Raw genomic sequence first — 121,896 nt, 5'->3', positions numbered from 1 at the left:
TCAGTCGGAAGAGCATGTAACTCGGGGTTGTGAGTTCAAGTCCCACTTTGGGGGGTAGAGATTACTTTAAAAAAATAAGAACCTTATGAAGGGCTATAAGGTTTTCTACTGTCACTCTTCTTTTTTCTAGAAGTCTTATCAATCCTCAACAGAAGCAACTTAAACTGCTATAATACATTTTCTCTTAAATTCTAAAATAAGTTGGTAATCTGTCAGTTCTTGCAGATATATATCTGCTAGTCATTGGGGCTATCTTGGACTGTCCCAGATACACTGAACTCTTCAGCTCCTTTCTGGCTTGGTGGGTTCTCTGAATGGATTGTTGTGGTCTAAGGCCCCCACTGGGCAGTTTTTCACTCTTCCTAATGATAATGCATGCCAGACCAGAAGTGACCTTTTGCCAAGGCCATCATCTATCCAGCTGGGGAAACCCAAGCTTGGTTTCCTAACCAGGGAAAAGGTTTGTAGCTTTTCTGGGGGAAAGAGGGCTGGTGTCACTCCAGGGAACTCATGGTCCAGTGCTGTGCTGGAGAGCAAAATGGGGGAGCACGGGCAGCCTCTTTTTCTCTAGACTTCTGAGTCCTCCTTGGTTCTGGTCCTTGGTACCCATCATGGTTGAAAATATATCTGTAGTCAATACTCAGGACTGCGTGCTCAAAACCAGCATGCATGGGTGGCCATGTCTGCCTATCCCTGTCTCAAAGAAAGGTAGAGTGTTAAGGTAGAAAAAGCAAGAGAGGAGTCCAGGGGCCTGATTAGAGCACCAAGCAAAAAGCCAAGGCTAACCTGTGGGTACTTCTGGCAAGTCACTTGCCCTCTCTAGGCCCTCGTGTTCCTGTCTGTCAAATGAGGAGGTGGGATTTGATGATCTCTCTTATTGCTAAGGGCCAGTCTCTGGGATCAGAGAGGTAGATAAACTCCTAGGTCCTGCTCTCTGAAGTTAATGTCAGCTAGGCCTCTGGCAGGGAGAAACACAGGAAAAGGTGATTATTTTTAATATTTGTTTATTTGGGGGAGGGGAGGCAGAGAGAGCAGGACAGAGGATCCAAAGCAGGCTCCCAGCTGACAGCAGAGAGACAAATGCAAAGCTCAAATCCATAAACCATGAGATCATGACCCGAGCCAAGGTCCCATGCTCAACCCACTGAGCCACCCAGGTGCCCCGGAAAAGTGGTTTTTAAAGAGAGTGAGAGGTTGGTAGAAGGCTTTACTTCCTCTTTTACTGTCCATCTCACTCCTACTCTGTTAGCATATTTCTAAGAGAAACATAGAGGAACTTCACAGCCCCTCACCACCTGATCTAAGTTCTCCCTTCCCCAAACCACCCCTCAAGCTTTTATTATTATTATTTTTTAAGATTTTATTTTTAGGTAATTCCTACACCCAAAGTGGGTCTTGAACTCACAATCCCAAGATCAAGAGTCCCATGCTTTACTGACTGAGCCAGCCAGACACCCCAGAACCCTTCAAACTTTTAGAACACTGGGTGGCAACTTGGTCGTGGGGGAGGTATTGGCACCTTGGAAAATACTGTGAAAGCCATGGATTTTTTTCCCTCTCAAAAACTGTGCACAGGCAAATACGATATTCTCCACACGATTTTAGGATCTCAAGTTCTATTTGACTCTCCGCTCTAGAACTTCAAAGGCTGAGGTGGGTTTGTGGGTAAGCAAAAAAAAAAAAAAAAAAAAAAAAAAGAAAAAAAAAAAGAAAAGAAAAAAAAGCGGGAGGGAAAAGGAGAGGCCCACTCTAGGACCTGTTTCCCTTTCCAGCTCACATTCCTCCGCCCCAGTCCCGCTGCGCGGCCTCCGCTGGCAGCCGAAGCCCTAGTCTCCGCTCCAACTATTCCAACCATCCTGGGAAGGGTGGGGCGCTCGGCTCTTGGGTCCCCCTCGGTCGCCCCCCTTCCCCACCATCGGTCTCCCCTTCTGCCCCGGTCCCTCCCTTTCTGGGGTGGGGCCAGCCAATGGGCGACGAGATTCCGGGGTTTGGCCCGGGAGCCCGGGAGCTCACCGATTCCCCGCCCCACAGTTCTGGCCACCGTCCCGGTGCGCACGGACGTGGCTCGAGTTTCCTCGGCTCTCCGCTCTTTCTCGCTTTTCCCCCTCCCGCTCTTCTTCCTCTCCTGGGCTCGGGCTCCAGCTCCAGCTCCACCCGGCCGGCCCCGCACGGCTCCGGGTAGTCATGGAGGACACCCAGCTCCATATCATCGAGCAGCCGCTTCCCGGGTACCCCGAAGTCGGGGACCCGGGGTCCTCCCCTACGGGGGCGCCAGCGGCCGAGGAGCCGTCAGGGGCCGGCTCCGAGGAGCTGATCAAGTCAGACCAGGTGAACGGCGTGCTGGTGCTGAGCCTTCTGGACAAAATCATTGGCGCCGTCGACCAGATCCAGCTGACCCAAGCCCAGTTGGAGGAACGGCAGGCGGAGATGGAGGGCGCCGTGCAGAGCATCCAGGGCGAGTTGAGCAAGCTGGGCAAGGCACACGCCACCACCAGCAACACCGTGAGCAAGTTGCTGGAGAAGGTGCGCAAGGTCAGCGTCAACGTGAAGACCGTGCGCGGCAGCCTGGAGCGCCAGGCAGGCCAGATCAAGAAGCTGGAGGTCAACGAGGCGGAACTGCTTCGGCGCCGCAACTTTAAAGTCATGATCTACCAGGTGAGCTGGCGGGAAGGACCGCGCCCGGCCCAGCGTCTCCAGGGCTTGGGGTGGGGGGACCTGCCCGCGGTGCTGCGCTCCCGCCAGCCTGGCCTGGCCCGGAGGACCCACCCTCCTTCCGACGAGCGCCGCTAGAGAGGGGTGGGGTGGGTGGCGGATTTCTGTGGAGCGCGGTGGGGCGCGCTGTGCACCCCGTGCCTGATCACCTAACCCCCTCCTTCGGGTGACAAACTCGCAACCGAGTTAGGGGGCTGGACTCGGGGACGCTCCCCATCACAGACCGCTCCCAGCTCGGCTCTGTCAAGTCTACCTACTTGGCGGAGGTTTTGGGAAAAGCCAGGGGTCCCTGGCGGCCGGTGGGCCCGCTGTAAACGGACACTGGCGGCGCGGCCCGGGTTTGGGGCCTCCGGCGCTGTTCGCCCGATATAGCGGGTGATTCAGGGCTCAGGCACGCACCGGCGGGGGCTGCGCCAGGCGAGGGACGCGACCGCCAGCACACGCCCCCGGACCCCGCGCCCTCGCGTGGGCCTCGGCTACCGCCGCGTCCCCTCGCTGCGATCTGGCCCTGGCCCTCCCGGCACTTTCAGGACCTTGAGGATGCTGGCAGCGCGCCCGAACCCTTTGCCGGATGGAAGCAGGCGCGAGGGGAGGGGGAGCGGGGTGCGTTGTGAGAAGTGCAAGAGGGCCCCGGCCGGTCCCGCAATCTAGGCGCGGAGAATCACGCCGCTTGCCTCCCTGACCGCGTAGCAGCAGGCAGACGTGCGGGAGGAGGCTGGCGCGCCCCAGGCCCCGCCCAGGCCGCTTGTTGCTTCCTATGCACCTCTCCTGGTTTCTCCCGCCCTGTTAAAAAAAATTTTTTTTTTTTAATCATAACCCCAAATAAACCTGGAAATCTCAGTGTTGCTGGTCCTCTCCGCTTATCTCTCCCCGATCCCATTAGAAGTGGGTCTGAGCTAAGGGCTTGGTGATCTTTGGTGGGGTGGGAATGTGCCCAGTGTCGCCTGCTCGGCTTCCTGCAGGCCTGGTTGCTGTTCCCACCCCAAGGAGGTGAGACCAAGGGGGTGAAGGGGTTAGTCTATGCTCTCTCTGCCCCTTCCTCTCCCTACAGAAGGAATGTAAGGAAAAGGAAGGCTAGATTTCCCACACCCCCTAGGAGAGAAAACCTGTCAGGGATCTGTGGTTTCACTGACTGCACCAGGGCCTGGTCGACCAGGTTCTGAGTAAACCTACCTCTGGGATTCAGTGAGGTCCTTGCCTTGGTCTCTCTAGGAGGAGCTAAGAGAGATGCAGTGTTTGAGACCAGTAGACACAGGGAGAACGGCGAACTGGCACCTGAGGAGGTGGTGTTGGGACAGAGACAGAAGTGGTGCTCTCCCCCTCCTTCCAATGCCCAGGGACTCCTCCCAAGTGGCTCAAGAAGTGAGCCCCCCCCCCCCCCCATATAGCACCATCTGGTAGAAAATGTTTGTCTAGAGCTGTTTCCACTTACTCTAACTGCTCCAAGGAATGTGTGTGTGAAAGATTCTTAAAAGAGATCGGATTAGCACGGTGGGGGGGGGGGGCACTAAGGAAAGAACACCCAGGGGTCCGGGACAGCCAGCCAGCTCTTTTCTCCAGAGCCTTGTGTGCTAGAAGGTTGCCACGAAGGGCTTGGATAGGTTACCCTCCTCACTCTAAATATCCCAGACCACAGAACCTGGAAAAGTTCTCAGCCTTGAGGTATACCTGTCAAAGGTTGAGATGCTGAGAGAAGGGCGGGTACTGAGGAGAAAAACTCCTGTGCAGGGGCCAGTGGCATCTCCATGACTCCCTTGAGCAGCTGGCAGGGTTCTATACACCTTGTGTCTGTGGGGGTGGGGGAAGGGGGTCTAATCACAGGGTGGCTTTGACTGCATCTGGACTAAACCAGGGCCAGTGGGAGGCAGAAGGCTGAGGTAGAAAGAATGGCACAAGCCGGGGACCTAAGCCCCCAAACCACAGGAGAGATAACTAAGAAATAACATGGTTCCAACCTGGAGAGGAGCTCAGAGGTAAGGAAAAGATTCCAGCAACAGGGGTGGGGCTTCCCTGAAACAGCACTTCCCTGAGCTGCAGAGCAGATGTCCCAGGTAGGGGTGAGGGTGTAGGGTACTGTGCTGCTAAAGGAAAAGCAGAGGCTGCTCCTCCCTGAGTCTGGACGCCTGGGAAGAGAATGAGGTAAAAATAGCTTTGCGCCTTGGCAGACCTAATAGGGAAGACTGGGGGCGGCAGCATTTATGGTAGTCAGGCTGAGGGGTAGGATGCTTGGGTGGCCAAGCTGAGAGAGAGGCTTAGAGAAAGGCCTGGGAGAGTGTGAGTTCTCCAGAGTGGCGACAGGGGAGGGGATGCTGTATTCCCCACTGCAGATGTAGGAGGTGATGATGTGGCACTGGGGGCAGGGTGGAGGAGAGAATGAAAGGAGGGAGAAGGCCCCCGCTGTGGGATCAGGTTATCTGGCCTCCTATATTTTCTTCCTGGGGGATAAAGAAAGGAATGACTTATGTGGCTTCACCCCATATTCAAGGAACTGCTAGGTGCAACGAGTTCATAGGTTAAGTTTATGTTTGATCCCCCCACCCCGCCACCATGAAATTCAGCACCCTCCATCCCAGGATATCAGAGCCTCCACCCTGAACCCACTTCTGAGTCATTACTGTCCTCTGGCATTTCCCTATCTCCCTAACAAAAACTAGCAGTTTGGCATCCCTTCCTATCAGGTGACACCTGGCTAGGCAACAGCCAGTGAATGCAAAGAGCAAATTCTACTAGTGGCTAGGGGTCAGCGGACTGAGAACTAACTGCTGGGAAGATCAGGCAGATTGTGGGCACACCACAAACAGGAGGGGTAGTGCTCATTAAAGAACCAACTCTTCCTGACAATGATTTGGATACTATTAGTGTTTAGAGCACAGAAAAGGGGGCTAAAATGGAAACATTTTCTGGAGCAGTTTTGATGGAACAGTGACCTACACATGGACCCATCAGACCTGCTCCAAGGGCTTGAGGATAGAACCAGGAAGCACTTAAGTGATTAAAGCCTCATGGGCTTTAAAGGCGAGGGCACCAAGGCTGGAATGAGGGCTTGTTGGCTTTTCCTCCCAAATCCTAACCTAACTTCTAGCTTCTTCCTGGACTTGAAGCAAATCAGGGCTCCCTCGTTCCAGAAGAACTCATAAGCTTTGTCCCCAAATATTCCAATGTGGGGCTCTTGTCCCTCTCATCCCTCTAAGCCTAGTGGCCACGGAAAGAGTGCTTACCACATCCTTCCTCAAAAAAGCGGAGTTTTTCCTGGTCACTGGCTCCAAAGCAGGAGGGTATTTTGGGAAGCATTCCTAAGACCAAAGGAAAATAATTTTCCTCCCTCTGTTTTTTTCCCTTTCTTTTCTTTCTCTCTCTTTTTTTTTTTTTTTTTTAGTAAGTAAAATGTGACTATTGTAAAGGTCAAAATCAAAAAGGGATGCAATGGCACAGAGTAAGCAACTGATAGAAATGAGAGGATACTGTTGCTAGGCAACCTACCTCGGAGATGAGGGGTGGTTTGTTCCATTTTATTGAACCATACTATTGTGAATATTTCATTATTCTGTCATTACAGACTTTTAAGCTGGAAGATACTTCAGAGATCATCAATTTCTGCTCTTTCATTTTGTAGCTGGGGAAGTGGAGGCCCAGAGAGGGGAAGTCACTTGCCTACTGTCGCTGAAGTTAGTGAGGGTCAAAGCGGGGGCAAGAATCCAAGTGTACCCCTTCTTCTGCTATATTCTCTATTCCCCAATTCCTCCTTCCATTCCCGGGCTCTGCAGCAGAAGTCAGGGTGCAGGTTATTCCAACAGAAGATTAGCTCTGGCTCCTTCATTCTGTAAGGGAGATAGCTGCAGGGTTCTGGCACTCAGGCTACTGTGTGTGTGTGTAGATCCACATGTGCACACATATGCAATATTGGCTAAGGGTGGCTAAGGTTGGTGGCCATTAGCTGCTCAGCCTCATAGTGCCGAAGTAGAGGCAATGACCAATGACAGTGGGAGGGGAGGGGTGCAGAGGACAAGGTGTGGAGCTCCCTGGCCAGTATTGGGGTGTCCCCTGGCATGGACTCTGCATCTAGTTATGACAGGACCAAGCTGGCTTTCTCCTTGGCCTCCCTGTCACTTGCCCCTTCTCCTTGTACTCCACAGGGGTGGGCTGGCATCTGCTGCTTTGTGTTTTTGTGGCTGTAGGCCCCTACCCTGTCACTGGAGTCTGGTGATGCCCCTAACTGTCCCTCTCCCTGACTTCTGATGGTCCAAAGCAAGAGTGGCAGCTCAGCCCCTCAGAAGGGAGAACAGGAGCTAACACTAGGTCCCCAGGATGTAGGACCTACATAGGTTCCCACCTGTCATAAAAATAGCTTGGTTTTTTTCCTGATTTCTCTGTGCATTTTGGGCTTTGATATCCCAGGCGTGGGGAGGGGGAGGGGTGGCAAGGCAGGCAAGAGGTGGGGATGTGGCCAAAGGGAAATAGCCAGAACATCCCTCTTCCAAGCCCCTCCCTCTCCTTATCCGGGGTGGCACCCAGTGCCCACCCTGCCCCAGGGGAATAACAAGAACTGGGATCAGCAGCATAGGACTCTGAAGACGGTGGAGTTATTCCCCTACTCGCCTTCTTTTTCACTCATCAGAGCCTCCACAGCTAGAGTCAATAACTGGCCTCTTAGAGAACTCCTTTTCCACCCCCAGCAGCCTCTTACCCCCTCACGCCAGCCTTCAATAACATCATCCCAAGACCACAGCTGGGTAGGGATAGAAGGTAGGAGGCCAAGGATGGGACTGGGGAAGATTCTAGAGGGAGGGAGAGAGGCATCTGTTTAAATTGTGTTTATTAATCAGGGGCTTGAGTGTGTCCCACTTTCAACCCCAGGGCCCTTGTGATGAAGCATTTAAAATGTGGTTCCTTTCCATCCTAATACATGTTGTACTCCCCTCCCCCTACTCACTAGCTCCAACTCCGCATGCCCATTAAGGCCTCTTTCTCTCAACCCCATCCGCACCCATCTCAAGCCCCATTTAAACCCCTTTTCCTCATCTTAGCCCAAGAAGAAGCTGAAAGCACCCTCTGACCCGGCCACACCCAAGATCGTGCCTTTTGACCTTCTGCCTGAGACTGAGCCCTTTGACCTGAAGCCTGAGACAGTGCCTGAACTCCCACCCTTTGACCAGACGCCTAGGACACTACCCTATTACCCAGAGCCTGTGCCTCTGCCCACCCCAGAGGAGCCAGCAGCCGGTGGGGGCACTTAGGGTCTCCGGGGTGATGTGGGCATGGGGGGGTCACTCCAGTCCACCATCAGCTCACTGCTTAGCGGTGGTCAGTGTCCGGATGGCAGGCCTCTTCCAAGCATGGGTGGGTGGCGGGCATTGTGAAAACGCTCTCGCATTATGCAGAGTTCAGGGGAATGTGTTGTGTGCAATGGGGTGGGAGGTGAAGGGACGGGGCCCTCCCCTACCTCTTGGTTTCTGTCTTAATAGCAGACACTCCGAACACCATCCTTGAGCTGCATCCAGTGTTGCCCTGCATGAAATTGCATGAAACTGTGCCATGGCATCTGAATCTCCTTCCCACGTCCCTTCTGACTCCTCCTCTGGGACAGGCCAGCTTGGCTCAAAGCTTCTCTGGAGAGGGCCCTCATGAGGCCCAGGCCTGGGGTCTGTTCTGTGCCCTGTCCACCCCCTCCCTGTAGCTGAGGAAAACATTTACACTGATTTTTTCCATTTTTTTTAGAAAATGTTTTGCAAAGGGATCCCTTATGTTTGCCAGATCCTGCCTTGGGCGGGGCACCCAAAAGCTGCCAACTCCGAGAGGCCGGATGGAGGGGCATTTTAGCTGCCTCTGGCTTGGATCCTTTGGCTTCCCTATAGCACAAGAGTGTTTCCTCAACTTTTTCTTTCTTTCTTCTTCTTTTTTTTCCTCCCATAACCATCCTTCTAAGGAGTCTTTTTAGACGTTCTTTTCCCCCGGTCTCCTCCTCCACGAAATCTTAATACTACAGATATGCTACGTATCTGTGTATGCACCGGGACTCTGAGCACTACAAACTATTGCACTAAAATCCCCCCTCCCCTCAATAATCCATTTCCACCCTCTTGGGGGCAATATTACCCCTGTTGAGAATCCTGCTCTAACAGAAAGGACCCTTTGCCTTTGGTTTCTCTCACCCCTTGTCTCAGCAATCTAAAGTAATGATCCAGAGTTTTTACAACTTTCCCTCTCTTCCACCTCTCCCCAAGTCTAGTACCCTCTTCTTAGTCTCTGAGCAGATCCTAGGTCTCTGAATTACCTCTCCAAAGTCGTCTTCTCTGGCCATTCCCGGGCAGAAGTTGGGGACAGAGCTCTAAGCTAAGAAAGGCTCCTGGGGCGCTTGGCTGGCTCAGTCAGTAGAGGATGTGACTCTTGATTTTGGGGTTGTGAGTTCAAGCCCCATGCTGGGTGTAAAGCTTACTTAAAAAAAAAAATTTTTTTTTAAGAAAGAAAGAAAAAAGAAAGGCTCCTACTTATATCCATATAACATTGTCCCCTTTTCCCTGACAAATGTGAATGCCTGGATCAGGCACATAATAGGTGCTCGATTAAATTATAATCATATTACAGTCTTCTTCCTAAGCCAGAGGATCTTCAGTTTATACAGCAGGGTTGGAGAGAGGAGTAGAAGGGGCGGGGAGCCTCCCTGGGGCTCCCGAAACTCACCCTGGACTGGTGCCTTCCTGGGTTGGAGAGCTATGTGTGCTTGGTGGGGGGCAAAGGGATCTATGCATGCTTTTGCTCAGACCTGGTCATTAAAGGTAACTCTGGAAACCAATCCTGTTGGGAGTGGTGGTTTTGTTTAATAAAAACGTGAAAACAGAACACACAGAGACCTCCCCCCCTGCCTGAGGCCCTTCCTTTGGTGAAGGAGCTCTGCCAGGGAAGTAGGGGTGGGACAAGGATGCCTGGCCAGTGTGTGGCCCAGGGTGAGGGGAGGTGCTTTGGAATTGTGTTGGTAGTTGTTGTAGCAACAGGCAGGCTGGGTGGGCCCAAGACAGCACTCCAAGGCTGTGAGTCATAGGGGAAACCTGGCTTGGAAAGGGGGAGAAAAGAGAAAATCCATTAATGGAGGAGAAAAGCTGAAGTCATGGTGGTATACCCTTTCCAGAGCCAGTCTACTGGACACTGTCCAGGGACTTAGGTCGAGTTGTCTCTTCCCCCATCCCCAGGGACGTTCCACCAAGAAGGCAGCTCCTCCGGTGTAAACCATCACTCTGGAGGAGACCTACAATGAATGGGGTTATTATATTCCCACATACGTTTCTGGACTGGGGGAGATACCTCCAAATCCAAGAATAAACCTCCTTTCACTGGGAATACTCCCTGATGTTATATTTGAGACTTTTCATCAGAAATGAGGAAGATGGAATTGGCTACAAGAAGCCTGCAACGCTGTCCCTAGCCCTGTTCACTTCCAAGTTCAGCTGGCAAACACCTTTAATCTAGGAAGCCAGAGGCCAGGAAAACCAGTCAGCTCAGCCTTTAGGGGGTGGGGAGGGACAGGAGTGGGTGTGGGAGGGGGGTATCAGGGATGCTAGGAGTGGGGCAGGGAAACAATGTTGATTTGTTTTCCAGCAGCTGGGACTGTTTCCTGATTATTCCCCGCCCATCACCCTAATCCTTTCCTACCCCATCCACATTGTCTGAGCTTAGTGAAAGGCGGGGTTCTCCACTACCCTTTGGTGGAGCGTGTGTGGGGTTTTAGTCAGACAGGCTTGTGAAGGAGAGATCAGAGCTGAAATGTTTTTGATAGTGGAGCTGCAGGTAAATGCTGGGTAGAGAGGGATGAAGACGTAGCCCGGAGTTTCGATCATGGAGAGTCGTAGAATGGTGTGTAAAAGAGAGGACTCAAATAGCAGGCAGAGAGACGTGACTGTAAAGAGGGCACCCAAAGGGTACAACTGCAAATTAGAAGGAATGTTAAGACAGGTTGGGAAACCCTTATACTGAAATCAAGGAAAACACCCTTCAATGCCTCTGTGAATGATAAGAGGCAGAGGGATGGACAGAATGACTATACCAAGCCAGCTATGGCAGGTGGAGACTACAAGTCCCAGCATGCCCTGAGCCCAGATCACCTTGCCTGCTGGGAGGTGTAGTTGAGTAATGAGAGCTTCAGGTGGCTTGATGCCCAGCAGTGCTGTGCCCAGTTTGGGAGAAGAGGTGGAGCTAGCTTTCTGTCTTTGTCCTTGCTAATGCTATTGACAGGGAGGGAAGGAAGTTGGGAGGGGGTGTTCCTAGTTTTCAGTGTAAACCAGGAAACTCTGGCGGGGATGTGGATGGGAGGGAAGAGGAAAGAGGCTGGGGGCTGGGGAAGGAATTTCTGTAGCAGGTGGCTCTGAGATACCAAGTGGCGTGTGTGTGTGTGTGTGTGTGTGTGTGTGTGTGCGTGTGTGTGTGTGTGTGTGTGTGTGTGTGTTATGAGAGGGGTCAACTCATGTTGCCTCATTTTTCTCAGATGGGATTTCCTTACAATTCTGGGAAACAATCTTCAGAAAACCCTTTGCAAAACGACTGTCTCTCATTCCTTCATCTGAAGTCCCTAAAAAGAGTCTGGGCCAAAGAGATCTGGGTTTATGTTTATGTTCTGGGTTGTGCCCTCTTTCCCTTTCTATAATCAGCCTCCCCTACCTTCTTGTGGGGGATGATCCTGGGATTCTGAAATGTTGGCCCAGAGTCAAGACCTTGGAAAATCTTCCCAGAATGGAAAACAGTGTTGGTGCTAGGTACTCCCAGGGGAAGAGGGAAGAACTGGCTCTGAACTCCAGATCTCAGGGAATCTGGGACCACTACCCTATTCCTGTCTCCTTGAACTCCAGTCTGGGGGAAAAAGAAACAAGAATGGAAAAAAGTAATGCTTCCCTTCCATTCTAAGGCTGGGAAGTCAGAACCATTAATGTCCATGTTGGGGAGAAAACATGCTCTTGGCTGCCAGCCAGCCAGCTTCCTCCTCTTTCCTCCTTCAATTTCTACATGGGGGGGGGGCGGGGAAGGGGGTGAATGACCACTGTTGGAGCAAATCGGTATGTGGAGGTCAAGGGTGGGGAGCATGGGCGCAGCACAGCTCTCCTTCCCTACAACTGGTTCTGAAATTATCTGAGGCCTGGGAAACGCACTCCCTTTATCTTGCCTTCAAGCTACCTACCTGGGGGTCACCTGACACTGGCTGTGAACTCACTCCCTCCTACCTCCACCCCTCAACCGCGTCCCAAACCCCTTTGCGTTTTGGCTTGGCTAGAGCAGTGTGGGACTCCGTGCGCCAGAGGGCGCTCTGCCCATTCCCAAAGTTAAAAGTTGTGTTCCCTGGGACGCAATTGGTAAGGAGTGGTTTTCCTATAAGATGGGGGGATGTAGGGCATAGGACAGGGTTGGAGGGCTGCAGAGATAATCAGCCCCAGCGCAATTACACTACAAGCCAATCTCTGACCGGAAGCTCGGTTCCCTCCTCGCCCTGTCTGCATAGTTAACATTCATTCAACACATTTTATTGGACACCGACACAGTGTGTCCAGCTCAGGGTCGAGGCTCTGGGGTTACACCGACGAAGGAGTCGGGCCGATTTCACGGCTACCAGGCACTCCACAGGGGCACCCCCACCCTGCCTCCGATTCGTCCAGTGTCCCCCACGTCCCTGCCCAACCCTCCGCTCTGCCCCTCACCTCTCCGCTCCGCTCTCCTTTTAGGATGAAGTGAAACTGCCGGCCAAGGTGAGCATCAGCAAGTCGCTGAAAGAAGCGGAGGCGCTGCCCGAGAAGGAGGGCGACGAGCTGGGCGAAGGCGAGCGGCCCGAGGAGGACGCGGCGGCGCTCGAGCTGTCCTCAGACGAGGCGGTGGAGGTGGAGGAGGTCATCGAGGAGTCGCGCGCCGAGCGCATCAAGCGCAGCGGCCTGCGGCGCGTGGACGACTTCAAGAAGGCCTTCTCCAAGGAGAAGATGGAGAAGACCAAGGTGCGCACCCGCGAAAACCTGGAGAAGACCCGCCTCAAGACCAAGGAGAACCTAGAGAAGACGCGGCACACGCTGGAGAAGCGCATGAACAAGCTGGGCACGCGCCTCGTCCCCGCCGAGCGGCGCGAGAAGCTCAAGACCTCGCGAGACAAGCTGCGCAAGTCCTTCACGCCCGACCACGTGGTCTACGCGCGCTCCAAGACGGCGGTGTACAAGGTGCCGCCCTTCACCTTCCACGTCAAGAAGATCCGCGAGGGCGAGGTGGAGGTGCTGAAGGCCACCGAGATGGTGGAGGTGGGTGCCGATGACGACGAGGGCGGCGCGGAACGCGGCGAGGCGGCCGACCTGCTGCGCGGGAGCAGCCCCGACGTGCACACGCTGCTGGAGATCACCGAGGAGTCGGACGCCGTGCTGGTGGACAAGAGCGACAGCGACTGAGCGGACGCGGGGCTCTGCCCAGGAGGCCGCGCCACCCCGCCCCGCCTCTCCCTGCCCCCTTCCCACGCCTTTCCTCTCCCGCCCCCCCCCCCCCCCGCCCGGAACTTTCTCTATCGCATTCTCTGTCGGCCCCAAACGGGCTGAGATATTTCTAAATTGACAACGCCGCCCCTCCAGGTGCACCCCTCCAAGTCTTAAAGCTGTTAAGATGGGAGAGGGAGGCAGCCTCTTCTACGAACAGCCCCAATTTGGGCATAGTCTGGGTGGGAATGGAGAGGGGGAGTGATCCGTGTCCTGGTCGTCCAAGTCAGGGATCTTAAAGGAAATTGCTGTCATTTCCATGGTTGCCCCCGCCCCCTTTGGGGTAGGCTGCCTTCCCCCTAACCTCCACCTCACACTCACAGCCAACTGCTGTCATTCCTGCTCACTGAGCTCTTTTTTCCTCATCGTGATCCCTGGAGACTTCAAAGCCAAAGTTACCATAAAAGGAAAGAGTGAATCTCAAAGAGGACCCTTGCCCACACGGAAGCCCCATACTGGAAGGACTTAAAAGCAGCTTTTGGGAGAACCTGGGGCAGTGGGGGAAGAAGGCAGAGTGAGCTGTGATTCTGGAAAGAGAGTCTAGCACAGGTGGTATCTGTAAAGCGTCCCAACAAGGAAGCCTGGAGCTAAGTACCACCCTGGGGAAGGAGGGCGCTGGTGTGGAGAACACTTACATGTTTATGCATCCGCAGCAGCAGCACATGGCTATGGCTTTAGGAAGGAGAATGGGAAATAGTAGAAAGTGGAAATGGGTGAAGAGAGGAGAATTCTCCTCATTAGCAGCCTGAGAAACACAGGACGAGAATCCCATCTTAGAGGGGTTCTCAGAGGACAGCAGGACAATTTTCAGAATAAGGAGGGAGGACAGTTATGAGAAAGCAATGATCCAAAGGGAAGAGAGAGGGAAGCCTCACCTTTGTCCCTTAAATGAGATGTGAATGGTGGCGCCCCTTGTGGCAGCCCATGTCTCAAAGTCCAGAAAAGGAGGGTCCCAGAAGGGGGCAGCACCAGACTGTGGAGAGCTGGGAGTTAGGAGGGAGGCAGCCAGGAAAAGAGAGCAAGGTGCAAACCGCCAGGGCACCAAGCTGAGAGCTGGAGGGGGGAAGGGGAGGAGAGTGTATGGAGCAACCCAGCCTTGGCTCACTCCTGGCAGTTTCTTCTCAAGATCCTTCCCTAGAGCTAGTATCGGAGCTGCAAAACTTGTCAAGCCCTCCTTACCCTTGTGGGTGCCTCTCCTGAATTGGTGGTGGTGACAGGGATGCTACTTCCAGTCTGAAAGCCTGATTTCTGTAGTCCACTGACAGGTTCTTCTCTGGACACTTCAGTACTCCCTGTTCCTCCCCAGTAGAGGTGGCTTGTCAGAAGGTAGGACAACTCCCTTCCCCCTCAAGCCCAGCCCAGAGAGAGCTGAGGGCTTCCTTCTCCCCCACCTCCTCTGCCTCCTCTTCCCTGCTCTGCTTTTTAGAATTGCAGCTAATTGTTTTAAGGGGTGGAGGGAGGGAGCCTGGGGACACAAACTTTTTTTTTTACAATACCAAGCTTTGCTTCTCTCCCCTCGTTTTCTTGGTTCCCTTCTCTCTTCTGGACGGTTGGAGACTCTTCAGCTGAGGGAGGATGGGGATTGTGGGACAAGGTCCCTTGGTGCTGATGGGCTGAGGGGCCTGAGTTGTGGGCAGATACAGTTTCCTGTGGGCTCTGGGGAGCCTGTCATGTTGCTGTGTCCTGGTGAGCAGCCCGACCAATAAACCTGCTTTTCTAAAAGGATCTGCGTTGGATTATATTCTCTGAAGGCAGTTACATAGGCTCAGTTGCAGAGGACAGGAGGGGGCCAGGGAGGGGAAAAGGGAGACGACTGTTGGTTTAAAGTTATTTATTTATTTATCTGTTTAGGTGGAGGCGGGGGAGGGAGAAAGAGAATCCCAAGGAGGCTCCGCACTGTCAGTGCAGAGCAAGACACGGGGCTTGAGCTCACCAACGTGAGATAGTGACCTGAGCCAAAATCAAGAGGTGGATGCTTAACTGACTGTGCCACCCAGGTGCCCCACAGACAATTGGTTTAAACCTGCCTCATTTGCCTGGGTGGGGAGTGGGAGTGGGGTGTTATCATCATCCCTGTTTTTAGAGATGAAGAAACACAGGGTGACTCGTCTAAAGTCAAGTACCCGGTAAAGTCAAGTCCCCGGTAAGTGGCAGAGCTGAGATTATAAACCAGGCAGCCTGGTTCCACAGTCTGACGGATAAGAATCTATAACCCTGTACTGTCTAGATAGATCCACTTCCCTGATGTCAAGGCATTAGCCCTCCAGACACACTCAGTTACTCTACTCAGTTTGAACTTCCTCCCAAATGTACATTTCCAGATCATAGGCCTAGAGGAGGCAGTCTGGGGAGGGGAAAAGTCAGAGGCCCTGACTCAGAGGGCTGACTGTCCTAGAGAAAGGATTCCAGTCCGTGTTATATGTGCCAGTCATAGTCACACAGCATATTTAATTCTCCCCCAAATCCCGGGATGGGCACCGATTTCACTGTGCAGCCTCTCTTCCCCATGAGCAAGCAGCCTGCTCTACCTTGTCCACAAGTTATGGGTTTCCTAGAGCAATGGACTCAAATCATCACGTGGGTTCTGCTCGCATCAGAATCACCCTAATGAAAATACCGTCATTCCTGGGGCTCCAACCCAGCCTTCTGCCACTACCTCAAACAAGCTGGGTCCTTCTTCATGAGCGATGCATTTGACTCCCCTGCCCCTGCCCCCGGCAACAAGCACAGTGGAGTCTGGAGTTTTAAATCTCCCAGAAAGGGTTGGCTTCCCACCAAAAGAAATGAAAACTGATGCTGAAAATTCAGAGCACGGGAGCCTGGAAACTTCCCTCCTGCCAGGAGAGGGTCCTTCTTCCTCTGGGATCCAGATGTACAGCTGTGAGAAGCAGGGAATGATGTCAGGACCCCAGCTATGGAATAATAAGGACAAGGGAAACCAGAAAAGCCCTGGGGTAGTGGGGCCATCATTTACTTCTCCTACCTACAGTAAAGCACCTGACACACACAAACCCCTTTCCTTCTAGAAGCCATGCCCCTCACTGGTCCACCAGCAGCAGAATGACTCGGCTGTACCTTCCCTACCCAGTGTTATTCCGGGCACCGCTTTGTTAAGAGCAGTCCTAATTCTCTGAACAGCCACATTTCTGCTGGCTCCTGCTCTATGGCATTCCTTCTTTACATAACAGTGTGGGGCCGAAACTTCCTGGAATCAGAATTTACTCCCTTTCCTCTTCCCTTGCTGCTGAGGGGAGGAGGAAGGCTGGTTTCAGGCACTGATGAGAGAGTCAACTGCCTACCAATCGGATTTTATGGAGTTCCAAGGTCCCACAGCTACAAAGCCCTTTTTCCCCCAACCAGTCATGAACTTGCCCACCCATCATTAGCAGTATTTCCATGGGTTAGAAGCAGACAATAAACTAGGGGTATTGTCTCTCGAAGGATCCCATCAAATGTGACCCAGGATCAAAGGAAGTTCCTGTACAGTCTCAGATTCAGTTATCAGGTCTCTAAATGGTACCTTCAAAGTCCTATTCCAAAGAGGTAACTTTTCATCGGGGTCAGAAGGAAACAGCTGTAGTCAGTCTTAGACTGGTCCAGACCTTCATCTGCTCCCACCCAGAGTATTTGAAATGACTTTAGATTCTCTTTCCAGGGCGCCTGGGTGGCTCAGTCAGTTGATCTTCTGACTCTTGGTTTTTAGCTCAGGTCATTATCCCAGGGTGGTGGGATTGAGCCCACATCATGCTCCACTCTGAGTGTGGAGCCTGCTTAAGAATCTCTCTCCCTCTGCCCCTCTTCCCTGCTTATGCATGCACTCTCTCTCTCTCAAATAATAATTTAAAAATAGATTATTTTTCCAATCCATTCTCCACACTACTGCCAGACAGAGATAGAATAAGTAAAGATAGAGGAATATATATTTTTCCCTTTATTTTAGAGAGAGAGAGAGAAAGAGCAGGGGAAAGAGAGAGAAAGAGAGAGAGAATCTTAAGCAGACTTCATGTTCAGCACAGAGACTGATGCTGGGCTCGATCCCATGAGCCTGGGATCACAACCTAAACCAAAACCAAGAGTCGGATGCTCAAAAAACTGAGCCACCCAGGCACTCCAAGAAATATATATATATATATATATATATATATATATATATATATATATAAATGTATATATATATATATAAATGTATATATTTGTATATATAAAAATACATATATATATTTTTTTAACGTTTATTTATTTTTTATTTTTTTTTTTATTAAATTTTTTTTTTCAACGTTTATTTATTTTTGGGACAGAGAGAGACAGAGCATGAACGGGGGAGGAGCAGAGAGAGAGGGAGACACAGAATCGGAAACAGGCTCCAGGCTCCGAGCCATCAGCCCAGAGCCCGACGCGGGGCTCGAACTCGCGGACCGCGAGATCGTGACCTGGCTGAAGTCGGACGCTTAACCGACTGCGCCACCCAGGCGCCCCTAACGTTTATTTATTTTTGAGAGAGACAGAGTGCAAACCAGGGAGGGGCAGAGAGGGAGATAGAATCCAAAGCAGGTTCCAGGCTCTGAGGTGTCAGCATGGAGCCCAATTCAGGGCACAGACTGAGAGAGAGGGAGAGAGAGAGGGAAACAGGGCTCACCCGAGGTAGGGCTGAAGCTCACCTGATGCGGAACTCGAACTCATGAATCATGAGATGATGACCTGAGCCAAAGTCAGATACTTAACAACCGAGCCACCCAGGTGCCCTGTTTTGTTTTGTTTTGTTTTGTTTTTAAGTTTATTTTTATTTATTTCGAGAGAGAGAGAGAGAGAGAGAGAGCAAGCAGAGCGGGCAGAGAAAGAGGGAGACAGAATCCCATGCAGGCTCTGCACTGTCAGCACAGAGCCCGATATGGGGCTCAAACTCACAAACGGTGAGATCACGGCCTGACTTGAAACCAGCAGTCAGATGTTTAACTGACTGAACCACCCAGGTGCCCCTGCACTGTATCTGTTTTATTAATAATCAGATTTTCCCCATGTGCTGGTAAAGATGGTCATCAATAACTTCAGGCTTGTGGCTTAACAGCTAAACAACCCTAGTTAAGAGGGTTTCTTTCCAAATCCTTCTGGCCAGAATCACAGATATGATGTCCATTGGCCCTGTTAGGTCATAGATCCAAACCACTGTGCTTCTGACCAAATCTAGGGTATGTATCACTTCTAGAACTGTGGAATAGAGAGTGAGAAAGGCTGATTTCCCAAATGAAAATTGGGTTGCTGTTATCAACAGACAGGGGAGAGGATGATAGGCCGACAAAACAACAGATGTTCTTTCCCAGTGATCTGTTTGTGATACTGTGCTAGGAGCCAAGAACTAAAAAAAACAACACATCTAGCTCTTGATTTTAAAGGGTTTGCAATTAGTGGGAAAGGCAGATGTACAAAAGAGCTCAAAGAGATGACTGTAAGAGAGGTAAAGCAAAATGCAATGGCAATACACTGGCAAGGGATTAATCCTGCTTGGGGAATATGGGGACATTTAAAGTAGGAAGGTGGCTTCTAAGCTGCTATCCTAAAAATGGGTAGGATTTCAAATAGATGTTGCTAGAGAGCTGAGACAGTATTTTAGATGATTTTTGTGTCACCAGAGCCTAACAGTGTCTCAAATACAATCACAGTGGTTAATGGTTCTTTGGTTGAAAATATAAGAAAAAAAAAGACATTGGCCAAATGGGAAAAAGGAGCTTATGTTGGAAGGCTGCCAAGATACCCTGTGGACTCCAAGGAATCACTGAATGGCTAAGTTAGGAAGAATAGGCATCAGGGCATCTCCAGGGACTTCTGAGAGGGAGTTGATGGATAGCCTTCTCTAACATGCTGACATTAATGGAACTCCGCTCTAAGGGCTCCCAGGTTCTATGCCTCTCAGTTTCAAATTCCAGATTCCTGGCAAAGAAAATCTGATTAAGGCAATTAACATCTGTGTTCATCCTGGATTTAATAATCTATGGCCAGGAGGAAAGGATCATGTAATACAGACGTGGCTGAAAGGACCCATTTCAGTATATGATTGCAAGTGGGGAAAGGAGCAAGCCCCAGGAAAGGAGGACTTGTTGAGAGCCAGGCAGGACCCAAGAGATAGCCATTAACATTGTAGGTACTCAGAAAGTGGTAATTAAGTGAAAGCAGTGATGTGGGACAGGGAAAGTTCTCCAGGCAAAGGGAACAGTGTGCAGAAAGGCAAAGAGGGCAGGAAAGCAGAAGGCATAACCAAAGAACAGTTAATAGAATTATGGAATGTTGGAACTGAAAGAGGTTTTGTTTTATAGATGAGGCAACAGTAAGAATCATTTTACAGAGGAAGTTTCTGCAGACCCAGGAGATAAAGTAATTTATCTGCACCTAATAAGACTCAGCACAAAAGAGTTGTCAGAAGAGAAGTGTTCCTTTGAGGTGCTAGGAATAGATGAGTTTGCCAAGGGAGGAGGGTCAGAGGGAGAAAAGGATGGAATTTAGAATTAAAAGCAGGAGTGCTGGGTGGCTCAGGTGGTTAAGCGTCCAGCTCTTGATTTCGTCTCAGGTCACGATCTCACGGTTCACGGGTTCAAGCCCCGTGTAGGGCTCTGCACTAACATCATGGTGACTGCTTGGGATTCTCTCCCTCTCTCTCTGCCCCTCCCATGCTTTCTCTCTCTCTCTCTCTCTCTCTCTCTCTCTCTCTCAATAAATAAATAAATTTAAAAAAAAGTTAAAGGCAGAAGTGCCCAACCTTAGGAAGTCGTGGGGATGGTGGGGTGGGGGCAGCAAAGTCGACCATGGATGGTCAGAGAGGGAAAAGGACATCTTTCTGGGTAAGGCACTTCCATAAACATTATCTCAGGTAATTCTGATGGGTATTGGATGTTCCTCTGCTCAGAAAAGTCCCTGCCCTTTTCTCCAGGGCTGTGTCTCTGCTGGGTGACCAGGACCCCTGCCCCTGTTCACAGCTGCCTTGTCAAGATGGATATCTGGTCCTTTCTGGGCCAATGAAATCCTCTATGCCATCAATTTAGAATTTTGAACCAACAGCCACAGAGACTGAACATTTTCAGCAGCAGCCTCAGGTCGTAATACAGGAAAGGTAGAGCTTTAGTGAGATGTTCTACAAAAACCCTCTCTGGTGAGGTTCCTGAAATTGCTCTTCCCAAGGTGTGGCTGTTCAACTCTTTATTGAAATTTGGAAGCCATCTCAGTTTCTTTCTGATAAGTCTCTCCAATTTTGTGATTTTTTAATTTTGCGTAAGATAATAATAGCTAACATAAATTGAAGGGGTGCAGTGAGCCGGATGCTATATTGAATGCTTTGCTTGTTACTTCATCTAATCGTCATAACAACCTATGAGGGAGATGCTCTCATAGTTCCTATTTCATTGATGAGGATACTCATCAACTTCTCTAATGAGTCTCAGAGAGGTTAAACAGCCAGCCCAGGGGCACATTGCTGCATAGGTGGGGTGCCCGAGCAGTGGACCCTGCCAGGATCTGGCTTCTACCTGCCATGCTTCACAGTTAACTTGAGAGTATCTTCCAATCAAAAACATTTTATTCTTTTATTTAAAAATATTTTAGGGGCGCCTGGGTGGCTTGGTCGGTTAAGCGGCCGACTTCAGCTCAGGTCATGATCTCGCGGTCCGTGAGTTCGAGCCCCGCGTCGGGCTCTGTGCTGACAGCTCAGAGCCTGGAGCCTGTTTCAGATTCTGTGTCTCCCTCTCTCTCTGCCCCTCCCCTGTTCATGCTCTGTCTCTCTCTGTCTCAAAAAAAGAAAAAAAAGTCAAAAAAATTTTTATTTTTTCTGAAGTAATCTCTACACCCAATGTGGGGCTCAAACCCACAACCCCGAGATCAAGAGTCGCATGCTCCACCAACTGAGCGAGCCAGGAGCCCCATCAAAAACATCTTAACGCAAACTAACCAAGGTCAGAATCATGTTCTCTATTTGAAGATGTGGGTGCTGAGGCTCGGAGAGGGTAAGGAACGTGCCCAGGGCTCCACAGTTTATTCTGTGTCAAAGCCAGGATTCAAACCCAGTGTGTCTCACTTTAGCTCCATTAGCTTTCTAGTTAATGCAATGGCTTCTATGGACTGCTGCAATGGTCAAGGGAGGAAAATATGTCGAGGAGAGAGGAGGGGAAACGGTTGATAGTACCACATTCTGTAGCAAAGTTAAATAAAATGACAAAAAGAAGACATTAGCTTTGATTAAGAGGAGATTCTTGGTGGCCCTCAAGAGCACAGTCCTATGGAGAAAGAGGGCAGAAGCCACTTTGGTAGCACAAGCAGGGGTGGGGACATGGGGAACATGATGGGAAAGAGGGATAACTTGAGGGTCGAGATAGGAAAGAAGGAATATCTTCAGAGACAGAAGTGAAGAATAAGTGGAGAGGGTCAGGAGGCAGAAGGGAATTAATAAAACTCAGAGAGGGGAAGAGTGGGACCAAGAGCACTTCTATTTGTTCAGTAAGTCTTTATTGAGCACCTAGTATATGCCCAGCACTGAGGAGGCAAGGGAGCAGCAAACAGGTAAGATCTGTTTTCCTGGAACTGACAGATAAGAGACTACATACAGGTAAATAAAATGACGAGTATGATAAGAGTTCCACAGGAAATAGCACATAGTGATTAACACTCTGGGAGCAACTGTAGGTGGGAGTATTTAGACAAGGCTTCTCTAAGCAAGTGAGACCAGTAGGGTGAGGAGGAACTAGTTGTGCCAAAGCTGGAGAAGGAACAAGAATGGGATGTGCAAAGGCCCTGAGGTGGGAAATGGACTAGCTGGAATTTAGTGGGCAGGAGGCAGGTTGGTGGGATAGGCAGGGCCTTGACAGGAATGAGAAAAAGCAGAACTCCTTTATCCTAAACCCTATGGGAAGCCACTGAAGGGACAGAATGACATGAATGATATTTTAAGCAGCACAGGGAAAGAGCTTAGGCTTGAAAATATTGAGGAGGGAGGACTGTTCTTCAGACAGGAGGAAAAAGAGATACTCTTTTCTCTTATTTGAGTGAGGGGGAGTTGGGCAGTCCTGGTGAGCCCTTCTGTTGCCGAGCCCCACGGGGGTCCTATCACATACACACATTGCCCCGTGCCTCCTTTGGTCACTGCAGTGACTCGCCACCCATTTACCACCCCCGAGCTTCTTGTCTAAATCTCTTCTTTGCCATGCCTTCTTCTTGATTTAGAGTTCAACTGCTAATTCCTCCAGGGAAGAGGGAGTAAATAAAGTTTCTAGAACTTTACAAAGTCTGATCAGTCTCAGTTCCTGATCTAGCTTATAGTTCCTGAGTCTCTCTGAAGAGATCAATGGAAACTTATCCTCCCCACCCATCGCTATGTAACAAACCACCCAAAAACTTAGTGGCTTAAAACAACAACAACATTTATTTTGCTTATGAATTTGTAATCTGTGTAAGGTTCAGTAAAGATGACTCACCTCTGCTTCACTTGGCCTCTGTTGGGGTGGCTTGAAAGATGGGGGGCTGGAATCATCTGGAGGCTGCTTCCATTCATGGCTGATGCCTGCTGTCGGCTGGGCCTTAGCTAGACTGTTGGCCAGAACACCTTCATGTGGCCTCTACGCATAGCCTGGGCTTCCTCACAACACTTCCAAGGGCGAGTGTCAGGGAAAGAGTCAGGTGAAAGCTATATCGTGTTTTATGGCCTAAACTCAGAAGTCACGCAGCATCATTTCCACTGTGTTCTATTTATTAGAAGTAAGTTACTGAGGGAGCGGAAGCAGACTCTTCCTTTAAAAGGGAGAAGTATCAAGGAATTTGCAGACATGTTTATAAACCACCATATGCTTGAACTAGCTGGGGCTGGGATTCTGCCTTTATTCATTTGTTGGGTGGAGGGTGGGAGCCTCACTTTTCCTCTCCTTTAAACTCTTCCTTGGGGATCCAGGAGGAGGGTTAAGCCTGGGGATATAGTCAAGAAAGAGCAGCTATTCACGTTCTTGAATCAGACTCACGTAGATTTCAATCCTGTCTCTGCCATTTACCAGCTTGATGTTTTTGGGTAAGTCACTTCACCTTGGGTAAGCCTCATCTTCTTAATCTGTAAAATCACAGTATCCTCCTCATGGGGTCATTATAAGGATTGAGTTAATAGATGGGTTACATAATACATGTTCAGAGCAGTGGTTAGTTCATAGTAAATACTCCGTGGCTAGCTATTACTGATATGATTATTCAAAATATGTTTATTAATATTTAATTTATGCTTCGGTGAGTTCTAGCCCAGAACTGGGCTAGATGCTAGCTGCTGGAATTATGAAAATGAGCATGAAGGGGGTTCAAGCTTCTAGGAACCTACAGCTCAGGGGGGATATGTTTGTTTTGTTTTTGTTTTTGTTTTTAAGAAATCTCTACACCCAACATGGGGTTTGAACCCATGACCTCGAGATCAAGCATTGCACACTCATGGACTGAGCCAGCCAGGCACCCCTGGGATATGTTTTAAGCATGTAGGCAGAGTCTAGGCTTTGGAGTCAGCCAGACCTGGTTCTCATTCTGAGTTTGTCCACAGTTTCTAGCTGTGGGACTTTGGACCAGTCTTTCACTTTCTCAGCCATAATTTTCTTAGTTGAAAATGAGAATTACAAAAGTACCTGCCTCACTGGGGTTCTGGTGAGGATCAAATACAATAATCTACATAAAAAGCTTAGCATAATTCTTGGAACATGGTAATTACTTAATACATGTTAATTATTAATTTTATGTATCAGGAAGTAGGCTAATGAAGTACAAGGTGAAGAATGCTGTACTAAATGGGGCATACAACCTGTTAAAGGAGTCCAGAAGAAGAGATTAACTTTGCTAGGAAGAATCTCGGAAAGCCCTGAAGAGGTAATGTCGGAACTGCACTTTAAAGAGTTTCCCGGTTGTGAATGAGGAAAGAGGAGGTATTCCAGGAGGAGGGAAGCAGATCTACAAAAGCATGAGGTAACAGAAGGTGTTGACATGTTTGGAGGAAGGTGATAAATTCAGTTTGGGAGTTTAAGGTGTTGTTATGGAGGGAAGGAGGCTGGAAAAGAAAGTTCAGGTCAAAGCATTGGCTTACGTGGGAGAAACTGCCATCTGTAAGCTGGGGGGATTCCGTAGAGGGTGGAGAAAAGCCAGTGGCTGGACTGGAGAGAGGTTTTATAGGTGGAACAGATAGGCTTAGGGGTAGATTTTATGTGTGCATGTGGGGGGAGGGCAGTGAGGGAAACAATGGCCATCTGCTGAGGAGTCAGGGGAAGAGGCCAGGGTTTGAGTGGGTGGAACAAAGCTATGGGATGGGGAGTCCAAAAACCTGGCTCCAAACCCACCCGGTATACCTCTGAGTATCTCTGTGACCTTGAGAACATCACACTATTTTGTCCTCAGTTTCCTATTGGTAAATAATATGGCTTCTTCTATTTGCTACACATAATTATTGTGAAAAAGAAGAGAAGTAATGAGTCCGTAGGTGCTTTGTATGCAGTAAATAATGCAACAAATATCAGACCCATCAGTCAACTGCATGGAATAGTACAGCTAAAGCAGAGTTTAGGTGAGATGGAAGGTAAGGGTATCTGTTCTGTGGTGAAATAAACACAGTGATTGATAACACACACAAACATGCACATCAGATAAATTCAGTAATTTCCATACTGGGCTGGGTCTACAGGAGGGCAATGGGTAACTCAATTCCACCATCAGCAACTTTACCACTTGTGCTTGTAGATGTTCTCACCTCTCACTTGGATTATTTAAGGTGGTCCTAAGATCCAAATCGGGGAGTCTTTGGCTGGGCTTCAGGTATCTGGGCAGCCATCAGAATTTGTGCGTAAAAGTCATGCTGTGTATTTTGGGGGCTAGAATCCATAGTCTCCAGCAGACTCTCAGAAGGATCTGTAATGCTCCCCCCTCCCGAAAGGTTAAGAGTCATTGATTTTCTCATCAGAAATTAAGAATAACCATTCTTGGGTTGAAGAACTGGCAGCAGAAGGCAACAGATGTTCATTTTTAATTTTTGAATTTCCTGAACTGTATGATTTTTTGAACCATGAACATGTTTCATTAAAACACGAAATGAAAAGTTTCACTGAAAAAAACTTATCGGGGGTTATCTTATCTGGATGGTGCCATAACCATCTTTCATGTTTATACCTTTTTGTATTAAACACAATAAGTATGAATATTAATAGCTGTGATTTAAAAAAATCCTGATAGGGGAGTCTGGGTGGCTCAGTCAGTTAAGCATCCTCCTTCAGCTCATGTCATGATCTCACAGATGGTGAGTTCAAGCCCCGCATCGGGCTCTGTGCTGACAGCTCAGAGCCTGGAGCCTGCTTCAGATTCTGTCTCCTTCTCTCTCTGCCCCTTCCTTGCTCGCGCTCTCTCTCTCAAAAATAAATGAACACTAAAAAAAAAATTTTTTTTAAGGAAAAAACCCTGATAGTGACAGCACGTGCGCATGGGCGCGCACACACACACACACACACACACACACACACACACCATTCCATTATGCAAAGTACATCCCCTATTTTGTAAGATAAAATGTCTGTATTCTCTATAAACTACTGGCTTCGATGCAGTAAAACTTGGATTTGAAATAGACGGGACGAAAAAGAAAAAGACAGGCAATTTCAAGTATTTCAGCTCAGACCCATAAAAATAATGTGTACATGTGTCAATCCTCTTATGCACTGTCGTCTGCCTTCTTGTGAACCCGCCAATGTGCCAGCCGTTGGCGTTTGATGCTTGAAGCGGCGGAACGGAGAACAGGGTTAAATCCACTACCCTCTCCCCACGCACTCTAGTAATTACTCTATTTCCACGTCATGTTTCCGGGTGTGTGTGTCCCGACTCACGCAGAAACTGAAGTTCAAAGCAGGCGGGAGTCACCCATGTTCTTTTTGCTGTCCCCAGAAACCCAGTTCAGGCGTTGGGCCCCCTGAGGATCTGGCGATACCTGGGGATTGTCTAACTGGTTGATTCCCACGTGGTAAGTGGCTCGCAACCTCGCCCCCACGTGGAGGCAAGAGCTGGGAAAAGGGAGAGCGGGCAGAAGAGAGCCGCATCAGGGGCATTTAAAGTGTCCTGACGTCACGCATTGCCAGGAACTCAGCTGAGTTTTCAGCAGGACATTCCGGTCATTTTCCCTCCCTCCCCCCGGGTTTCTGTGCCCAAGGCCGCGGCTCCCTCTCCGCTGTAGCGGAGGGAGGAGCACTAAGCGCTCGGAACAGCCAGCACTGGGGCGTTCCCAGTCTACTCTTGGCTCCGCCCTTCCCCCCAGAGGCTCTCCTCATTGGTTAGCGGGTGGGGCTTCGGGTGTACTGTACTTGCACCAGTGCCTCTGGGTGGCCGGGAAAACTGGCCGTCTCATGAATTATGCAGAAGCGGCGTGTCTGTGCCAGGCTGGGGCTAGGCGGGGATTGGTTGGAGAGGCTGTAATTCAGCGGTTTCCGGAGCTGCGGCGGCGTAGACGGGGAGGGGGAGTTTGGGGTTCCGACGTCGCCGCGGAGCGAGCAAGCCCGAACCGGATCCTTGACGAGCACCCCTGCTCGGCGCTGTCTCTCCACGTCTGCTAGGAGAGGCCCGGCGGCCTGAGTGAGCCTCGCGACCCACATTCCGGCGCAAGCGCAGCCCCGGCCTATCGGGCCTGAGCCCGAGAAACAGGTGAAGGGGGTGAAGGGTGGGGCCGCCCCCCCGACGGCCCCCAGGTCTGGGGATCCCGGAGGGCGCCGGAGGGGCCGGGAGCCTCTGCAGTGTTTGGGGGAGTTGTGGATGCGAACTTCAGTGGGGCGGGGGGAAATACGTGGAGATTCGAGGGTCGCTCAGAAGGGACAACTCCCGGGATGACAGGAGCGGGCCTCTGAAAGGACAGGGGGCGCTGGGAGGAAGTTTCGTTCTTTGGAGAAAGGGCTGACGCCGAGGAAGAGAGAATGGGCTCGAGGGGAGAACAGTGGGGCGAGGGCACTCTAGGGTGGGGGTGGCAGAAGTGAGGGACAGCCCCCCGACTTCCTGCTCCCTGGGGCTCTGGGGACGTTCCGGCCACAGGAGCAACTGTCACGCCTGCAGAGATCACGGGCGGGGGCGGGGGGGGGGGCTGTTGGAAAGAGCTTTCTCCCCGCTCCCCAGCGCGCCCGGTGGCTCCCAGCTGAGCCAATTCCTCGGCCTTGCCCTGTTCCCTCTCCTCTGGGAACCAGCTGTACCCCTCTAGAGGTACAAATAGGTGTCTTCCCCCCACGGCCCCGCTGGCTGTGGGTAAGATTATTGCATAAGAATCAAGTTTCCTGTAGGGAAATTGACAGTCTTGTACTCTTTTTAAATTCCCTCCCGTCTTTTTTTCTAGGTTAAACCCTGCTTCCCTCCTCCCCTTCTAAAAACAAAGACCCTATCAAGCCAGTTCTAGAAAGAAATAAACCTCTTTCCTTCTTGACATTGTTCTTTTATAAACACCTGGTAAACTTGGCCAGAAGATAAATAATTGAGCCCTTGCGTTTACTGGATTGTGGTGTTGCTTAATTGCATAGGACAGAATGAACCAATCGAGAGTGGGAGTTTTCTGTCTTAGAGCCAAGATCTTGGGTAAACGCAGAGGGAAACAAAGACAGGCTGGACTTGGCAAAGCCATGTGTGCAAACTTTACCTGTGATTGGGAGGTGTGGTTGGGCTTAAGTTAGCAGAATTCAAACCGTCATCCAAGTTGCTTTTTCCATGTTTAGCGTACATCTCTCTGTGTTATATCAAGTGGGTGTATGGTATTGACACACTTTTTTTAAATTAAAAATGTGCATAATGTATACCTGCTGGTTTTTATCATGTGTGCATCTGCAGGCTATGTTCTGGGTATGGGTTGCAACTTTTTGGCTTGGCTGTGCTGGTAAACCATTGGTTTGAATAAATCAGAACTATAAATCATCTCAGTCTTTTATATGTGGATTTAGACTGTGTTATGACTTGATTCAGCCAAGTTTCTGTTTTATTTTATATTAAATATGTCTGTGTTCCCTGAGTCAACACATTTATTTCCTTGTTACATGTGCCAGACTGGAATACTAGCAGAATTTTTGCTCAGACATTTGCATAGTGGGATGGGAGAAAGAAGTCTGGAATACAAAAAAAAAAAAATGTTGTAGATATTGGAGGGTTGATCTTAAAGTCACTATATTTGTTAGCATATCCAGCACAGGGAACCACCAGCAAATTCATGAATCTTCTATTTCTGTATATAGTACTTTTGGGGAGAGTACTTAGAACTATCCACAGCTATGACTTGCCATGCAAGGGGTAGGTTGTTCACATGACATTAATCTCATTTTATAGATAAGGAAACTGAGGCTAAAGGAACAAGGTGGGTGCCCAAGGCAGCAGAGTGCCATAGTGGTAGAACTTGTCCTTAAGTATATTTTGTATTATTTTGATTATCTATGTTAAGTATTAGGTCTTTTTTGTTTTATTGCACCCCTATGTTTATTGCAGCACTATTTATAATAGCCAAGATATGGGAAGCAGCCTAAGTGTCCATTGACAGATGAACTGACAAGATGCGTTACAGTTGTACACAATGGAATATTAGTCAACCATAAAAGAGAAAGTATTAGGCCTTAATTTATAGTGATTGTAGGCCCTGCTGGGAAAAGTGTCACTGAAATGCTAACATATATCTGGACAGGGAAATACCACGAATAGGCTATAAGACTCCAAGGGAGATAGCCAACAAACAGGTGGAAAAAGAAGTACAAGTAGGTTTTGTTTAGGTTATTTTTCCATCTGCTGCATCTGAGTCTGACTTGGGAAGTAACTTTTTAGTTAGCATAATTATCATCAGAATAAATAGCTAAGCTATTTGCTAATGGAAAGAGATCCTTATTTAGGCAAGTTTGTAGGTAAAGGATAGTGGTGACCTAAAATGCCGTTTGATCCAGAGTGCCTTGTGGCTTGATCAGTGATCATTTGTGTCTCCAGAAAGTTGCTTTCTCCCCCTCCCCGCCTCTGCTTGTCTTGACTTTCAGATATGAGATGGGGCAGACGTAGTGCATTCCAGATGCTGAGTCTATAGCACCTTTTTACCTTATAGTTTCTTCAGAGGTGGTGTACAGATTCACCAGATATTTACTTTTTGCAATGCAAAGTTGCTATGAAGAATCAGAGGCTTTGTTCACAGAACTTGCAGTCCACTGAGGGGATGTGATAAATGCTTTATCCAGACAGTGCAGCATGTCCTCAAAGAGCTGGTGAGACATTAAGCCTGTACTGTCCAACAAGGTAGCTATTATATATTTAAAAAAATGTGTGTATGTGTTTGTGTGTGTGTGTGTGTGTGTGTGTGTGTGTGTACACATATATATATGGCACAGCTAGAGAATATTTCCATTATCTTGGAAAGTTCTATTGAACAGTGCTGCACTAAGCACTACAGGTCTTCAGAGGAAGGAAAGATTATGAGGCCTGGAGTGGTCTGGGAAGTCTTCTTGCCAAAGGAGAGATTTGATCTGGGTCCCAAATAATGATTGGAATTTGATAGGGATAAAGAATTTAGGGTGAGGAGGTATGGTGATACAACACCAACAAAATCCTGATAGATGAGTAAGGTAAGTAGGGGAGGAGTATCCACTCACCAGAGGCCTTGAATGCCAGACCATGGAAGTTGTTTTTGTCCTTTTAAAGATTTTTGAGGCCAACTATTGGTGTTTAATTGTGGAGTGCCTACTATGTGTCAAGCACATGCCTGGCATTGGTTAATTTGTACAAAGTATATCAGCGCACACGGCTTCTGCCCTGGGGGAGCTGTCGTTGGGCCTGACCTTATAAATTGGGCCAGCTCCCAAAGAGAGGTGTTCTGACTTACCAGATTCATGTTCTTCAGTGCAGAAGTGTCTTTTAGGGTTTTTAATTGGCTGCAAATGACCATTCACATTTTATGTCTTCCATAAGACATAAAACATTCCATATAATGTCCATAAGACATTCCATATTTACTATACAATTTTACTGTAACTTTTAAGTCATTCATAAAAACCACCAGAAGAACACTTAGGGACATCCCCAGATCTTGAAGTCCTGGTGTCCTGGAGCAGCCTTGGTGAGGTCCAGCAGGATGACATTGCTGGGTTGTTTCAGTCTTTGTTGGTTATGATGAAAAGAACGAATCTCATGGTTACACATGTGTCAGTACGAACCTTGGCTTGCTAGGGCACACTTTAGGATGGTCAGATGGGACTTTAGTGGTCAGCTGTTTGAAAAGTCTCTAGTTTTTAAAAGGAATAGCATATGGAAGAATGAATTTCTGTTCTCAGTTCTCATTTATCATGTTAGGATTACTGCAGATCTTAGGTGAGATTGGCAAACGGTTCTGTTTTATTTTAATTAATTTATTATCGGCAAGTATTTTATATTGAGAGCCAATTATTGTGCTAGGCGGCATCCAAGGGTAATGAAATACAGTTTCACAGAACTGGAGGTGTTGTGTGGACCAGGGTGTGTGCTGCTTCAGTGTGGACTCAGGGCAGGGGAGATGGCAGGGTAGTGGTTCAAGGCTCTGGAGCCAAACAGGTCTGGGATCAGATCCCGGACCTGCTACATCCTAGTCAGAACCTGAGTCTCAGTGGTCTTAGGTGTAAAAGTAGAGAACAGTGGGGGCGCCTGGGTGGCGCAGTCGGTTAAGCGTCCGACTTCAGCCAGGTCACGATCTCGCGGTCCGTGAGTTCGAGCCCCGCGTCGGGCTCTGGGCTGATGGCTCAGAGCCTGGAGCCTGTTTCCGATTCTGTGTCTCCCTCTCTCTCTGCCCCTCCCCCGTTCATGCTCTGTCTCTCTCTGTCCCAAAAATAAATAAACGTTGAAAAAAAAATTAAAAAAAAAAAAAAAAAAGTAGAGAACAGTGCCTGTCTCCCAGGCCTGTTGAAGATTCGATGAGATAATGTAGGTAAAATGCTTAGCGTAATGCTTGGCACGTTGTAAGAACTCCATAAATCTTTTTTTTTTCCTTTTTTAAAGTAATCTCTATGCCCAGCATGGTGCTTGAACTCACGACCCTGAGATCAAGAGTTTCCTCCTCTACCAACTGAGCCAGCCAGGTGCCCCAGGAACTCCATAAATCTAAGTCCTTATTAAATGTCCCAGAAGAGAGATTAATTCTCTTCAGGGATGAGAAAAAGGCTCTATCACAGAGGGGCTCTGTCAGGTTGGAATACCTATGAATAGGGTTTTGTAGGATGAATAGGAATTCTCCTGACAAAGGTGAGTAATGAACAGTTGTATTCAAGGCCAGGGAACGAGAATGGGCAGAAGCTTAAAACAGCATAGGGTGTCCAGGGAGCTACAAGTGGAAGTTATTAATTTAGGAGAACAGAACAGAGGGGAAAGGAAGCTGTTACCCCTTCTCTTCTGTTCATTATTGGGTTCATGTTTCATTAAACTAAATTGTTTTGTCCTGCTTACAAAAGAACAGTATGCTATTATAAGCAATTTAAATTTGTAGAAAAATAAACTATGTGTATTTTATATATATCCTGTTAATAGTTTGGTCTGCATTTCTCCCGGTTTTTTCTTTTTCTACTTACCAGTATATCTTGGACATATTTATTGCAAATTTCTTTTTAATCACCTAATGAAAGAACAATAAGGAAGGCAATCTGCCCCCCCCCCCCCCACTCCCGGTACAATAAGTAAAACTCATCATCTGGCTTTTCTGTCTGCTACACCCATCCATAAGTATAAGTGTCTTTTCTAATCACTGAACTTTTACCTGACCTTTGATTTTTCAACTACATTGGACAAGGAACTTCTATTTTGAGCAGTCCTAAGGTAACTGTTCTTATAAGTGTAGAAATGCTTGGGCTGTGTGTTTCAGGGTTTCGTGGTCCAAAGTTGCTATAGGAGGTGAAAGAATGGCTATGAGGTCAGACTCCTTGGGCTTCAATCCCAAATCCAGCACCTCTTAGACCATGGGTCAGTTGCTTTAACTTCTGTGGGCTTCAGTTTCTCTAGCCATAAAATACAGATACCAGGTTCCATTGTAGAGCAGTTGTGAGGATTAAGTAAGATAATGTATAGAAAGTACTTTGCACAGTGCCTGGCAGATAGCTTAAATGTGAGTGCTAATAATTAATATTATTAAAAACTGCAGTATCTACCTACAAAGTCGGGCAAGTTATGATTCATGGTAGCCATTAATAACCCAAAGGAAAGAAGGAGTAATTAGGAGATTCTAAGCTAATAGGAAAGAAACTAAATGAATAGGGACCAGGGGGATTTACATTGTGGTGGAGGAGATGGAGTCTGTCACGTAAAAGGAATAGGCAAACTGTAAATTTCTGTTTACACGAATGCCCCTGTTATAGGTCTCTTTGAGTCTTCCAAAGCCTATGATTGTGGTCCATTTATTTTAAGTAATACTCAACACATTAAAAATGTATTACCACTTAGGAATTTTAACAGTCCCTTGGAGTTCTTCCTAACACCAAAAGTACAGATAATGTTGAAGGTTTGAGGGGTAGAGGAGTCGGACAAGGAAGGTGGGGCAGCCCACGGTTTGGGGGTGTGGCGGAATCCCAAGTGGAATGAATGATCTGTCTGAGGCTGGGAGGTGATTTGTCCCTTCGCGTGCGTGTGTGTGTGTGTGTGTGCACGCGCAAATGTAGTGTATGTGTGTGAGTGCGTATGTTTTCACGGGAGGAGTAGAGCTTTGTTTTCTTGTAACTTTCCTTTGCAAACGCATCTGTATTCAGAATAGCCTTGCGTTTAAGAAGAACCACTCAGCTTCTCCTTGAAACTGGTTTTCTCACACTAGCTCTCCAGTTTGGGATCCGAGAAGTCAGGAAAGAAAGGCCGCCCCGTTGCTTCTGGCCCGAATGTGGGGCAGGAGGAAGCCAGCAGAGCCTGAAAGAGAAAGTAAACTTTCTGGTAAATAAATGGCTTCCCTATTGTGGAGGAGGAGCACAAATTATTAGGGGGATATTTGGGTAGTTTTTGTAGAAGCCGTTTCTGAAAACTGATTTAGATTAGCGAAGGTGAGCTCAATTTAGGAAAACCCTGCCCGGTCTGGTGTTAACCACCTGTTTTCCCGCTTTGTCGATTGATTTTATTAGTTTTCGGTATCCTGACCTCCTGACCACTCATTCTGGTTATGAGAAATGGAGGATTTGAGTCTGAACTTGAGCACCTGCTTAGGTGAAATCTTCCTAAAATGCATGTTTTTTTTCACATCTTTTCTAATGTTAATTTTGTTTTTGCTGTTTAGCAAACACTTTTTCTGACCAAACGGAAAGCATTACACTTTCCTTTGTTCTCCCTTTTTCTCCCCACCAGTGTAATCCTCAAAACCCCAAAGCCCAGATGGTAGCCGAGTAATTACCTCTCCGGTAAACCAAACAAAGTGCAATATTGCATCAGGTTAGCATTAAAATAGTCGGCCTTTGAATTTTTTTTCTACTTGTGGTTTAGACGCGATAAATATTTAATCTGATTTTGTCTGACAAATCAGTTTTGTATTTGGGCCCCGTTTTATCAGTATGTTTAGGGAAAGCGAATTTATTGGAACTTTAACACAAATAAAGCATAGTTAGGGTGGTAACTGTCTTATGGATGGGGCAGGTGGAATAATTGAAGCATTCTGAAGCCATGTCAATATTTATTCTAAATTCTGTGTGTTATTTCCTTTTGTGTTTAAGTGCATAAATAAGGGTGGACTGTAAGTGGTTAGAAGCACGTGGGACACTTTAGGGTCCTAATAACTGTGTTGGAGAATACTGGGTTCATGGAGCCATCTAAAATCCCGGGGCGCCTGGGTGGCGCAGTCGGTTAAGCGTCCGACTTCAGCCAGGTCACGATCTCGCGGTCTGTGAGTTCGAGCCCCGCATCGGGCTCTGGGCTGATGGCTCAGAGCCTGGAGCCTGTTTCCGATTCTGTGTCTCCCTCTCTCTCTGCCCCTCCCCCGTTCATGCTCTGTCTCTCTCTGTCCCAAAAATAAATAAACGTTGAAAAAAAGAAAAAAAAAATTAAAATCCCTGCTTCTCGGTGTACCACTGTGGTGCCACATGTCGATAGTGGGGGAGGATGTACCTGTTGGGGGACAGGAGGTTTATGGGAACTCTTTATTTTCTGCTCAGTTTTGCTTTGAATAAAATTGCTCAAAAAAGTAAAGCTTATTAATTTTTATTTATTTATTTTTTAATTTTTTAATGCTTCTTTATTTTGAGGGAGAGAGAGACAGTGTTGCGAGCAGGGGAGGGGCAGAGAGAGAAGGAGATACAAAATTGGAAGAAGGATCCAGGCTTCGAGCTGTCAGCACAGAGCCCGATGTGGGGCTCAAACTCGGCAACCGCAAGATCATGACCTGAGCTGAAGTCGAACCCTTAACCAACTGAGAAACCCCAGGTGCCCCAGAGCTTATTAATTTAAAAAAAAAATCCTATTTCTGCAGAAATATCCCAAGGATCAGAAGTGCCCTCTATACAGCTGTGTGATGCCATAGACTCCTGCCTCAGTTTACCTTGAGATTTACAATGAGAGTACCATTCTTATATACCCAGTGAGAATATCTTCCAAGCAAGGGAGAATGAGGCTGCAGGTGGGGCAGAGAGAAGACCCACACACCATCCAGTCCGTGGATTTAACCACTTCCCCTTTCCCTAGGAAAGATGAATGCTAGTCTTAACCACAGATTTGCAGCAAGAATATATCAGTCTTGTTTTTCGGTGCCCAGACTGCAGGTTTCTTTATGGTGAAAGCAATATTTTAGGGAAAAAAAAGTTTAATCAGTACGAAAAGGTTTGTAGTTAGTGGAATTTTCTTTTCACCTTATCCTCTGAAATCTCTTTCCCAGGGACAGCTAGTTACCCACATCTAAGTTTTCCACAGTAGCACATTATACACATAACTCTGTTTCTTACTTTTTGTCACTTTATCAAACACTCCATGTGAATGTGTTTATGTCTGCCTCATGTTTTTAAGACCTGCATAGTAGTATTCAGGCTGTGGATGTCATAATTTATTTAGTTTTTTATTTTTTTTTTATTTTTAAGGACAGTCTGCCCCTCAACATGGGACTCAAACTTAGGACACCAAGGTCAAAAGTCACATGCTTTACAGGCTGAGCCAGCCAGGTGCCCCCCCTCCTTTTAAAAATATTTTTTTATTTTAATAATTTGTTTAATCTAATGATAGTCATAGATTGCAAAATATAAAGACAGAAAACCATATGGTGGGGGCACCTGGGTGGCTCAGTTGGTTAAGCATCTGACTTTGGCTCTGGTCATGATCTCATGGTTCCTGAGTTCGACCCCCACATTGGGCTGTCTGCTCTCAGCACAGAGCCCATTTCAGATCCTCTGTCTCCCTCTCTCTCTGCCCTTCATCTGCTTACACACACACACTCTCTCTTGCTCAAAATAAACAAACATATAAAAAAAAGAAAAAAACAATATTGTAAATATCCTCATATTTGTCTTCAGGCACATATGAATAAATCTGTACATCTGTACTTTAAATGTTTTAATCATCGTACGCATACTGTTTAGAAATGTAGCTTTTCTGTTAACAGAATGCAGATTCTTCTTCTGAAGCATTAATTCTATCTAGGGAGAAGCCTAGCTGTGTCACTAAGTGAAACTCCAGTTTGTCACTTGGGCAGGTAGGAATATTGCAACTCCCCCACCCTCACGTTGTGCCTGCTGCCCACTCAATTTTTTTGAAAGCGTGTTGTTCATATACCTGTGATGCCAGAGCCCAGCTTCCATTAATTTCTACCACGCCAGGCCTAAAACACAACACACTCTTTTGTGTCCTTGGGGAAATGGGGACAGGAGCCGTTTTTTTAGTTTTTGTATTGTTCCCTTGCAGGAGCTGCTCTTTGATGTTTTTGTTTGAGTTGTCTATAGGGGCACTTCTCAGAGTGTGGTCCACAGATCTCCCCAGGGCGCCCGGAGGGCGATGGGGGGGTGTCTTTGAGTTCAATTTCAAAGCCATTTACATAATGTTATTTGTGCCTTTTATTTAGTTGGCATTTACACTAGTTATTGTACTTAGTGTGCTCTCAGAAAGAAAAACTGACTTCACTTAAGAATGTCCATGATACAACAGTAAACAATATTAATTTCATTATCTTTCAACTGTGGAGAATGTGCCTTTTTGATACTCTGTGATGAAATGGGAGGCATGTATAAAAAACACTTCTGCTGGGTAAGGAAGTATGATGGTTGTCTCAAGGAAGAGCTCTTGTGGAAACATTTCAATTACAGTCTCCAACTAGCTACTTTTTTCATTTTTTCTTTGAAAGAATGACAGACCAACTGGGATATTGTTAGACATTTTCTCAAAAAAGAAAGAAAAGAAGCTGTCTCTTCAAGGAAAACAACCGATAATGTTTGTTGCCAATGACAAAGTTTAAGCTTTCGAGTGAAAATCAGAATTTGAGAAAATTTGCAAGAAAAATTGTGAGTTTGACGGCTTTCCCATATTAATGAATGTAATTTTTTTATGGTAAAACAAATGTGACTTTTTAATAGTTTTATTATAATGAAATGTGTTGACATCTGGAAAGTCTATGTGTCTCTGAAATAGTGTTTTCCAAATGATTAATGCAGTACATTACTAAATCATGCTTGGGAAAACATTCTATTCAAAATGCAGGATAGTGGGGCGCCTGGGTGGCGCAGTCGGTTAAGCGTCCGACTTCAGCCAGGTCACGATCTCGCGGTCCGTGAGTTCGAGCCCCGCGTCGGGCTCTGGGCTGATGGCTCAGAGCCTGGAGCCTGTTTCCGATTCTGTGTCTCCCTCTCTCTCTGCCCCTCCCCCGTTCATGCTCTGTCTCTCTCTGTCCCAAAAATAAATAAACGTTGAAAAAAAAATTAAAAAAAAAAAAACAAAAAAAACAAAACAAAAACAAAAACAAAATGCAGGATAGACCAATGGATCTCAATGCAGCTGAGTATGAAAAGTTCATTGAAATCCAACAGAATGCAATCCACATTGCATCGAATCTTTAAGAAACTACTGTTTGCTGGGGCACATGGGTGGGCTCAGTTGGTTAAGCATCCAACTTTGGCTCAGATCATGATCTTGCAGTCCATGAGTTCAAGCCCTGCATCAGGCTGTGCTGACAGCTCAGAGCCTGGAGCCTGCTTCAGATTCTGTGTCTCCCTCTCTCTCTGCCCCTCCCCTGCTTATGCTCTTTCTCTCCCTCTCCCCAAAATAAATAAACATTAAAAAGAAGGAAAGAAAGAAAGAAGGAAACTAACACTTGTTGGGGCACCTGAGTGGCTCGGCTGGTTGAGCGTCTAACTTTGGCTCAAGTTTGTATGATCTCACAGTTCATGGGTTCAAGCCCCAAGTTGGGCTTCGAATTGATAGGGCGGAGCCTGCTTCTGGTTATCTGCCTTCCTCTCTCTCTGCCCCTCCCCTGCTAGCCTGTGCTCCTCGTTCTCTCTCTCTCTCTCTCTCTCTCTCTCTCTCTCTTTCTCTCTCTCTCTCAAAAATAAGTATACATTAAAAAAAAAAAGAAAAGAAACTACACTTGTTGAATTTGGGTGTGGTGTTAAGGAATATCCAAAATTATCTGAAAAGGCTATTAAGATACTCTCCTCCCTCTTCCAACTAGCGTGATGTCACATTTTCTTCATGTGCTTCAAAGCAACATACTGCAACCGATCGCATGCAATAGCAGATATGAGAATCCATCTGTCTTCTATTAAGCCAGGCATTAGAGAAATTTCCAAAACTTTTACAGTGTCACTCTTTCCACTAATTTTTGTTGTTGTTGTGTTGGAAAATAAAGTTATTTTTCATAGAAATGTTACTTATGTTAACATAGGTTTATTATTTTTAAAATGAGTTAATAAATATTTTTTAAATTTCTGTTTTAATTTCAAATACAGTAAATACAGATAGGTGCAACCTTTGGGGTCCTTATTTTTAAGGATATAAAGGGGTTCTGAGAGCAAAAAGTTTGAAAACTGCTGGTCTAAAGATTTTAGCACAAGAACCCCCACCGTACTTGTTGTAAAAAAGAAAAAGAAGACTCTATGATTTTGCCCCAGGGAGTCTGATTTACTAGATCTAAGGTCATTTTAACAGGCAGTCAGATATTCTGATGCAGGTGGTCCTTAGTTTGAGAAACGCAGCTTTAAAGGCCGATAAGCTGTAAAGTCTTCTTTCAGATTGGTGAAGTCAAGGGTTTAGAAATCGTTGTTGTTTTAGAGAGAAAGATAAACGATAGAACTGTAGTTTACTAAGAAAAAAAAAGATTTCTTTCTTTCTCTCTTTTTATTTGTTTCTCTTCTTAAAGATTTTAAGTAATCTGTACACCCCATCCCCAAATCAAGAGTCCCATACTCTTGGTGCCTGGCTGGCTCAGTGGGAGGAGCATACCACCCTGGTTGTGAGTTTGAGCCCCATGCTGGGTATAGAGATTACATACATATATACATAAACAAACAAACAACAAACTTAAAGAGTCACACGCTTCACCAGTTGAGCTATCCAGGTGCCCCTGGAGATTTCTTTTAATTCTGTTTACTCTTCTTGGTATTTATGGACCTTAATATTAATCAGTGGTGGATTATGGTTACCGAAAGAATCATGACCTTTACCAGATTAATTTTTAGTCTTGTTTTACTGATGGGCTATATATATTAAGACAGTTTCTGGCTGGTTTAATTATTTTCAGACACGTCTTTATAATAAATTTCAGACGTATCTGTTTCAGACGTGTCTTTATAATGAAGTTAACTTTGATTTATTGCGTGTAATGTAAATAAAATTCTCATGTTCCTTTCTTGTAATTGTTTGTATAACCAATTAGAGGAGGAATTTTCGTGTCAGAGATCACATAGTAGAGATAAGACTTAGAAACAGATAATTTGATTCCACTAGCCTGGGAATTTGAAGACTCCCAAGTTTGTGTTCTGCTTGTATAATTATCTTTGTGGTCACTTAACATTTCTGTCTTTATCTGTAAAATGGGAACAAAGTCTACTTGACAGGATTGTTACATTATCTTAGCCACCTCCGGGTTCTCTTTGGCTGAGTGATTGACTGGAAAATCCCACCTGAATTCATGCTTCAGGTCAGGTTCTGCATGGGTGTGATGATCCATCCATCCATCCATCCATCCATCCATCCATCCCTGTGTGGTTTTTAGAATTTAGATCATGAACTGCCCCCGATGCAGTGATGTTTCTAAATTCTTCATTTTTTTCTTTCTCTTTTTAAACCATGTCCACTACCTCACATTGTTGAATTATAATTTCATGAGTAATTGAGCCTTTTCATAACCTCTTATGTGGATGCGATAAGATCATCTTTTCTGAGTGCTTACATCATGCAAAACTATGATGTACATGAGGTGACTTATTTTTCCAAGTATATTATTCATTTTGAGAAGACTCAATAGAACATTTTTATTTATGGGGAGATAGCTCATATTCTATCTTGAATATAACTTAAACTTTATGGGCCAGATTTTCTTAAAATTTTTTTTTGATGTTTATTTTTGAAAGAGAGAGAGAAAGAGAGCGCACAAGCAGGGGAGGGGCAGAGAGAGAGGGAGCAAAGGATCCAAAGAGGGCTCTGTGCTGACAGCAGACAGCCCGATGTGGAGCTCGAACTCAACGAACTGAGAGATCATGGCCAGAGTCGAAGTCAGACGCTTAACTGACTGAGCCACCCAGGCACCCCCATGGGTCAGATTTATCTTTAAAGATATTTTTCATAAAGCTCAACTCATACATTTTATTTTATTTTGTTTTTTTATTTTTTCTTTAAGATTATTATTATTTTTTAATTCTTAGCGTTTATTTATTTTTGAGAGAGAGACAGAGACAGAGTGTGAGTGAAGGAAGGGCAGAAAGAGAGGGAGACACAGAATCTGAAGCAGGTTCCAGGTTCTGAGCTGTCAGCACAGAGCCTGACATGGGGCTTGAACTCACAAACCATGAGATCATGACCTGAGCCAACGTCAGACGCTTAACCAACTGAGCCACCCAGGTGTCCCATAAGATTTTTTTTTTTTAATTTTTTTTTTCAACGTTTATTTATTTTTGGGACAGAGAGAGACAGAGCATGAACGGGAGAGGGGCAGAGAGAGAGGGAGACACAGAATCGGAAACAGGCTCCAGGCTCTGAGCCATCAGCCCAGAGCCTGACGCGGGGCTCGAACTCCCGGACCGCGAGATCGTGACCTGGCTGAAGTCGGACGCTTAACCGACTGCGCCACCCAGGCGCCCCTAAGATTTTTTAAGTATAAGTAATCTCTATAGCCAACGTGGGGCTCAAACTTATAACCCTGAGACCAAGAGTTGCATGCTTCACTGACTGAGCTAACCAGGCGCCCCATCAACTCATACATTTTTTTTTTGTTTTATTTATTTTGAGAGAGAGAGTACAAGCGTGTACTCAGGGGATGGCCAGAGAGAGTGGGAGAGAGAGAATCCCAAGCAATCTCTGCGCTAATTTAGTGCAGAGCCCAATGTGGGGCTTGATTTCATGAACCATGAGATTATGACCTGAGCCAAAACCGAAAGAGGGACGCTTAACTGACTGACCCACCCAGGCTTCCCAACTCAGACATTTTAAAAATTAATAGACTATATATATATATATATTTTTTTTTTAGGGCCATTTTAGGTTTATAGAAAAATAGAGCAGAAAGTACAGAGTTCCCATATACCCTCTCCTCTCTCTCCCCCAGAGATTCTTCAGTTATGAACACCCTGCATTAGTGTGCTGTACATTTGTTACTATTGATGAGCCAGTATATATATGTTTTTAAATACAATTTTTTAAAGTTCATTTATTTTTAAGAGAGAGACAGAGAGAGACAGAGCATGAGTGGTGGAGGGGCAGAGAGAGAGGGAGACACAGAATCTGAAGCAGGCCCCAGGCTCTGAGCTGTCAGCACAGAGCCTGACGTGGGGGGCTTGAACCCATGAACCGTGAGATCATGACCCTGGCCGAAGTCAGACACTTAACTGACTGAGCCACCCAGGTGCCCCAGTCTCTATACCATATATGGGGCTTGAACTCACAACCCCAAGATCAAGAGTCCCAAGCTCCACTGACTGAGCCAGCCAGGTGCCCCTTGAGCCAATATTGATACTTTATTAACGGGAAGCCTACAGTTAACATTAGAGTTCACTTTGTTACACGTTCTGTGGATTTTGACAAATGGATGAAGACTTGTATCCTCCATTACAGTGTCACATAAAGTAATCTCACTGCCCAAAAAATCCCGTGCTCCCAAACCGTCTCATCCCTCTCCCAAACCACTGGCAGCCAGATCGTTTTTACTGTCTCCATAGTTTTGTCTTTTCCAGAATACCATATAGATGGAATTAGACAGTGTGTACCAATTTCAGAGTGCCTTCCTTCGCTTAGCAACACTCCCTGTCTTTTTGTGGCTTGATAGTCTCGTTTCTTTGTATTGCTGATTAATACTCCATTGTCTCTGTGTACCACAGTTTGTTTATCCACTCACCTATTGAAGGACATCTTGATTGATTCCAAGTTTGGGCAGTTATGAATAAAGCTGCTATAAATATTCATGTGCAGGTTTTTGTGTAGATACACATTTTCAGCTAATTTGGTTAAATACCAAGGATCACGATTGCTAGATCATATGTTAAGAGTATGTTTAGTTTTATAAGAAACTGCTAAACTATCTTCCTAAGTGTCTGTACCATTTTGCATTCTCGCCAACAATGAATGAGCATTTGCTGTTGTCAGTATTTTGGATTCCGACCATTTTTTTTTAAGTTTTTTAAGTTTTTTATTTATTTTTGAGAGAGAGAGAAAGAGAGCTAGTGAACGCATGTGCGAGCACAAGCAAGGGAGGGGCAGAGAGAAGGAGAGACAATCCCAAGCAGGCTCCACACCATCAGCCCAGAGCCCGATGCGGGGCTCGAACTCACAAACTGTGAGATCATGACCTGAGCTGAGATCAAGAGTTGGATGCTTAACTTACTGCACCACCCAGGTGCCCCAGATTTTGGCCATTCTAATAAGGGTGTAGTGGTATCATTGTTTTAATTTGCAGTTCCCTATGGGTGTATGATGAAGAGCATCTTTTCATATGCATATTTGCCATGGGTATTTCTTTGGTGAGATGCCTGTTTAGATGTTTTGCCCATTTTTAAGTTGGGTTGTTTTTTTGAGAGAGTTTTAAGAGTTCTATGTATATTTTGGATGTATTTAATTTTTCTTCCTTAAAACGTTTTTAACTGGCATAAATATCTCTTCTGGAATTCAAGCTCATACAGAAACAAATTTGGGGATGCTTATGGTTCGTGTACTGAGGACAATGAAATGAAGTACTTGCCTCCCTCCTCCCCCTAAATTTAATTTTCAGAACCTCCTGGGTCTAGGGCTGGCCAGAGGGCCATAGTCCAGAGTACAGATTTAAATACCGATCTTTATGGTTAGAGTAATCTCTCTGCTGTGACATGTAATACGTTGGATAGTGTTGATTCCTTCTTAAGACCTGAACATTTCTGACCCTAGGTAGATTGGAATAGTGGAGAAATTCTGGAGATTTCTAAATCTCTTGAGGGAGAATAATCACTATCTCTAGAGGTCATTCTTCTTGGGCCCTTTTAAATTACTTATTGGGATGCCTGTGTGGCTCAGTTGGTTGAGCGTCCGACTTCGGTTCAGGTTATGATCTCATGGTTTGTGAGTTCAAGCCCCACGTCAGGCTCTGTGCTGACAGTTCACAGCCTGGAGCCTGCTTTGGATCCCATGTCTCTCTCTCTCTGCCCCTCCCCTGCTCATGCTCTGTCTCTCTCTCTCTCTCAAAAATAAATAAAAACATTTAAAAAATTTAAAAAAATTACTTTGTGTGTGTCAGATTAAGTGACAAAAGTGAAAAAATAGTCTTCCAGTGGGACTTTTCTTTTAGGAAGAAAAGTAACAAGAGTGGGTTGAGTACCTTTGTGATCTTGATGAATTTGTCTTGGGGTTCAGGAACATTAACCTAATTGATGGAAAGACTAGGTATGGTGGGCTGGAGTATTACCAGAGACTTCTGCAGTACCACATTGGATGGGTTCTGTCACCATTTTGCTCACCCTTTTAGTGATATTGGACACAAGTGAACACCTTTTTTCTTTAATTTTTTTAAAATGTTTATTCTTGAGAGACAGAGACATGGCACGAATGGAGGAGGGGCAGAGAGAGAGGGAGACACAGAATCCGAAGCAGGCTCCAGGCTCTGAGCTGTCAGCACAGAGCCCGACGCGGGGCTGGAACTCAGGAGCTGTGAGATCATGATCTGAGCCGAAGTCGGACACCGACTGGGTGGCCGACTGAGCCACGCAGGCGCCCCAAATAACCTTTTTTCTTTAAACACTGTGGGGGTGCCTGGGTGGCTGAGTTGGTTGAGCAGCTGCCCATATTTCTCAAATGTCTAAATGTATCTCTCTCTCTCTCTCCCTCTCTCTCCCTCTCTCTCCCTCCCTCTGCCCCTCTCCCCTGCTCTCACTCTCTCTCTCTCACAAAACGAAATGAAATGAAATGGCTTCTGTGACAGCCTATTCCTCTGGTTTTTCTTTGTCTTACTGGGCTTTCCCAGCTTCCTTTCCTGGTTCATCCTCTACCTGAACACTCATGTTTGAAGGACTTCAGGCCTCCGTCTGGGGCTTTCTTTTCCTTCCTTCTTCTATATTCTGTCCCCAGGTTATCTCATCCATTATTTTGGCTTTAAACATCATCTCCATTCTTTTTTCAACGTTTATTTTTGGGACAGAGAGAGACAGAGCATGAATGGGGGAGGGGCAGAGAGAGAGGGAGACACAGAATCGGAAACAGGCTCCAGGCTCTGAGCCATCAGCCCAGAGCCTGACGCGGGGCTCGAACTCACAGACCGCGAGATCGTGACCTGGCTGAAGTCGGACGCCCAACCGACTGCGCCACCCAGGCGCCCCAAACATCATCTCCATTCTGATGATTACCAGGGGTGTACTCCCAACCTGGGCCTCTCCAGGCTCCCGATCCCTGTGTCCTGCTGCCTACCTGACATTTCCCCTCAGATAGCTTGGTGTTGTCTCCCGTGCATCTTGCCTAAAACACAACTCTTAAAGTTTCTTGTCACAAGCTTGTGCTGTTCTCCCCACTCAGTTTTCCCCAGTCGAAGTAAATGGCATCATCACGTACCCCGTTGTGCAAACCCCAAATCTGGGAATCTCTTTCATTTCCCTGTTTCCTCATACCCCTGCTTCTCTTCAAGTCATCTGCAAATCCTGTCAGCGTTACCTCTGAAGTTTTCTTAAATTCCTGTTCTTGTCTCATCCTGACTTCTGTTCCAGCTCTGTGGTAGACTGGATACCCTGAAAACCCTGTTGTGCAAAACACCAAGAAATGCTGGATAAACTGAGCGTTCAAAAAAAACTGGGGAAACCTACAGAGGCAAAAAGCAAATGGAACCTTACCAAAAAAAGGGAGAAGACAACGGCTTAACATGGGGCTTAAAGGCCACTCTGGGCAGGAGACCAGGCCTTTGGTCTTGGTGAGGAGTTGGAGCAGCCAAGTCTCCTAAGGGATGCCTGGGTGGCTCAGTTGGTTAAGCCACACTTCGGCTCAGGCCATGATCTCACGATTCATGGTTCGGGAGTTCGAGCACTGACTGCATGGGGCTCTGTGCTGACAGCTCAGAGTCTGGAGCCTGCTTCGGATTCTGTCTTCCTTTCCACCTGCCCCTCCCCCACGTGCACTCTGTCTCTCAAAAATAAATAAACATTAAAAAAAAAAAAAGAATTCCTATGCATACGCCTGCCATTTTAACATTTGAATTTACACTGTCTTTTTGGTCCTGGAAACTCCAAGCTAAGGTTTTAACATCAAGAGGTCTGTTTTCCTTTAGAAGCCAGGACAAATAGTTACTTCCTCCAAGATGCCTTCCCTGACTATCTAGAGCATGCCAGCCTGACCCCAGTCACTCACTATCCTGTCATCTTACTGCTCTTATCACAAGTGGTAATTACTTCCTTATTTACTTGTCTGTCTTCCTCCATCTCAAGGAGGGCAGAGACCTGTTTCGTTTGTCACTCCATACCTGGCTCTTGGTTCCTGACTGGTGTGTTTTTCTTTTCTGAATGAACAGATGGATGAATGAGTCAAGTAAGGAGGTTCCTTCCGAGGGACGATGAAAGGATGGTACCTACATTTTATTTTATGGCATTTATTGGCATTAAGCATTTCACTTGAAAACAGAATTATGATTCTTACCCCAAAATGCATATCAATAATTTAGAAATTGAAGACGTTGACTTACATCGCAAACAACAGTCCTCTGTCCCACTCCTCCTTACTTCTAAGCAGAGTGCTTCCCAGATTGCCACTTTCCAAGTATTGGGCTTTTTCTGCTCCTATTTACTTTCGTGCTTTTCAGTAATATGCTTACACTGCCGTTTTTGACCTATCAAAATTTTAGATACTGTTTAACTTCCTGTTGTCATTGGTGAGGATGTATTTCTTTCACCACCACTGTTCCTTCCCATCCCTTATAGTAGAGTGGTCATAAGTTTTAATCCACTTGGGCTAAACTGCCAACGATGTGTATTATTTTGACTAAATATTGCTCACTGGTAAGCCAAGCAGCATATTACGATTGCGTTTCCTTTCATATACAAATATTTGTTTTTTTTCCTGGAGTTAATATTTTTATTTTTAAAACTTGCTTAGTTTTCTTTATATCTACTGCCAACTTCCCCCAAATGCTCTGGCAGGTTTCTCAAATGCCTAGCAGTTTACTTCAAATGCTTAAACACACTGGCCATCTAGTCTTTATTTTCTTTTCTTTTTTTTTTTTTTTTTATTTTTTTTTTTCAACGTTTATTTATTTTTGGGACAGAGAGAGACAGAGCATGAACGGGGGAGGGGCAGAGAGAGAAGGAGACACAGAATTGGAAACAGGCTCCAGGCTCTGAGCCATCAGCCCAGAGCCTGACGCGGGGCTCGAACTCACAGACCGCGAGATCGTGACCTGGCTGAAGTCGGACGCTTAACCGACTGCGCCACCCAGGCGCCCCTAGTCTTTATTTTCTTGGCAATCACCCCCACCCCCATCCCTGTCCTGCTGCAGTCAGGGTCTCCTATGTTGGATTCCCTTTTTCCCAGATCCCCTGTCTTCTTCATTTGCTGAAGCACACATTCCAGTAACATGCTATCAAGAAAAGGTGTGTGGAAAGTCAGTTTTTTGAGTACCTGAGTTATCTGAAATACCTTTTATTTTTCTTCGCACTTGAATGATTATTTGGGCATCACATCATTTGCTCATCATTCTGAAGGCCTTGTTGGCTCAGTTGGCTTTGAATCTTTCAGTGTTTGTGCCGAAAGTCGATGCTGTTCTGATTTCTGATCTTCTCCAAGAGACCCAGTTCTTTTCTCTGGAAGCTTGTATAACTTATTTCCTGTGTTGAAATCTCACTGGATGTGCCTTAGTGTGGGTCAGTTTTCATTCATTGGACTGGGTAGTAGATGGGCCCCTTTCCATCTGGAAAGGGAAATTCTTATTCTTTCTTTTGATAATTCCTACCTTACCATTTTTCCCTTCTCTTTTTTCTGGGAATCCTCTTGGTCAGATATTGGATCATCAGAGTTTTGTTTTGTCTCCCCTCTGCTTCTGTATTCCATCTTTTTTTGTTTTAGAGTATCTTCTGGGATGTTTCCTTGGCTCTTATCTTTCAAGCCATCTACTTAATTTTAAGTTTGGCTGTCATTTTCAATTTCCAGAGTCCTTTTTCAGTTATCATTGTCTTTTTCATCTTTGTTTTCATCCTAATCCTGTTTAATGTGTATAACTTGTCTCTCTGAAGGTTTCATAGTTTTGTGAAATGTTTATATGCTCCTAGTATTCTCCGATTCTTGGGTTCCTCTTGTGTTCATCTCTCTCTCCCTTCCCCCCTTTCTCTGTCTCTCTGTTTCGCTGTCTTTCTCTCTCACGTTGGAGGTTTTCTTCAAAAGTGTGGTAGTTCTTAGAGTCACCTGGCTGGCTTAGTCGATAGAGCATGTGACTCTTGATTTCGGGGTTGTGAGTTCAAGTCCCATGTTGGACTTAGAGCTTACTTGAAACAAAAAGTGTAGTACTTTTTAGTTCTCAGTTCAAGTTGAATGGTCTCATGTGCTTGTCGAGCTTCACTGTGGAGTGATTGGGGAAAGTCCTGGCTGCCGGGATTCTGGGACCTGATGTATGTAGCTTCTCACCTAATCTCTGTTGTTTTAGTTCAGTGAACGTCTCGCCCTCATCTGTGTCTGGTGTCCCCAGGTCTGTAGTTGGCTTTCTCCAGACAGTAAGTACTCTGTCTCTTGCTGGGTTCAGAGAGAGGTAATTATTTGGGGGAGTTTCAATAATACAGATTTTTCAATGAGTTCTCTTATTTTCAGCTAAACATTTCATCCCTGCCATCAACCATACCTACCCTCTCCAACTTTGAACTTTTGGGGGGGGGGTCATACAGTGTACCTCTGGTTAGAAATCCCTTCTTCAGGCACTTACTATTTAGTTTTCTCAGCTGTTCTAGGTCAGTGATCATGTCTCCACTTTCTGGATTCCAGAACTTTATTGATAGCTTTTGTCCACTGTTACGTCATTTCCCATTCTTTGTCCTTGTGGGTTTATACCCACTGCCCCTGCTTTACTACCACTTTCGTGAGGTTTTGGATCATGGTGAACCAAGAGACCTATGTCATGTTCTCTGGAGCACTTGTGTGTTTGCACATGCTAATTCCCAGTGCCGAGACTGGTTACCCCTTCCTCTCTAGCGTTACCATTTCTCCTGGAGAGACTCTATACCTTGTAAAGTATCTGCCTTCTCATGTCCATTTACATGTAATTTCCATTTACATGTAATTATCTTGTTACATGTCTGCTCTTCTTTCAAAACCATATCTTCTTTGACGGTACGGACCAGATTGTACAACTCCCACGAGCACTATTTGCCTTGTTTTAGAGTTGTGTGGCCCCCGACATTGTACATTCCTCTTGCTCTGCTGGGGACTATGAATTCTCCAGTTTTCTGTCCCTCGTGGCTTGGCAGAGGCGCTCAAGTGTTTAGTGAGCCAGTGACACCTTTACATGTGTCCTCTTAAATGTCACAGATGGGCCAGAAAACCTGTGAGATGGTATAATATATACCAGGGTGGCCATAGTTAATAATACTGTATTGTATTATTAAGAGAATAGATCTTAAACGTTCTCATCTCAAGAAAAAAAATTAGCTGAGCTTCTGGTGGTCATTTCACAATATCAAACCATTAGTTCGTGCACCTAAAAGTAACATGATGTGATGTGTCAATTATATCTCAGTAACACTGAGCAACAAGGAAAGAAAACCTCTGAGAAATGATGCATTTTGTTTCTGTGCATTTTTCTCTGGTGAGGTCACATTTATGTGGTCAACTTTTTTTTTTTTTTTAAGCCCAAAAACAAAATACCTCTTCAAGAGAATAACAACTATGACCCTCATTTTCTGCCTGGGTAGATGATTTTCTCTTTGCAGTCAGTCGTCTTTTCCTCTCTAACCACATTTTTTCCAGTTATAAAGTTTAAGGCTCCATCCACTCCTTGCCTCTTAAGTCATAGTGTGGTGGAAAGAACCAGAAACTAAGTCAAGAGGCTGCCTGCCGGATTTTGTTCCCAACGCTCACGTCAATGGTCTGTTTCCATGTCTGTAAAGTGAGCAGGTTGGATTTTATATATTTTAAGAGCTCTTGAACAACAATAGCAGAAATGTTTTTTTGTTATTGAGTTGGAGCCCAAGTGTCTTGAGGGCAAAGCATTGAAGAGCAGGCAATTGATTTACTGTGTAAAGCAGTTTACTATGACTGTAGGTTGGGTCTTAGACCTTTTACTTTGGGAATATCTCAAAATAAACTTACTCATCCAAGTGTTTTTCTGTTTTCTGAGATGCCTTATTTCAGTGTCTGTATGCCAATATTAAGTTAGGCTGTAATTTCTTAGATTCCCAGATAACTACCAACGGGCACATGCCGTGAAATATACCCTCTTTTAGATGATATCAGGGTGCTAAAGTCTCATTATTGCATTTAAGGAGAAACGACTATATCCGTTTAACTTTATTATATTTTATTTTTTTAAGGTTTTTTCAAATTTTATTTTATTTTTGTTTCCTTAAGTAATCTCTAAGACCAACACAGGGCTTGAACTCACAATCCCGAGATCAAAGAGTCCCATGTTCCACCAACCGAGCCAGCCAGGTGTCCCTAGCTTTGTATTTCAAAAATTTTTCTTCTGAGGCTTGCGTTTTAACATAAGCTCTTCTTTTGGGAAATTTTGTCATTTGCTTGTCTCTTCTGGTAAATCTGCATGAATCATTGCACCTATTAGCTCATGCTGAAGGAAGACCAGTGTATGTTCTTCCATGAAGTTCATTAGCTTTTTAAGGCATTTCAGTCTTCTCTGTGCTAGAAGAATGTTGCAGATTAAAACACACACACACACACACTTATATAATTTTCATTCATTTAGTCAACAAATGTTTGAACATCCTGTAGGTACTGGGGAGGTAGCAGTGAGCAAAAGAGAGTCTTTGCTCTTGTGCAGCTTACATCCCCTAGCAGGCGGTGGCGGAAGGAGATAAAAAACACGTGGTATGTTGGCGGCTGTCGAGTACCGTGAAGAAAAACTCAGCCGGGGTAGATGTGCTCTCTTCCATGGAGTGGTGTGAAGGGATATTTTGTGCAGAGGTGTGAGTGAGGTCAGAGAGCGAGCCACGTAGTAGTCCAGGGAAAGAGCTTTCCAGGCAGGCATGGTATGTTCCAGAAGTAGAAAGGGGACCAGTGTGGGCAAAGGGGAGAGCAGTGGGAAAGGAGGTCAGAGAGGCCTTCAGGAGCGAAATGGGTCGTCTGGTGGGCTGAGGTAGGGGTTTGGATTTTTTTCTGAGTGGGCTTTGAACAGAAGAATGGAATGATAGGACTTCTCTCTTGAAAGGATCTGTAATGTGGAGATTAGACTGCGGAGGGACAAGGGTGAGCACACCAAGACCAGTTAGGAATTTAGCACATGGTGGCAGCGAGGTAGGAGGTGGGCTAGGTGAGAACTGACACTGGCTCAGATTAAGATTGTAGCAGCAGAGGAGATGGTGAGAGGTGCTCACATTCTAGATACATTCTGAAAGTAGAGCCAACAGGATTTGTTAATGGATTGGATGTTGGAAGGAAGAGGAGAGAGGTTGGAATCAAGGCTTCTTTTCTTTTTCTTTTTTTTTTAAACGTTTATTTATTTATTTTGAGAGAGAAAGAGAGAGCACAGGACAGGCAGTGAGAGAGAGAAAAAGAATCCGAAGCAGGCTCCACACTAGTGGTGCAGAGCCCGACGCGGGGCTCGAACTCGCAAACTGTGAGATCATGACCTGAGCTGAAACCAAGAGTCAGATGCTTAACAGACTGAGCCACCCAGGCGCCCCAAGGCTTATTTTCAAGGTTTGTGGCCTGAGCCCATGCAAAAATGGAGTTGTCATTTGCGAAAATGGGGAAGTTGGCCGGGAGAGGTCTTTAATGAGGAGGTTGGTTTGGGGTGCTCTTTAGATCCAAGTGGAGATGCTGAATAGGCAGTCAGGTATAAGACTGGAGTTCGTGAGAGAGGAGAGGGCTGGGGATGTAAACTTGGGTATTGTCAATTTGTAGATGGAGAGTGAGTGCACAGAGAGAGAAGGGGTTTACTATTAAACTAGTTTTAACAGTGAAGCCTTTTCCTTTAACACTGCAAACTCTTTGCCTTGTAAATATGGAGAACAAACTGAGGGCTACTGGAGGGGTTGGGGGAGGGGGGATGGGCTAAATGGGTAAGGGGCACTAAGGAATCTACTGCTGAAATCGTTGTTGCACTATATGCTAGCTAATTTGGATGTAAATTATATATTTTAAAAAATTAGAATAAAAAAACCCGCAAACTCTTTGTCTCATGGAAGATAGACTCCGTAAACATGGATTCTATCACTGTGTTAGTAAAGATGTTGCTGTAGTTATCAAATGCAATAACCCCCTTCAGATTCAGTGGCACAAAGCCCCGACCATTTTGTTACGTCCACGGATGCCGTGGGCAGAAATTCAGATAGGCACAGCAGGGGTGGCTGTCTTTGCTGCACAGTGTCTGGGCCCACAGCTGCCTTGAACGTCCAGGGCAGCCATCGTCCGGAGGCTGCTTCACCCACAGATCTGATGCCCAGGCTGGGATGAGTCAAAGGCTCATCTCAGCTGGGACTGCAGACCAAGTGCCTTCACGTGGCCTCTCCTGCCTTGGGCTTCTCACAGGGTGTTGGCTGGGTTCTGGGGAACGAGCCTTCTAAAGAGAATCGGACGGGAGGCTTGGAAGTTGCATATCGACACTTCTGTTGTACTCTGTTGGTTGGAGCAGTCGTGGCCTTGGCCAGATTCAAGGGGAGGGGACAAAGACCCCTTGTCTCAATTGGAGGAGTATTAGAGAAATTAGGGTCGTGTTTTATAACCACCACAAATGCCCTTTGAATTTGAGGTTCTGCCCTAAACCACAGTAACTTTGAAGGAAGGAGTTCCAACGCAGGATCCATGGATGTGTGTTGTCAGCCCCAGTTGTGCATTGCTGCGTACTAAGTGACCAGGATTACCTTAATATCTCTTTAGGGGAAGTGGCCTGAACAAACTTGGGAAAAGGTTCTTGCTTCTCTCCAGTAAGTAGTGAGCTATATTATGGGTCTGTGATACCGAGATTCAGAAATTTAAGCTCCCTTTCTCTGGTTTATTTCAATTTCCTGTCTTTGAAGAATATTAATAACTTACATAGCATTCCAGATCAGTGGATGCTTTTCTGACTTTGTAATTGGGGCTTTGTCCAAAGATACAATACCCACAGGCTTCGGGGCGCCTGGGTGGCGCAGTCGGTTAAGCGTCCGACTTCAGCCAGGTCACGATCTCAAGGTCCGTGAGTTCGAGCCCCGCGTCAGGCTCTGGGCTGATGGCTCAGAGCCTGGAGCCTGTTTCTGATTCTGTGTCTCCCTCTCTCTCTGCCCCTTCCCCGTTCATGCTCTGTCTCTCTCTGTCCCAAAAATAAATAAACGTTGAAAAAAAAATTAAAAAAAAAAATACCCACAGGCTTCTACCAGCCTCTTGCGCTTCTTCTCCCTTCAGTTGCCCTCAAGCCTGGAAATTTTGACATGACACTTTGCTTGCCCAATCCAGTTGTTTCTCAAGGACTATACTCTTTCTGTTTTAAAGAGTTGGCAAAGGGCTCCTGGCTGGCTCAGTCGGTAGAGCATCCAACTCTTGATCTCGGGGTTTTGAGTTCAAGCCCCACATTGGGCGTGGAGCCTACTTTAAATAAAATATATAATAGGGGCACCTGGGCGGCTCAGTTGGTCAAGCGTCCGGCTTCAGCTCAGGTCATGATCTCATGGTTCGTGGGTTCGAGCCCAGCATCGGGCTCTGTGCTGACAGCTCAGAGCCTGGACTCTACTTCAGATTCTGTGTCTCCCTCTCCCTCTTCCCTTCCCCACTCATGCTCGTGCTCTCTCTCTCTCTCTCTCTCTCAAAAATAAAACATTCAAAAACTTTTTTTAAAAAAATAAAAATGAAAATTGGGGTGCCTGACTGGCTCAGTCAGTAAAGCACGCGACTTTTGATCTTGAGGTTGGTTGGCCTGGCCCTCAGAATAACTCTTCCTAGATGCAGTGTCCTCGCCTGGGAGAATCTGGCTGATTCAATAGAGGGATAATATCCCCGCGGTTTATTCGTTCGGTGCGTGTTTTTGGAGTACCTGTCACGAGCCGGGCACTGTGCTGGATGCTGGGGGGTGAGGGGGAGAACACGCTACTGGGCAGCAGCCAAGCAAGCTCTCGTGGAGCTGGCATCCAGCGGTGGTGGTTACGTGTCGGTTATGGAGTCCTGGTGTTCGGGTCCCCGGCGGCGGCAGGGACAGAAGGAGGGTCTGGTGGGGGGTGAGGGGCGTCTTGGTGTTTTTGAGCAGCTAAAAGAAGAGCAGAGTGAGCGCCGGGAGCTCAGCCAGCAGGCTGGGGCCAGCCGAGGCAAGAAAGACAGGGCTCACCAGGCCATCGGTCACATTAATAACACAGACACTTAACATGTTGTGCCAGCTGTGTCTTAAGTGCTTCTACACATTGAGTCATTTAGTCCTTATGGTGATCCTGTGACGTCCTGTTGTCTGTCCTTTCTCATAGGTGAGGAAACTGAATGAAGCACAGGGAGGCTAACTGGCTGCCACTTGCTCCCACACACCTAAGTGGGGGCACCTGGATCCGTGCTGGAAGCACAACGCTGGTCTGCTTTGATTTTACATATTTTGTTTTTCGGCCCAAGAACAATGCAAAGTCATCAGAGGCATTTAACGTAGGGGAGTGTTCAGATCAGATGTGGAAAATGGACTGGTGGCAAGCAAGCACATGCAGGGAGACAGTCAGAAGCTCTCATCATGGCCCATGTGTGTTTTGGCTCTGAGCTTTCTGGCTGATTTTCTTTTCCCTTCCTGACTCCTTTTCTGGGCGGGGAATGGGAGAGTTTGTGCGTCAGAGTACAAGCCCCAGACCCTTTCTGTTAAATAGCAATGTGCTACTTCCCCCAAAGCATTTATTCTTGGGTTGCAGAAATCTTAATGTCTTGAGGGGATGGAGCCTGATTGTAATTTACAGACCGAATAGTCTTTGGAGGCCACCCAGCCCCGCGGCTCTCCCAGCGTCAGAGTTACTGCTGCGACATTTCTCAGGGTGAACATTTAATCTGCATTTGAACACCAAAGGCCGCAGGAACCTGGGAGGTTGTCCCTTACTCCTCCCTTTGTCTGGGTCACCTTTGCCCTTGAGACAGTCACCAAGCCCCCTCCCACCTCCCTCTTTAATATCTCTGGAAGACGTCCACCTCAAAACAGCTTTGAGGCTGCTGCCACTGCCAAATCTCACCTTGATTATGGCAGCCTGAGGGATCTTTCTGAAATATAAATCAAATTGTCACCAGTCTGCCTAAAACTTTTCAGACTTCCTTATTGCCCCTGGACAAGGGTTCATATTTCTCCAACCTCATCTCATGCCATAGACTTTATACAGTCACTGCAGTGTTTCTGCTTCATTACAACTGCCTGGATCCCAGGCCTGGAGATTATTATTCAGTACATCCGGAGTAAGGGCCAGCATCTGGCTTCTGAAAGCCGCTCAGGTGACTCCAGAGTTGAACCCTGATCCCTGCTCTCATTCCAGGGTTCTCAAAGTGGCCACACGTTAGCATCATCCGAGAGATGTTAAATAGCAAAACGTGGATCCCTGCCTCAGTGATTCCACTTTGACAAATCTGGTTTGATTTCCCAGGCACCTCTACTTTCAAAGAAAAAAAAAAAAATTGCTCTTGTAATTCTGATCTGCAGCCAGGGTCGGGAACCTCTGTTGGCAGAGGGCATACTCCAGAGGGCAGGATCTGGGGTAGGTGTTAACGAGGAAGCAGATTGGCTCTGAAGTGTTTCACCCTTTCACGTACGGATCTCCACGTATCGAAGAGCCAAACTTCTGTAATTGTCTTACCCTCTTGGAACCCCGCTTCCTGTTCCCCAAGTCTTCTTACTGGGCAAAACATTCAAGTTCTCCGACTCCCCACACTTGATTGCCTGCTCTGAATGTGCTTGTTTTTTAGTGCACTGTTTAAATTGTGGTGTAATTAGAGATTCATTCTAGATGCGGGCCACTTACAGTGGGACGGATAGATTCTTTCATTCAAACACTGTATATGCCTGTTTAAAATACCATAAGATGGGGGTACCTGGCTGGCTCAGTTGGTAGATCATGTGACTCCTGATCTCAGGGTTTTGAGTTCAAGTCCCGTGTTGGGCAGACAGCTTACTTAAAACAAAACCATAGGATCACATTGGCTTGATATCATGATTGACTCATGGGTTACTTAAGAATCAATGAAAACTCCCACTCTGGGCTGATGGTGAAGAGCAGGAATTCTGAAAACGGACTATGTGGATTAGGGTTCCAGCTCTGTGCCATGACTACCTGTATGACCTTGGGTAAATCACTTAAAATTCTGTACCTAGTTTCCTCCTCTATAAAATGGGGATACAAATATATCTAGGTCACAGAGTTGTGAGGATGAAATGAGTAAATAAATAGATGGCAAGTGCTTAAAACAGTGCCTGGAACATATAGTAAGTGCCATATAAATTTAGTGATAGTCATTGGTTATTTGGCCTGCTCTGAAACCAAGGTTCTTACTTTCCATCTTTTTCTTTCATTTGGATATCACATAGTTGTTTTCACCTTTAGTCTTTTTAGGACCTGGAGCTATCCTTAGGTGAACTATGTAAGGAGATAACTTGATCAAAGAACCATGGGACCCTCCTGTCTTTCTTTTCTCCTGTTACATACTTACACTAAAATCACAGTGTTACAAACTCCCTCCCTCAGCATAGGACACAAAGACCCATTAAAATGCACGCATTTGACATGGCAAGGTAAACTGACTTTATTATTTAACATGGCTAATCTGATACATTAATCTGTTCCCCAGGGCATTGAGGAAGTGGATTTAGCATAAGAAGTACCCATGAAAGGAATGTTGTGGGAGGAAGGAAAAAGCCAGCACTACTGTGCCCCCAGCAACACATGGGGGACATGCTTTAAAGCCATTGTTATTTATTTGTTTTTCTTTTTTTTTTTTTTTTTTAACTTTTATAAGTCTTCCAAAAGAGCGGTCCTTCCCCATTTTACTGAAGAAAAAGCCTGTTCAGTAGTCAAGTAATGTCTTTAAAAGAAATAGCTGATAAAATGGCAGGCAGGGTTTGCACCCAGGCCCATCCAGTGTCAGAGCCTCCCGTTGTGCTTGACCTCACACCACCCTGCCTCGGAGTCTGTCTGGTTGGGGGAGTGGAAGTGTCACCAAGTGACGCACACATTTGGTCTGTTTTGTGGTTTTTATCCAGAGCTCAGACCTGTGATCGGGCAACCTCAACCATAAACTGAGTACTGAGTAATTGATGAAGCTTGTCTAATTGTGTTACTTTCAGTTTAGAGGGAATTATGTTTATATTGTTGCGCCTTTCATCTGAGATATTTGTGATCAAATATGGTGCCGATCCCAAATCAAGTATGGAGAATACGTCCATTTTTAAAAAATTCTTTGACACTGGGGTACCTGGGTGGCACGTTTGGTTGAGCTTCTGACTCTTGGTTTCGGCTCAGATCATGATCTGGAGGTTCATGGGTTCAAGCCCTGTGTTTGGCTCCATGCTGGCAGCATGGAGCCTGCTTGGGATTCTCTCTCTCTGATCCTTCCTTGCTTGTGCTGTCTTTGTCTTTCAAAATAGATAAATAAACTTAAAAAAAAAAGAAAAGAGGGGCGCCTGGGTGGCTCAGTTGGTTGAGCGACTGACTTCGGCCCAGGTAGTGATCTCACGGTTTGTGAGTTCGAGCCTCCCATCGGGGTCTGTGCTGACAGCTTGGAGCCTGGAGCCTACTTCTGATTCTGTGTCTCCCTGTCTCTCTGCCCCTCCCCCGCTTATGCTCTGTCTCTCTCTGTCTCAGAAATAAATAGAAACATCAAAAAAAAAAAAAAAAAGAAAGAAATTCCTTGACACTTACTAGATCTGAAATAACTGGAGACCTTGGTAATTCATAGTTCTCGGAATCCTTTTGTCAAAGATGACTGGATGATATAGGGCAGCTGGGTGGCTCAGTCTGTTGAGCGTCTGACTGTGGCTCAGGTCATGATCTCACGGTCTGTGAGTTCGAGCCCCACGTCAGGCTCTGTGCTGACAGCTTGGAGCCTGGAGCCTGCTTCAGATTCTGTGTCTCCCTCTCTCTCTGCCCCTGTCCTGCTCATGCTCTGTCTCTCTCTCAAAAATAAATAAACATTAAAAAAATTTTTAATAAAAAAAATTGTCCTTTTTCTCACTTTTCTGAGTTCTACTCCCCAGTAATTTAGTACTTCTATATACTCAAATTTGTCACGTTAGTAGGGAACTATAATTCACGTTCTTTTAGATCTCAGTGTCCATTTTTACAAGGAAGAGTTGGTTTCTGACTTTAAAGCAAATCCTATTATTTGTAACTAAATATATTTGAATATTACAATAGGTGTAGTTGGATTGGGCACTCAGCTGTTAATATTTTGTCTTTTAAGGAAATTAAAATTAGATTTATATATAAACTTATTATAAAGCCAAACACTTGATCTTCTACCTTATAAAGGTACTATTTGGATTTGTAAGCAACGATATTATATGTTTACTATACAAGCATACTTATTTTGAATTGTCTTTTTCTAATTTGAAATTCCAGAGTCTTAATGTCTAAGGTAATTATGAATAGTTAAATTACAAATGGTTAAATAGGTAAAGCTGTAATATTAAAAAAAAATTTAACATTCATTTATTTTTGAGAGACAGAGAGACAGAGTGTGACCAGGGGAAGGGCAGAGAGAGAGGGAGACACAGAATCTGAAGCAGGCTCCAGGCTCTGAGCTGTCAGCACAGAGCCTGATGCAAGGCTTGAACCCACAAATGGCGAGAACATGACCTGAGCCGAAGTTGAACGCTTAAATGACTGAGCCACCCACGCACCCTAAAGTTGTAATATTTAAATGTAGGCTCTGTGGGGTGCCTGGGTGTCTCAGCTGGTTGAGTGTCTGACTCTAGATTTTGGGCTCAGGTCATGATATCGCAGTTGTGAGGTTGAGCCCTTTGTCAGTCTCTGTGCTAAGCATGGAGCCTGCTTGGGATTCTCTCTGTCTCTGTCTCTGTCTCTGTCTCTCTCTCTCTCTGTCCTTCTCCGTCTCCCTCCCTCCCTCCCTCCCTCCCTCTTTCCCTCTCCCCCTTCCCTCCCCCTCCCTCTTCCCCTCCCCTTCCCCTCCCCTTCCCTTTTTCCCTCTCTGCCTCTCCCTCTGCCTCCTCCCCCACTCACATGCTCTCTCTCTCTATACATATATAAAAATTTAAAAAAATTAAAAGTGAATATAAAGCTGTAAAATTACAATGGTCCTAATGTTTTAAGATTTATTTTTAAGTAATCTCTAGCCCAATGTGGGGCTCGAATTTACAACCTCGAGATTAAGAGTTGCATGCTCCACCGACTAAGCCAGCTAGGTACCCCTTATATTTTAATTAATTAGTTAATTAATTAATTTTCAAAGTAGGCTTCATGCCCAGTGTGGAGTCTAATGCAGGGCTTAAACTGATGACCCTGAGATCAAGATCTGAGCTGAGATCAAGAGTTGGATATTTAACCTACTGAGCCACCTAGGCACCCCACCCCTAATATTTTAGAAGAGAGAAAATATATACACACTCTGAGTAGGTTAAAAGGTATTACATGAACATGGCAATTGTAGTTCTGGAGAGTGGGATGGTAGGATATGGGTGATTTTATCTTTTTTTTCCCCTTAAGTTTTTTTTTTTAATGTTTATTTTATTTATTTTAGAGAGGGAGAGGGAGAGAGAATCCCAAGCAGGCTCTGCACTGTCAGTGTGGAGCCTGACACAGGGCTTAAACCCACGAACCATGAGATCATGACCTGAACCCAAACCCAAGAGTTGGATGAGCCACCCAGGCACCCCTGGGTGATTTTATCTGTTGGATTTCTGTTACTTTACACTTTGGTTGCCTTAGTCACTGGCCTTTTCTAACAGCAAAGAGGATGTTAGAATAGGCAACCAATAAAATATGTCTATGCTGTATTTATAATATAGGTATTTCGAACATAGATTGTGGCTAACACCCAAAGGAGAATCTTGTGACACATTGCAAGGTGGAACAGAAATTATCTTTAGATCACTTTCTGTTTTGGATTGTTGTATGCCCCTGGGTTTTGTCTCTCTCCTCACTTTGGCCCCTCACTCCACTGCCCCTGTCATAAACGCACTGGTGCATGGATGTGAACTGCAAATCTGAATTTAAAATGAAGTTTTATATAGTGATGTAATGAATCCCTTTCGTAAGCAGTCCTGATTTGTGTTTCTCAACACATCTCTTGGTTTCCTTAGAATGCAGTACATAAATGAGAACTGTGACTTTGGATAAACTTTTTAGTGATCTTTACAGTAATAAGTTCCCCATTAGACAATAGCTGTTTGCTTTATGACTTGTTGGTAAGTTATCCCCAAGGGGTTGAGAAATTCCTGTTTTGAAAAGTCCGGAAAGTCTTTGGTGACTTACTGTTTCATTTTTATTTTTCTTTTCTCTAAAGTTGTAGAGAACACGATCACACTGAGGTTCCCCTCCTATGCTGGCACCTCCTGTCTGCTAACCTAAACTTAGCACTTACACCTTGAGAGAACGACGCCCGATGTCATGCCCTAAGCCAGCCCCTGTATGGAATGAACTCATTTCTCTCCTGTGCACCCAGAATGATACTTGGCATTCAAATTGTGCAAATCATTTTCTGTGTGTCCTGCTGTTCAGTGAAAGTGGTTATTAAATCACAGGCTTCCCCCTATTCTGCAGATGAGAAACACTTTAGTTAGACCTTACATGGAGCTCTTTAGATTAATTTGTGATTTGGAAAACCAGAACTGAGATTGTGAAATAAAGTAGGCTCTTGTAAAACTTTTTCCAGTAAAACAGTTGCCACAAGCTAGTTGGCAATGGTTTTCGTAGACAATCTGGCTAGTGATCTCTTAAGGGTATGCAATTCTTATGAAGAGCATGTGGGCTGATTGCCCTGTAGCTGCTGTTAATGAAATAGGGTTTGTAGCTAAGCAGCCTGTAAGGAGATCAGCACTATTTGACTCTTTGCCCATGTTCTCCTTAAAAATACTACCTGCTCTCTGCCTTCAATTTACATTGATTAAAAAAAAAAAATAGGATAGCTATTACGATATTACCTAGAGTGATTAGACTAAGAAGCAGAGCATAACGTCAGTCATTTTTGCTTCAATTTTATGGGAAAAAACTAGTAACTGGTTTCTGGTCTAAGTAATGACATAATTATTGTACTACTTAACTATATCCCATTTGTGTTGTCTCCCCACTAAAACCAAAACCTCAACAACAAAAACCCCTCTGAGTTGTGGACTTGAAATGAATTGGGCAATTTTCAAGAACTTGTAATTTTTTTAATGGTTTGAAAATGCAGACATTCATGTGCGACCTCAACATTCATCTCTAATTGAGCAGGTGTGATGGGATGTTGCTTTGTGGCTCTAACATGGAACATCAGGGAATAGACTGTGATGGCTCTACATTTGTATCCAAGATAAGCAATTAAATAATTAGTCTATTTTTTATCAATTTATAACACTGAATTTTATAAAAAGTGAGTGTCTAGGGGTCCCTGGCTGGCTCAGTCTGTAGAGCAGGCAACTCTTGATCTCAGGGTTGGGACTTCAAGTCTCACATTGGGAAAGAGTGTACTTAAAAAAAAAAAAAAAAAGTTGTCTATTTTTCTTTAAATCCTTTATTAGGAAAACTATAGCTTTTTGGTTACACAAGAAAAGCAGTATCCAAAAAAATAGAATGCAAGTCACATATGTAATGTTAAATTTTCTTTTTAATTAAAAAAAATTTTTTTTAATGTTTGTTTATTTTTGAGAGAGAGACAGAACATGAGCGGGGGAGGGGCAGAGAGGGAGGGAGACAGAATCTGAAGCAGGCTCCAGGCTCTGAGCTGTCAGCACAGAGCCTGGTGCGGGGCTCGAACTCACAAACTGTGAGATCGTGACCTGAGACGAAGTCGGCCGCTTAACAGACTGAGCCACCCAGGTGCCCCTGTAATGTTAAATTTTCTAGTAGCCACATTAGAAGTAGAAAGATTTAGTGAAATTAATTTTAATAATATATTTTATTTAACCCAGTACATCCAAGATATTATCATTTCAACATTAGTGAGATATTTTTTTTTAACGTTTATTTATTTTGAGACAGAGAGAGACAGAGTATGAACGGTGGAGGGGCAGAGAGAGAGGGAGACACAGAATTGGAAGCAGGCTCCAGGCTCTGAGCTGTCAGCACAGAGCCCGACGCAGGGCTCGAATCCATGGACTGCGAGATTGTGACCTGAGCGGACACTTAACCGACTGAGCCACCCAGGCGCCCCAACATTAGTGAGATATTTTACATTCTTTTTTTTTGTATTAAGTCTTCAAAACCCACTGTACATTTTACACTTTTTTTTTTTTTTTAAATTTTTTTTTTTCAACGTTTATTTATTTTTGGGACAGAGAGAGACAGAGCATGAACGGGGGAGGGGCAGAGAGAGAGGGAGACACAGAATCGGAAACAGGCTCCAGGCTCTGAGCCATCAGCCCAGAGCCCGACGCGGGGCTCAAACTCGCGGACCGCGAGATCGTGACCTGGCTGAAGTCGGACGCTCAACCGACTGCGCCACCCAGGCGCCCCTGTAAATCTAGAGTTTCAACACATTTGTGTGCAGTAGACTCTACATAAATTGACATATTATACAGATTTCTATGCAGATCACATCCTGAGAAACATAAGGCAGATCTTGACCCTTTTAGTTCTGAGGCAGATTTTAACCCGGCCCTAATGTGAATATTGTAAGAGAATTCTAATGGCCTTTGATTTCTTATTGAGGGTGACACACGCCACGGTTATAATGCCTCAGCTACCCCTTTCATTCCAGCCAGTGTTTGGTATACATGTACCACTGCCCAAGCAGCATCTGTCCTGTGGCAGGTTGGTCTTGGGGGTGGCAAGGAGAGGGGCAACCGCAAAGGCATGGTAGATGAACGTGTTTGGGAGGTTCCTAAGAGGATAGAAGACATTGTTTAGAAAAAAAAAAATTCCCAAGCACCCAGGAAACTTACTTAATTCCCCTCTAATGCTGTTGGAAAATTGAATTTATTTGTGGAAACGTATTGGTCTGATTGGGGCAAATATCTCATTCTGAAATTCTCATCTCTTTGCTTTATTGAATTTTTTTCATCAGTGGAATTTAAGCCCTTGGTACATGAGGAGGGAAATACCTCAGGTCTGTGCTATAAGTGTAAAGTACACAACGGATTTAGAGAAGTCAGTACCAAAGGAAGAATGTAAAGTATCTCTTTAATTTTTGTGCAGTTATATGTTGAAGTGATAACATTTTATACTCTATGTAGATAGATATGTATGTCTATGTATATCTACGTAGATATATATACCTATGTATATATCTACATAGATATGTATATATATACTATAAATTTTGAGTGTTTTTAATTTTATTATTTGTTATTTTTTTAAGTAAGCCTGTGCCTCACACGAGGCTTGAACTCACCAGCCTGAGATCAAGAGTTTCATGCTCTCGTGGGGCGCCTGGGGTGGCACAGTTGGTTAAGTATCCAACTTCAGCTCAGGTCATGATCTCACTCTCTGTGAGTTTGAGCCCCACATTGGGCTCTGTGCTGACAGCTCAGAGCCTGGAGCCTGCTTCGGATTCCATGTCTCTCCCTCTCTTTGCCCCTCCCCCACTTGCGTTCTGTCTCTCTCTCAAAAAAAATATAAATAAATAAACAATTTAAAAAATTTTAATTTACTTGTTTCTTTTTAGTTTTTTAATATGGCTACTAGAAAACCCAAGATTCTGTATGTGGCTTGCATTACATCTCTTTTGGATGGTGTTCCTTAGATTGTTCATTGTTCAGTATAAAAGACCACTGGGGGGGGGGGGGGTGCCTGGGTGGCTCAGTCGGTTAAGCGGCCGACTTCGGCTCAGGTCATGATCTCGCGGTCCGTGAGTTCGAGCCCCGCGTCGGGCTCTGTGCTGACAGCTCAGAGCCTGGAGCCTGTTTCGGATTCTGTGTCTCCCTCTCTCTGACCCTCCCCCGTCATGCTCTGTCTCTCTCTGTCTCAAAAATGAATACAAACATTAAAAATTTTTTTGAAAAAAAAAAGATATTTCCGTGACCCAAGCTATTCAGAAAGAGGACTAAAGGTGATTAGCCAGGTTGGTTTCTCATACCTGAGCATTTCCCTGGTGTATTCATGAGCTTGTATGCCTGGGGACAAAACTTGTATGCCTGGTATTTAGCATCTCTTCTTTCTCATCCCGGAATGAGAACTTTCAAAACAAAATTACTTTTCATTGAGTGGGAGAATCCCAGGCAGGTCCTTGCTTATACTTTTAAACCTGTATTCCTTGAGTTTTGCTCTCCGTCCTCCCTGAGCAGCCACATTCCGCATTTTGGTTTTAGTTTAGGGTTTGGTGTATATTCCTTCCAGTTCACCCACTGAAAAGGGGGGACTGGGTGGAAAGGAAGGAGCTAACATCTGTTCAGCATCTGTTGTGTGCCAGGCACTGGGCTGGGTTCTTTGGAAATATCTCAACAACCATGAGAAATAGAAATTATGATCTCTTCCTCTGATGAGGAAGTGGAAACCTGGAAGTTATGTAATTTTTCAGCTTCACATACTTCTGGTAGATAATGGATTCTGGAACTTGGCAGAGGCCATGCTGACCTTGACATCCTAGCCAATAAGAAGTTGCGATGTGGTTCCAGAGTTAGAGACTGTGAATGTGTACGTATTGTTGTACACGGGGAGAAACACGCAGGATCCTTTCCAAAGCATCTTTTATTCCTAAGCGCAGACCTGATGCCTGTGCTGGGTAGGTGGGGTGTTTCTAGATTATTGACTCCTACTTGGGCTTGCAGTGACCGTATGAACACTTTGGTTTACAGCTGGGACCCCTGACTCCCGCAGGATGGCCCAATGGAATCAGCTACAGCAGCTCGACACACGGTACCTGGAGCAGCTTCATCAGCTGTACAGTGACAGCTTCCCAATGGAGCTGCGGCAGTTTCTGGCCCCTTGGATTGAGAGTCAAGATTGGTAAGTCCTTCCTGAGAAACTCCCCAAATTGTCAGGTTTTGGTTTGAGTCAAGAGACGTAATGTGCTGTAGCTTCATTCTGTGCTACCTATTTCATCAAAAAACTTAGGGGTGTAGGTGGTGGGGTGAAAGAGATCAGGAGATAAAGAGGTACTCTCGGTCTTGTAAAAACGTTTTCTGTATTAGAAGTGTGTGCGGGCAACTGTCTCTTGGCACACTGAAGCAGCCTGCTTGGTGGTGGATGTTTTGAAGGCTGATTTGGATCTCATTGACTTGGTGAGATCCTCTGTGTGTTCTGACACTCCAGGCATGTGCTACAAATATTTTTTATCTCAGTGAAAGTTCTGGCATGGGTAGAGATTCGGGCCCATAATTCTGATTCCCTTTTAGTTATAGGAAGAGACACAGATAAGAGAAATAGACTCTTTCATAGAGGAGATAATGGCACAGAATTCCAATGACTGTTTCCTTCATTTTAATGTGTTCAGATCCACCTATTAATTTTCATTTAATTCCGGCCTGTGACCTAGTTTTTCTAGAGTTTGGTGAGGGGCCAGGGAGATGATGCAGAGAGGATGGAGATAGACCGTGCCAGCCTGGGATTGCTTATTAGCTACTACTAATCTGACCTCAGAGCTAAGAATTTAAAAGCACAACAGCATATCTGTCCACTTCACCTGAATATTTTTATAAATATAGACTCTGACAGTGGCTACTGGGATCTGGAATAATTGTTAATAATCATCGAATTCATAATATTTCTTGTTGCTCAGCAAGGTGAATCTAAGTGATGAGTGGGTTAAAGCATCGGCTTTGCCTTTGTTTTCTACCCTCCTTGATGGTGGTTTCTATGCGTGTGCATGCACATGTGTGTGTGTAGGTTTCAGAATCATTCTGTATCCTTCTTCCTTTTCCTAGGGCATATGCGGCCAGCAAAGAATCACATGCTACTTTGGTGTTTCATAATCTCTTGGGTGAGATTGACCAGCAGTACAGCCGTTTCCTACAGGAATCGAATGTTCTCTATCAGCACAATCTGCGAAGAATCAAGCAGTTCCTTCAGGTGTGATGAGAAACTTGACCCCCGCAGAGTAGGGTGTTCACTTTCTGTCCAGGAAGTATTTCTTTTCTCATGTGGCTAAGTATTGAGATCCTATCTTGTACTTTCAATCAAAGGAGAAGCTAGTAGCCCTTTCTCAAACCTCTGTATACCCACCCTTGAGCATCTTTATCTGAAATCCACTTCTTTTGTCTGTTGAGGTAATGCTAGGATTGTTATGTTAATTATATTGTGTTAGCATGTTAATAACATGATCAGTAACTACTGGTTTCATAGGAAGATGAGTTATTTTTATTTTTTAATTTTTATTCATTTTTTAAGAAACTTTAAAAAATGTTTATTTTTGAGAGAGAGAGAGAGAGAGCACACAAGCAGGGGAGGGACAGAGAGAGAGACACACAGAATCTGAAGCAGGCTCCAGGCTCTGAGCTCTCAGCACAGAGCCTGGTACAGGGCTTGAACCCACGAACCGTGAGATCATGACCTGAGCCGAAGTCGGATGCTCAACCGACTGAGCCACCCAGGTGCTCCAGTGACTTATTTTTAAATGTTAAATGTTTGACCATAACTGGATACTCTTAGACAAAGTCTGTTGCCTTTGAGCAGGATAACATACTGTCCAAAGACTCAGACTAACATGTCTTCAGTAGATGTAATGCTCATCAATCTATGAGGAAGTTAGCTTTTTTTTTTAATTTTTTTTAAAATTTATTTATTTTTGAGACAGAGAGAGACAGAGCATGAATGGGGGAGGGGCAGAGAGAGAGGGAGACACAGAATCCGAAGCAGGCTCCAGGCTCTGAGCCATCAGTCCAGAGCCTGACGCGGGGCTCGAACTCACGTACCGCGAGATCGTGACCTGAGCTAAAGTTGGACGCTCAACCAACTGAGCCACCCAGGCGCCCCAGGAAGTTAGCTTTAAGTTAGCAAAGTTGGATCCACATTTCCTTAGTCTGCTGCTACTACTTTTCATTCTCTCTCTCCCACCTACAGAGCAGGTATCTGGAGAAGCCAATGGAGATTGCCCGAATTGTGGCCCGGTGCCTGTGGGAAGAGTCCCGCCTGCTCCAGACTGCAGCCACTGCAGCCCAGGTGAGCCGTGGGAAGAAACAAAGCACTATTGAAGATGTGCTTTCCTTCTGACGTTCAAAGATGTGCTTGCTCTTACCCAGTTGTTAGGGCGTGCACCGACCTCCATGGTAGAAGTGGGTGTTTTGGTGTTTTTTCTTCTATCCAACGAAAAGAATTCATTTTTTTTTTCTTGAGTATATAATGCACTCTCCTTTAAAAAAAATTTTTTTTTTAACATTACACAATGGTACAGGGAAGAAAGTTTTACAAAAATCTGCAATGTCACTCCCTTCCTTTATTATCTCTTCCCAGGAAACCAACATTAATAGTGTGGTGTATATGGTTTCATACCTTTCTCCAGACTCGTATAGATTACAGAAAATACACACATACACACACACACACACACACACACACACACACACACACACATATCATATTTAAATGGTTTTGCTTCTCTGCCTCTTGCTTTTTTCATTTAATATCATGTCATATAAATCCTTCTAAGTCCAGTAGTGTAAAGCTAACTCATTTTCTTTATTTGCTCTATAATATTCTGTGGTATAGATTTGCTATACTTTATTCAATTATTCTTTCTTTGACATTTGCTTCATCCTGGTTTTTTTCCCCCCATTATAAACACTACTGCAATGTCTCCCTATACAACTTTATGTTTGCACTTTGATTTCTCTATGATAAATTTCCAGGCATGGAATTGCTGGGTCAAAGGGTATATATATTTTAGTTTCATAGATCTAGATTCCCTTCTCTAAAGACGGTACCAGTTCACGTTTGCACGAGTGGGGTATGATAAGGTACTGTTCCTGGGTGCCACCTTGGATATTATTTGAGACTGAATCATTCAGGTTCATGTGCATTTCTCTTTTGTGCTTAAGTTTGAGAATATCCTCACTAGAGCTAGAGATGTGGTTAGCCTAGGGGATAGAGAGAACATGACACTAACTTCCACTGGGAAACAGTTCCATGCCACTGGCCCCATCACTTCTGTTGTTATATGACAGACATATCACTTATATTGATACATGATAGACATATCTATCTAGAACATCTAATATATTATCTATGTAGAATATCTAAAATATCTATAACATCCAATCTATTATGTGTGTATGTGTGGATATATCTTACTGTGTTGTGCTAGTTATCATGACCCCTTGCTTTAGAGGAGGTTGTGGTCTGGGAGAAACAGAAAAATCAAACAATTTTATAATGCAATAAAATATAAAATTAAAATATACTAAAAAAGAAGAACGAAACTTAAATAGATCAGTGACCATAAATATAGATTGAAAAAGACTTTTAAAAAACTGTACACTCCCTTTCCCACCAAAAAAAAAAAAAGCCAATAGGCCCGATGGTTTAAAAGTTGTATTTTAACGGACTTTCATGGTATGGATTGTTCTGTTATCATTCAAACTCTTCCAAAGTCTAGAAGAAAAGAGATGTTTCCAACTTATTTTATGAGGCTGGAATAATCCTAATATCAAAACCCAAAAAAGACAGTGTAAGTAAAGAAAATGATTACGATTTTGGTATTCTAGTTAGGGTACCAACCATGGCTTATATTCTAGGAGTGCAAGGATGGCTCAACATTAGGAATTCTATTAATGTAATTCATAAAATTAGTAAGATAAAGAAGAAAAACCTTCATTTTTGTTACACAACAAATGTAGTGTCCATTCTAGATAAGAAGTAAGAAACTTTCTTAACACAGTAAATAATATTTGTCAGAACTTTCTTAACACAATAAAGAATATTTGTCAGAAACCAAACAGAACAGTATGCACATGATGGAACACTAAACTATTCTCGTTAAAAGCAGTTACAAGATTGAGGATGCCTCTTGCCATTAATGTTTTTCTGAAGGATTCAGCCAATACAGTAAGACAGAAAAAGGAATGAGGGCATAAATGTTGGAAAGCTAGAGACAAAATTGTCATTATTTATAGATGGATAGGGCTTCCTACAAGATCCAAGGGAAATAATTAAAAAGAAACAAAAAACAAAAAACAAAAACACCACTATTGGAGGAGCACCTGGGTGGTTCAGTCAGTTAAGTGTCTGACTCTTGATTTTGGCTTGGGTCATGATCCCACGGTTCCTGGGTTCGAGCCCTGCATACACCTCTATGCTGACAGGAGCCTGCTTGCAATTCTCCCTCCTTCTGTCTCTCCCCCTCCCCTGCTCACGCTCTTTCTCTCTCTCTCTCAAAATAAATAAGCTAAGAAAAAAAAAAAAAGAAAAATAAACTATTGGAACTAACCAGAGTTTAGGAAGATGAATGCATTCAGGATAAATATTTTAAGAATTTTATCTAATTTTATTTATTTATTTATTTATTTATTTATAATTTTTATTTTATATTTTTGAGAGAGACAGAGTGCGGGGGAGGAGCAGAGAGAGAGGGAGACACAGAACCCGAAGCAGGCTCCAGGCTCTGAGCTGTCAGCACAGAGCCCAGCATGGGGCTCAAACCCATGAACCGTGACATCATGAGCTGAGCTGAAGTTGGATGCTCAACTGACTGAGCCACCTAGGCATCCCTATTTATTTCTTTCTGAGAGAAAGAGAGAGAATCCCATGAGGTTCAGAGAGAGAAGGAGAGAGAAGGAGAGAGAATCAGAGCCCGGAGCGGGGCTAGAGCTCACCCGATGTGGGGCTCAAACTCATGAACCGTGAGATCATGACCTGAGCCAAAACCAAGAGTCACACGTTCAACCGACTGAGCCAGCCAGGTGCCCCACCATCGTAACCATTTTTTAAGCGTATAGTTCAGTAGTGTTAAGTTCAGTAACATTATTGTGCAACCTTTCTCCAGAATGCTTTTCATCTTGCAAAAGTAAAATTCTGTACCCATTAAACAGTAGCTCTTTTTCATTCCCCTTTTATTCTAGTCACTGGCAACCACCATTCTACTCTCTGTCTCTGTGAATTTGACTACTCTGGGGACCTTATTAGAAGTAGAATCATAACACTGTTTGTATTTTTGTGACTGGTTTATTTCGCTTACCGTAATTCCTCACAGTTCATCCTTGTTATATCACATGTCAGAATTTCCTTCCTTTCAAAGACTGAATAATGTTCCACTGTACGTATACCCCATTTTGTTTATCCATTTGTCTGTTGAGGGACACTTGGGTGACATCCACCTTTTGACTCTTGTGAATAATGCTGTTATGAACATAAGTGTACCATTGTTTTCTCTTACAAGACAAAGATGTAGCAGGAACATAGAAGAAAGGACATTTAAGTCTAACTGAGGGAGTCAGGGAAGGTATCACGGAGAGAGAGATTGTGTTTGAGCCAAGACGTAAGGCTGATTACATGTGCACCAGGCTGATGAGGAGAGAGCCCTCCAGGCAGAGAGAAGATCGTGTTCAGACAGGGAAACCTTAACGTGTGTATTCTTGGGAGGAGTGTGGAAAATTCAGCATCTGGTTGGATAAGGAATGATCAGCTAGTCAAGGGCTATATTGTGAACATCTCTTTAGTCATGCCCAACAGCTGGGCTTTGGAAGAGCAGTTTGCTGCAAGGGTCCTGTGGCCAGACTGCCTGGGTTTGAGCCCCATAGCTCTGCCACTTGCTGTGGAGCCTCAGGCAATGGGGGTGTTCCTCTAGTAGGAATGACTATAATTCCTACTTCATGGAGCTAAATTAATTCATGCCTGTAAAATGCTTAGAACGGTGCCTGACACATGTGAAATGAGCATTAACTGCTTTCTGCTGCTGCCATCACAATCACTGTCACCATCATGATCACTGTCACCACTCCTGTAAGAAACGGGAACCCACGGAAGAACTTTAAGCGGAAACTGCCGTGCTCCGATATAGGTGAAAGGGTAACTGATAACACTCACTGTTCGAGACACTGGAGATAGGGAGGTTGTCCAGGCATCACTAGAGCTTTCTGTTGGGGAGAACCTTTATGTTTGCATCCTGTCCCATAAGATAAAAATATTCGGTTTAAGCCAATTTGGGTAGAGGCTCCAACTTTATTTATCATGAGAGGTAGGTGCCCTAAGGATGTTCCCAATCTTAGAGATCAGGCATTGGCAAACTATGCCCGTGGCTCAAATCCAGCCTGCCATGCCTGATTTTGCAAACGAAATTTTGGGGAACACAGCCACGCCCATTTACGTATGCCTTGTCCGTGGTTGCCTTCATGCTGCGGTGACAAGGCTGAGTATTTACAACACAGCTTGTATGACCCACGAAGCCAAAAATATTTACCACCTGGCCTTTTTAGAAAAAGTTGCAGCCCTTGATCTAGAACTACAAGTTGGATATTTGAGGCCTCAGCCCAGGCCCTACTGTTATTTTCTCTGTTGTCATCATCTGGCATATTTTGAAGTGTCTCTTATGGGCAAAGCACCAGGAGATAGGAAGACGAGTAGATGTGATCCCTGCTAATCATTGCTCTCAGTCTAGTTGGGATTGAAGGTATACAGTCAGTCAAAGTGAGAGAAACATAGAGGAAGATGTGAGTAATCTTGCCTACAGTAGTTGAATAAGGTTTTACAGGAGAGCAAATGGTGGCACTGAGTTTGAAGGTGAATAAGTTCAGGTGTGCTTGTGCAGAAGCACATGTCAGGCAGAGCAGACAGTGTGTGGGGAGGTAGAGTGTGAAAAACATGCTGTATGTGGGGAAGAGTGGGTAGTTTGGGGTGACCGACAGGGAGGGAAGGTTTAACTTGTTACCAGATTATGTGAAACGTCTGTCTGTGCTGGGCTGAGATGATATACCTGGAATCAGTGGGGAGCCAGTAATTCTTACAAGGGTACTAGAGGCGGGCTTCTGTGGGTGGTAATCAATCACATCCTTTCCCCTTTAAGTGCAATGGCAATTTAGAAATAGACGTGGCAGTCAAACACAGACTAAAATATCCGCCGTGCTGTTGGTCAGATGAGACTGGAAAACATAGTTTGGGCAGGTGACCACGAGGGATTCCAGATGCCTGCCCCTGTGTTAGGTGTTGGGATGGAGAGATTGGGTTTGCAGAGCAGTATACATCCATGTGGAGTTTCAGAGACCATAGACTAATACCCACTTAACACTGAGAGATGGATCTCTAGAACCACTTCTAGAAACCAGGCCCTCGCTCCTGCCCTGGGGGTGCCCCAGGAAGGCAGAGGTGGAGGAGAGAGGCACCAGCTAACATGCTGGGTTCTTCGAAGATCTGTGAGTGCAGAGTGTTTCTCTTAATCTCACCGATCAGATGAGTCACTCCCCCTATGAAGAGAATAAATAGGGGTGGAGGTTGCCTTCCCTAAACTTCTCAGGGAAGTTTGTGTTCTCTGGATTTGGATGGGGGCCGTGGGAGAGGGAGAGAATGGATCCCTCTAGAACTGGCATGTTTGGATCACTTTTGAAGACTCCTGGTAGCAGTATAGAGAACAGATTAGAAGTCAGAGAGATCAGTAGTTGGGGCTTGACATGAGCCAGCGGCACAAATAGAGATCTGTTTGCAAGATTACAGAACCTAAAGCCAGGAGAATCCGGTGACTCGGTGTGAAGTCTGTCTTTGCGAATTTCTGCTTTGAAAAACTGGGTCTATAATGTCTTTCCTAGACTCTCAATTCCGTTCTGTTGATGGATTCCTCAGTCCTATGCCAGCAGACTGTCTTGATCACTGCAGCTTTTATGTGGTCTTTTAAAAATTTTTTAATTTATTCGTCTTAAGTAATCTCTACACCCAACATGGGGCTCAAATTCACCACCCTGAGATCAAGTGCTACACGCTCCTTTGACTGAGCCAGCCAGGAGCCCAGATTTTCTGTTACTTTGACAGAATTTACCATGTTTATATTCCAGGGGCTCTCCGACCTTTTCAAGGCACCACCTTTCCCTTCTCCCCTGAGGTATTCTCTCTTCATGTAGCATTTTGCCTCTGGAACAGTGGTTTTTTATTATCCCGCAAAAACGTGTCGGGCACCACCTACACTAAACAGGCATCGAAAATCTGCTGTCATAATTATTCTGAATTTTTTAACATACGTTACCTAGAATAAAGTTTTTGCAGGTAGGGACCATGTCTTAGCTCAACATGTGGTCTCCTAGGGCGACACAGAGTGGCTTTTTAGTGTGGCCTGGGGCAAAAAAAGGCCAGGACACGGGCAAAACTACGGGAGAGCCTCCTGGGCACCGTGCTGATGACGCCCGGCACGCTGCCTCTGTTTCCCTTCCCCTCACGGCGGCAGCAGCACCTCGGCCAGACGGGAAGGGTGTGGGTGGGATGGAGACTGGACAGAGGTGCTTTTTTTCCCCCACGTTTCCTGCATTCACACGGGTGTTCGCTCCCTTATTTGGCAGCAAGGGGGCCAGGCCAACCACCCCACGGCCGCCGTGGTGACGGAGAAGCAGCAGATGCTGGAGCAGCACCTGCAAGATGTTCGGAAGCGAGTACAGGTGAAGCAAGTCGTGGGCAGGAAGCCTTTCCTTGGGGACATTGCCTGTGGGTCCTGCGTGTGTCTCTGTTGAGGTTTTGGCTTCATTTTAATTCTCAGAAACTTTCTTTTCCCTCTTCCCCCGGGAAAATCTTTTTTTTTTTTTTTACTTCTATTTTTCTTTTTTGTTTTGTCTTAAACAGGACCTAGAACAGAAAATGAAAGTGGTAGAGAACCTCCAGGATGACTTTGACTTCAACTATAAAACCCTCAAGAGTCAAGGAGGCAAGTGACTATTAGAGACGTTAAAATCTGCTGTAGAAAGTGAGTGACTTGAGTTTCAGGACTTCTGTGTCTGGCGTCCCGTTCAGACTTTGTGGCAGGGGCGGGGGCGGGCGTTGGCACACGGGGGTGGGGGGATGGGGGGGGTAACCGGTGCCTCCGGGAGCCAGATGCGAAGCGTGCCAGTATCCCGTCAGGTCAAGGAGGTTTTCCTTCATCCGCAGACATGCAGGATCTGAATGGAAACAACCAGTCCGTGACCAGGCAGAAGATGCAGCAGCTGGAACAGATGCTCACGGCGCTGGACCAGATGCGGCGCGTAAGAGCATCCCCCTCACCTGCGCGGCCGCCGCGCCTTGTGGCAGACCTTGCCTGGTTTCTAATAAGCTCCTTTTCTGGAAGTGACTAAAGAGTGTGGTTAGAGACGGTCTGAGGAAATGTTTTCTGACTTTGTTTGGGTTTCCGACCAGAGCATCGTGAGTGAGTTGGCGGGGCTGTTGTCAGCCATGGAGTATGTGCAGAAGACGCTCACGGATGAAGAGCTGGCTGACTGGAAGAGGCGGCAGCAGATTGCGTGCATCGGGGGCCCGCCCAACATCTGCCTCGACCGCCTAGAAAACTGGTAAGAGATGACAGAGACGTTTTCCCTTTCTTTCTAGAAAGCTGTGCTGAAATCCTGGTCGTAACTGCAGGCCTCCGGGGCTGGTGCTCCGTCTCCAAGGTGGAGACTTTTTATATTCAAATCGAGTCTAAGAGTCTAAAGAGTTTCACCTTTTTGGACACCTTTTTTTTTTTTTTTTTTAAATTTTTTAAATGTCCATTTTTTTGAGAGACAGAGAGAAAGAGAGAGAGCGTGAGCAGGGGAGAGACAGAGAGAGAGGGAGACACAGAATCCGAAGCAGGCTCCAGGCTCTGAGCTGTCAGCGCAGAGCCCGATGTGGGGCTTGAACTCACGTGAGATCGTGACCTGAGCCTAAGTCGGATGCTTAACTGACTGAGCCACCCAGGCAACCCTGGACACCTTTTTGATAAAAATGTGTTTATGTTACTATATTTTAAGTACATATATATATATATATATATACATTTTTTTTTTAATTTATTTCAAGTTAGTTAACATACAGTGTAGTATTGGCTTCAGGAGTAGAACCCAGTGATTCATCTCTTACATATAAGCATGTTTTATTTAATAGCTTAAATAAAGCTTTTGGTGTAACTATGTGGCACAGACTAAAGTTTGAGTTTTAGTTATTTTAATAATCTAAAATAATACATGCTCTTTATAAAGGAAAAAAATTCAAATACAAAAAATAAATAGAAAGAGGAAAAGTCTTTTAAAAAACCAATCATTCAGAGGTACCTATAGTTAAAATTTCAATGACCATTCCTCTGGACGTTTGTTATTGTACATATATACGTAAAGAGAGTCATCTACGTTTTCTTTCTTTTTTTTTAATGTTTTTATTGATTTTTGAGACAGAAAGAGACAAAGCATGAGCAGGGTAGGGGCAGAGAGAGGGGGAGACACAGAATCTGAAGCGGGCTCCAGGCTCTGAGCTGTCAGCACAGAGCCCGATGCAGAGCTCGAACTCACAAACTGTGAGATCATGACCTGAGCCAAAGTCAGACGCTTAACCGACTGATCACCCAGGCACCCATCTTTTTTATTTAATTTTGGTTATCTTTCTTAAATTTTTAAATTAAAAAAATTTTTTTAAGTTTATTTATTTATTTTGAGAGGGAGAGGGAGAGAGAGAGAGGAAGAGAGAGAATCCCGAGCAGTTTCCACACCATCAGCACAGAGCCCTATGTGGGGCTCGATCTCACAAACTGTGAGAGCACAACTTGAGCTGAAATCAAGAGTCAGACACTCAACCAACTGAGCCACCCAGGCGCCCCTTGGTTACCTTTTTTTTAATGTTTGTTTATTTATTTTGAGATGGTCGCAGAGAGAGAGGTAGAGAGGGAATCCCCAGCAGGCTCTGTGCTGTCAGCACAGAGTCCGACACAGGACGCAGTCTCATGAACGCTGAGATCATGACCCAAGCCGAGATAAAAAGTCAGACGCTTAACTCACTGAGCCACCCAGGCGCCCCAGTGGGATCATTCTTTATCTGCTCTTCTGCTTTCATTCATGCAGCAGGTCTTGGTGAAGATCCTTGATGTGCAAGGCCCAACAGTGAACATGATGCACCAGCTTAAATTATGAGAAACTTGACATAAAGGGGAACCACCAGACACGTAGAGCACGAAATTGGAAATTTAGGACAGCTCTGCCTGAGAAAGCCTGTTTGTTCATATCTTCAGTAACCCTGAGTTTTGTCGACTTACTGAAAGCTGTTTTAAGTGCTTTCTGATCAGGGAACCAAAAAGCTTGAGTTCTGGAAATAGGAGAATGGAAGTGCCAGAAGAGAGTCAGGGAGCCCAGAAATCCCAGCAGCTGCCCTGTTCCTTACCCCCCCAACCCTAAAATCTTTCACTTTCTCTCTTTGAGGTCTTTTAGTCTTTATTAATCATGTAGTTCAACCCCTTCTTTCATGCAAGGGGACATCGAGGTCCGCATGGTGAAGGGACCTGGCCAGGATTGCTCAGACAGTGAGCGGCAGAACGAGCTCAAACCCATCTTCTTGGGCCACCTAATTGTCAGCCTTTCCCCAGTCCCCACATTTTGGTCCAAAGACAGGTTAGGATGAAGACAGTGCCAAATTTCATATTTCACATTCTCCATTGCTGGGTTCTAATGCTTGTTACCTCCTGATGATAACTCCGTTCATGCTTCTTAGGGGTATGTTTTAACACTTCTTCCTTATGCCTAGCTCCCTCTCTGAAATGTTAAATTTGAGGAAGGTATTATTTTAAAATAATAATAAAAATAAAAGAAATTCCCTTTTGCTTATTTTTGTTTTATTTTATTTTTTAAACTTTTTTTTAATGTTAGTTACTTTTGAGAGAGAGAGACAGAGAGAGAGAGAGAGACAGAGCGCAAGCAAGGAAGGGGCAGAGAGAGAGGGAGACACAATCCAAAGCAGGCTCCAGGCTCTGAGCTGTCAGCACAGAGCCCGACGCGGGGCTCAAACTCATGAACCATGAAATCATGACCTGAGCCAAAGTCAGACGCTCAACCGACTGAGCCACCCAGGCGTCCCTATTTTATTTTTCAGTAAGCTCTATGCCCAACGTGGGGCTTGAACTCAGGGCTTGACCCGGAGATCGGCTGTCACATGCTCTACCGCCTGAGCCAGCCAGGCTCCCCCCACCCACCTCCACTTTTCCTTATTTAATGCCAATGATTTATGCTATGTATATTTTACCACAATAAAAAAAAAATGACCCTTTCTTATTTTAGGGGACTGCATGGTGGTGGGATTCCCTTCCCCTTCTCTAACCCTCACTGGTGCCGCACTCAGGTGCCTGGTAGCTTTCTTATTTTATTGGCAGGATAACCTCGTTAGCGGAATCTCAACTTCAGACCCGCCAACAAATTAAGAAACTGGAGGAGTTGCAGCAAAAAGTGTCCTACAAAGGGGATCCCATTGTACAGCACCGGCCAATGCTGGAGGAGAGGATTGTGGAGCTGTTTAGAAACTTAATGAAAAGGTAACTTAGAATTCTTTCTCTCATCACTGCCCCTCCCCCGCCACATACACCTCCTTCACTTTGGAGGCACAGGACAAAGACCGTTTCACCAGGAAGCTTATGGACTGCCGTCCTTCTCTGTGCCTTTCAGTGCCTTTGTGGTTGAGCGGCAGCCCTGCATGCCCATGCATCCCGACCGGCCATTGGTCATCAAGACTGGCGTCCAGTTCACTACCAAAGTCAGGTGGGCCCTGTCCTTCCTCTTCTGGTAGATACATCACTGAGAGATGCTCTTAGGATGAAAGAGAGTTGGTGGCCAGGGTTGTTCTTTCCAGGCATCACAGGCGATAGTATGGTGGGTATGGAATTTGTTGGCATAATATCAACTTGCTCTTTGACTCTTCTGTCAGAAGTGAAGGAACGGTTACCTCTTTTCGAGGTTACGTGGGCATCTTCCTGAAATGTCAAGCCCACGGTCTTAGTTCGTTGTGTCTCCTTCTGCCCTGCAAGGGAGGCAAAATAATGCTGGTTATTTTCTGTTCTCTGAGCCTACTTTTCCCTGAGGATTTTAAGGGAAAGAGAAAGGCTTAGTGATCTAGAAGCTAAGAGGTAATTAGAGCAGGTGGGTGGTGAGCCTGGAGGGTGGGGTGTGACTTTCACACCCAAGTCAGAACAGGTGCTTTGGGGTTTGCCCTTCCGTAGTGAAATTTCCCTCTTCAGAAGCTTGGTGTATGGCGTTAGGTTTCAAGTTTAATAGAAGGAATACCAGCTGCAGAGCACGTATTCCCGTAATATTTCTCATGAAATGGCTTTTATTATCCTTCGCTGAATCTCTCACAACCTTGTCCAAGTTCGGATTTCTTAGGCTTTCTTTCAGGACCTCTTGACCTGAAGGGGTGATACTCAACATAAGGTCAAAGACGGCACTAAGCAGGAAGAGGGATTTGGGATTGTGCTTCATTCACCTTTTGGAAATAAAGCGTTGTGAATTTTATATTCCTTCAAGTAGACGTTGCTGGGGGAGCCTACTGACTTTTCTTTGAAACTGATTTTTTTTTTTCCTTTACTCAAACTTTTTCTCCCCCTCTTTTTTGAAATAGATTGCTGGTCAAATTCCCTGAGTTAAATTATCAGCTTAAAATTAAAGTGTGCATTGACAAGTAAGTACTCCGTATCTTTGCTCTTCTTTTCTCTTTTTTTCAAATGAGAGACAGAGAAATGAGAACTTTAACAGATACCATGTGAACTTAGAGACTATTTCCATTCAAGGAGCTTCATTTATTGAACAAAAATTGTCAGAAGCCTTGCCCTGACCAAAACCACAAAGCTAGTGGTACGGATATGAGTTTCAATTGCTGTTGTGACTGTGGGTCCCTCTTTTTCTTTAATTTTTTACTTGTAAGTGTAATTTATGCATGTCATATAAAACCCTGACTATATGGGGAAAAGTTGACCTTTTTTATTGTTCCACACTTCACCACGCAATGGAATACATCCTTTTCTTTCTTTTTTTTTCTTTTTTTAATGTTTGTTTATTTTTGAGAGAGAGACAGAACGTGAGCAGGGGAAGGGCAGGAGGGAGACAGAATCCGAAGCTGGCTCCAGGTTCTAAGCTGTCAGTGCAGAGCCTGACGTGGGGATCGAACGAACCCGTGAACCGCGAGATCATGACCTAAGCCAAAGTCAGATATTTAACCAATTGAGTCACCCAGGCACCCCTCGGGTACATACTTTTCAAAATTTGGCAATACCTTTCAAAAATTAAAATGCACATATACTTTGAAGAGGTTTGAAAAAGGAAAATGTATCCTTAATTTTTGGTGACGTAATTATTTATCTGGAAATCATGAAGAGAATGAACTGGAAAATAATTACTAATGAAATAAGGGACTTGAGGAAGGTGGTAGTCTTTTTTTTTTTTTTTACATTTATTTATTTTTGAGAGATAGAGACAGAGCACAAGTGGGGGAGGGGGGAGGGGCAGAGAGACAAGGAGACGCAGAATCAGAAACAGTCTCCAGGTTCTGAGCTGTCAGCACAGGGGCTCGACGTGAGGCCCAAACTCACAAGCCATGATATGACCTGAGCTGAAGTCGGACACTCAACCAGCTGAGCCACCCAGGCGCCCAGGAAGGTGGTAGTCTTAATAAAAATAAACAAAAATTAATAACTTCAACCACATATTAGCATAATCTCACAATAAGCAACAAAAGTAAAAAATATATTGTGATAAACATAACAGAAATGTGTAAGATCTATTTGAAGAAAATTATGAAATTTTATCAGGAGGGGATATTGTAAAAAGTGATAAGACAGATCATATTCCTGGATTGTGGATTTTTATCATAAAGATGTTAATTCTTCTCAGTTAATATGGCACCAAGCAAAATGTGAATAGGATTTTTTAAACCTTTGACTTGCTTTTCAAGTTGTGTCTTAGATGAGAAAAATAAGCAAAGAAAGGTTTTAAAAATTTTTTTTTAACGTTTGTTTTTGAGAGAGAGGCAGAGTGCAAGTGGGGGGAGGGGCAGAGAGAGAGGGAGCTAATCCAAAGCAGGCTCCATAGCACAGAGCCCAATGCGGGGCTCGAACTCAGGATCATGACCTGAGCCGAAGTCAGACACTTGACTGATTGAGCCACCCAGGTGCCCCTGTTTTGTTTTGTTTGTTTGTTTGTTTTTTAAAGGATGTATTTGGGGGTATCTGGGTGGCTTAATAGGTTAAACATCAGACTCTTGGTTTTGGCTCAGGTCATGATCTCACAGTTCGTAAAATGGAGCCCAGCATAGAGCTTCGTGCTGGGTGTGGAGCCTGCTTAGGATTCTCTCTCCCCCTCCCTCTGCCCTTTCCCCATTCACGTATGTGTGCGCTCTTTCTCTCTCTCAAAATAAGTAAATAAACTTGAAAAAAAAAGCAAATATTTATAAACATAAATAATGAAAATAAAAAAGGTTGTGTTATTTTTAATTATGATAAAAAATTAATATGTAAAATTTACCTTCTTGATTATTTTTAAATGTATGGCATTGTGTATATTCACACTGCTGTGCAGCAGATTTCCGGAACTACTTCCTTGTGCGACATGGAAACTTTACATCCATTGAACAACAAATCCCCATTTCCCTATCCTCCTAGCCCCGGGCAACCACCATTTCACTTTCAAAAACATTTTTTTAGTGACTAAAAATAATGGGAAGCTGCCTTGCCAGACATTAAAATGTATCACAGAGTTTCAGTTACTAAATGTGTGTGTTACTAGGGCAGGAATAAACTGATCATGGCAACAAAATCTTGAGTCCAGAAATGGGCTTCAAGTTTATATAAAGAATTAATATACGTTAAAAATGACATGTCAAATCAGTTAGTAAAGGATGGAGTATTCAGGAAGTAGTTTTGGGACAACCTGATATTGGGGGCAGGGGGGATTTGAATGAGAAATTAGCGTTTTATGTTTTGCTGTCCATCAGATGTATTTATATGTTTCATCTAATGTATCTTAAAAGCATAGGTGAACGTATAACATAATGATGGTAAAATGGCAAAATGGTACAGCCATTCTGGGAAAAGAGCTTGGCAGTTTCCTACAAAGTTAAACATGTACCTACCCTATAAGCCTACCATTCCACTCTTCAGTATTAACCCAAGAGAAACGAAAGCATATGTGCACGCAAAGGGCTGTACGTAAATGTCCATTAACAGGCAAGTGAATAGACACCTTGCGGCATATCTGTTAAGTAGCTTGCGCTGACCGATTGCTCCACTGTTGCTTCGTAATTTGTGGTCTATCCGTAAATGAAATATCACTTCCCAATAAAGAGGACTGAACGTTGATACCAGCCACACATGAGAAATCTCAAAATAATTACACTGAGTGAAGGAAGCCAGACCAAGAAAAAAGAATACATACTTCCATTCGTATAGAATCCTAGAAATACAAATGCACCTATAGTGACTGAAAGCAGACCAGTGATTGCCTGGGGACAAAGGTGGGGTGGAGTGTGGGATTGGGAAATGGATTACAAATGGGCTTGGGGAAACTTTGGGGATGTTGGATATGTTCATCACCTTGTTTGGGCTGATGATTTCATAGGTGTGTGTAGTATATATAGGTGTGTGTCAAATCTTATCCAAATACATTTTCTTTTTTTTTTTTTTTTTATTTTTTTTTTTCAACGTTTATTTATTTTTGGGACAGAGAGAGACAGAGCATGAACGGGGGAGGGGCAGAGAGAGAGGGAGACACAGAATCGGAAACAGGCTCCAGGCTCTGAGCCATCAGCCCAGAGCCCGACGCGGGGCTCGAACTCACAGACTGCGAGATCGTGACCTGGCTGAAGTCGGACGCTTAACCGACTGCGCCACCCAGGCGCCCCTCCAAATACATTTTCAATAGTGTACTTTATTATTCATCAATTACATGTCAAAGCTGTGACGCAAAAAAAAGTTTAAAAAAAAGGCTATATAGGTTAAACATGAGAGAGAATTTCCTGGTAACATAGACTCTTAAGTTATAAACTGTGATATATGGGGGGGCGCCTGGGTGTCTCAGTCGGTTGAGTGTCCAACTTCGGCTCAGGTCATGATCTCACCACTCTTGAGTTCGAGCCCCACGTTGGACTCTGCTGACAGCTCAGTGCAGAGTCTGAAGCCTGCTGCAGATTCCGTGTCTCCCTCTCTCTCTCTGCCCCCTCCCCTGCTCATGCTGTGTGTGTGTGTGTGTGTGTGTGTGTGTGTGTGTGTGTGAAAACGTAAATAAACATTAATAAAAAAAATTTTTTAACCTGTGATATATGGAAAGATGTCTTCTGAATGGTTTAAAATTTGACCAATTTTAATCTGTAAACCGACACGAAATACTCTATTTAATAAATAGTAGCTATATTCATGAATATGTAGCAATGGAGAAGCACTTTTAAAAGAGTGCTAAGTACTCCCCCGTTCATGCTCTGTCTCTCTCTGTCCCAAAAATAAATAAACGTTGAAAAAAAAATTTAAAAAAAGGGGCGCCTGGGTGGCGCAATCGGTTAAGCGTCTGACTTCAGCCAGGTCACGATCTCGCGGTCTGTGGGTTCGAGCCCCGCGTCAGGCTCTGGGCTGATGGCTCAGAGCCTGGAGCCTGTTTCCGATTCTGTGTCTCCCTCTCTCTCTGCCCCTCCCCCGTTCATGCTCTGTCTCTCTCTGTCCCAAAAATAAATAAACGTTGAAAAAAAAAAGAGTGCTAAAATAATAGGGGCACCTGGGTGCCTCAGTCAGTTGAATGTCCAACTCACGGTCATGGGATCAAGTCTCACGTCGGGCTTTTCACTGAGTGTGGAGCCTGCTTGGTATTCTCTCTCTCTCTACCCCTTTGCCCCTCTTCCCCGCTTACTCGCTCTCACTCTTGCTCTCTCCAAAAAAAAAAAAAAAAAAAAACACTTTAAAAAGTAATAAAATAATAAGAAAGGAAAAGACTGAGAAATGTGACTATATAAAAAGCTGTATGTTCAAACACATAGAGCTGAAAGACCGGACAGGCTAGGAAGATTGTTTCCAGCTAATATGAAATGGGACGATTTGAGTTACAGGGAGTAGTAAACCTTTACAGAAAACCCAGTGTGGCTTAAATAATAAGGAAATTTGCAGCCCAGTATAACTGGAAATGCAGAGTTAGGGCAAGTTCCTGACAGTGAGATCAGTGACTCACTTATGTCATCCTGGACCCAGAATCTTCCGTGTGCCTTCCCCGCCATCATAAGTATCACTGGCTTTGTGAGGTTCCCTTCTGAGTTGCAGTATAAGTAAGGTCATATGCTTCCTTGCTCATGTTCAGTTGAAGCTATGGAAAATAAATCCAGCCCGTGTTGTAATTCCTTCCCAGTCTGAGACAGCGTAGGTCATGTCCTCGCCCTGGGACCACCACACCGTGGAGTGCTATGTTCTGATGTACTTAATGAACAATCAGGATCCCCTGGAGGTGGGGACTGGAAGGATACCTGAGCAGATGCAAGGGTCTGTTGGGAGGGGGAAATTGATGTTGGGCAGGCTTGTACAGGGTTGTCGTATTTCACGTACAAAATGTAATTGAATCGTTTACAGAAATTCCCAGGAGAACAGTGGTTTTTTTTTTCCAGCAGAGTACATTACGGGTAGAGTAGACTTTGCGAAGAAACGGGGCCAGTCTTATTAACACCAGTTTATATTCTTAACAGAGACTCCGGGGATGTTGCAGCTCTCAGAGGGTGAGTTCAGCCTAAAGGCTTCCTTTTGATCTGTTTAATCTGACTCTGTCCTCTGGCTGCTCCATCACCTGTGTGGTTGGTTTTTCTCCTGTGATTCAGATCCCGGAAATTTAACATTCTGGGCACAAACACGAAAGTGATGAACATGGAAGAGTCCAACAACGGCAGCCTCTCTGCAGAATTCAAACATCTGGTACATGGAGAAGCCTGGATCCCCTTCTCCAAGGGCACCTGGTGGAGGGAGAGGGGGGTGGGGGTGGGGGGGAGCCTCACGTGACCCAGGTGCTCTCTGCTTTTCCTACAGACCCTGAGAGAGCAAAGATGTGGTAACGGGGGCCGAGCCAATTGTGATGTAAGTTTTTTGGGGGACGAAACCAACTGGGAGGGTTTTCTTTAATGGGGAGAGAAAAAGAGCCTTCTTATTGGCCTGAATTAGAGACCCCAACCTGTGGTTAAGCTGTAGTCATTTGGAAAATGTAGTCACCATGTGTCAAAAATGACATGGTCAGAAGTCACTCTGCCGTGGAGTTCTCTGGCTTGGAGCATTTTCTTGATTGTCCTGGGAGTTGGCTCATCTTTAAGGAGGGGTGGAAAGTCCCTGGCTGACTTACCCACACCCATTTAGTGGAAAAGAAGCTTCCACCTTGCCTGGGGCTTTCCAAATTCCCCTTCCAACTCCTGCCCGCTGAGACTGCCTGGCTTCATTTTTGGTGTCCTGATTTTCTCACTGAGGTGGGATAGAAGGTTGTAATAAATCTGAATTAGACATTTAAGAAAAAGAATAAAACCTGTTCCCCTTATTTCTATTATTCTCTTCCTCCATTTGATTCAGATTACGGGATTCTCAGTGTCAAGAATAAACTTAAATAAAATAGGCAAATGTGACCAAAACTAGTTTTTAATCATTTTAAAAGATTGTGATAGTCTATTCTTTTTCTGGTATTTGTGCCCTGCCCATTCTTTCCTCTTCTCTAAAATGTAGCAGGCCTTTAGTGAGAAAAAGTGCATTTCTAATGGTTGACTGTAAAGAGTGAAGGAGTCTATATACAACAACATAGAAAAATGTATGTGGCATATCTGTTTAGAAAAAGCAAGATGCGGGGTGCCTGGCTGGCTCAGTCGGTAAAGTGTGTGACTCTTGATCTCAAGGTTGTCAGTTCAAGCCCCATGTTGGGCATAGAGCGTACTTAAAAAAAAAAAGAAAGAACAAGCAAGATGCAAAATAATTCGAGTAGAATATTAGCATATTTGCTTAAAAAGTGTACTATACTGTTTTTGTTCTATTCACATATGCAATACAAAATTCTCTGGGTGGGGAGGTGGGGTGCCTGGTTGGCTCTGTCAGTTAAGCTTCTGACTCTTGATTTTGGCTCAGGTCATGATCTCACAGTTTGTGAGTTCAAGTCCCACGTTGGCGCAGAGCCTGCTTGGGATTCTTGGTCTCTCTCTCTCTCTGCCTCTCCCCCACTCACAAGTGTAACTCCTCTTCCCCCCACAAAATAAAGAAATAAACTTTATTTTATTTATTTTTAATGTTTCTTTTTGAGAGAGAGAGAGCTCACGCATGTGTACGCGCGCAAGTGAGGGAGGGACAGGGAGAGAGAGAGGGAGACAGAATCTGAAGTGGGCTCCAGGCTCTGAGCTGTCAACACAGAATTCAACTTGGGGCTCGAACTCATGAACCATGAGATCATGACCTGAGCCGAAGTCAGATGCTTAACCCACTAAGCCACCGGTTGCCCCAATAAATAAACTTAAAAAAACAACAACATTCTCGAGGAATGTATACCAAACAATGCTTATGTATTTATTTTGCTGTTAGTATCTAAGACTATGCTGTCTCTGTAATATTTGCATTCTAAAGTTGATTTATTATTTTTTTTAAGTTTATTTATTTTAAGGGAGAGAGAGAATGCCAAGCAGGCTCTGCACTGTCAGCACAGAGCCCGACACAGAGCTCGAATTCATGACCTGTGAGATCATGACCTGAGTCAAAATCAAGAGTCGGGATGCTTAAGCGACTGAGCCACCCAGGCGCCCTGTGATATTTGCATTTTAAACTGGACATATGTTATTTCTATAGTTAGGAAAAAGATAGTGTTTTAAAAACGAATTGAAATTGTGTCTCTGAGAATTCACTGAGAAGTCTTACTGAAAATAAGGTTGCCATATTGCTGGTGGCAGTATAAATTGTCACTTCAGAAAACAACTGGACATAATAAAAAAATGAACGTACTCTACAAACCAGCAGTGCCACTCCCAGGATTTAACAATAGAGAAATCTTTGCACATGTGCACCAAGGGACATGTACAAAATGTCACAGCAGCCTGATTGTAAACCCTAAATATAACCCAGATACCATCGCTGCTAGAGTAGATAAAGGATTCGTGGTAGAGTCATATGATGGAATACTCTAGAGCTGTGAAAATGAACAACAGCAAATTCATACAACCCCAGGGATGCAAAAAGCGAGTCCTAAAGAATATATAGGGTATGATTTGTGTAAGGTTCACAGACCTCTAAAACTGAACAATGCATACAGTATTTAGAGATATAAATACAGTAAAGCCCTAAAGGAAAACTGGGAAGCGATAAACCCAAAAGACAAAATAGCGGTTATATCTGAGGGAGGAGGGACCAGGGAAGGGCATGGGGAAGGGCATCCCGAGCATCTCCGTGGTGATGATCTTTCGCTTAAACTGGGTAGTGGGTACAGGTGTTCATTGTTTTGATTTTCTGTGCACCTTACCCATTTGGTAAATAACCTATTGGGTCTATAGTATTGTAATAAAACCAGTAAAAGATGAGGTTGAAGATCGTAGCACTGAAGAGGGCGTGTTCTCAGTGTTGTGTCCCTGGTGTGTCCATGGCCTCCCGGTGGATCACCCTTCTTGATGCAATGAGGCTGTGGCATTCACTCTCCTCAGCTATGGCTGTTAGTATCCAAGGCCATTCTCTCTGAGGAAGAGGGTGCCCTTCTCGTTGTAGGCCTCCCTGATTGTCACCGAGGAGCTGCACCTGATCACCTTTGAGACTGAGGTGTATCACCAGGGCCTCAAGATTGACCTTGAGGTGAGTTTTGCCACAGAGTTGGGACAGGGCTGCATGCAGGGGTGATTCAGGACAAGAACTTCTAGTTGGGATTTTTTCTACAGAAGGTAGAATGATGTATATGCTTTATATATTGTGTTCTTGCAATAAAGTAAGCTAGAGAAAAGATAATGTTGCTAAGAAAATTGTAAGAGAAAATACGTTTATAGGACAGTACTCTAGATCAAGAAAAATCATCCAAGTATAAGCGGACCCATGCAGTTCAAACCCATGCTGTTCAAGGGTCAACTGTATACTCAGCTTTCAGTATATGAAAGTACTGAAATTGTAATTAATTAATATATTATTAATCTGTGCATAGAAATTATAATGGACTCTATGTTTGGGCAAAATAGGCTTTTTAGACAGCCACTGTTTTTAGTGTACAGGAAATCATGGCATTTGCATTCTCTTCTATCAACTTTCTTCATCTTTAAATTAAAGCTATACCCGGAAAAGCAAGAATCCTAGTCTTTGCCTACTGGGACCTGTCTGTTTAACGGGCAGATACAGCTTCAACTCTCGGAGAGTGCCTCCCAGGTTTTATAAACGGGGAGTCTGTGGACTGTGAGTCCAGCTTTGAGCATGTCAGATTTTTTAAGTTCCTGGTTGTGTCCTGTGACCCGCATTTGGCATTCTCTCCACTCTGGGTGTTGAGCTGACTCAGCCGAGCTCCTCCCTAAGGGCTGGCAGTAGGTGTGATTTAAGGCACATTCTTTTATTCGAAACCTGCAGGTCTGACTGAAGAGACGTTTGAAGCTGTGAGGGCCCTCTGCCTCCCCAGCTTATTCCCCACTCTCTCCACAGACCCACTCCTTGCCGGTTGTGGTGATCTCCAACATCTGTCAGATGCCTAATGCCTGGGCATCTATCCTGTGGTATAACATGCTGACCAACAACCCCAAGGTAAGCGCCCATCCTTCAGAAACCATTGTCGCGGTCCTAGCGTGGGTCACCAAGCACCACCGTCTCCATCTAAACGAGCAAATGTGTTGGGGCGCCTCGGTGGCTCAGTCGGTTGGGCGTCCAACTTCGGCTCAGGTCACGATCTCGCGGTCCGTGAGTTCGAGCCTCACGTCGGGCTCTGGGCTGACAGCTCAGAGCCTGGAGCCTGCTTCACATTCTGTGTCTCCCTCTCTCTCTCTGACCCTCCCCCGTTCATGCTCTGTCTCTCTGTCTCAAAAATAAATAAACGTTAAAAAAAAAAATTAAAAAAAAAATAAATGAGCAAATGTGTCGTTTTCAACAGAACGTGAACTTTTTCACCAAGCCCCCGATTGGAACCTGGGATCAAGTGGCTGAGGTGCTGAGCTGGCAGTTCTCCTCCACCACAAAGCGAGGCCTGAGCATCGAGCAGTTGACGACGCTGGCAGAGAAGCTCTTAGGTCAGCATTTTCCCCCTTTTCCCTGTTGCCCTCTTCAGAGAAGGAGTCTGGCCTGTGGGGCTGTTCATTCAGGAAAATTTGCTGAGCCAGACACTGTCCTGGGGCCTGAAAACATGTGCTCCAGCAGTTGGGGAGGTGGGGTGGAGTAGAGATGCCTCCTGGTGATCATTTCTGAGGTGGGAGGCAGATTTCTTTTCTCTCGGTGGCTGGACCCCTCACCCTCCCAGAGCACTACTTTGGCTAACCTTAGGAAGCTATTTAAATTTAAAAAAATTTTTTTAAGTTATTTTAAGTTATTTTTCATATTTGTGAGAGAGACAGAGACGGAACACGAGCAGGGGAGGAGCAGAGAAATGGAGACAGAATCTGAAGCAGGCTCCAGGCTCTGAGCTGTCAGCACAGAGCCCGACGCGGGGCTCGAACTCATGAGCAGTGAGATCATGACCTGAGCTGAAGTCGGACGCTCAACCGACTGAGCCGCCCAGGCGCCCCAGGAAGCTGTTTTTTAAGTGCGTGTTAGAAGACAGAGGCAAAAGCTTGACGTCCATGTCCATTTCTTCAGTAAACTGTAGGCTTGTTTTTATTTTTTCCTCTGGGAAAAAAAAATTTAGTGGACTGTTTTATTTTACATGCTACCTGGACTGTAAGTAGCCTTATCCTGTGCCACCGCCAAATGTGACCCTCTAACACTGTCAGTTTATTACTGTGTGCTGCTGGTCCCTGAGCACCAGCTGCCACCACATGAGGCTAGGAAGAGTCGCGGGGGGTGGGGGGACGGACCCTCGATACGTCATCCACCACCTCTGCTAGTCTAAACAACAACGCAGGTGATCACACGATGGGATTTTGTACATCTGTGTACGTGTGTGTACCTGTGTGTGCACACATACATGGACACAACGGTGGGAACCTTTAAATACATGAAAACCGATGGTGACTTGGCCCACTGTGGGACAGATGTGCATGAATGTATGTTCTGTCTTAAGAAATAAAATCCTAGGGGCGCCTGGGTGGCGCAGTCGGTTGAGCGTCCGACTTCAGCCAGGTCACGATCTCGCGGTCCGTGAGTTCGAGCCCCGCGTCGGGCTCTGGGCTGATGGCTCGGAGCCTGGAGCCTGTTTCCGATTCTGTGTCTCCCTCTCTCTCTGCCCCTCCCCCGTTCATGCTCTGTCTCTCTCTGTCCCAAAAATAAATAAACGTTGAAAAAAAAATTAAAAAAAAAAAAAGAAATAAAATCCTTGATTTGAAGCTGGAAATTACACTGCTTTATTCTTTTCCTTGCAGGACCTGGTGTGAACTATTCAGGGTGTCAGATTACGTGGGCTAAATTTTGCAAAGTAAGCCATCTTGTTAAATCCTTGTCGCTGCCGAGTGGGAGCGGGAGGGACGCCCACCCGTGAGGTTGTCGGGGACGGCACTGGGCCTGAAGGCTGTAGACTCATGGTCTAGCGGCCCGTAGGCCCTACTTGAGGGTAGATGGGCCTGGGGATTTTGGTGGCACTGTGTCCCTAAGAAGGAAAAGGCTGGGATAGTAGACTTGGCTTTCTCGTTATTCTTTTCTTTAGGAAAACATGGCCGGCAAAGGCTTCTCCTTCTGGGTCTGGCTAGACAATATCATTGATCTTGTGAAAAAGTACATCCTGGCTCTTTGGAACGAAGGGTAGGTTGAAGCTCTTGTGTCCGGCAGAGTGCACATGTGTAACACGTCACCTGCTCTCAGCAGGCCAGGGGCGGGACCCCATCAGCCCAGATCTTGTTGCTGTTCTTTGGCTCCAGGTACATAATGGGTTTTATCAGTAAGGAGCGGGAGCGGGCCATCTTGAGCACCAAGCCCCCAGGCACCTTCCTGCTAAGATTCAGTGAAAGCAGCAAAGAAGGAGGTGTCACCTTCACTTGGGTGGAGAAGGACATCAGCGGTAAGTTTGACTCTCACCCGCCCCACCTGGTGGCAGTTGCTGCTTCCGCTGTGGCCACTACTAGTTTCAAGTACCTATTGCCCCCTAGTGGGCAAAGATGGGCTTCGCACTCCCCTGCCTTGGACTTGTAAAAACATTTTTCAGTGACTTCTTTTCTTCCAAATTCTTTCAGCTGGAGGATTGTTTGGCAATTTTGTTTTGCTTTCTTCAGGAGCTAATATTTGCCTACAGATTTCCGATTTAAATCTCATTCTTCATCTCCTTTCTAATTTACCCTGTTAATCTAGCTCATGCAAGTAGTTATTCAGGTATATTGCTGACGACCCAACTGGGTAACCTCTCCAGAAGCCAGCTGAGCATTTTTATAGGGCCAGGTGACTGGGCAGGATATTTGAGGCTCAAGAACTAGGTTGGCATAAGCCATTCCCTTTCAAGGAAAAATAAATCAGGTAGTTTTCTCTAAGATTACCTGGCCATTATCCTCCCTTCCCATATCCGATGACAGGCAAGACCCAGATCCAGTCCGTGGAACCATATACCAAGCAGCAGCTGAACAACATGTCTTTTGCTGAAATCATCATGGGCTATAAGATCATGGATGCTACCAACATCCTCGTGTCTCCGCTGGTTTATCTCTACCCGGACATTCCTAAGGAGGAGGCGTTTGGAAAGTATTGTCGACCAGAAAGCCAGGAGCATCCTGAAGCTGACCCAGGTAGTTGTTGATTTTCCGCGTTGGGCACTTTTTCTGGGAAAAAGTGGGAAATTGCAGGATTCTTGGGGGATAGGTAGGTCACTGCCCAAAGAGCCTGGTGACCTTTATTCCTCTTATGGGAAATAAGCACTCAGTAGTGAGTGCTTTTTGGTCGTGGCTGTTAGGGTTGGAGAGAGGAGGGGCATCAAAGTCACTTGTCTCTGTCCTACAGAGAACCCAGCAGGCTAAACGGGGAAATAGACACACATACTCAACTCACCCCAAACATCTAAAATACTGCCGAGAGAGCGCGAGGACAGAATTCTTAAGTAACAGGATGCCCTGCCAGCACACCGCTTCTTACACTGGAAGGTTTGCGACTCAGACTTGAGTCTAGCATGTTTCCTTTTCCCCATCGCTGAACAATGTGAGCAGTGTCGAGCGGGATGGAGAAAGGCTTTCTGGAGGAAATGAGTGTTAGCAGCACTGGAACGTGGTTTACGAGCAGAGCGGGGAGGGGTGGGGGGCGTGGTGATTGAAGAGGAGCCTGCAAACGGTGGGAGGGTGCGGAATTGGGATTGAGAACATGCAGCTATTGAAATAAAGCGGTTGTTTGATGTGCAAGAGCACAGGTATCTATGTAAGTCGTATAGCAAATGTTTCATAGTAAGCTTGTAACCATTAGTCCTCCGCAAGGAGGAGCAGCCCCTCTGGTCTGTGCCTTTGGCACTTGCTGGTTTGGCTCTCTGGGTTCTTCTCTGTCCAGATCCTGTTGGGGAGTCTGTGATTTGCCATTCTTTGTTTTTATTTAACTTCCCTTAGTTGGAGAGCTCTTTGAAGTGATCCCTTGAGGGTAGCTTCCACCCCAGTTGCTTTTGGAAAAATTGTCTTTGTGCAAAGAGCTCACACGCACATTCCTACCTGTTCACAGAGATCCCGTGCGAGGAATTTCTTGGATGGGGAAGACTGGGACTTGGAAGAAGGAACTTGAGTTACTTGGCAATTGACTTTCCTCTTCCCTTTGTTCTGGTGTTGGGTTTTATTCATACTGTAGAAGAGCTAACTCTCACTTCCTGTCTGCTACTTATCTTTCTTTCCAGCTGGGCTTCAGTTGGGAGATCTGTTTATCAGCCCTGACACTCTACTCTTTGTTCCTTCTGCTGAGGACATTTAGGTCCAAGTCCTGGTCCCTTTGGCTCATTTTGCTTTCAAGATCCAAGTTCCCAATTGAGGCTGTGTCCTCTGTTATCATCACCCATCCTGTGTGACCGGGAAGCAAGGTCCTTTCCTGCTTGGAGTCACTAGTGTTTTCCTCAGGGGCAAGACCCCCCACCCCCACCCCACCCCGGCACAAGAGAGAGGAACTAGTGACTTGAGTGCTTTGCCAGCCTCCCAGGGAGGCAGGTGTATGCAGTGGGCACTGAGGGGCTTGGGGTGGCAGGAACGAGGTGATGGGGGGGAGGGGCGGCGTGCCAGTGGAGCCCCTGCATTAAAGTGGGAGTCCTCGGGGACGTGGATCTGTGCCTGTTTCCTCCCATTTTCCATCATGAAAATATTTTTGTCCCCAGGGATAGATGATCTTCCCAGGACCCTTCCTTCCTCCTTACTTCTCCACCAGACCCCACTCAGTATTTCCCGATGGCTTGAGGGAGAGTCCCTTTTTAGAAATGACAACCCCCTTACCTTACAAATTGGATGAAGTATATGTACAACCTTGTACACAGCCAGAGCTCGGCGTATAGTCCTGTTTCTCCTTTGCTTCTGCTCTTGCTGAATCTGAGGCTGAAGCTAGTTTTCTCAGCTACCTTGATCACTGGGGAACTAAATCCTTTTCTGTCTGAGATGTCAGCTCCCCTCAGGTCTGCGTCACAGTGGATTTACAAGACACCAGAACCCTGCCTGGGTACATCTTTGGATTCTGCACCGTATGAATCTATTTCTTGGCCAAAAATAACCTTGGTTGGCAGTCCAACGACCCCCTGACAATGCCTTTTCTCAGATTGTGACCATACTTTCTGATCCCTTGGTCTGTCTATAAACCTCAAACTTTTTAACTGTGCTTCTCTCGGCCCACCCACCGGGCCCCATGCCCCCCAAGTGATTTGTTTACCTGACTCTCCCAGATGTCGTGCCAGTATCTCCAAGTCTCCTGGACCTCTTGGTGTAAACATTGAGCACCTAAAATTCATTTATTCCAGTCCTCACATTTCTAAGTATGGAACAAGAATTACAAATGACGGAGATGGATGCCTCCCTCTTCCGCCTCCCTCTTGGTGTAGAAAGTGCTTTGCTCCAGGTCTCCTAGCTGGCGAAGACATAACGAGGCCTTGGCCTCCTGTTTTCCAGCCCAGAGTCGACGGTGCTGCAATACCAGCCAGCCTCCCTTTATAAAGCGGCCGCTTTTTGTGCGGTGTAGTTACCCAACTGAGGGGTTACTCCTATACTCACCTAAAAATGTGGGAGAGGCAGATCAGTGCCGTAGGAATGGAAGGTGTGACCCTGGGCTTTGGAACTGCATTAGCAATCTGCATATTCTCTTCAAGACTTGGTGACTTTGGTGTCCCAGCAGGACGGGGGTGTTGGAGCCCAGACTGCATAGGCTCCATTCCTGCATGCAGAGAAGTTACCTAAGAGAGCCGACCAGGCCAGAATACGATCCTCAGACCACACACGGGCAGTTAAATGTTCACATCATCTAGGGAAAGAATGAACACACAAAGGTGGCATTGGTCTAGGCTCAGGTGGGACAAGGGTGTGTGCTCAGAAGTCTCTGCAGCTCTGGAAAGCGTAGCAGCAAGAACTGAACTACCCAGCTGCAAGCACCTAGAACATCAGATAGTACATAGTGGTGGACGGGGCAGCCCTGAGGGGAGACAGGTTCAAAACCATCTCCGCTCAAGGATGGAGGGAGGGGCAAGTCTGCCCCGATGAGGCGGCCGGCTTCCACCTGCCCTCTACCCACAGTGGGGTCACCATAGTAAGCCCCAGTTTTCTTCTTCCCAGGTGCTGCCCCATACCTGAAGACCAAGTTTATCTGTGTGACACCGTAAGTGGCTTCCCTTCTAAATTTGGCCTTCATTTCTGGTGTCCTCAGTTATCCCGGGAGTAGGACACTGGGTGAGAGCTACCCTGAGAGGGGCTGGAATGCCCTGGGCTACGCGTAGTACTCAGAGTGACCCTGTGTGTTTAAAAAGCTTGAGCTTTTATTTTTCTGTTGGAGACCAGAGTTTGATGGCTTGTGTGTGTGTGTTTTGTTCTTTTTTTTTTTTCTCCATTGTGTCTTGTCAACCCGGCCCTTTCCCCTCCTGCTGCTCCCCATTTCCTACAGAACGACCTGCAGCAATACCATTGACCTGCCGATGTCCCCCCGCACTTTAGATTCATTGATGCAGTTTGGAAATAATGGTGAAGGTGCTGAACCCTCAGCAGGAGGGCAGTTTGGTGAGTATTTGGTCGACAGACCTTGTCCTTGGGAGGGAAGTGTGCCCCCTTTGTGTGCCGGGCCCACGGTCCCACGCACAGAGCCCAGAGCTGGCCACGCAGACCGGTAGAGGGAGGTCCTAGAGCCGCGCTGTCCCTTGGAAACCAAACGTGCACCACGCACGTAAGTGCGACTTTTTTAATAACCATATTAAAACCAGTGAAAAGAAACAAGGGAGGTTAACGTTAATGATACATTTTCTGTAACCCAATAAATCCCAAATGCTAGCGTTTTAACATGTAAGAAAACGTTGATGAGATTTTTGTTTTTGTGCTAAGTCTCTGAAACGTGCTAGGTGTTTCACAGCTACACCCACCTCGACTGGGACTAGCCATATTTTGATGCTCGGTAGCCACCTGTGTTTCCAGGCGGCCACATTCAACGGGACAGCCTTAGATCTTCTTTACATGTGGACAGTTGGGAACGAGTTAAGGGAAGAAGGGGACTGAGCCCTTCCAGAAGGCAAGACTTTGTAGGGAGGAGTGTAAATCTGGACGATCCGACCCTGTCTTGGCCGTGGGGGCAGTGGGCTGAGCCTCTGTCCTTTGAAGGGCTCGGGCGGGGGACGGGGGTGCCCTGCCAGCTGTTGGGGCTCAGGCAACTGAACTGGCTCTCCCGGTCTTCCCCCCCAGAATCCCTCACGTTCGACATGGAGTTGACCTCGGAGTGCGCCACCTCCCCAATGTGAGGAGCAGCGGGCTGAGGCTGCAGACAGAGATGACGGAGGCACCTCCCTGTGTCCCACCACCCCTTAAACAGCCAACCCCCAGATCGTCTGAAACTCCTCTAACTCTGTGCTTCCAGATTTTGTTTGTTTTGTTGGGTTTTTTGTTTTGTTTTGTTTTTGTTTTTGTTTTCGTTTTTTTAAATCTCCTACTCCTGCTACCTTTGAGCGACCTGGGCACTTTTCACAATAGAGAAATGAATGAATGTGAGTGATACGCTTTGACCTAAATGCAAATAAGAAACGTGTTCTCTGAGACCGCCATCAGGGGATGCGGAAGGGGTGGCAAGAGGGGGAGAAAGGAAACGTTCTTGTCTTTTCTTGCTCCCCCGCCCTCCTTTCTCAGCAGCTTGCCTTGTTAGACAAGTGCCTCCCGGTGCCCGCACAGCCCTCCGCCTGCTCCTGCGAGCGGCCGCCACAGGCTGCCTGTAGCTGTGCTACTGCTGACATTGCACTTTTAACCTTGCTAACATCCAAATAGAAGATAGGACTTTCACAGCCCCGAGGTTTCTTTTTAAATTAAAAAAAAAAATTTTTTTTTTCAAGGGCAAAAAAAAACACTGTATCGGCATAGCCTTTTCTGTATTTAAGAAAACTCAGTCAGTAGCCTTCTTGGTGCTTTAGGCATTCAGCTTTCTTCAGGCTGATAATTTATAGAAATCCGGAAATGGGCTTCAGATCCAGCTCTTTAAAAGACATCTGAAGCTGTGGCTTGGCCTTTGGTTTTGACATAGGAAGGTTGAAGGACAACCGAAACATTCTAGACTTTTTTTAATAAACAAAGTTTTTATTTTCCCCTTTAATGTGTCGGCCTGTTAGTAGGTAAGGCTGCGCAGAGGAGTGCTTACAACCTGTCCCCCGTCTGCCTGGACTTGTGCTCCTGTTCCAGAGCCTGGGTTGTTCCTGTGGGTGCCTTATAAGGGATGGGATGATCCTTCCTTCCTCCTTCTCCACCTGACCCCCCTTGTGTATGGCTCCTTCCAGTGTCTGAAGGCCCCCTTGTCCTGTTTGCTTTAGGAATCCTGGAATAAGAAGGTGAGAGTTAGAGATCGAACATGACTCAGACTGTGGGGCCCCAGCCAAGGGTCTAGTTGAGCTCAGGGAATATGGTTTTTATCCTGGTTTCTTGGTGGTTTCCCGAGGCACCTTTAATCACTTCACGTGGTTAACCCAGGGGCAAAGGCTTAGTGATAAACTCGAAGTCTGTCCCTCGTGTGAGGGTGTGCACCTCGGCCTCCCCCCAGTGCTGGTGACCATCTTCTCCCCATTGAGGCCCCGCGGATGAGGGAGAACAGCTCCCATTTACTGTGCATTTCGAAACACTTCATGGTCTCTGATATTTGGTCCACCCCCCCCCCACCCCAATCCAGAGGCCCGACTAGCTTGGGTGGTCCCAGACCACCTTATCTCAGTCGGTCAGAGTTTCTGTGGAGCGCTATTTGTTTTACCCACACTCACCAGTTTCAGAATTAAGGGGATGAGGACCTTCTCTCCAAGACAAACAGGTTGTGCTCGGCCATCCCTGTCGTCCTGCCTAGAAACAGTTGGGAGGTAGTACAGAGCTCTCCCTTCTCCAGCAACACTCTTCAGTTTATAATAAGCTTAACTCAGAAATTGAGAGATTTAGATCAGAGGGACGTGGGGCAAGGATCCAGGCTCCCCTGGAGCAGATATTGTAACGTTCATGGCTTTGAGGTAGCATGTGTATCAGGTTTTAACTCTGATAGTAGCAAGAGTTCTGAGAGGGGCAGAGACTGGCCCCTCCCTAAAAGAACGGAGCCCTCCAGGACCTGCCCACTTTCTCTCCACTGTCTCCCCCTGCCCGTCCCCCGCCCAGCCAAGGGGTTCCCATAGATGGCTCAACCTGCCGGCGCAGTGGTTTGTATGCCACTGGCCCGGTCACTGCGTCAAATTCCAATGTATACTTCATAGTGTAAAAATTTATATTATTGTGGAGTTTTTGTTTCTGTTTTTGTTTTGTATATTGCTGTATCTACTTTAACTTCCAGAAATAAAAGTTATATAGGAACTGTCTGAGGGCGTGGCAGCGCTGCCTCTGGCTGCTGGCGAGTCCCCTTCCCCTGCCTGAGTTCTGGGGGGGCCTCACACCTAGGCCGAGCCTGCTCCCAGGTTGCCCCTGCTCCCAGGCTGCCACCTTAGCCCACGCCCTGGGGCCCAGCTCTGGGGCACGGTGCCACCCCCATCTCAGGTCGGCCGGCAGCTTCCAGGTAAAGGGGTGACGGGAGGAGCCAGGTTTGTACTCTTTCTGCACAAAGGTCTCCGTGGAGGCCTCCCTGCTCCCTCTTCCTTCCCCCCACTCTCTCCTCAGGCCTTTGCAAGCTGCACCAACCTGTCTGGGGTCAGATAAGCTACCAAAGGGGGCTTGGGGTGTAGATACTCCCACCCCACCCAGGGCCTCCCCTCCACAGTTGTTCCATTATCACTTTCTCTTCAGTTCTCTCAGTGGGGATGGACGTAAGCACTTAACTGGCTGCCTCCGACGGCGTGGCAGCCGGTGGTGATAATTCACAGACATCAACGCGCCCACTCGGCTGTCTCCCCACCCCCTCCCCTTGTGCCGAGTGCCATGGAGACCGCCGCTGGGTGAGATAGCAGCCAGCCGCCTCCCCCTGCAGAGATGGAAGGGGAGATTAGCGGCTGCTTTCCCTGCCTCCTCACCCCCGCCAGCTCCCTTGCTGGGCCCCTGCGCCTCCTTCGGGCAGGCTGCAAACCCCTCTTCCCTTGCTTTGAGCTCTGAAGAAACCTCACCAGTAGGTCCTGGCTCCCCAGCCCGTTCCCCCAAGGGCCTCAGTGACCTCCCCTGGACCGGCAGCGTGCCAGGGGGTCCAAATGGGGAGACCATCCTCCTGGCCCAACTTCCTTCCCTCCCGGTCGGTCGGTCGCCGGTTGGCCGGTTGAAAAACGCTGGTGGCAACGGGATGGTGCCACCTGCTGGTGTTCGGGAAGAGGCCCGGGGAGAAGGGAACACGGTGAGGTTCTCTGCTGCCCCTGGCACTGGCCTGGCCCTGGGCCAAAGACTTCAGGATTGCTTATAGCAGCAGCTGATAAGGCGAGCCCCAAGCACGGTTTTTGCCTCCACCCCAGAATTCCTGCCCCACCTTTCCCCAGGCCTCAAACCCTAGTTTTGTCTCCTGAGAAGCACAGACGGCGTTCCAGGGGTGGTGGGCACCCTTGACACACAGAAAAGGGAGCAGGGTACAGGTTACGGCATCAGCCACGCGGGAGTGAAGAAAATAACTGGCTCCAGTGACCGCCCCCCACACTACCCAAGGCTGCCCAACTAAGAGCCACACCAGCAAATTTATGAAAAAAATACTTTACTCAAAAACACTGGTGGCCTATGTACAAAGTACACAAGAATCCCTCTTCTCGTCCCCACCTTCCTTCAGAGATGTTTAAACCTGAGACTCGACCTTCCACCACCTGCTGCCCCAGAGGGAGGAGCTCATGAGTTTGGGAGCAAGGCCTTCTCAGACCTCAACGTTCTGCAACTGTGACGAGGCCTGTTCCAGGCAGAGGGGGAGCGAGATCAGCTTTTACCCCTCACTCCAGGCTCCACAGGCAGGCAGCGTGCGGCTGGTCTGCGGCTGTCTCTTGCAGGTTTTTTCCAGGAGGGGAGGGGATCCACCCTGCAAAGTCCCTGGCCCCCTGTTTGCCCGCCATGGCCTAGACCAGTCCCTGCCCCTCTCCCACCTCTCCTGCAACCAAGGTTGCAGACAGCCGGGGAAAGAAGGTTGGGGCCGGGTGCATGGGAGGGGATAGCGGTTGAAAAGAGATAGCAGGACCGGGCAACAGCACCACAGATGGGACGCCCAAGTCCCCTGGCTGGACGCCAGGAGGCTAAGAAGCTACATATTCAGAGCAGCTCTGACAGACCCAGACTCAAATGACCCATCTGCGCTGTGTGAGGGCTGTGGTCTAGATAAGCTCTCCATTCACAAAAAGTCTCGAGTCCATATTCATTATGCGAAGTATAAAATATTACACAAAATTGAACCCCAGCCTCCCGAGCGAAAGAATCAATAGACCAACACACGTGCATGAGAACAGATGCACGTACATAAAAGCGTATGCGCGCATTTGGGAGGCAAAGCTTCTAACTCAGGAGCAAAACTTAAGCTTAGAGGCAGTTACCTGTCTCCGTGCCCCTTCTTGACTAATTTCATTCAAACAGCTGCTAGGCAGTAAAGGCCCCAGCGGCGGAATAGGTTTGCCTGCATTGAGCAGAGGAAGCTGAGCCCCCTTCCACAACAGAGATGGGCCCGGCGGGCTGTTGGGATGCCTTGATCTGAAGAGAAAGGTGGTGGTGCCGCCGCAACCACGTACCCAGAGGGCAAAGGCAAGGCAGGCCCACCTCGTGCGCCCGTGCGCACACACACCTGCACATGTGCTGCCAACAGAGGCATCAGTATGCACAGCAATGCTAACATCACAATTCATATGAACCCCTCACACTGAGCGTTGTTCCCAAAGAGAAGTGGGGGATTCAAGCATTCACGAGAGCGAGCCTCGGGCAGAGGTGAAAAGACCAGCAGGCGGGGAGAGGCGGGGGTCCAGACCGTCCATCGGGCGGCGTAAGAGTTCCTCCACATGCCTGGCTACATCCATGGTCTCATCCAGGTCAAATTCTCCATCCTGGTCAAGGACGGGGTCAGAGCTGGTAGAGAGAGAGAGAGCAGGAGGTCGGAGGGAGCTGGCATGTGTCACAGGCCCTGGCCCGCTCCCCGCTCAGACCACAGCCTCATGGGAATAGGACCGGCTCTGGCTGGACACCACCACCATTTCCAAGTTGAAAACGTCAGTCACTGGCTCACCGGGAGACACTCAAGCGCTAGTCTCAACTTTCGTTGGCTCATTGAGTGGGCTCAGAGAGTTCATCTCCCCTGTCCCTGTCCCTCTCCTCCTCTGCACAATGAGGCGGTTGGGTCAGGGAGTTCTGCCCACCACAACGCCATTCCATTCAGTCATAGGCTGTCTACAGTGGCCTTTTAACCACGTTGCCCCAATCCTTAGCCACCTGTAAGATGGGTATTTAGTCCACTTTACAGAGGGGAAAACTGAGGCTTGGCCAGGGTAGGAAACTTGCTCAGGGCCCCCTGGCTGGCAAACGGAGTCAGGATTGGCACTGCAGTCTTTGTGACCCTCAAGCCTACGGCCATCATCCCACTGTAGCTTGTATCTCCCAGGTACCTAGACATCCAGCTGGGGCCACACACAGCCTAGAAGAGAATTCTCTACCTTGGGAACTCCAGAGAGAAGCAATTAATACCCTGTTAACACTCAACTCCTAAGAACAACCATCCCGTCTGTAGCCGTCCTTACAACAGCCTCACCTGAGCTAAATGCTTGACCTCAATCCTGACCCCAATCCCACGTGAAAGGTATTCTTGCCCCCATTTTAAAGATGAGGAAACAGAGCATCTGGGACGTTCAATAATTTTCCCAAGGTCACACAGCTAGTCAGCACCAGGAGTGAGGACCCTGCTATATACAGCTTATGCTCTATGCTTTTTACCAGCTGATCTCCCTCCCTGTACCGGGGCATATGCTGGCGCCTGGCCTGGGTGGTCTCAGACCTATAGGAGCTCTGGGTCCCTTTGTCCACCAGCCCCCCCGGGCCCAGCCTGAGCCCCAGAGAACACAGCCCCAGCCCCAGCTCCTCCCTGCGGAGCCCCAGAGAACACAACCTACTTCTGTGGGTACATGTTATAATGAGCCTGGGGGCACACGGCTGGGGAGGGGGCCTGGTCCATGTAGGTGGCACTGGCCCCGGCAGAGTCTGCAGACGCATTCACAAACCTGCAGGAGGAACAGGAGAAGCCTCAGTGACCTCAGGGCAGCAGCTGACCTGGGGAGGGCTCAGGGGGCATGTTTACATCTCTTTGGGGTGTGGAAGCACAAAGCGCCCCCTGGGCCTGGGGGTCCGGCTGCGGGAGTGGGGTCTTGGGTCCTGGTCCCATGGAGACTAAGCTCAGTTCCCTCTCCAGGGCCGAGCCAGGTTTCAGGGGGCCAGGGGGTGCTGGGCCCCACCGGGCCTGTGAGCGGGAGGGGCAGCAGTGAACGGTGAGGGGAACACGGGGGGAAGAGAGAGGAGGCAGCAGGAGACCAGGGCTGGACCCTGGACACTTACTCAGGGACCACTTGCTTGATCTGTGGCTTCACGTATCCATCCACCGCTTTAGCTGCCGGGGTGGGGGAAGTGGGGGTGGGTGGGTGATGAGAACCAAAGTGTCTGGGCGCTCCCAGGAAGGGGAACCTACCCCATGAAGTCGGTCTCCCACCCGCACCACTGCGGGGCCTCAGCGGGGATGAGATTTCCCACAGACTCCCATAAACATCTGCTGGTGGACCCAGTCTGACAGCCACCCAGAACTCTGGCTTCAATCTCATCCCTTCTCCTGCTCCGTTTTCTGGTCCTTTGCTTTCTCTCTCCCTGCCCCACCCCTGTCGAGGAAACTGAATCAACACAAAGCAGCAAACCCAACAGTGGACTGGGGACAGGTTGAAGGAGAAAAACCTGTCCATTTTGCTTCCTACTCTCCCCTTACAGGTAGGTTTGAGGGTGGGGAGCCGTGAGAGCAGCTGATTAAGATGGGAGTTGTGCACTATCTGTGGTATGATTATCCCCCCCCTTCCTTTGCCAGTGGGGCAGCCTCCTCCTTCAGGGGTGCAGACTTGAGAATCCACCCAGCTGGGGAGAAAGCCGGGTCAGAAGCTTTGTTTGCCCTCTTCAGTTGTGAGCCCCGATACCCTCTCCACGTGCTCGGCACCAAACCATGGGCCCAGCCCCCCTGGGGGAAATGGCCCCTGGCTTCTTCTGAGGAGTCACGGCTGCCTAAGCCCCCGAGAGCTCTGTCCACGGGCTGAGGAAGGGCTCGGGAGTATCAGGGCAGGACGCACCGAGCACAGGGGTGTAATACTTGGAGAAGACCTCATCCTTGGGTCGGTCAGGAAATACATAGATGAGATAGCTCAGGTCCCCCAGCCGGTCAGCCAGGGACCGGATGGAGAAGTCCCGCGTGGTGAACGGCTTCAGGTTCCAAAGGTTGCGGTCAGCTGTGAAAAGGACAAGCTCGTTCCCACCACTCACCACCCTCAAGAGGAGGGTCAGGGCGATGGGGTTTTAGATCTGACTTGCAGGGACATTTGGGCCTTTACTAGCCTGCTCTGCGACCCTCCCCCTTGTCTTGTGCTCCTGGGCATAAGGCGAGTAAGTGACCGCAAGAACATTCTACCCGGCAAACCAAGCAAGTCGATACCAGCAAGACTAGGGCAGGGCAGAGAAGGGAGAACTCAGAACTGCTGAAGAAGTCCCCTGGCAACTCCAGAGGCTATGGGGCCAGTGATCTTAGGTTCTCCGCAATGGAAAACAGTAGAAAGGGAATGTATTTCTGAGCAACACTCTTCTACTTTGAGGTCTGTTTCCCCTGGGGAACCCTCCAAGGATGCAGGCCTGGTGGAGAATGGGAAGCAAGGAAATGGTCGTCAGGGCTCCTGGGCTGGAGTGTGGGCAAAGTAGGGCACTCACGAGAGTCAAACTTCCAGGCAATGGTGATGCCCCCGATTTCAGAGTCGCTAAAGCGCAATAAAAAGGTTCCATCGGGTTTGTTGATGAGCAGGTCATGGGCCTGTTGCTTATTCACAAAACCTAGGATGGCCCTAGAAATACGGAGCATACAGTGTCACTCCCGGGCCAGCAGCCCGTGTCCCCTGAGCCCATGCCCTCCCAACCCCCAGGCCCCTCCGCTTCTCACCCGTCATTCCAATGAGGCTTGTGATGCTTCTTCAGCACCTCCATGACCCCATCGAACCACTGCCAGAAGGTGTAGTTCCAGCCTGGCAAGTTCTCCTGAGAGCCCCCAGGATACCCCAAGTCAGGGTATGTGGCCCCGCTGTCACAGGTGGCCCAGGAAACAGTGCCCTCTTGTCCTCACAAATACCCTCTCCCAGTTCCTCATCCTACCTGCCCAGCACTCCAGCGGTCCATAAATGGACATGGCCCCCAACCGTAGCTTAGGGACGAGAGGGGAAACTGCCTCTTGCCTTTCAGACACAGGGGTGCGGGTAGGAGGTACCTAGAATTGTCCAAGCTGGGCAAGACCTCCGAAGTCATTTCTGCCCAAAGGTTTAGATGGGGAAACTGAGGCACAGAGAAGGGAAGGGCCTGGCCACTTAGTTAACATATCTAGGACAGGGACTCAAGGATCCTGACTCCCAGCCCCCCAGCTCCTTCCATTATTCTGCTTTGGCTCTCAGACCTGAGTGCGTTTTTCTTGCTGCCCCCTGCCTCCATTCCTTGGGGTACTAGCCCTCGTCTCTCCCGGTTGTAGGAGAGGGCAGTTGCGGGTGAAGGATGGGGTGCTGGCCAAAGCCAGTAACCTGTCTGTGAGGTGGGGAAAGACTGGTCCCAGTCTGGCGGCGCGTCCCTCACCCTGTTGAACTGGGACCAGGACACGGACATGCCATTATAGTCTTCAAGGTGGCTGCTGCTGCTGTTGAACAGTTTCTGTGCCAGGAACACGAGGTTCTCCTTGGTCAGGCCCCGGTTGCTCTGCACTTCGGCCTTGAATTTCATGTTGAGCGCCTCACACAGCTGCGGCCACAGCACTTTGTCGGGCACGGCAAATGGCACCCTGCCCTGCGAGGGAGAGAAGAAAAGGCAGACTGAAGGCGTAGGAAATACTTACACAAACACACTCAGATACACAGATACCACGAGATGCAAGAAGGGACTGAGACTGACTCGGAAAAGGCGACACAAACACAAGCAGAAGAAAGGCAGAGGGGCTAGACACGCAGTGATAGAGACCCAGACCAGGCGTCTGGGACAGAGATCAGGGACCCAAAACACAAGCCAAAGGAATATCAGAGACCAGAGCCCAAAGGCTGAGTAAGCTCACAGACCCGGGAGATCCCAGTCCTGAGTCCCGGGAGCCCAGATGGAGCCGAGGACATGCCACGGGCAGTGCACCCACACCAGCTGCCCGTCACCTCAACTCAGCTCTGGTGTGGCCCCGGGGTTGGCAGGGGACCACCCAGCAGGGCCCAAGTGGTTGGGGCTGACGCAGGGAGACTCCTAGGGCCTGGAGGGGGCAGAAGTGGCGGTCCCACGAGTACTCACCGGCTCGGCGAAGGCGTTGTCCCACAGCACAGTGGCGGTAGCGTTGTGGTCCTGGCTGCCATGAACGATGACAACCACGGGAAGGGACAGAGTCTATGGCAAAGGAGTGAACGTAGAAGGCACACGACCACCACCTTGCCCTCACGTAGGCAAGACTCCCAGCCCTCGCTCCTCACCCACAATCCCACCCACAGGCCCTCCCAACAAAACCAAAGCAAAAACAAACAAACAAAAAAACTCAGAACACATTTCTTCTTGGTCCATGGCCTAAGTTCTGTGGCTGGTGCCAGCTTATAACCTAGCGAGCAGGCTTTCTGACAGCCTCACGGCTAAATGGTCCGTGACCGTGTGAGGATCCAGAGCTCTCTGGCTTTCCCCAAACCAGCCAGGTGGCCTCAGGTGGGTCTTCACCTTTCTGGGTGACCCGAGGGGGTTGGCAGAAGCGGGGCCTCACCTTTACTTGGAACACAAGCTCATTGCTGCCGACACTGAACTGAGACTCAAACAGGACTGTGAACTTCTCCTCCGTCACAGACTCTGCACCCCTCCGGTCAGCACGCTTAATTCTCTTTAGTGACTGCAGAGTGGGAGGTCAGAGGGGGACGAGGAGGAAGCGGCTGGTTATGAGGACTCAGCCCTGGGCAGACCCTCCCTCCAGGGCTCAGGCCCTGTCCTCACCATGTTCCTGAAGTGCGCGCTCAGGGTGCCGGTGGCTTGGTGGTATTCCATCACACAGCAGTTGTTCAGGATCTCTCCACTGTAGTCGCTGTGAAGGACAGGGGAGCCCCATCGCCACATGGGCCCCAGGCCAGGAGCACGGCTCTGTGCGCTCCCTCAGCCAGATGTTCATGCCAGAAAGCCCTGCCAGCAGCCCCTGCCCCATCCCCTGAGAGTGTTCCTCGCCGTGTCTCGGGCTTACTTTCTCATTAACCTGAGGGTACAGCAAAGTCTCCAAAGTCTACCCAAAGTCTGGGTCTCTGTCATTAGGTTAAAAATTCCCTCAGCATTGGAACTGACGTGGGGGTCTTCAGGGCCCTCTGGCAGCTTCTAGTGCACTTAAAATAAAAACCATGGGACACCTGGGTGACTCAGTCGGGTAAGCATCCAACTCTTGGTTTCGGCTCAGGTCATGATCTCACAGTTCGTGAGATCGAGCCCAGCATCGGGCTCTGTGCTGACAGTGCAGAGCCTGCACGGGATTCTCTCTCTCTCTCTCTCTCTGCCCCTCCCCAACTCGTGCACTCTCTCTTTTTCAAAATAAACATTAAAAAAAAAAAAAAAAGAACAGAGGCGCCTCACTGGCTCAATTGGTTAAGCATCAGATGGGCTCAGGTCACGATCTTAGGGTTGGTGAGTTCAAGCCCCGCATCAGGTAAGCTCGAGCCCCGCTTTGGGTGAGCCCTGCTTCTCTCTCTCCCTCTCTCTGCCCCTTGCTCGCTTGTGCCCTCTCTCTCTAAAAAACAAACAAACAAAAAACCAAAAAAACCCAACAACCATGACCATAGCCCACAAGGATCCCCATGGTCATGGTCAAACCCTGCCCAGCTCCCTGGCCTCAGTGGGTTCCTCTCCCCTCACTCAGGACCGAGCCATGCTGCCTGTCTGTTTGCTGAACATGCAAACTTGTTGCTACCTCGAGACTTGTGCACCTGCTCTTCCCGTTGCCCAGAAACACTTGACCTTCTGGTTTAGGTCTCAACTCAAACATCTCCTCAGAAAGGCCTTCCTTGACCACCCGAGTGGTGATGGCACATCTATCCAGACACTATGATATCACTCTGTTTTCATTATCTTTCAAGAATCTATCACGTTTTGACATCACCGTATTTCGAAAAGCATATAACTATCTCCCTCCCCAGCCAAACTGTAAGCTCTAAGAGAGTGAGAACCTCTTTGCTTTATCATCCCATTCCCAGAACCCACAATAGACACTGAACGCACGGGACCAGGTCTCCCACTTGACTCATTCACTCCCTCATTCATTCATTCATCAGTTCATTCATTCCCTGAATCCTTTGTGGGGGGCCGGCCCTCATCCCTGGACTCCAGGTTCTCCAGCCGCGCCGACCTGCTCTATGCTCTCCTTCCAGACAAGGCCCATGTTCTCTGTGTCTGAAGGTATTCCCTCTCCTCTCTCCACACTCTCTCACTAGCCACCCTCACTGGTCCTGCGTCCAGAGACTATCATTCTGCCCCACAACTACCAATCTCACTTCCACAGAGCCCTACATCTCTCCTATCCAACGCACTACATTTCTCATGACTGAGGCCTGCTCTGCTGGCTTGGGTGACCACAGAGCCAAACTCTGCACGGATTGCAGCTACATCCCAGTGATCAGCCCAAGAACTTGAACAACCCAACAGTGCAACCCACGTTGACCTACTATATGTCAAAGCAGAACAAAGTATACAACAGGACAGCCGGGATGAACTGGAGAGACACTGGTCCATGGCTACAGTGAGGGAGGCTGTCCCCAGTGTCCAGGACCCTAGCTGTAGAGTAGATCTGAGATCCCAGTCCAGAGCCTGGGGAGGGGAAGGCAGGGAAGGGGTCACACGTACTTGCGGGTATTCTCATTCTTGAGCAGTGACTTGGCCTGCTGCTCACTGATGATGGTGGCCTTCACCTGGGGGGGGTTCATGTGCACGTTCAGCTTCCCGCCCACCAGCAGGCGCACCGTTGCTGCAAACTTGGTCTGGGTCTTCAGGACCTGAGGGGGCTGCTTCTCGATGATGAATGTGCTGCGGGGACACAAGTGACCACACCAGACATGATGCCGGCTCAGGGCACAGGGTCTGGTTCCCCTGTGGAGGGAGGCTGCCGGGGCTCAGCAGGCAAATGAAGGCACACGGCACCGCCCCTGTTCCCAGGGAGGCCACTGAGAGTCAGAGGAGATGGCTGGAGGGGAGGCAGTGAAACGACTCAGCAGCTGGCATGGGCTGCGGGGGACAAGGGCAGTCCACATGGTGTCCACAACAGAAACTGGGCAAGGTCAACACCGAGCAGCTAAAGCAACTGAGGACAGAGCGGGGACGGGGACCCGAGGCAAACAGAGACAAGGACTCAAGCAAGAGCCCACCCACCCCCACCCCCACCATCAGCAAAGCACCGCCTGCCTCCCCCATGCCAACCGCACGGGGGCTGGGTGTGGCCCGAGGCAGGAATTACCTGGTCACCAGGGCTGAGATGATGTCTGTGATGGTGGCATTGACCTCAGCTAGCATCTCCTCCACTGGGCCAGGGATGGGCAGCTGCTGGCAGAGGTGCTCAGCTCTGCGGATCTGCTGCCGGTTCTGCCAGATGATCTCGGCCAACTTCTCGCACCTGCACGGGAGCCCCAGGCCAACGGGAGGACAATGGCATCACGCCGTCCCCCAGGCTCGAGGCTGGGAGGCTCCAGTCTGAGGAGAACGCCCCAAGACCCAGCTCCGCCCTCACCCAGGAAGGCTCTGCGCCTAAGCCGCCACTCCCGACCACGGAGCGGAGCGGAGCGGAGCAGAGCAGAGCAGAGCGTCCGCCTTCCAGAAACACAGAGAAATACGCAGAGGCAGCAAGCCTGAAGTGGGTCCAATCGGCCCGAGCGTCACTCTGCACACCCAGCCCTGCCCCACTCCCCAGCACGGTGACTCCCTTCCTGGGCAGGGGGCACAGACGGGGGCCCCAGAGTCCGCATCAGGAACCAGAACCCCTAGTGAACTAAGTCTTGCCGCAGGACAGAGGGAGCCGGCTGCTCATGGAAACGCAGGAGGCACAACGAGCAGCTGGTTGCACCACTCCCAGCCCCTGCCGCCCCCTCCTGCCCCCCGCCACCCCCCACACACCATTACCAGGACTGCAGCACATCCAGGCTGCCCTCGGGGGGCCCTCCGTTCCCCGCCAGCTGCTGCCGCCGCTTCCACTGGATCAGTTCATCATCCAGAATGATGGTCTGCTGCTTCCGCAGCAGCTGCAAGGTCTTCTGGTGCTTCTCGGCCAGCTCCTGAAGGCAAGTGGGGAGAACACGCCCAACTGCAGGCCTCGGGAGGCAGGGCTGGGGGCCAGGGACCAGGCCCCAGGCCCAGGCCTTCCCCTCTTCCCAACCTGCTCTGCCCACACGCCCCCCATGGGAGAGAACGATCTGGCCTCCAGCTCCGCTGGGTCCTGCTCTCTTCCTGGCTCTAGCCCTCTCTCGGCTTCCCCGCGCCCCTTGCGATGTGCACCTCAAGGCTTGGGAGGAGAGGACGCGGATCCCACTCACCACACGGTACTGCTGCAGCGTCTGGGCCTCCCGCTGCAGCCAGGCCTCCAGGGACACCTGCTTCTGCTGGAGGGCCGTCTCCCGGCTCAGGCGCTCCTGCGGGTTCAGCTGGGCCAGCTGGGCAAACTGAGCTGGAGGAGGGAACAGGACACCCATGACCATCATCTCCCAGCTTCCTGCAGGAAGCCCAGGGGAACGCACACACACGTTCTGGAGGCCAGACCCTCAAGGGACACATCTGACCGATGGCAAGCTGGCCTTCTGACAGCCAAGGGTGCCAGAGATGAGCAGGCTCTGGTCTCTGGCCTCTCGCCTTTGATCTCCCCTCCTGGGGGTGTGTAGGTGGAAACCTGAGGGTATAGCTGAGGAGGATCCTGCCCCACGGCCTCCCCTCCCACCTCAGTCTACACAGCTGGCTGCCCAGACCTCCTCACGCCACACGGGGTCCAGCTTGGAGCCTCACTGCCTGGTTTGATGTGTGCCCTCACCGTTCACTAACTGGGTGAACTCGTGCATCACGCTTCTGTGCCTCAGTTGGCCCATGTGCAAAATGGGAGAATCCTGGCCCCTGTCTCGGTGGCTGGCTGAGGACTAAATATGTGGGAACACAGAACACGTTCAAGGAACTGCCCGGCACGCACACGCTGCAGGGATGAGCGTGTCCTTACTGGTTAGGGGGTCCCAGGGCAGGCTTAAAGGGTGACAGAGACCAGTAGCCGCTCAGCCCCATCCCACACATCAGAGCCCCCTCAGGGCAGCCCCTGCCTGCTGGCTTTGTCCCATCTCCAGCTTTGTCCCATCCCCGGGAGCACAGCCCTCTCTCCTAGGGAAGAAGGCATTTCTCTAGGTGCTGGGAGGTGCCTAACGTGTTTGTTTGTCCAGGGTGGGTCACCGTGAGCTCAGCTGACCAACTGGAAGGAGACAGAGAGGAATAGATGGAGAGAGGGAGAGAGAGGGGGGCGGGAGAGGGAGGGAGAGGGAGAGAGGGAGGGAGAGGGACAGAAAGAGAAGGGGCGAAAGGGAAAAGGCGAGGGAGATGGGGAGACAGAATGCCCAGGGCCCACTGGCAACACGAAAGCAGCAAGATCCTCTCAGGAGAGGGAAGGTTCTAGCACCCAAGGGTGCCAGAGAGGGAGGCAGGTTCTCTTCACACTAGCTGCTGGGAAGCTCATCCATGGCAGGAAAGGGGAGTCGGTGAGGCCTCAGTACCCTCTTACAAAACATCTATTATGAAATTCTCAAGACCCAAGGAAGGCAGAAAGAATGATGCAAGGAACACCTGTCTTTCAGTAACCCGGCTTAAAGAAATCAAACATTTCTCGGGGTGCCTGGGTGGCTCAGTCGTTTAAACGTTTGACTTTGGCTCAGGTCTTGATCTCACGGTTTGTGAGTTCTAGCCCCACATCGGGCTGTCTGCTGTCAGCACAGAGCCCACTTTGGAAACTCTGCCCCCCTCTCTCTGCCCCATCCCCGCTTGCGTGCACATGCATGCTCTCTCTCTCACAAATATAAACAAAACATAAAAAAAAAAAAGAGATCAAACATTTCCACGTTGAAAACTACCTGTACATCCTTCCCTGCTTGCACATCCGTCCCTGCCTCCAAAGGTAACCACTATCCTAAATGCTGGGGTTATTACGCCTTGCCGATCACCTATTTGAATATCCCAGTGTCAGGGTGCCTGGCTGGCTCAGTCCATACAGCATGCAACTCTTGATCTCAGGGTTGTGAGTTCAAGCCCCATGTTGGGTGTGCAGTCTATCTAATTTTTTAAAAAAAGAATATTCTAGTGTCCTTACTTGGGCCTGAGTCAAGAGGAGGTGAGCATCAGCACGTCTTGGGCAAGTTCCTGGCAGGCTGCTGAGGGCCCTCTCACACTGACCTAGGTCCTGCCTCATGGACACACAAGCTGGGACACACAGACTAAAGCAACTCTAACAGTCAGGAAAAGCCCAGAGCTAGAAGACAACTGGAAATATGGTTTGGAGTCCACTCTCGGGGACTGAGAGAGAAGAATACTGTCCAGGCCTGGAACACAGCAGAGCAGTCTGGAGCCACCTCGGAAATCCTGCCCGCATCCCCAGGGAGGCGGTGGTGAGCCCCACACCTGGGCCCAACCTCCCTATGCAGGTGACCCACTTAGGTCTCTCCTGGCACTTTGCAGAAGCTTCTGGGAGGGAGGCTAGCAGACATGAGGCAATTGTCTGCTCCACTGGAGGGAGCTGAGCCTCCCCTTGCACAAACAGATGATAGCCTATGTTTCCCATGGGTGAACTTGATACGTGAGACTGAACTGACATGACATGATGGGTACAAACCCACACCAGAATCAAACCCAAATCCATAAATAGGAAACAGAAAACCCAAGAATAGGATTGGAAGTACTATCAACCAGTCAAAGACTTTGGGTAGAACTAATAGCCTGAATTCTCCCGTTCCCTAATCTAGGAAGAGGGCCACCCTTTCTCTTGTGTCAGTCTGAGATGGATTCAGATGGAAGAAAACATGCTAGAATCATCCCACCAACTTTTACTCAATATCTACTTTGATTTAGGCAATCTGTTGAGGAACCCAGAGTATTGAAAAAACTAACAGGGCAGGGAAAGGAGGAGAGCTTAAATAGTATTTAAATAGTTTTTAAATAGTTTTTCTTTGTGTATTTTGAAGCATTGTTATTAGATGCATAGAAATTTATTATCTTTTTAATACTTTAATAATTATTAAGTGTCCTTCTTCATCTCTGATAATACTTTTTGTCTTGAAGTACACTTTGTGAGGTATTAATATGACTACCCTAGACTTCTTATTCTATTTTCCCACAGCATATCTTTATACGTGTTTTTTTTTTAATTTAAGGGGCACCTGGGTGGGTCAGTCGGTTAGGTGGCCAACTTCTGCTCAGGTCATGATCTCACAGTCTGTGAGTTTGAACCCCATGTCAGGTTCTGTGCTGACAGCTCATAGCCTGGAGCCTGCTTCAGATTCTGTCCCCCTCTCCCTCTCTCTCTGTCCCTGCCCTGCTTGTGCTCTGTCTCTCCGTCTCTCTCTCAAAAATAAATAAACATTTAAAACATTTTAATGTAGGAACACCTGGATGGTTCAGTGGGTAGAGTATGTGACTCTTGATCTTGGGGTTGTGAGTTCGAACCCCATGTTGGGTATAGAAAGGACTTAAAAATTAAAAAAAAAATCTTAAAATAATTTTTTAATTAAAATTTAAAATGTAGATAGCATATAGTTGAGTCTTGCTTTCATGTGCTTTCTGACAATCTCTGCTTTTAAATGAGGTGTTTAGTCCACTAATATTAAATATAATATATTTTTTAAGTTTACTTATTTTGAGGGAGAGAAAGAGAAAGAGCACAGGTGCACAGGGGAGGGACAGGAAGAAAAGGAGAGAGAGAATCCCAGGTTCCACACTATCAGCTTGGTGGGGCTTGAACTCAGGAACCCTGAGCGGAAAACCAAGAGCCAGATGCTTAAGGATTGAGCCACCCAGACGCCCCTAAAATTGCTACTTTTTAATGAAACAACCTGTGAGACATACATTCTTTTGAAGCCCAAAAGATACGTTCACCAAGCTAGAGTATAAGCTGTGCCATAAAACAAGTCTCGTTACATTTAAAAGAATTGACATCATACAGAGTATGTTCTCTGACAATCGTGGAATTCAATGATAAAAAGCAAATGAAATCAATGATATGACATCTAGAAAAGGAACCCCAAATATATACTTCTAAGAGACAATACACTTCCAAATAATGTGTGGGTAAAATAATTATTCAGAAAAGAAATTAGAAAATATTTCAAACTGGGCATCTGGCTGGCTCAGTTAGTGGAGCATGTGACTCTCGATCTTGAGGTTGTGAGTTTGAGCCCCACGTCGGGTGTAGACATTACTTAAAAATAAAATCTCTTAGAAAAAGAGAGAAAATACTTCAAACTGAGTAATTATGAATGTACAGCGTATCTAAACTCATGAGATGTAGCTAAAGCATTGCTTAGAGGGAAATTTAAAGCTCTAAATATACCTATCAGAAAAGAAGAAAGGTCTAAAGTCAATGACCTAAGGTTTTATCTTAAGAAGGTACAGAAAGAGGAACAAAAGCAAAGGCCACTTGATACTTGCCTATTCTCGCTAGGTTGGGATGGAACAGCTCTGGGGTCAGTCTGGAATTGGGGGAAGATGGGCCCTGTCTCAAGTCTTCTCAAATTATACCGGAAGTTAATTGGCTCTGAGTTAAATTTTGTTTCCCCACATGCTTATCATGACAGCCGTTGGCAAACTACAGCCCTAGGAGACAGGAGAATTTTCCACTGTAATCTCTTCCCTCCAGCTCCATCTCCTATCAGGGAGGCTCAAGAAAGGGCATTTCTGGAGTTCTGCCTGTCCCCAGCCTGGTTCAACAAGGAGACTCCCAACCTAAGTCCTCCCCTGAATAGGAAACACTTTGTCCATATTCATTCATTCACTGAGGTAGTCACTGAATACCGACAATTAGGGAGAGAATATTATTTAGTAAAGTGCAGGGATTTTATGACATATCTGTAATTGAGATCCAGTTCTGCAACTTATTATTATTATTTTTTTTAGTTTATTTATTTAAGTAGAGTCTACAGCCAACATTGGGCTCAAACTCATAACCCTGAGATTAAGAGTTGCGTGCTCTTCCCACTAAGCCAGACAGGCACCCCCAATTCTGCAACTTATAAGCAATCTGGGCCAAATTACTTGTTCTCTTGGAACCTCAGTTTTATCATCTACAAAATAGGGATAATACAGCTACCTACTTCCTGGGGCTGTTGTAAAGGTAGGATTGAAAAATGCACGCAAAGGGCTTGGCCCGAAGCCTGGCCCATAGCATGGGCTCAGTCACAGGGGCCATTACTTCTCTAAAGCTTTGGGTAAGGTTTCTATGGAGACAGACGCTGACACTGCCCCAACCCTGCAGGAGCTCACAAAGTGGTTGTCACTCCTGTCCTCACGACACACACCGCCCAGGCGGCCCTGGCCTCACCCTGGATCCTCAGGCTCTCCTGATACTGGATGATGAAGTACTCTTGAGTCTGCTGCAGCTTCTTCAGCTCATTCTCTGTGTCCTGTGTGACCAGTCGCAGCTCCTCAAACGTCTGGTTGATCTGGAGGTGTTTCTGGGACATGGCGTCCACCAGGATCCCAGCTGGAGAACTACCCTGGGGACATCAGGGGGAGAGTGTGGGCAGCAGTGAGCTGGGCGGTGAGGATGGCAGAAAACCTCAGGCCCTGGGGAGCGCTAATACTTCGGACTGCAAAGTTCAAATCTAGGGTAAGAGGTAAGGGTAATTTGAGTCGGAAGGATAGTCATTTGCCTGAATTGGTGTGGAGTTGGAAAGGAGGGAAGCAGGTGACCTGGCAGATTATGGCAACTTCATAAAGCACAGAGAAATTTCTAGTGTGGTCCTGGCCTCCACCAGACTTGCCCAAACAGGGTCCACCTAAACTCTCTTTGGAGAGACTAAAACTCAGAATGTCCCAGGAGCAGGAAACCTGGGGTTTTCCTACTAATGATGATGACCCCTCATTCCACATTCACTCACTGATCCAATGCCATGGACCATGTGAGATGCTGGGGACACAGTGGGGAACAAAGCTGTGTGAACACACATCATCTGTGTCCTCACTCAAGACATTCTTGTAACTGAGGGGAGTTACAGGGAAGGTATCAATAACACTTTCTTGGATCTGGCCTTGTGGGTGACCTAGTCTGATCTATTCCTTGAACATCTGGCTGAGAGGAGACGGTTTTCAGGGTCTTTCCAGTAAACTATTCGCAGAATAAAATTCAAACTCCTTCCACAGCCTCCACTGCGCTAGCTGATAGCCTCTGCCTACTCCACTCCCAGTTCCACTGCTGCCCAAGCACACCGGCTACTTTCTGTTCCTAAATACACAAACACGTTCCTGCTTCAGGGCCTTTGCACTTGTTGTTCCATTACTCTGGAACATGTTGGCACCAAAGCTTCCCAAGGGGGGCATTTCAACTGGCACCCTTTCAGAGTGACTTTCCCTGATGGGCCAATTTAAAATAACACCACTCTTATCTGAAAGTGTCTTGATTTTATATGTGTTTCTTTCTTTCGTGTCTGCCCCCATGCACTAGGATGTAAGCTCTCCAGGTGCTAGGACCTTTTTGTGTACCACAAAATCCCCAAGGGGTAGGTGGAACCAAAATCAAAGGTTCTCAAGAACAGCCTGATGGTTGGGAGAAGGAATCATTTCCCCCCTGCCCATGACAACACCTGTACATAGACAGGTAGTTCTTAATTGGAGCTAAATTCATTCATGTGTTTACAGATAGCTCTGTGGTGGCAATAAGTCAATAAGGGACACAATAGTTTTCCCAAAAGACTCTGTGACCTGCCTTCTGCCTCTTCTCTGGCTTTACTCACTGGGGTTCCCCAGGTGGCCCCCTTCTCCCCAGGATGACGGGGCGGGGTGGGGGGGGGGTTCCTGCAATCCTTCAAATGTGTTAAGATGGTTCCTGCCTTCCTGCCCACACATATACTTTGTGACTTTTGCTCCTGTCTCTTTCTTCTTCCCCTTCCCTCCCCCACCCCCATAGCTTAGACGGCCCTGTCCTCAGGACATCCCCCTGCCAGGCTGCCCCAGTCAGAGTTAGGTACTTTTTCCATATGTGCCTCCTTAGTACCCAGCTTACCCCTAGAGAATCTATCATTTCTTGAATTCCTTTTAGGTGGGAACTGGGCCTTCATCTGTTTCTCTAGTCCTAGCCAGGACCTCCATAAATGTTTACTGGATGAACTGGAAAATTCCTGAAATCAGTGTCCGCCACAACAAATAAATAAGCTCCAGGCACTATTCTCTGGTCTTTACCGAGTGATGTCATTTTGTGAAAGTCATCTGGCTTTACTGCAGATAATAAAATGTTTGCCCTGTTGTCCGAGCAGGTGTTCAATGCCTTCATGATTGCAGAGTTTGGGGGGTGAGGCCCTTTCTGCCTCTCTGGGCCTCGCCTCTCTGAGCTTGCCAGGGTTAGCTCTTCTGACACAGAACTCAGTCCCATGTCTCCTCCCAGGCACCACCGGAGAACATTTCTAATTTTGACCCCAGCACCATTTTTTTCTTTTAATGTTTATTTGCTTTTTGAGAGAGAGAGAGAGAGACCAGGGGAGGGGCACTGAGAGAGAGGGAGAGAGAAAATCCCAAGCAGGCTCTGCACTGTCAGCGTGGAGCCCAACACCAGGCTCGATCTCACAAACCTGTGAGATCATGGCCTGTGCTGAAATCAAGAATTGGATGGTTAACAAACTGAGCCACCCAGGAGCACCACCCCAGCACCATTTATTAAACGACAAATCTTGGGGCACCTGGGTGGCTCAGTCGGTTGAACATCTGATTTTGGCTCAGGTCATGATTTCATGGTTCTTGCGTTCAAGCAAGATCGGGTTCTCTGCTGTCAGTGCAGAGCCTGCTTCAGATCCTCTGTCCCCCACTCTCTCTCTGCCCCTTCCCTGCTCATGCTCTCTCTTTCTCAAAAATAAACATTAAAAAAAATGATAAATCTTTTCCCTTGTGGTTTGTGATGCCATCTATAACGTGGGTTGAATTTCCAGGTGTGTGTGTGTGTGTGTGTGTGTGTGTGTGTGTGTGTGTGTGTGTATGTGTAGGGCTTCCTCTTCTGTTTCACTGGTCTGTCTATCCCTGGCCCACACAGTATCTCATTTAATCCTGACACTAACTCTACAAGGTAGATACTATTACTAACCCCATTTATAATTGAAAAAACAGAGGCTCAAGTCACACAGCTAGTAAGTGGCCAACCTGGGGCATGAAGCCAGGGACTGTACCTACATGCACTGCAGCTTCTCACACTTGTCCATGTCCCTTATTTCCCTGGTGCTGTCTTGCCAGCGTTTATAAAACATAGTCGTGTTGGGGCACCTGGGTGGCTCAGTTGGTTAAGTGTCTGACTTCGGCTCAGGTCGTGATCTCACTGGCTGTGAGTTTAGGCCCTGTGTCGGGCTCTGTGCTGATAGCTCAAAGCCTGGAGCCTGCTTTGCATTCTGGGTCTCCATCTCTGCCCCTCCCCTCTTCTCTCTCTCTCTCTCTCAAAAATAAACATTAAAAAAAAAAAAAACCCACACAGTTGTGTCTAGAGAAAAAGGCATGTGGAAGGACTGCAGGACTTCCCAGCTCCTCTCCCCACACCCATGGGACACTCACGTTGTTGGCTTCTCGGACCAGCCTCTGTTCGTTGTACAGAATATGCCGGATGCAGCGGACCAGCTCCATGGGGCAGCGGTCATACGTGTTCTGAAAGAACCCAATGGCAGTTACCACTGGCTACCCGCCACTCCCACTATGCCATCACAGTGCCACGTGCTCCCCATCACCTTCCTCTCCTCCAGCCTCTGCCTTGGCTTTCCCTGAGAAACCTCAGGAGCCGTCAACAGACATCTTTATCTCTCCTTGACTCGATTTCCCCTCCCAGATCTTCACATTTGGTTTAGAAACCCACAGTTTACAAAGCACTTCCAATCTGCCATCTCCTTTGACTATATAGACAGTATGACACACACAGAAACTATTATCCGCATTTTGCAGATGAGAAAACTGATGCTCAGAGAGGTTAAGTACTTGCCCAGAGGCAAACGGGTTTGCAGATGACTCAAGACTTGCGGCATCCGATGCCAAGGTCAATGTACTTTCTACCATACGCCTGGCCCTGGGTTCCTATTTTGCTTTCCTCTTCCAGCTTTCTCCTGTTTCCTCCCTGTTCTGGGATGGACTTTTTATTTCCCTGGCACCCTGCTGCTTGCATTTAAGAAGAGCTCTCTAAGAAATACAAGTTAACTTCCAATAAATGCTTGACTGTGACTATTTTATCACCTACACCTTTTTCCTGCTTCCACAGAAACTTTCTCTCTCCTCTATACTCCTCCCCCTTCCTCCCCTAGACCCCCAGTGAAGGAGGAGGTACCTCTTACATCTAAATCCTTCATTAAAGCTTCCTTTATCCAGCTCTTGCCTCCAGGGCAACTCTGTTCCTCTCCTACCCAACTACAGACTTCAGCGATCCTCCCACCTTTAAAAGAGTCCTAGGAGGGGGCGCCTGGGTGGCTCAGTCGGTTCAGCTTAAGCGTCCCACTTCAGCTCAGGTCATGATCTCACAGTTCATGGGTTCGAGCCCTGCATGGGGCTCTGTGCTGACAGCTCAGAGCTCAGAGCCTGGAGCCTGCTTCAGATTCTGTGTGTCCCTCTCTCTCTGCCCCTCCCCCGCTCACTCATTCCCTCATTTCTAGGAGCTGTCAGTCTTCTTTTCGCCAGCAAAGGAACTTGGACTCAGTCCACCTCCATCCCTTTTGCTCGATCTGTTTAGAATGCCCATCTTCCTCTTCTTGGGGACAAACACACCCTACCCCTTGCTTTGTCGTATGGTAAGGGAATCTGACAGGTCTGATTTAGAAAGAGGAGGTGGGGGAAATTGAAGAGCAGAAAAGTTGCCGATTAGCTCAGGGTCACATGGTGAGTCAGTGACCAGGCCAGGAAAAAACCCAGGGGTTCTGAGGCTGGAAAGAGAAGGCAGACACTGCTTCCCTGCTGAGGACCCAGCCTTCACACCCACCTGGAGCTGCGTGGCATAGTGCCCCAGTTTGATCTTCAGTAAGAACCCATCTTCCCCCACTTGGTGCTCCGCCTTCTTCTGCAGCTCCTGCACCAGGCCCTCCAGGAGCTGGGTGGCCTGGGCTCGGTCCTGGGGATTGTCCAGGTCGATGGCATCCCTTGGGGCAGGGCAGAGGAGAGAAGCCTACTGTTGTCCTTCCTTGGGCAGAGAGGTCAGGCACCAAGAGGTACTGGGAAATCCCAGGCTCCAGGCTAAGGGCACTCCAGAACCCACAAGCCTTGTTCCCAGCAACTCCATAAGCATCAGAGTCCAGAATCACCCCCTCTCCCCTCCCAGGGTCCCATTTCCCTGTTCCCCTTTCCCAGGGACACCACCCCTTCTGCACGGAGGGACAGACGGGACTAGAATCACTCGAAACCACAAAAAGGAGAGCTAAAGGTCAAGGGGCCTGGGTGGGTGGTAGGGACCCGCAGAGCATGGCGCAGGGGAGGGGCACCTACCACGGCTGGCTCTCGATCCAATGCGCTAAGTAGTGCCGAACCTCGATGGGGAAGTGCTGCCCGTACAGCACCTGCATCTGGCGCAGCGCATCTCCCTGCAGCTGCTGGGCTTGGATCCAGCCCGCCATGTCCGTTCACCTAGGGCGAGCGGAGGGCTGCAGAGGCGTCTCCACGACAGAGGCAAGGGCTGGGCCTGTCTCTGGCCCTGCCATGCCCACCCGTCCCTGGACCGCGGTCAGGCCAGGCCCCTCCCCTCCCACAGACAAGCTTTCCTGTGCGGGAAGAAAGACGGTGAGGAGGGGAAGGCCGCTCTGCCCTCCAACAAGGAACCCGCGGAGGCTTGGGGAGGGGCTCTCGAAAGTCAGGTGCCCTCCCCCTCTTCCTCTCCCCTCGCCCCACCGGGGCTTCCCCAGAGGGGGACAGCTAGAAAACTGAAAGAGAAACTTGACGCGGAGGCCCACGGGCCCTCTGGGTAGGGCTGCAAGAACCCCCCACCCTGCCTCGAACCCCGAGTCCCCATTTCTGGCCGGAGGGGTGTGTATTATTCCAGACCAAAGTTAGGGCAACGGCACCGACGGCTCCCACTGAACGGCTCGGTCCCCGCGGGCACGTGGCTGGGGTGGTTAAGAAGGGAGAGCTGCGGTGACAGACGCCGCCTTGACCGCCCCCCCAAACCCCAAGCCGTGCCTCACGGTCTCCCACTGTCCAGCGCGACAGCGCCCCCTGCCCTCTGCGGGCGGGAACGGCGCCCACCCTCGGCCCCCTCCCTCGGTCCGCGGCCAGCGTCCCGCGTCAGCGCCCGCGCCGGCGCCCGCGCCCAGGCTCCCTCTCGGTCCGGGACAGCGGTTCCCGCGCCCCGGCCGGCCGTCGGGTTCCGGCTCCGGGGTCGCGGGGGGGCCGGGGCGGGAGTCGAGCGTCCCATCTCCGCGTGCGCCGCTCGGGACGCGCTGCCGGGCCACCCACCTGGTGGCGCCGAGCCGTCCGGCGGCGGGGCCGGCTGTCAGCCCCGCGGCTCTCGCTTGCGGCCCGGGCTCCCGGCGGCGGCGGCGGCGGCTGTTACTACAGGAAGGAGCAGAGAGCAGCGATTTCCTCCTCGAAGGTCAGCTGCCTCCGATAGACCAAACACAGCGCGCGAGCTCTCGCCAACACCCCTCCCAGCCTCTGTCGCTCCCTCCTTGCCTCCGCCCTCGGTCGCTGGCTCCCCCGCGAGTGCGCAGCGGCGGCCGCGGCCGGGCCCCTGGAGGCGAGGCTGGGCGGCGCCGCGCCTGGGGGCTGCCCCGACGGCGGGGTCCCCCGGGAGTCCCAGGCAGCCCTAGCCGGCGGCCCCGGACCGGCGGGCAGCAGGCTCTGGAGTGGCCGGGGATGGGGGTGGGAGTGCCGGGAAACCCCGGGCTCTGGAAATCCCAAACCAGGGCCTCAGTTTTCTCACCTGTAAAAAGGGAGGAGGGAAGGGGTGGACTAGCTGGAGATGCCTTCTGGCTCTGCCTTTGTCATCTTTTGAGACTCTAGATTAAAAAAGTAAATGTAAATGTGGGTGTGCGTGTGTATGTGTGTTTACGTGGGTTGGGGACACAGCTTTTTGTGACCTCAGCGGCAAAGCCGTAGGGAGGGGAAAGACTGGGGATTCCAGAGAAGGCGGCTCACCACCAGGGCCCTGCCCTCCCCTCCTTCCATTACTCCCACCACCCTGCACTCGCCCCTGCAGTGGAAACAGGAAAGAACCTTGGCAGTCATATGTTTCGAACCCCTCCCCCAAATTTGGCAGATAAGAAATGGAAGTCGGGAGAGGGGAAGGGGCTTGCCCAGGGTCACAGAGTGGGCATATGGCCTAGTTGGCAGACTGTAATCCATAAATGATCCTGCCCCTCTGCTCACCCCGCCCAGTCACATCTGAGGTTGGTCCTACCTTCAGAAAGGTTTGGGAAGTCCGGGAGGGCTGTTTTGAATCCTCACAATCTCACAACTGCCTGTAGGCCTTGCCAGAGCAGGGAACAGCCTCCCTGAGCCTTGCATGGGTCACAGCCCCCTCCCTGAGAGCCCCTGCAGAGTTGGGCAAGGCTGGGCTGGAAGCCTTCCATCACCTTTGCCCAGCTTTCCTCTCCTCTGGGCCTCCCCTCGGCCTGGCAGCCGGCACTGGCAGCACCAAGGGAGGGCCCAGCTGGGCCAAGACCATGTGTCCTGGAGGGAATCATTCTCATCTATCTCCCTCCCTCCCTACGCCTTCTTGGATCTGCCCTTTTCTCTCCATTCCCTCCCTCCTCCCCCCCACCCCACCTTCTTGCCCCTCAGTAAACCTCCCCCCCTCCACTTTCATTCTTTGTACTTCAGGGAAAAGGCCAAGTTTCAAGCTGCAGAAGCTGGGGTGTCTGGGTCTCACACACACGTTTCCATGTGTGGCTGCAGCCTCTTAGTCTCATGGAGGAGGAAGCACATGGCCTCTGCCTGCTTCTTGCCTCCCTCCGGACCGATTCATTTGGCAGAGGAGGGCCAGACACACAGAGCTAGGAGACCACCTGGAATGAGAGTCAAGTGTCAGAGCTGGGAAGACCTGTAAAGATGATTTTACAAATGGGGAAACAGAGGCTGGAGAGAGGAAGAGACTTGGTCAGTGTCACACAACCTGTTAGCGGCAGATCCAAACCTACTGCTACACGGAGGGTGGGCCCACCTTGGCCTCTGTGCCCTCCAGCCTCTGGCTTCCAGAAGATGGGTAAGCCAGTTGTTGGGAGGAGATTCCTTGGGTTCCAAGTCCTCTGAGCCACATCTGGAGGACAGAGGACCACCCTTGCCATGCACCCACTTCTAGGCATCTGGAGAAGGTGCTATTGGGGTGCCAAATCCAGAGTGGGAGCTCTGCCTGCCCACTTCCAGGCAGCTGCCTGTCCAGCCAGCTCCCCAGGGCCTGCAGGGGCCTGCTGCTCCAGCTGGCAGCTGCCCCCACCAAACATCTGGCTAGATTGGGCTGGGCTGGACTGGAAGGAGAGTGGTCCTGGGTCCTAAAAAACCAGGACTGAGGTGCCAGTGAGCAAAACTGGAAGGGTTGGCCTAAGTGGAGATGCCCTAGCACCTTCTGTGAGCTCACATGCTGTGCCCCCACCTTGTGTCCAGTGGCTGCAGCTGTCCCCCCTCTCCCCCCCCCCCCCCACCGACTCTGACTCTCTCCCCATTTGGCCTCTGCCTTTGAGGCCCTGAATCCCAATGTCCTTCACTGCATGTTGCCTCCTCTTGTTTTTTGATTCTCCTCCTTTTGATTCTTTCTCTCTAGGTGTCTGTTCTGTCTCTGGTTCTTTGATTCTGTCTGGGTTTCTCTCCATTTCCTTGTGCCTCTGTCCTCCCTTTGCAACGCAGTGGGGGAGGAGGAGGAGCTTTGGAGCTTTCCCAGGATGGGCAAAGGCCACCCAAGGGAGTGAAGGAGGGAAGGGTGTCAAAGTTGGGTTGGGGGCAGAGGTGATTGTGGTCGTGGCTCCGGATAACACAACTACCCGGAAATGTCAAATTTGGGGTTTCTTTTTGCTTTCAATCCTCTGCTTTGGTCTCTGCTATTTCCCACCACAAAGCACCCTAGTGGTTTTAGGGGCCCAGACTATAGAGGAGAAAACTGAGGCCTCCGGGATGGGGTTCAGGAAGATCAGAAACTTTCTAAGGTCTGGACTGAGTTGGGATCCCAGGCCTCTGCTAATTGCCTCTCATTCCCAATTCCAAGACATAGCATTACATGGGCAGTGAGGAAGGATTTTTAAAAATCACACGGAATACATTCCCTAAAGGAAGACTGACCATAAAATATTATTAGGAATGACGATAATCCCTAGCCTCGTTTGTAGTTTGCACACCGCGCATACAGCCTGAACTGAATCGTGGCACGTTGACGTGCGAACATCGTTGTACTGATCTTTGCAACAACCTCAAAGGGAGGCAGAGTCACATTCATCCCCTTGGATTAGTCCAGAAAGGAGACCTGTCCACAGCTGTCTGGCCAGTAAGTGTACAGCTGACACCGGGACCCAAGTGGACGGCCCCACGGAGAGGTCTCGGGACAGCCTTCCTCAACTGCCGGCAACCCCAGCACACGCCACAGAGGGAGGACGTCTCCTTTGGCTGGGCTAGCCCATCACGGTTCTGTGGCACGGAGTGAGGCACACCGTCTCCATGACAGTCCGTTCCCCTGCTCTGTTGACCTGTGCGTTATATGAAGATGGGTTTAAGTTTATGGAGGAAGGGAAGAGTCATCCCGAGTCCCGTTTCTAGCCTGCCCTTGGAAACAAGGTTAGCCCAGAAGGCTGAGCTCATGCCCCCTTCCCTGGGGAGAACAGATCAAGGTCACCTTGACCTAACTGGCCCTGGGGGTGGAGGGAGGCGGTACAGAGATGTCTTTGTTTCCTCTGCTCCAAGTCCCTTCTTCAAGGAGAGTTCCCATCTTGTGGGAGCCAGAGGGGAGGCAGGGTGGGGGTGAAGAGCCTTCCCAAGAAAGCTGGAGGCATTCCAGGAAGTATCTCTGTGCCGGCAGAAGGAGAGCTGAAGCCTTGGGCTTAAACCTCCGGCTTCTCCCACCGCCCCCA

General features: G+C 47.6%; 3 protein-coding genes across 13 annotated transcripts; 2 read left to right on the top strand and 1 right to left on the bottom strand.

Moving 5' to 3' along the window:
- The first annotated feature begins 2,117 nt into the window (after positions 1-2,117).
- CAVIN1 (caveolae associated protein 1) lies at positions 2,118-14,899 on the top strand. The gene is made up of 2 exons (XM_047093413.1): positions 2,118-2,655; positions 12,411-14,899. Exons 1-2 carry the CDS (start codon positions 2,185-2,187, stop codon positions 13,110-13,112), a joined length of 1,173 nt encoding a protein of 390 aa, XP_046949369.1. The 5' UTR covers positions 2,118-2,184; the 3' UTR covers positions 13,113-14,899.
- Positions 14,900-26,670: 11,771 nt separating this feature from the next.
- STAT3 (signal transducer and activator of transcription 3) lies at positions 26,671-95,865 on the top strand. Of its 5 annotated transcripts, XM_047093304.1 has the most exons (25): positions 26,672-26,858; positions 36,460-36,616; positions 63,778-63,928; positions 64,846-64,990; positions 65,981-66,079; positions 72,391-72,486; positions 72,668-72,749; positions 72,971-73,065; positions 73,217-73,368; positions 76,185-76,343; positions 76,474-76,566; positions 77,423-77,482; positions 82,511-82,540; positions 82,640-82,733; positions 82,845-82,892; positions 85,530-85,613; positions 86,439-86,537; positions 86,881-87,016; positions 88,301-88,353; positions 88,582-88,676; positions 88,793-88,932; positions 89,438-89,650; positions 92,630-92,672; positions 92,955-93,067; positions 93,740-95,865. In XM_047093304.1, the coding sequence occupies exons 3-25, from the start codon at positions 63,801-63,803 to the stop codon at positions 93,793-93,795; spliced, it is 2,313 nt and encodes a 770-aa protein (XP_046949260.1). In that variant the 5' UTR covers positions 26,672-26,858; positions 36,460-36,616; positions 63,778-63,800; the 3' UTR covers positions 93,796-95,865. The 5 variants fall into 5 exon arrangements, with proteins under 5 accessions (XP_046949264.1, XP_046949262.1, XP_046949263.1 ...); XM_047093308.1 differs by lacking the exon at positions 36,460-36,616 and having other exon boundaries at positions 26,671-26,858; positions 89,438-89,647; positions 93,005-93,067; XM_047093306.1 differs by lacking the exon at positions 36,460-36,616 and having other exon boundaries at positions 26,671-26,858; positions 89,438-89,647.
- Positions 93,913-118,387, bottom strand: LOC124522097 (signal transducer and activator of transcription 5A). Of its 7 annotated transcripts, none has more exons than XM_047093298.1 (21): positions 118,301-118,387; positions 117,338-117,475; positions 116,838-116,994; positions 115,436-115,525; positions 112,230-112,404; positions 107,212-107,342; positions 106,802-106,953; positions 106,143-106,298; positions 105,536-105,715; positions 103,652-103,739; positions 103,428-103,550; positions 102,974-103,066; positions 102,284-102,490; positions 101,607-101,701; positions 101,381-101,511; positions 100,753-100,908; positions 99,983-100,034; positions 99,544-99,651; positions 98,412-98,509; positions 95,290-95,365; positions 93,913-94,853 (listed from the first exon to the last, which is right to left on the bottom strand). In XM_047093298.1, the coding sequence occupies exons 2-20, from the start codon at positions 117,463-117,465 to the stop codon at positions 95,301-95,303; spliced, it is 2,385 nt and encodes a 794-aa protein (XP_046949254.1). In that variant the 5' UTR covers positions 117,466-117,475; positions 118,301-118,387; the 3' UTR covers positions 93,913-94,853; positions 95,290-95,300. The 7 variants fall into 7 exon arrangements, with proteins under 7 accessions (XP_046949254.1, XP_046949255.1, XP_046949253.1 ...); XM_047093299.1 differs by having other exon boundaries at positions 98,447-98,509; XM_047093297.1 differs by having other exon boundaries at positions 93,913-95,365.
- Between the last annotated feature and the right edge of the window lie 3,509 nt (positions 118,388-121,896).

This window comes from Lynx rufus, unplaced genomic scaffold (assembly GCF_022079265.1).
Source record: "Lynx rufus isolate CCGP_SWC_20201006 ecotype Redwood Valley unplaced genomic scaffold, mLynRuf1.p SCAF_34, whole genome shotgun sequence".
Classification (NCBI taxonomy): Eukaryota; Metazoa; Chordata; class Mammalia; order Carnivora; family Felidae; genus Lynx; species Lynx rufus.
This window is presented reverse-complemented; position numbering and strand designations above follow the sequence as displayed.

Bases quoted from the DNA above. Each gene is read 5' to 3' on its own strand.
- LOC124522097 (XM_047093296.1), bottom strand. From the start codon at position 117,465: ATGGCGGGCTGGATCCAAGCCCAGCAGCTGCAGGGAGATGCGCTGCGC. The intron at 112,405-115,435 runs GTGAGTGTCCCA...TGATGTCCCCAG, and splicing joins TGGTCCGAGAAGCCAACAAC to GGTAGTTCTCCAGCTGGGAT. The intron at 103,740-105,535 runs GTACGTGTGACC...TGTCCTTCACAG, and splicing joins AAGAATGAGAATACCCGCAA to CGACTACAGTGGAGAGATCC.
- STAT3 (XM_047093303.1), top strand. From the start codon at position 63,801: ATGGCCCAATGGAATCAGCTACAGCAGCTCGACACACGGTACCTGGAG. The intron at 82,893-85,529 runs GTAAGTTTTTTG...TTCTCGTTGTAG, and splicing joins GGGGCCGAGCCAATTGTGAT to GCCTCCCTGATTGTCACCGA. The intron at 92,673-92,954 runs GTAAGTGGCTTC...CATTTCCTACAG, and splicing joins AAGTTTATCTGTGTGACACC to AACGACCTGCAGCAATACCA.
- CAVIN1 (XM_047093413.1), top strand. From the start codon at position 2,185: ATGGAGGACACCCAGCTCCATATCATCGAGCAGCCGCTTCCCGGGTAC. The intron at 2,656-12,410 runs GTGAGCTGGCGG...CTCTCCTTTTAG, and splicing joins TTAAAGTCATGATCTACCAG to GATGAAGTGAAACTGCCGGC.